We start from the raw sequence: 132,841 nt of genomic DNA on the forward strand, positions 1-132,841 counted from the left end.
CAATAATCCATGACTATTATCTTTAAAAGCCTCAAATGATAGTGTTACACGAGATATTTCTTTTTCTTCACATTGTATTTTCAATCCAAATTATCTTTATCTTAACGGTGAGGTGTGAATTGTGTATTTATATGTGACACGCCACAAACAACTTTTACAGAAAAGCACAGAAATATGCACAACAATGCCATTCTGGGCCTCCACACAATCACAGTAATACTCACACACATCACAGAATGACCACAGATTATAGGCCACTTCTTCAGTAATTACTACTGGCCAACCCTAAGGCATAATCTTGCAATTTCCTCTCTGACGCGCAAAGCATGCAACTCCATATAGGCACCCAACACCACAAGGATCCCCTCGTTCTCTTTTGGCCTGGAACAGATGTTTGTGAATCCTCAGATAAGAGATTTGCCTTTTACCTTCAGGAAGTTTGCGTGCGTGCGTGCGTGTGTGTGTGTGTGCGCACTGTTTACGTGCTTTAATTGTTCCACATGGTTATGACCCACAGTGTGTTTGCTTTTCTACTCCTTGGCAGACGTCATATACCTTGTTGCATCACTGCGGTATGACAGCTCACCCACATGGCCTCAAAGTGACATAGGCAGCAAACTCCATCCCCCTTTATCTCTGACGTTGACATGCAGCTCATAAAAGCCACCAAGCAATGATTTGTTGTTTTTTTATTTCATTTTCTGGTCAGTTTCCAATTCTGTCAATCCCAGAAAATGCAGAGTGGACAGAGAATCAGTGAGGTTACACTTGTAGGGTCTGTATTTTAGATCGTTTGTACCATACCTATTATTGTTTGGCAGACCATCACTTTGAGATTTTACAAAGATGGTCTAAGATGTCTCCCTTTAATCAATAGGCTTCATTTCTCAAGTGCACCTGAGTGCACCTGCAATAAAGGCTCCTGGCTTATATATACCATTGCTTTGCTATAGGTAAAAGTAGGACGTTGTTACCTTGCTTGTGTTACTACACAGTTGCTAGAGGAATGATTTGGTGGTATGTAAGGGGCAGCTGTTCCTAATTTTTTGGTGGTGATCCTTTATTGATCGCCAAAGTGATGCTTTTGAGTGAGTTTTCACTCTCTGGGTACTTCTTCTAGTTAACACTAGGCTTGTCAGCTACACCAGCCACTAGCAGCACATAACATACAGTACAGAGAGAGAGCGTAATAACACAAGCTTTACCCAAACCCCAGAACAGTTTGACTCCTCCCTCATCAAGGCCCTTCTCGTGTTAGGACAGGTCTGTCATCGTCTTGCGTTGACAGTCTGGTAACTCGTAGCTGTGAGCATTTGCCAGTTCATTTACATATAATTGCACACAGAAAATGCATGTAAATGCTTCAGTATTGAGGGTAATCGTTTAATGAATGTATAATTCAACCTTGTCTCTATTTTTTGTAAGAAGAAATATCCAGGATGAGCATGACGGCAAGACACCAAAGCACTACAAAGCGTTCGGGTAGCAACCAAGCTATAGAGCTGCAGGGGAATATGAGCAATATCTGGGAAAAAGTGATGTAATAATTCAAACTGCTTAAAAAATGGTTTGCCAAATCTTCTTCCTTGTTCCAGTTACAATACCAGAGTGTAAAATTCAAGTAAATTCAATTCAAACTCACAAGAGGGCCCATAGCAAATAAAAAAATAAAGTATGACTGCAATCATTCTAAGACAAGGATCCCCAAAATACTGTGAGGGCAAATAAAAGTAAGAATGCTGTAATTACAACAGAACTGGGTGGACAACTTTAGACAAGAAAGACACTGAAGTGGTCATGTGTGCAAGTTTCTTTGCAGATGACCCACACATTGTTGCTATGTTGCAGACCCAAAGACAAGGGTGTGACACTGAGGCCTTTATTGACATCAAGGTGCTATCTTTTAATAACGCAGCCTGGTATTTTAAATAGCAAATTTAACAGCCCATCTACTTTCTTGCTTAATAATTTACTTTTTTTTTTACAGTACAATACCAAATAGGCCGTCGTATGTGGTTCTATTTTATGGTCACTGAAAAGAATGTGAATCATGTAGTATCTGTAAACGGGTTTTAACAGAGGAATTTTGTTTTAAAGCTGTGTTTGACTTTTTATGGAGTGTTTCATAAAACTTGAGAGCAAGGAGTGTACAGGCTTAATTGAGGAATTTGTCAGCAAACACCAAACTTCAAACACTTTACTACCAAGTGCACATATAAGTCTTAATTGTGTGTTCTTTGTTGCATGAGGGACTTTTCAATATGGTGGAATGAGGAGTCATAACAGTGCCATGTCATCACCCCCTTTTTTCCCCCTAACAAGATCTGCAAAAGTGAAATTCGAAACATTTTGAGGCATCCATAACTATCATCCTGTCTCTGTCATTTAATGAGCAGCAGTGAATTTTTAAAGTCAGAAAAAAAGGGGAGGACGGAAAGTCTGTTGCAGGCACCATGAGAGCTAGACACAACACTGACACCTAGTGTTAGACCAAGCAACTCAATAGTCGTCTCCCTCATGTCAACTTCATTAATGGCTTGTTACAGCAACACCAAACAGTGCCTGTGAGTGATACTTCATAATACAAGAAGAGTTGTGTTTGTATGAAAAACACAAACACAGAGTTAGTTCACTGTATGTTTGTATTCCCATGCTGAATTGTCAAAACAAACACAGGGGAGGCTTGAACCAAAATATGAATTACAGATGGGGCGAGTGATGCTGAAGGTGACATTGATCCAAAATCCACATAGACAAATACACATGCCATAATATGTCTCTCACACACACTCAAGTATGCACACAAATACACACCCAGTGAGCCCTTCAAAGCTGCAGAGCAGAGAGTGATAATTATGCGTGTAAATTCCAGAACCCCTCTCTGCTGCTCTGCTGGCTGGTGTTGAGAGCTACATCCTACTGGCTCTGCTGGTAACACACATACAGCCAAGCTCTCCATCATACACTTTGACTACATCACTGAGGTGTTCCCCCTAATCCCATATGAATAAATGTTAATGCATGGGTCAATGGCAAAGAGGAAAGAAATTGAGCTTGGTGTTTGTGCTTAAAGTAAAAAAAACAAAAAAAAATAGAGAATCAGTAAATGTGAAGGAAGCAAAACAAATAAGAACTGTAATGGCAATGGAAAATATTTAACAGTCGTCGGAGTCAACGTCAAACCCTGCTAGTAAAGACAGTGTGAAATGTTTGAAATAGCAAGCAAAAAAACATGTGTGTAGTCCTTTATTTGGGATTGTTTTGACATTGGACAGTTGGATTTCTTAGAATGGGCTTTGATTCTTGATAGTCACAGTGTCAGTGATTATTGGTAATGACGCACAAAAAAAGACTTAACTACAAGTATGAGCCTGTTTACAACGATCATTGTCTATACAAGTATTTGCAATTCCAAAAACATTAAAAGAAAAAACTATTTAGTTTGACAAAATCAAAAGGATAATTTTAAGAATAATTGGAGGTAATAAGGTAAAAAAAATATGGCTGGTATGTGCTCAGGAGGTCAAGAGGATCTTCCACTAACTGGACAGTTGCTCGTCCAATTCCTTCTTTCTCTAATATGTATGCTGAAATGTTCTTGGGCAAGACATGCATAAAACATGGTATGAATTTAAGTGTAATTTGAGAAAAAAAAAAGTCACACAGAAAGAGAAAAAACTCAGTTTAATGCTATGTAAATTATTTGGTTTTTTTTTACATTTTGTTTTGGAACATGTTGTCAACCATGACCCACTGGAGAGGAATACAGATTTTTATTTTGGGCAGTGCATCTTTCTTGGAAGAGAAGTATTATAATGCATAATTCTAGTTGTGGTAAAATGGTGGCATCAGTACAAAGGTCTCTGACGTAGGTTCATGTTGTTATAAACATTGCAAATGTTTTCTCATAATGCAATGCAAGACTTGCCTCGTTCTCCTTTCTCACTGTTAATTATATCAACAGGAGAGCTTATCATCGCGATTTATTGAGCAATCATGCTCCTTCTGTGGGAGTTGTTCAGAAATAAATAAAGGTTTTGTCCATTGTAACAGCAGCCCAGTCTACTCTTCTAATCTTGGGGTTGCAATAAAATTCCTCATAAAAAAAATAAATATATATAAGTGGATAAAATGCACATTACAGTGTACAAGCAGAACTGGGCATTGTGCACATATACAAAAATCAATATTCACCGACAATGCTGAGGTTCCATAATATGACCAAGCTGACCTCTTCCTCCAATAGTCTTTTCATTAAGACACCACAGCCACAACAACCACCAAAAAATATTCTCTGCTTCGGTTTCTTCCATGGGAATTACAGCAGCATGTCTTTCCCTTTTCTGTTGGTTGTTTATTCTGGTGGGCATGGTGGGTAATGTGATACTGTATCTGCAGTGCACTGAACCAGGACTGCACATTCCTCTCTTTACCTGACTGATGAATGCTAAGCATGTAGGTAACATGAGCGCCTCTCAACTGCACCAGGGGCCACACCTCGGAGCTGCTGTGTCGCTGTGGAGAAAATAGTGCGTGACAAACATCAGGCTGATTTCACATCTGCGTCTTAAAGCAGGGTGTCTGGGATGCTGAAGAGAAGAACACAATTAATTGAACACAGCTCATGTCTGGCTGGGCAGATGGCAATCACATAATGCAACTATTTTAGCTTCACAGTGGTGAGCAGGGATCAGCTGGTTTAGTCTGGGAGGTGACTAAGAGGAAGCATGGAGAAGAGGGAATGGCGAGCTCTGTGGCGACTGGCCTGGTCTAACCTGGCCTGCACCGAGCTGTCAGCAATGATGGCAAACACAGCAGAGTGGAGAAGTGGAGGCTGGCTGGTGGTCTGATTCCTGTTACATCATCAGTAGCCGACAGACTGTGTGGCAGACTTATCTGTCTGTGGTCTCGGGTGGCATCTGTCTGGACCAGCAGTGAGTCACACTTTCTGTTTATCTCAACATGAGCCCAGTCCCTGCAGCTCCTCATCCACTGCCATCTAAAAGCCTCCATTCACCAGCCGCATGAGGGCCGGTAGCAGGGTGGCTTCCACTGATGGGTTGGCATGTGATTCCAGGAATGTGCAGTGCCCACACCTTGCTAAACCATGACACCTTTCCTGTGGTGTAGGAGCTGGTTCCTCTCTAAAAGCTCTCAGCTGGAACCAGTAGATTAATTATAGCCCTTCTACTGTAGCCACTTTTCCTCTGGAGCAGACTTAGGTCAAACAGTGTTGAGAATACTGTTCTACTGTTTGTTTTTGCCTGTAGAGATGCCAGATTTGTAGGATTTGCCACATGAGACAAAATCTAAATCCAAGGCTATTTAGACAGGCACAGGAAAGTGCTCGGAGGAAAGTTTATTACACTTGTCATTGACAACTTAACAGACTATCTGATTTGACATCATGTGGCAAACCCCAGGCACCTGGCCCTCTTTGATTTTCAAATAAGCACAAGTCTTTGCTAATATCAAGTCTCTGGTGTGGAGAGAGTGAAACCCCCTGTTCTTTCACCTGTGTTGCACTTGTGATTAACGCAAGTTGTCAATCAGTGGCTTTTCAAAGGATTCTGTCTTAACCCATAAACAAACAGCTTTAAAATGTAAAACAAAAGTTACAACATCATGATAAAGAAAATCTTTAAACAATGTTGACATAAGGTCTATCTATCACCAGCTTTTCAGAACACAAACAAAAATGGAAGTGGTTTCCATTTTATATTTTGGACATTTTATTTAGAATGGTTGGTTTAACTGCTCCTGGTCAAGGAGTCAGGCAACCTGGTTCCCCTTGTAAGTTTAATAATACAGCATCTTCTTTAAAACACACCAGAAAAGTAAATACATATATTGCAAAAATACTTAATAATTGTTTGGATTAGCAGGTCTTGCTGTCGCCATACATTCACTCAACACAACCCTGGTAATGACCAGCTGAAGAGACTTAAGAAATAAAAAAACCCGCTGCACACACACACACACACAATCAACTTAATCAAATAGCAGTTTGCTTTGTTGTGGCCTATATGGTTCTCATGTCCTATTCACTTCTCATCTTCACTGTCTCTTGCACGTGAACAGTCCATTTCCCACAAGGTCCAGCATGCTACAGCTTTTAAAGGGGCAGCATGATTATAAACAAGCACCAGCTGTGACATTCAGCTCACCTGCACCGGCATTCAGGAGCCACCTCCACACCTCCACACCTCCACTTTCTCCTGCAGCTGACTGCCAACCTCAACCTCCTCCACACTGATAAAGCACCAAAGGGGACAACATTACTTACATTGAAATATTAAACAAGAAAATATTAAATTAAAGATGATAAAGACTTACATGAATGATGTTCTTGGGAGTCCCCCACACACACACTCTGCTGGCACATGTGACATATGTGACCCCCCCTCCCCCCCATGAGCAAGTTCAACATTAACCAATTATGACAACATCCTCAAATGGTCAGGAAGCCCCATCAGTGGGACACAAACTCAGATTAGTGGCTCATCCCCAGTGAAAAGAGCTCCTGGCACTGCGCCCTGGCTTCCAAATCTAAACCAGCACAACTCTCGTGAGAATGACGGCGCTTGGACGGCTGCTGCATTTGCCCCCTCTACCTCTGCCAAGCAACTGCCTGTGCCCACATCTTCTTGTATATCTCTTTTTGTACGTCAGACTGTGTCTTTTGTATTGTTTTGAATTTCTAAATGTCTTTTATTCAATGGCCTTAACTTTTTACATAAATGTTTTTTTATTGGAACCGATACCGCAAGACACCCAACTAAAGCCAGTGATACTTTCACCTCTCATCTAGCGAGGGTCTTTTGCTCCTCCAACTATTTACCTGAGCATGCACTTAGTAATTGCACACTCTGCATCTCTGTTTAAGGAAGCAACAGTGTGGCTACACGGCACAATTATCGAGTCTATCAAGACAGCAAGGCTTTGCATCGAGCCCAACAAAGATCCTGGACTCATGCCGTGGGGATGAGGCCACACTTCCAGTAGAGCAAGACTAATCATGAATGCAAATAAGCACAATGAAAGCAACTAGAGTGAGAAAGGTGCTATAACGTCCTTTGGTAAACTTCTGGGAAACAGAACTTGGCACATTTCAGGGCTTCTACTTATCACTCAAAGAGCGACTGGGACACATTAGCCGCTGAGACAAAGATGTAGATTTCCAGGGAGAAGATAAATGAAACTGAGAAGAAGAGAGATTAGCAGATTAAGTTTGCAGAAAGACGGCGTAATCATCTCCGCTAATTTGTTCGTTACAGTTCAGGGGAACTATATACAGTCATTAGCAGAGAAATAACATTGCAAGCAGAGCATACATATACATAATAAGGAGAGATGTCAATGATCTTTGACAAAATGCTTAGTAGGAATGAGCGGACTGTGAGAATGATGTCTTTATGTGCTATGTGACAGCTTTATTGGGATTGATCATGTTTGAGTTGTGTGGTTAAACCTCTGGAGGGGTATCCATAACTCGAGTCTAGCAAGACAATTGATATTGCTTCATCTCATGTGAAGCGCTTAACTGTAAACCTGGCATTGATCATTACTACTGCAGACACGTGCCTGGTATTTTCACCTAGTGCATGGATGTGAGTGTGTGTGTGACACCTACAGGATCGACCATGGAGGCAGGCTTGAGTACTTCTGGCAGATCTACCATGGAACACGCCTTTCAGGTGTGAAAGGCTGTGATTAACATGGAGACAGAGTGTGAATGTGGGTGCAGTACAACCAATGACAACTGACTCGTATAACTCGTATAAGTAGCCTAATAACAACTACTGAGCGCTCTTTTGGTTTGGAAAGTCTTGAATGTGATCCCAGTACAAGATGGTCTCTGGTTGTATATGCAATCTCTGCAATAGGACAAACTGAACATATTGCACAAAGACGCCCACAGACACAACAAACACCACCTTCATAGACATAGATAGTGATCCAGATTGACCATAAATGCAGACATTGCATATATATAAACAACATGTTGTCTATATCAAGGGTTGCATGTTATTATTTGCACTATTTGTGGGATTAGAAATGCATTTAGGTTCAAAAGGTTCAAGTGGCTGCACCATCTGTAGCTGAAACTGTAAATCAATAGTTGAAGATTTAGAGAAGTACACAATGGCTCCTGGCACGGAGCTGAACCATTCAGAGTGGAGGCTATCAGGAATGCGGAAGAGTGTGCCAGTTCACACTGAAACATAAGCAAATACTCAATGAATGAGGCAGCTTCCAGGAAAAGCCAGAGCCCAGTGGAGATAGCTGCTAATCTGAGCATGAAGCAGAAACCCAAACAGAGGGCGACCGCAGGGCAAGCCACCCGAGCACGACGGCCAAATGCATCAGACACCTTTGGGTGATACCAAACCGCAGGGCGCGCAAGAAGCCTGGGAGCCACAGCAAAAGCAGAGCAGCTGTAACCCACCGTTGAAATAGCTGACCACACAGAGAACATCAGTGATGAGTAACCCTCCAGCCGCTGACTGAAAGAAGAAGGCAACTATATACATTACACTTCACACATGAAGTCGAGGATGTGACAGTGATTCAAGAACTGCCATTTCTGAACAATTTACAACGGGTTGACATTGAGACAAGTCTTTGGTATAAAGGTAATCTTAGATGGTGCTAAAATAGTCGAGCAAAATGAAGGAAGGGTTATTTCTGACAAATTAAACAGAATAAACATTAATAGACTGTAGCACAGTTCATCATCAACATTTTGTCACTGGGATATACACATAATGTACGTTGTATGCTGTGTTGGGTTATTTGGAGCCTGAAAATATCATTGGGACTGTGCAAAGCTCTGCCTGGAGACGGTAGATGGTCAAGTTCACTGCTTTATGAACCATGAATTGTCACGTTGTTGAACAGAGTGATCATCATATTGTATGCTCTGATTGTATCTGTAATAATGCACACTCAAATTTTTCAAATGTGAATCTGAAGAAACAACCCAATAATCCTCTGGCTTTCTTCTTTCAGGCATTTATCTATTCATCCATTGGTTCGTTGAACTTGTGTGTGGATCAGACATCTCTCTCTACTTGCCTATTTAACATTAAACATGTTCATTTTCCTTTTCTTGATGTTTAAATTGTCACCTCAAGATTTATACAAATGACCTAATTTAAGTTAAGTTAACTGCTCTGCATGTTTTAGATGTTTCCTTGCTCCAACACACCTGATTCAAATGATCAGTAAATCAGCAAGCACTGCCGATGCCTGATAATGACCCATTGAATCAGGTGTGTTGGAACGGGAAACATCTAAAACATGCAGGCAGTTTTTTTTTTAATATATGTTGATATGTCATCTATGAACAGTTACAAATGAAAAAAAGCATCCTAAAAGAATCTTTCTTGCCAGAAAATAAGAACAAATCACACTATATGTTGCATCTTACAAATAAAAATATATATAAAAAAAAAATTACAGTTGATTTCACTAGAAACCAAAAGGAGTGTGGACATACATTTGTCATTCAATGAAGCACAAGCTCAGTGAAGCCAAATATTGTCCGGGGATTCCTCTCACAGGGAAATGGACAATTATAGAAAAAGCCAAAAAGTCCTCACACACTGTTGTAATTCATTTTGACGGGAAAACAATAACGGAGTGGTTGCTTCACAAACAACTGGAAAACACGGATTCGGGCTTTCCCTATATTTTTGTTTGTGGAAAAGCTTTGTTTGTCCCCAATATGTCACATTCTTCACCATAAGCGGCACAACACACCACATGGCCTTGACCGTATGTTGTGAGTTGCCTTGGAGAAGTAATTCAAAGAGGCATTGCTTCACATAGATGCATTGCACTGAAAAGTGGCAAGAGCAGTTTTCCAAGAAATGTCTTCTTTTTTTTTTAAATAAAAAATAGTATCATCTGAGTATTGAGAGTATGGAGAGAGAGACAGATAGAGAGAGATAAATGTATCCAAAGACACTACCACCCACCCACAAGGAAGTAAGCACCACAAAAGAGAAAAAAAAAATACAGTAAACAGGAAACATGGGCGTAAGAAAGCCAAATGCATTCTGCAGTTTCAGCTCCAGTCTGTCCTCGGTGCTGCAGCATCTATTTCTGGGAAAGAAAGCAGTAACCAGTCTTTGCAGCAAAAGAAAAATAAGTCAACTCCTGGTTTTGGAGTAAAATAAAACTTTACTAAAGTCAAAATAAATGAAAAGCCTAATGACTGACAAGAGATATGTACATGTGATGTTTGTGAACCCATTTTTCTGTTTTATTGTCTGCTGCAGCCTTGTTGAGACACTGGCACTGTAGACTGGTGAGAGAGCAGCATTTTTCAGTCCACCTGGCACTCTGCCAGCCTTTAGTTCTTGCCATTATCTGTGATTTGTGTCTCAGTGATGGCCACATGCACAAAATGAATAGGCAACTATTTTCCATTAAACTAATACCCTCACCAAGTGGGCTCCTGTCAGCGAAGTTGCATCCAAGCCCATCCGAGCACTGAGCGTCAAGACAGCTTACGGAGTGTGAGCCAAAGGCTGGTATTGTTTCATGGGAATCAATTCGACTAGTTAGCTATTCAAACAGGCTGGTGCTGGACATCGGTCCGTGAAAGATGATAAGCAGAGAGAAGGAAGAGATTTAGGAAATGTTGCTGTAAATGAATCCTGGACAAACAAAGGTTTTGGAAAGTTTCGCCTTGTTGGGATGAAACACAAAAGGTTGACGACAAAGGACATGAAAGAAGAGGTTAGAAGGAGAGTACGGAGGGGGTTGGTAGCTACTTGTGAAGTTTGTGAAAGAAAAGATGCATCCCTTTGAGTCTCAGGGAGATTAAAAATTTCTTCAAGTGACAAAACACCTAATTAACCTCCGCCTGACCTCTAAGGATTGACCTTTGACTTGTGACCTCTGCCGCCTCTGCACTTTGCTGCTGTTGGGAGTCATCAGCATGAGCCTTTTCATTACAACTAACTGTTTGTGCCAAGATGCCTAAGGAAAGAGAGAATGTGAGGATTGTCTGGGAGTATGTGGGACAGAAGATGGACAGAAGTAAGGGGGAATGCAACAGAGTGAAGAGTTTAATTAGAGACGCTGCATCTTTGGTAATCCACCCTATTCATAAAAAGAACAAGGGTGGGAGGGATGGGCAGGGGGAGATGAGAAGTTTTTAACAAGGGGTCAGAGAAACGCTGGCTTAGAACATAGGCCTTTATCAAATCCACTGGCAAATCCGCAGATTAGTTCATTCCATTGTTTTCAGGAAGCCCGCTCCCACCGACCCAGAATGCAGGAGGCGGATTTCGGAACTTAGCAAGGGCTCCAAGCCACTGAGCTGGATGGCAGTTGCGTGTGTTCAAGTGTAATTGTGTGTGCATGTGTCAGTGTGAGTGTGTACCGGGGATGACACAGTGAGGAAGGGGCTGTCAGGAAGGCTTGGGCTCAAACACCAAGGTCTGACCAAAAAATTCCAATGGTCGCTCATGACTTTCTGGCCACCAAAGGCAACGCAGACAGATGGCTGGCTGCTTTCCCGCTGTGACCTCTCCATAGATAATATGTACTTTGGAAACTGTCATCCCTCATGGTTTCATTAAACCTTTTTTGATATTTAAATGGTCTGTTGAGCCCTATATGCTTTCTTCAGTGTGGAAAGGAAAGCATATAGTATCATTGTGTATAGAGCTATGGTTAAAAGCCTAGTGGTCTGCAACACACGTCAGCAGAGGACTATGAACTACATATTTAAGCATATACATATACTACATTTTCCCTCATCTTCTTTTAATCCTTTTCATCCCTTACCTGTTTCTTGTCACTTCTATGCTTCCTGTGTTATTTAACCTTGGGAAATGGGGCATTGGAGTGATGACAAGGACCAGGAGTCACTTGCAAGCACCGAATCAGTCTCAGCACACTCCTGCATCTATTTAAAGTAGGTGTCTTTCAACTTCAAAACCAGGATGGAAGAGAGAAAACACATTAGCAAGATTGGCAGAACACCGAGACAAAAGCCAAATGATTTATTATGGCTTTCAGCAGAAATACCTGAGTAGAAGTACAGGCCCAGGGGTGCATTTAGTATAGAGAAGGATAAGAGAGTCAGTGCTGAGAGACACGTTGGAATGAGGAGCCCAGGAGCTAGGCAGGGAGGATGTTCTTCGCAAGTGGGGATTTTGGGTAAAGCAGAGCCACTGCAGGGCATCTGCAGAACATTTTTGCCAAAGGGATCTCACATTTTTCTATTAACATCATGTGACTTTTGCTCATGTCTGCTTTCACTGATAACAATCTTGACACACACAAGAACTTTGACACCTGTGGTGAACTACAAGATAAAACTTAGGGAGAAGGAAACTTATCTTCCTGTTGACACTTGGTCTCACATACGGAATATATCATGTAACAAGGCATTTTTTTTGGATCCTAGTGGGACTCATGACACAAGACCCTGAATTGCCAAAACACAAATGTCTAATTAGTTGAAATATAATATGCCTCTTTAAAGCAAACTGTTTTTTACTGCCATAATAGTGTGTTGTTGAGTTTGCCAGTGATGTCCAGGACTGGTCACAAATAATTGAGTGACAACAGAACAAACAGGTGGAACAGTAAGCAGCCCATCCAAGTTGACAGCAAATGTCTTCATGTGCACCTTGGAGGACCACTTTAGATGTAACCCCTCAAGTATCTATGGAAATCAACAGATACATCACTGACCTTTAAGTCTAAGGTGTTCTTCTCTTTACCACAGCTGTAAAAAAGCAGTTATCTGAGCTACCATAACAGTTCTGTTTGCCCATTCTCATCTGATATCACTCAACATGCGTCTATTTTCTGACTGGTGTTGGATGGTTGTTGTTTCTGTACCATTCTAAACTCCAATACTCCACTAATATGAAACATATACTCAAACCAGTCATTCTCACATCAACAATCAAGGCATGGTGATGCTACGTGATGCTCCATAATGCTTGGTATTTGTAGATTTGGGGTATTGTTATAATGCTTAAATAACATTAATATTGGCTAAAAGAGTGGCAATAGCTTTGGCTTGTTAAAATGCTTATCACCAGATGAGCTGTGGTTTCTTTGTAGCTGCATTTTAGTGCAAAGCACGGTGGTCAGATGTTTGGTCTCACATGCTCATCTGGCGGGATAGATAAGGGGACTTTACCCAAACTGGAATGCAACAAATAGATTGTATGAGGCCCAGCAATACAAAGATGTGTCACTTTAACCAAGTATGTCTTCAATAAGAGCCAGTAATGGATGCAATGGCAGTTTTGTTGAATTCTATTTGTTTGTTTTTGGATATGGCCAAATCTAGAGAAAAATGTGTTATTATTGTGTTATTTAGAAATACACATTGTTGGGTGTAGCCTGTTTGTCTACCCTGTTGCATTTCATGTCAGTAGTAGCCATTGTGGAGACTTCATTGCTAGGACCCACATCCTCTGAGGTTTCCTCATCGGATGGAGTTTGTTCATTTGTCAGTGGCATAGATCCGTACGACGTATGGTCCCATTAATCAGGCTGTAAAAAGGACATACAAGATCATGACAGAACATTCAGATTCAACTTTTAGAGCTTCGTACACAAGCTGTTATGGAGTGCTGAAGGACAGACATCAGGTCTCGTTTCATTAGTTGGTTGGTCTGCAGAAACTCTCTTTACACATGTCTTTCATCTTTCCTCAAAAAAAAACCTTTTTCTTACCTGAGAGACCTTTTCTCCTTGTCATGACCACCCTTTCGCCATCATTTGGCAATCATGGAACTGTTCTCGACCTAATGACTCATGAATACAGGAGTGAATTCCTTGTTTATTATGCAGCTCTGAGTGAGAACATAAACTCCACAAGTTTGGGGGACTACATCAATCTTTGTATTACAGTTAAACCTAGCTAAACAGAACTTGCCACAATACAAAGTGTTGGTCTGGTTGACTAAACAAACCTAGGGTTTTGTTTGGGTTTTGTCATAGTGTCATGATTGCCCAGTTACTCATTTGTGATGTCTGCAGCTGTGTAATTTCTGAATGTAAATCTAGAAGAGGAAATGCTCAAACACAAAAATATAAACTCTATATTTATTCCTCCATTGTTCTCCGCGTGTTGTAAATACGCCTCGGGAGTGGAATAGAGTTCTAATTCCTGACATCGCACATTAATATCTCAGTACCTTGTCATTATTTACCCACATCTTGCCAGCATCAGGTCCTGCTGTAGTTCTGAAAACGTCACTGGCAAATTGACGGAAAAGTAAATATTTAACTAAAACTTAAAAATAATTTTCCACCTCACAAAGAGGACCACACATATGCATGCATGTGTGTTAAGTTCAAAACTCTCACCTCTCTCTCTCTTACACACACACACACACACACACACACACTCTCTCACACACTTCCAAGTCTCCACTTTGCTTAATATTAAAAAAGACATGATTTTAGGTTGACTTAATGCATGACAAAGAGGGGACCTAAAAAATGTCTCCTGTTCAACGTGGAGTCCCCTCTTTGTGAGTGTGTAACGACGCCGAAGTCCCCTGTTCTACTGGTTCACGAGTATACTCCTACCTTCCACTTTACCAACAACCAGTCATACTTGTAATTTTTCAGTATAACATGTTCAAAACATAATTTATTGTTAAGCCATGAACATTGGTACTTAAACATAAAGATCTAGGTCATAGCTCAGGTATGACCTCCTATCACACTGTGCAGTGTCTCCCCCTACAGCATTGACAGCTGATTTAAACTTGGCATACATTGGTAGTTTCCACTTTTGCAGCATGCGACCAGCACAGAACGTTTTTGGAAAGCAGGCAGCGTTTTCACGTATTGGAGCAGTCGGTGACCAGTTGGAAAAGTCCAGCATTTGTATAGCTGACCCACGGTGGATCTCAATGACCGTACATGTAGGCTTGGACCTCTATTGACCCTGTGCAGCACTAAAAATGTTTTTGGCCCACTGTCGCAGAGTGTGTAACAAAGGAGAGGTCTATCGTTAGCTAGGTGTGTAAGAACACATGCACACACACCTACGCATGCACAGTTCTGCTTTCATTTAAAGCCACATCCTGAATCTCCTCCCTCAGGCGAGAAGATTTACACTGTGGTTGTCCTTCAGGTACACCATAAGAGCTGTGCACTGAAGCCTCCACTCGTACAAACCGCTGATTTCTGACTCAGTTTACACTAAAATGGATACAGTGGAAAGAACTGGAAAGTGGAATATTTGTTTTAGGTATGAAGTCATATGAGTAGCTATGCAGAAATCTTAAACGTGCATCTACAGTGCAGACAATCAGAATGAAAACCATGTAATGTAATATGTAATAAACACATGGGTAAAAGGGTGCTAAATGTGGTAGCCAAGCCCAGAGGATTAGAGGAAGTGGCCTGGCTTTGATAGTGGACAGGCTTTGTGCACATTAATCCATGCAGTGTCTTTGTCTTGGTCATTGTGCAAGTGCAACAAATGACGTGAAAATGTATCGTCCTCAGCGTCAGTTGACGTGAAAATGTATGGTCCCCAGCGTCAGTTCTCACTCATGTTTAAATTATTTATGGTTATGTGATATTGTCAGAATCACATCCACCTCCTGTAATGGTTTCATCATGGCTGTAAAAATATTTATCTCCAGATAAGCAAGAATCTGCACCAATACTGTATGTCAGAGACCAGAAGAGACAACTGCAGCAGAAACAGATGGGAAACATCAAATTAAAGCAATTAAATGTCACCAAATTTCAAAAACAATAAATGCTGTTGTTTTAGTATAATTCAGTGGGATTTACTTGCCACATTGATGCAAAGCAGAATGTGAGAAAAAGTGTTGCAGGCACCAACATGAGAAAAAAGTGGCTGGGCTACATACGCCATTGTAACGTAGAGTTAATGACTGTTGACACGTTTTGTGGTACGTCGACAATTGTCCTTCATATAGGATCAAGCTCGAGGCAAAGAATGTGGTCCAAGACTGTTTTAAGACTTCACAGTTTGGGTGCAGATAATGTGTTAAATTATCATTTTCATGTGTTGTGCCTCAAGGCTCAAAATAAAATCTAAATCAGTCTGCTAATGTGAACCTGATCCATGGAACTCTTAAAAATAAGGAGTGCATACCTCAGTAAAAACACACACATACAGTAAATGCTTGATTCAGAGGACAGCTATCTGAATTAGTTACAGTGCATTTTTGTGATTCTGAACTGGTCATTATATTCAATTCATGCTGACACTGATACTGCTTTAGTCTGTGACAGCCTATGCAGAAGATTGGCTGCCAATAAACACCACCCACTGATCACAGGGGCCACCAATCTATAATAAATGATGCTTTAGCTTCCTGTGGCCAGCATGGTGTCAGCTTACACATCATCAGCATTCCTGAAGTCGTGCCCAGTGCAAAGGTCTATTTACACTGCCATAATAACACAATTGTTCAAATGGGCTGTATGAAATATGAAATGAAATGGGAGAGGAATGGAATCCAGTCTGCTATGTCTGGTTTCAAAAAGGAAGGAATCGCCTGTCTCGCCTTGTTTACTATATGCAGGCAAAATAAATCATAATGCTGACAAATGTGCATTTCTTTCCAATATATGAGCACATAATGCCTTTGTGTGGTTTCTTGTCACAGGACACTCTGTCAGATGCAATTATGCATAGCAAACCTTCTTCTGAGAAATAAACAATTCACGACGGAGGTAGCAACGCACTCAGAGTTTAAATGTGACACAATGTAGGTACTTGTACTTGTATAATGTCTCCAAGATTATATTGACGGTACATCAATTTACAAAGGCACAGGTCAAAGCCCGAGCAGGTCAGGATCGCAGGTATTGGTACTATGGAACTTCTAGTTCTGGTCAATGCCACATATTCCCCACAAATGCAGGAGAGTGATAGAATAGGCGGTTTTGAGCTGAGAGAAGCAGAGGGTCGTAGGGCGACCTGGTCCTGTTGCTGTTTGACTACAAACTGGAAACTAGATGACTTGTCAGGGTGTGTTAGTGAAGTTATCTTGGTTTCTTGATTTGTTTCTTGATTACAATGAGCATTTTTGGGGGGTTAGTTTTCATTTCTAATATCTTGAAAGATACTACTATGTAATCATAGTAGTATAAATGCTATAACATAGGCTACTGTGCCTGGTCTGAAGACATTGTTTTAGAAGTCCTGCTCCACAGTTCTTCAGTATCATAGGCTTGTCAACAAATGCTCATGTTACTGTGATTTATATTGCATGACAGTCAACAAACAATAGCAAATCCTACTTTGTGTTATCGTAATAGTGTTTACTTTGCAATGCAGTGTATCTTTTTGCATTATGCTGCTATAATAAGATTAAGATTCACCAGCTCCACTGAATTTGGGCTGACCAGCTAGATGCCATCATGTCTGTGCTCCTTGCTCAATATCAGGAGCCATGATTGTATTATATGCAATGAAAGCGCTGAAACTCACTTTACAATCTATGTTTTGATTACACAACTCTCCATGGTGGTAACTAGCAGCTCCGTCACTGTAAGACTTGATTAAACATAACAAACTCAGATTGCCAATGGTCTCTGAATGTAAACAAGTAGCAGTATGGGCACAGAGGTCACCTTCTACAAAGCAGCACAGGGATAAGACAGAGAAAAAAAGAATTATATATTGGTCAAACTGGATATACAATCAGTTCACCCTCCAATGGAAAGGCATATGCGTGGCCAACAGAATGAATAGCCCGACAAAACTGTTGTTAAAATAAATACCTGTTTACTCACAACTGTCAATCAGAAAGCTATTATTTGGTTTCCATGAAAATAAGTACTTATTACTATGTTACAATTACTTTTGTATAAAATTTTAAAATGAAATCTGTTCTGTCACAGGCAGGTGATTCCAATATTACAAAGTTGCTACTATGCTATGCGGTGTAGACCAGTCAGAACGGGTTTAAGGTCCATGTTTGTTTTCGCAATATTTGTCCACTGCTTTATCCTGAAATATTTGTGTGAATGTCACTCTAAATCCTTATGCTGCCTGCCATTACTCAACATTTCCCCATGAGGTTGAATGATTATGGATTGTTTTACAATAGGTAATGCTAAGCCAAACAATATGTCACATAATCTACAAAACACCAATGTGCGCCAAACAAAAACCATGTTACAGTCCAACTGCGGTGAGAGCATCAGCTTCCCACGAAACAAGGCTCCAGGGGCCAAATGTTGCTGGATTTGTGGCCAGGGCCATACTGTATTTTGACCGTTGCATGTGTCATAGGTCTGCCCGGTCCCCTGATGGTGGAACAGTGTGTCCAAAGCTGGACTGGAAGAGGAAGCTTCCTGAGGTCAGGGTAGTACAATGCACTAGCTGGCTCTCAAATAAAACTGGTTTGTTTTTCTTTAAAGGAGGTTGGGTTGAGGTTTTGGGGTTTCAGTCCATCACCCCCACACCACATCAACCTCCACTCCTCTCAGTTTGATACAATGGAAACCTTATGGACAGAGTGTGTTTTTAGACCTTTGTGATTAACACAAGGTTGGGATTGGCTGGAAATATTTTTCATTATGACTGGGGATTCTTTTTGGTCCAACCAAATGTCTGCTGTGTGTAAATTCATTGAAGGGGGATTGTGAATATTGTAACATTAGCGAAAATGCTTTTGGCTTTGACAACAATACACCCATTTGACTTTACTTTTTAAATTTATGAATGGCTACAACAAAAGTGTCTATAAAAAAAAACAATGTCCCTACCAACAAGGGAAAGGTTATCTAAGTGCATAAAAAAAAGACTTGAGTCATCTCGTTTTATAAAGTCCTAAATGAGAAGTCGTTTGTTATCTTTTTTTTAAGCTATATTAAAGTTAGTAGCAAGCCTAGCAATGGAAGAATTTTGGGAGACATTTCCCTCATGTCACTTTCAGAGGTGACATTTCTGTGTGAATGTACTCTGTTAACCTGGAGAAAGCACAGATTTAAAATAGTTAAAGCTCACTGGGTGTAATGGTCAGCAATGGTCAGTAATGGCCAGTGGTTTGGCGAGATCTGTTCCTCGCTACACAGCTCTTCCTGTCCACACACATACTGTATAATAAAGACTTCCTCAATAGATTGGAAACCACTCCACTCTCACTCTTGTGTCTCTCATTCTCTCTCTACCCCCTCTCATTCCTACTTTCTTTCAGTCTCAGTCTTATTCTATTTCTCTATCTCACTCTTTCCTTCTACATACTGACCTTCCAAGGCTGGCCTGGGTCTTTATATTTAAGGCTTTGAGGCTACATCTGAAACAAAAGCAAAATTATGGGTCTGGTTTGGCTTGAGGAGAGCGCAGTGACCCCGGCATGTGGTTTTCTTAGGCCAGACCAGAGAGAGGTGAGGTGGGGAGAAGAATTTGTGTGAATCTAGCTGTGTATTTGAAGAAAACCCTAACCACAGCAAATTTGAATGTGTCATTAGCAGGAGGGGGTGATCTAAACTTGGGCTGGCCAGTGATGGAGTAAAATCCACACACTGCTGAAGACACCACGTGCTATTTCTTTTTTGGGAGAATTTGGGGCAGACGCTGGGGTCATATCCTTGAGAGTAAGCACACTACTTATCACCTCATAAATCTTCTCACCTCCTCATCACTTCTTCAAATCATAAAGCTGTTGTGTCTTGAAACGTCCCTGAATTATATTATTTGTTTCTCAGGGTATTCATCGTGAAGTAGATAGGTATTATTCAATTACATTTACAGTGTTGCGTCAATGAAAACATGTTTTGAAACTAGGGTAATGGTTGATGTTGCAGTCAAATTACATCGCTTATAGGCATGGCGTGTTTTTAAGACAAAACAAGCAACTCCCCGAGTCACAAGGAACGGTGCTCCTAAGTGTAGTTCCATTGTTGCTACATGTAAAGGAGGTGAAAAAAAGGAAACAGATATAAAAAGAGAGTGGTGTTTTTGAGACCTTACGCAGATGGCTGAAGTAAAATAATCAGCGAATAAAGCTCACAGTTTCTTCCTGTGTCTCTGAGAGTTTCCTACAGTGGCCCTGCATCGTACTGTGTGGTCTTGAACCCTATTTAGACCTAGTGGGTGACCACTGTACAATTAGGTATGCCGTGTTTCACAGCAGCAGCAGAAAGTGGAATTCCTGTCAATGAAGCAGACCTTCTCATGTTTACTGCTCACATAATCTTCCTACCATTCATGGCACTGCACCCAACCTGGCTTACTGTGAGGTTGATTGTTTTAGGCAATATGAATAACACAATTATAAAACCCCAGAAGACACTCCGTGTTTATGTAACTGCAGGTCCTCCAGGGAAAGGACTTAATACATGTAATAATGAAAGTGGATACCCCAGAGATATATGTGTCTTGGCTTGGACTTATTTGACGCAGCTTATTTCAGGATGACACTGCTGATATTTTACTGTTATTCTCTCTTAGAAAGTAAAATAGTTGTAGTGTAAGCCTCCCATGCATAAATAAACTACACAGCTACTAACACACACATCAACAAGAAGCAGCTCGTTGAATGTGCTTACTAAGAGTCTATCCTGATGGACTGTTTCTAATGTGCATTTATTAAGACTGACAAAGGACAGTGATGTTCCATGTCAAGGAATCTTTATCCCTTTTCACTACCTTTTCCTTTTTAACACATAGTGTAGATAAAATCAAGAGCTACCTTTTAATAGTGTTATCACACTCCTTCCATATCAGTAAAAACTGCTTTTAAGTCACAAATGTATTGACTTTTAATGTACTGAGTTTATGTTTTGCCAAGGGATGAAACTGTGAGGCAACACTGTTCAGCAAAATCTCAAATTAATCCGTTTTGCACTTAAGTGGGGAAGTGAATTGCCAGTATGTTTATAGATTTCTGTGCCAGATGACAGCTGCAGACATCCCCAAAGACAAACCAGACAATCTTGTTTTTAAGATGCGGGTGTGGGCAACAATGGAGAGACATCACATTATGGTTTTGTTCCCTTGAGCCAAATGGTGCCATGCTTCATACATAATGGTGGAAAGGAGACTTGAAGCATCTAAGTGCAATGAGAGATTTTACGCCCATGATGGTCTTGGGGAAAAAACAGCGAAAAGCCACAGGTCTGGCAATGATATGTTAAAATAATCATGTGAACTACTCTTGCTTCATCACTCTGTAGCCCACTTGCACATCCTTGAGATTAAGCCGTAGCAGCCGCCATGGCCGCTTAGCAAAGGCCAACCAAATGTGACGGTTTCTTAGAATCCACAGTGCAAACTGGGCTTTCTCACTCACATCTACAATTACCATATACCACACACACAGCTCATGTCTAAACACAGCCGGCATCTATATACTAGACAAACCATTGACTGATTGGCAATGAGCTTTTATTTCAAATGAAGAACTTTCTTAAATCTTCATACTTTTGCTCAAGTTTTCGATCAAAAGTGGCGACCTTGACAGACAGATGGGATCACAATGTATATACATATATACATATATGTATATATATGATGTATATCATACCTTACTCTTTTCTTGGATCATACACTCTACAATTGTTTACCATAAACCATCAAGAAATCTCTGAGTCTGAATTGTTCTCATGGCTTTAAAAGCTGATGCTCTCAACAGCTTCCTGGCAGGTCCATCTGTTGGACCATGCTGATCCAAAGGGTGACTGGTGGTCAGTGTCAGTTCCGCCCTCTTCGCACACTTGGTGCCACAGTGAGTGGGCACTGGCCAGAGCATGCTCTGCGTAAATGGCTGTGTGTGGTCCATGGAGCTCCCACGACAGTCCAGTGTTGTCCAAAAGAAAGCCCACGCCAAATCCACAATGTACGTAAAAACGTAATAACATTTCCTAAAATTCTGGAAATCATACTTTGAGTAATATACAAAAGGACATCTACCCTCCTGGAATTTGCTGTAAATATTTTCATTGGTTTGTACATCTGTCAGGGTCCCTGTCAAAGTAATGTTGCTCTAGCTGTATAAAGGACACTTTTTCATGCCACCCAAATAGAATAATAAACTATTACAATAATTTATGTCTTTGACAACAGAATCCTATTCTAATCTAACACAGAAAAAGAGTGAGTTGCATTTTTTATGATTATTAAATCCGTAACTGGAATGATATTACAGAACAATAGAGTAGACCATTATGATGACATTTTCTGGGATGGAATTCTTTGTCCCCACAGTCATGTCTCAAAGGAGATTGTGAAGGCTGCTTCTTCATCTTGTGCGTTCCCCAGCACACAGCGGGTCTGCTCTCAATTGTGGCCGGAGAACATCGGCAAGACTCATTCTATTCTTCGTTTCATCCCACAGACACACCAGAAAATGGCTTCAGTAGTTTTTGCAAGCTACATTTTCCAGAGGGAACCAGCCACAAGCCCAAAAAGGAAAAGCAAAATGTCATCACCTAGGAATCCAAAAAATACCAAAAAAGTCTGTGTTTTATTTCAAAAAATCATCTGTGAGCGCAAACAAATATGGAACACAAACATGCCCTTTAATTGAAAAGGCAGATGGTCTTGTCGCAGGCGGCACAACAGTGAGCAGAGACTGTGGAATAGCATCTGCGGTGGCCATGACCCTCCATTTCTGTCACTCTGACAGGGAGACAGGCTCTGGGGTTGGAACCCACAAAATTCAAAAAGAAATCACCATTGTTGCCTCTGTGAGACACGCTGACAGACCAATTCACAGGACAAGTTGTATTGGGTTTCTGGGGGAATTTTGTTTATCCGCTTCATCATCATTGTTATGTTTGTCTTCTGTTGTTTCCTTGATAGCTTTGGGATGTACGCCACTACCACCCCGACCTGAAACCCCAAATGTGCAATAATAATGGTGGAACAGTTGGACGTTTACAATAAAACAGCAGAGCAGAGGCTCTGCAAGTCATTTCTCAGTAATTAATGTGTAAAAGCTAATTTCTTGGTAGTCACTGTAATCTGAGGAATTCCACTGGGTAAAACATTGTAAACGATTCAAAAGACATGTATAAAAATGTTTCATGTTGGCTTGGATTATATTGAAGAATCCTTGCAAACTTAAATGCTTCCCCTCCCAGACTGTTCATAGTAACTGGATCCTCTGTTTAATAGTCGGCTGTAGCAGGGACTGACTGAGTGGTTTCCATTCCGTTGGGCTGTAACCGATTGTCCCAGTGACCACAACAAAGGATAAAAAAGGAAGGAGGGTGAGGGGATAGAGAGTATCCCCCGGCTCAGTATGGACTGAAGAACTCTAAGATCAATGACTCAATGGCTTCCAGAATCTCCCTAGGCTTAACTACATTTTAACCCTAACCTTATCTGTAGCATCTGCTTCGTCCTGACCACATAACAAGTTGAGGCTGTGTGATACAGAGTTCGTGTAACATATCATCATACACATAGGATATGTTATCTAATAACTCGGTCTGGCTTCTCTGAACTTAACACTGACAAAGTCAGAATCAAGGAGGCTTGATCTTTTTAATTAATTCAGACAGGAGAGGAAACGGAGAACATCGTCACAGCAGTCGGCCAACAATGTCGGCCATATGTCCATTAAGTAGGCTTGTGTGTGTCTGTGTGTGCATTTTTTAAGGGTGTTCAATCAATAGAAGTATGGCGCACAGAGTCACCACCGCTGTGATGAAGTGGTGTTGCACTTGAGGTGTCCATACTGCTAAGGGTAACCATTAACCAAACCCACTTTGTGTGTTTGACCTAGCACTAATACAAAGAGCATTTTGATGGATTTTCGCAAACCTCTGAAGTCACGGCGGGAGGAAACACTCTGCTGAAAAACAAAACGTGACAACACATCTATTCCCGCAGAGAAGTGTCATATTAGTGTGCCAGTTTCAAAGGTTTTTCACCCATCTTGATCGTAGATGAACTATCTCCCATCGCAGTCCCTGGAAACAGTCCCTGGATTAAAATTGAGCAATGGACAGGCACACACATTACTGTCATAAAATTAAAAAGTTGTCTTTTGACAATTTAAGTCCTTTTCCCCCATGATGCAGCTGAACAATTGGATACTTAATTCTCTGAATCTCAGTTCTCAAAATTTAAGGGTATGCAGAGACAGTGGTTTAGGAACAATGACATACAGATGTGCAGTGGAAGATCAAACCCATAAACAGTGTTTCTATCTAGTAGACATTTTTTTTTCTCTCATTGAGCTCAGGCTAAAACAATTACAGATTTGACTTTGTCTTCGTTGCAATTTGTTTCTCAGTTGTAGTAGAACTGGTTTAGAGTGAGTATTCTAGCAGGCTCCACACATTTGCTACTTGTGATAAGATTGTGCCAATTCCGGTAAATTCATAGATTTGTTTGGTAGCAGATTGCTGTGAATGTAAACTCTAAGCTTTAAACTGTGGTACTTAACCTTTGAACATAAAGAAACAAAACTTTTTCTTTTTTTTTTCAAACCAATGTTTGAACTAAACTAATTGTTTCGCACAAAGCTGATAAAACTACAGACGACTCTGTTTCTCTGTGTTTCTCAGTATAGTGTCACAGGGCAACAATTCCGGGCTGCGCACAGGAGGTGAATTATTTTATGCAAAGAGAGATAGAGGCAAAAGCACCACTGTGCTGGTAAAGCAAGAAACAAAGGGGTGTCCACGAAATGTTTCAGAAGTGAATTCTACTGCTAAAAAAACTTACGCTGCTGCGTTTCTGTTCAAGGGCCCACACGGCAGATTGGAGGCTGGACACTCTAAACTGACCGTGGGGGTTTGTTTAAGTGTGTGGGCCCTGTGATATGAGGTTATACCCTGCCTTTTGCCCTGTGTCGGATGGGATTGGCTCCAGTGGCCACCACGATCCTCATGTGGAAGATAAAGCAGTAGACAATGAATGAATGAATTACATGTTAGCTTTTTGTTAAATCTCAGATCTACCCAAACCTGCTTGCCAAAACTGTCCGTCAGTGGAAGAAGGTCCTTCAGTGAAACTAGTCTAGCATGCTTTTTGTCGGCATGACTTTAGTAAATTGCCTTTGCCATGCCTTTCGCCCCTGTGTCAGCTGGGACTGGCTCCAGCGGCCCCGTGGCCCTCATGTGGGAATGAAGTGGTAGACAATGAATAAATGTTTCCTTTCACAAAGACCAAAAAGAGGCAGAACACCAACAACAACAAAACTGTTACACACTGGAGTTTGAAGCTAAATGAAAGGTCACACATTCTGTTATTCGAAACCCAAAACATACATTACGTAATTGTCTCCTTCGTAACAACATGCCAGAATCTACTGACAAATCCCTTTGTTTACATGGCAAATCTCTTTTCTCCTGATCTGGTCACTGTCTGGTCACTGCTCGGAGACCCGCAGACATCTAACATGGTGAAAGGTGTCCGCCGAGGGGGTGACAGTTGGGTGTGTGTCCTTAGCTGCAGACAAAACATCACTTAAGGAAACACGGGACACTTCCAGCTCATTTTCATGTACAACACAAGCTCAAATATTTCAGGTCTGAAGGCCTTGTGTCAGTGAAGCATTTGGCAGACGAAGCATGAGCTCATGGACGCCATCAGAGAGTATAGCTGTAGTCTGTGGGGACTGAGGCTCGCAACGGGAAAAGTGCAAAGGAAAGTGCAGACAGCTACTTCATGACTTAGATATGATATGTGACAAAATCCCCTTAAAAAACGTCATGTTGTATAACGTTTGACGGGTAAACTGAACAATAACAAAACTCAGGGAAGTCAAGGGCAAGTCAGGGTTGTAGATTCCACTCTCCCAAAATATAAAAGCTTCACATTTTATGCCCTGCATTTAAGATGATCTGTTATGTTTTTCTTTTTCTACGGATTTTTTAATGCCGTTTCCCGTTATTAGATGTGTAAATCTCAACGCTAGCGTGTCAAGGAATACAGATAGTTTCACCCATAAACAATGTGTTTTTTATGCCTGTGAAAAGAACACATTGTTTTAAATGTCGTAAGAGGCAATAAAAGTTGACCAACTATATAAAAAAAAAAAAAAATGCTATGTTAAAATCAGCCATTTTATCCCATAAGAAAAGATGACTACATTCTCAGGTCACCAAACATTTTTGGTGGCCATCACAACATGGTTATATGTGGTCGGATTTGTTTCCCTTTCCTCCCTATGATATGCATGCACTTAAGCGCTATGGACGTCACAGTGTGTTCTGAGCTGCTTGTAACAACAAAGAAACTGCATGCTGAATTTTCATGAGTACACCCTTGGACTATATTCCCAAATGTGATTGATCCACTGGCAAAAGACTGAGTCCAGAAGTGGTTGTTAATGTTTAAAATCTGTAAGTTATGGAGGGGCACACTTGTGTGCTTTGTGATTTTCTTCTGGTCAAGGTGGAGCCTCTGTATAATTGGTGCACTGTCCATCACCCTAAACCTGGAAAGATTTCATTGATTTAAGGCGAGGCAATAATAGGGATTTAATGTGAAGCCGATCGCTTACAGGTGAAAAGTGAACAATTTACATAAAGACTTTCACATTATTTTGTCAATCCAACACGTTTTTAGGCTCATGTCAGAATCTAGCAGAAGTTTCATATCGTACAATTTAAAATGATAGGCATACGTTTCAGTTTTAAATTTAATTGCAAATTCTGTTCCAATGGACAGAAGTCTAGATTCATGAGGGGCTTCTTACAGAAAAGTGTATAAAGAAAGTTCATGGTTGGCTGGTGGTTCCAGTTTAATGTTAAGTGGCAGCAGTTGTATGAATACAAGTTGAATACAATACTGGAACTCTCTGCCTGTGCTGCATGCATTGTATGTGTCTGCCATCTATTGGACTTGTAAGAAACACCACTTGCCCTTAAAGGCACAATAAGAGAGCACTTTTTCACACAGGTGAATTTCTTTTCTTTTTTAAAAAAAACATGCTCTTCAGTGTAAACAGTTAATGGAATTTGTTGCTGTTTATTCAAAAATGGTATATGGCAAAAAATGAATAAACCAAATGGGCATCCAGTTTGTTATCATCTCATGTGTTAGGATATAAAGATTTTCAGTTACCTTTGTGAACCTTGTGAAATGTACTGCAAAGATGAGAATCCCAGCAAGTTCTTTCACTACTACTTGGTAATGCCCATCTAAAATGAAAAAGTTTGTGTTTATGGTAATAAGGCGCAGTGGTTTGTGAAATAGAGGAAAAAAAAATGAATACCCCCAAATTTATTAAAAGAACTCACTTATATCCTATAACATGTGTTGCGGTGGGAGCCGGCGCATGGTGCCAGGAAAAAGAGGGAGTGGGTGAGTGAAGGAGTCGGCCGAGCACGTGCCTCCTGAGGTCCTCTGGTCTCTGTCTGGGACTAGCCTGCCTCACCAACCCCTGGGCTAGACTCTCATCAGCCCCATACCCTGTCTACTCTGAGGCAGACACCACCATGACCACTTGTATTGAGAGGCCTGACCGCCATTGTGCCACAGTAGAGTACACAAACAAACACTGCAGACACACACAGGTCTGATCCCCTGCCATTACGGCGACTCATCGAGCCCACTCGGCTTAGTCATACCATATACTGCAGTCTTCCTGTGCAAGCAGCTCCCTCATGGCTTTGGATGGAGAATCTGGCAGAAGATATTTGCTCATTTGTCCCCACACATGTATGTGGTTTGGTAACACTGTGAGGGACCGCTGCCCCAGCCATTCTTACAGTCCAGATTCCAGTCCAGTGTAGTGTCCTCCCACACAGTCTGGCTATAAGGCTTTTTGTTGCTCATATTTCAGCTGTTTATGTTCTAACAATGTCTTTCCTGTGGATTTTGTTTGCCGTATATGAACCGACCAAATATGTAAGCATTGTTTCATCTTGCAAAGTACTCAAACACAGTTTTACACTATTTTTCCAACTGCAATCAAAACTGACACTGTCTGTATTTCGACTAACACTCCTGAAATAGCACACACACACTGCATTTCTTATCCTCGTTTCATGTCGACCACAAAGCTGACCTGCTGGCCTCCATTTCCTTTGAAGAGGATATCTCCATTCAGTTGAGCCTTAAAATCCATCAAGCTCGCTGACTTGAGGACCTTGTGCATGCATCTCTTCCTCTATTGTCTTTGAAGCATTGGGAGGCTTTGGCTGGGTCCACAGTGATGATTACAGTCTCATTGCAGGGCTGCTACTGACATGTGTTCAGCTCTCCTTCTGTCTGATGTTTCCCATGTTTGATGGAGAGAGTAGTTCTGGTTCACTGATAAGCGTAATTAGGAATGTGGTCTGCTGCCACCTTGTACACCTACCCGACCCCCATAACATGTGCACGCACGTACACACACACACATACCACCACACACACCACATCATTCTGCCTTAAAGATTTACCACCAACTTCCAGCCAGACAAAGAAGACCACCAATAAAACATATTATGAGTATCATGAGGAAGTCCCAACTCTGAGGGCAACCCATAATAGTGACTTAACTTCACTATACCATTTCCATTGAGCAACAATAATTGTTCCCTGTGCTGATATGGAACTTTGAGCTTCTTGGACCAGTTGAACAAAGTAAACTAGCAAAGAAAGGTGGTTTATTGGCATGTATCTGTTTGTTAGCTGATATTTGCATGATGACATTGCCGTTTTGGCTATGTTATTGCAGACAATGTTTTGATAACTAAAGTACATCAAGATACATGTCTGATTTAATGATCAGATAAAAACCTTACTCACATATTTACCTGTTCAGGACAATTTCAGTGTAATCTGTAGTGGTCAGTACACTGAGAGTAGTGTCACAGCTTAGAGAGCTGTAATTTGTCACAGCTATTGTATGTGAGGTCTTGCATTATTTTTTGAAAATTCATATATAACTAACCCATTTACAAAAAAAATACATAGTTTTCATATTGTAGTGTATCAAATAACAGATAACCATGATAGTGTATACATCAAATGTGTATATATATATATGTGTATATATTCCATATTGTTTTCCATTCCTGGTCCTGGGACGGGGACTCTTTCCCTGCATGTTTTAGATGTTGCCCTGCTCCAACACACCTGATTCAAATCAGCTCGTCATCAAGCTCTGCAGAAGCCTGGTAACGAGCCATTCATTTGAATCAGGTGTGCTGGAGCACAACAAACCAAGTACACCTAGAGATCATTTTCAAATTGAACGACACCACCAGTAAGGTCCAACTCTGACCTTAAACTACAATTCAAACTTTAGCTTTCGACTTAACCATTTCATCAGAAATTAGGTTCTGCCTCATTAGGATCAGGTTTTGGTCTCCATGCCAGAAAAGGTTCTTACAAATACAAGTGCACATGCGGGCATGCACACGCACACACACACACACACACACACTCTCTAACCTATAAGGTGAGAAGACATGCTGTCACAGCTGATAACAACAGTGTTATATCCCTTTCAAGTAGATAAGGTTTAAGAACTGTTGCCATCCAACTATGAGTCTGCCAAAGCTCAAGAAGAACAAAAACTTGATTTGTGGTGTGTGGACACCCCTAATTGTTGGTTAGGGTGAGGACATAAAGGACCTTTCCATGTCAGAGTACTGATTCTTGTCTGTGTGAAACTGATATTTGCTCGTTTTGACAGTGTTCAACAACCTTAATGGCAGTTATATGACTACTAACCTTAATAAGATTTTAAAAAAAACTAATTCTAACCCTAACCAAATATTTTTTTAACCCATAAACCCAAATCAGACAGTTCCACAACCTGAAAAGTATTATTTTGATCAAGTTGATGAATGTCTGATTTACCCATTCAACCATGCTTATATTGGTCATAATATTGTTCAACTGTGAAATATGAACGTAACAACACTGGGTTTTACAGTGTAGAAAATAAAAAATGCAAATTCTGTAAATAAAATAGGTTTATTCCATTAAAAATACCTCATCCAATGCATATAGAGTAAGAAAGGAGACGTGTTACATAAAAAAAGGTTTATACTGTAATGTCATGAAAGGAATATTGTTGAACTTCAATATTGTGGCCTCTCAAAATGCACACACTTTCAATTTAAAACACTTTAGTTTCTCCATATTTAGCTCCATGTTGCCAGTACATACACTTCAGGCTGAGCTTGTCATTAAAACAAAAAAGTGGTGCAGCTAGAAGCCGTTCGTCTCTGAAAATGTCAAATATAATCCAACGTAACATTAAAACCTCAACACTGATCTGTGTATTGATTTAAAAAAAACAAAAACGTTTTTACAGTGTTGACAATGGATGTCTTAATACTTGTGGTGTGATCTGGCAGCCACCGCTCAGAACCAGAACTCAGCGACAAAGACGTAGACGTTGATGATGTTCTGGCTGGAGTCACCCTGGTTTGTCAGATTTTGCATAGAGAGCTTGAGTACTGTTGTCAGCGGACCAATCAGAGGCTTCACCTGGCGAACGACACCTGGAAGAGACAAGAAAGAACACCAGGATTAACAAAACAGCAAAGAAACTGCAGTATCATTGACTATATAGTATGTATAATTATTAGTATATAATATAGTATTCTAATGTCATGACAATGTTACGGTCATTATGCATTTGGTTTATATCCATATTGCAGTATAAACTAAAGATTTGCACTCAAACAGTATTAAATCTAACAAACAAGACAGGGCTTGTTCATTTTGACTTGACTCTTTGAGTGTTTTGATATCTGTAGTGCTAGGTTCATCCAAAACATTTTCTTCTCACTTTACCCTCGTGGTATCAAGTCATGGAGATAGTTTTGGTTTTATGTGCTGAGGTTTTGACTAGAAATTTAGCTTCAACCCCAAAACAATTGAGGCCAGTGGAATTTTGTTTGTGGTGCTCGGCACACTGAAAAATTACATTTGTCGTTCAGCATATGATGCAAAGTATCTATTCAAAAGTAATGTGGTTTATCGCAGGCTGTCTAAACCAGTCTTCTTCTTCTGTCGTCTTTTTCAAGTTTGACAGTTCTGTCAAATTTGTGCAAAGTTCACTTTTATTCAGTACAGCTGTCTTTCTTCAGGACAAAACAGCACCAGTGAATACTAATGCAACCGAGAACACAACACAATTCCCCGTGGGGTTTGAGGAAAAGGATCCCCGGGTGAATCATGGTATCAGCTGATTTTAAGGCTTACATTTGGTAAAGTAAAAGCGTGACCCTGCTGAACAAAGGTCAAACAAATGTCAGGAGTGGATTGTCCTTTCCAGTGTGAATTCAGTTTGTCCACCCTCTCTGTGGACAAAAGACACCATCTATCGACGCAAAATAAACAGGAAATAAAAAACACTTGAAACATAGCATTACTGAAGGCCCAAGGAATCCACTGGGAGCTCCTTTTAAGCGAACATGCGATTACAGGGGGGAAATGCCAGTGTTTATACAGGCTGTCAGCAGGCCTTTTCTCTGCAGAGGGCTGGTGACATTTCAGCTCTGGCCTGTTTGAACAGACATCACCAGATGCAGCCATGCAGCACAATCACCGCAATGTCCTCCTATAAAATCTTCCACCATCCTCTTTGGCTGAACCCCTCTTGTGTTTCACTTACTCATTTCTGAGTCAGTAAAGCCCTAATGTTTGTTGCAGTGACTCAAGTTAATTTGACATATCAACATGTGTCACTGCCTCATCAGTCTGAATAACGAGGCTCCTCGCTGTGATACTTGTGATAAAATAATACAACCCATTTGGTCATTGTTAACCACAGGGAAAATAATGATCCATTAACCATCATCCACCACATCCATTGTATGGGACACTGGCATTGTACAATGGCAGACTACCCCTCCCACTCATTCTGCTCCTTCTCTTCTTCCCATTTCTTCACTTCCTGAGGGGGGCCTGGTGTTTGTGGCACCATCACTATGGCCCACAAGGGTAAATGAGTCCCATGTGTTTGATGGAGCGAAGCAGTCACAGTCACGCGATACAGCCACGGAGGCATTCCTCCAGGAATCCATCTTTAAGTCTGGGAGGGGCAAGCTATAGGAGCTTGAAATGCTGTCTCCCTCACTCTGTCACTTTCCATTGCTCTCCCGTTCTTCTCCGAGTCAAATCTGTGGGCACACATCAGATTCCAGAAGATTCTGCCGATAAGCACTTGGAGGAGTATGGAATGGGTCCCACTTCTACCAGAGTTGCCCCCTTGTTGTGATGTTTTGGGACTCAGTTGCATAGTGACACTAGATGGAAGAGAGTGGGACTGAGATTGTGTTGTTTCCAAGCCAGCCCCATCAGAAAGCACTAACCTCTGCTTAAACCTAACAATAGCCACAAGATTAAGTAAATAACTGACATGGAAAAAAAAAAAAAAAGAGAGAGTGGATTTTGTGCAATACGCACTCAAATTAAGTTCAGGGGGTTTGTGATTTGTGTGTATACTCAAGTCAAATAAAATCAGTTCAAAAGCTTCTGTGCTGGGCAGAATGAAGATGAGTAAGATATCATTATGACGACCGCAAATACAGATGGATTTTCATCCACATTAAGATCTCTAACAAAAATGCTGCATACAGCAGTAGTGCACTAAACCTAAGGAGGACTAAGCATTTTATAATCAAGATCAACTGAGGGAATGTTTTCCATTTCACGACCGCATCACATAAATAAATAGCGAAAAATACGGCTACCCATTGCATCGAAACTGAAAATATATTAAGGACATATAAATATTACAATATGTGGAATGTGTCTGAGGCTAGTTAGTGTTTTGTAAATTTGTCTGTGGTCTAATTAGCACATGTGGAGGGCATGGCTGTGTTCTTACGAACAGAATTTCTGATGTAATATCCAAGAGCTGAATCAATAACAAATCAATAAACTTCCCATATAAGCTCACAGACCTGGAACAATTAAAAAAACAAAAACATTTGAGTTTTCCTTACTTTCCTGTTTTAGAAATCACCCCATAAAATGGATCACGGTATCGGAAATGATTTGTGGCGTTTGTTTTGCGCAACTTCTAAGCTTTGTTTTACTTACCTTTCTTTCCACAGTCTTGAGGGTAAAAATGAGTAATTATGTTATTACAATGTGGGCTTGTGCGCCCATGCAGCTTGATACTAAAGTCAGTATACGTGACCTCTTGGAGGCCCCCGATGAAATCCTGACATGATGACTCTGTGTTTCCGCTAGCTCTCCATCAAAAGCACAGTGGCATCCTCAATAAGCGGGAAGCATCAACTAACAGCTGGGCCTCAACATGCTCACAGTGAACCTGAGGTGAAACCACAACCGCACATACTCATCTTTAACATTTCATCTGGGCTGTAAGGCAAAAAGCCAACAGCCACATAACAGGTTGACTTGTATTGGTTACCATACCACCTGAGATTCAAATAAATAAACACACACCCCTACAGCTGGCAATTCGCCCTATGACAGAGTTGCAAGGTCATGTCATCTGAGGCCTGTGGTACCCGAGCAGGGGTTGTAGTGTTCTAAAGGTTTGTGGTGTCTCTTTCCATCTCACTGAAGTATCTGCCGCAGGGTGCAAAGGTGAGCCCACTGGCTTAAACAGCCACCATCAAACAAGCAGCTGTACAATCTGTCCTTTATCCAAGACATTTTGCTTTACCATAAAGTAGCCCCTTTAGTAGACTATAGCCATAAATAAAAGCACACTAGTGGCAGAGACACTGCCACAAAACAAAGTCAAGCAAATGCCAAGAGGCATTTGTCATCATTCATGGCCACGAGGGCTGCAATATTGAAGGGTTACATGTAAACAGTACAATTTCTGGGTTTTCTGGTTTCTACAACTCAGCGAGGAAGTGTATGACAAAATCCAAAATGAACGGGTTTAACACCAGAGACAAATGAAAAGTATGCATTGGCCACACCACAGTATTGTATAATGACATGCTGGTTGTGGCGCTATGCATGCTCACTGCAGGGAAACCACTGGAGAGCATCCAGGTGGTGTACAAAGCTCCAGCATGCCAAGAGTGTACTAGAGGGCATTCGACATCATCATTATGACTCGAAATGTGATGTGTTTTCTATCTGACCGTGATCACTGATGTACAGCTGAGAACTAAAGTCATTCACATAGACAGGGTTCTTTTTTACCTGTTTTTTTTTTTTTTAATAAATAAAAATTAAACACTGGAAGAAATGCCAAACAAAGGATAAATAGCTTCCGTTTGCTACCCAGTATAGCCAGCTGTAGTAAGAGTGAACAGGTCCCTCAAGAAAGAACAAATCTTGTGTTTATGTCCAGGCCATTAGCCAGTGGTACACTGATGGCCAGTCAGGTCAGGTTGTGCAAACACACAACTGACCACTCCAAAGAGGGGCTGGATCCATGTGCTACCATGCTCTGAAAGGCCAGCCTGTGTGGCTTGATTTTTCAAGGTCAATCAACAGTGAGTCATAGTGAGAGATCTCTCAAATGGCTCATGGGTCATTGTTGGAAAGTGACACTCACTGGGTACTGACATCATCATAGAAAAGTAGCCGTAAGGAATAGGTTGGTTCTTTTCTTGGACTTTCTGTTTTAGCCGTTGTGGGCCAAAGCAGCTGAGATGACATAACATGTACCATTATCTTTACCACAACCTTTGCACTATATTACAAGTGACATTTCAAAGCAAAGAACCAGAACTGAGGAGCAGAAAATAGACTTGTCACTGTCGACTGAATGGGAAGCACATCAGATGAAAACCTGCTTTAATTGCGTTTTAAATTACAGTTTTATGTCATATTCTCCAAATGGCAGCATCTTGATAAACATTTAAGCACTTTTTTTTAATCGGTTTCGACGCATCACTTGAGCATGGAAACAGCATTACTTTTTGGAACTAAGTATTGTGTAGTATAATGCAGCGTAGTGTGACAGCTCACCAGATAAGGGAGATGAGTGCATGTGATAAATTACGAGGACAGTTTTATGACAAGTCATTTTATGTGTACACACCAGTGTCTCTTTTACTGTGTACGGAGTTCACTGCATCATCATCATCATGTGCGATGGTGGAGGACAGCGTTGGGTGTTTGACTGTGGTGTTGTTGGGTGGGGAAGATCCTGTTTTGATTAACTGTAGTAATCTTTAGTGGGAGAGACACGGATTACTTGTGGGCTTGGTGCTCTCTGGTGCGCCTGCTGCTGTCGTGTTATGATTCACACAAACGACAGCCACTCAAACTTGAAGAGCTGGTCGTCTGCTTATCTCCACGGCTGTCCCCGTCTCCTCACCAGCACGGCCACAAGCCAGAGCCACAAACACTGTCGGCTCTGAAGCAGTCATGTCTCACACAGTCGGCTTAAATTCCACCAGCCACTGTGGACGGCTCCACTGACGACCATGACTACCTGCATAGAGACAAACTGTTTACTTCTTCCTCTATTCATTTTGCTGGCTGTCTCACTGGCTGCCAGCCCCATGTCAATTTCAGCACATGAGATATTTATTCTCAGCATAGGATATTAAACACCAAGGTGTATTTCCACCTGCATTAAAAAATGAATGGAATTCAGCTGTATAATGTGTGCTATGTGTTGCTGTTATTCCATCCTTTCACACTACACACTGGACGACTGTTTTATTCCAAAGCTGGCTACTTACTGTATTGTACAGTCCATCTACAGTATACACATTATTATTATTATTGCCCATTCATTAATGGCAGTCAACACTCTCACTTCACACATCAGGAAAAAGAAATGAGAAATGTCAGCGTTTTGTCACATAACTGGGGCCACACGGCGGAGTAGTGGCTGTCACTACTCCATCAAACTAACCAGGTTGTTGGTGGTTGTGCAAATAGTTGGGGGAAACAATCCCTCTCCAGCAAAATATATAAAATGAGTTCTTTCTTTTGACCACACATTTAGGATGGTACATTTGCAGCATGTAGCAGGAGGTGAGAAATCTGCAAAAATTACAGTAGGGTATGTGATTTGATCACGTCGACTTAGATCACAATTTTGCAGGAAATCACCCAGTCTCAACCCATGCTACCAGCAGAAGCACCAAATTCTACCAAGCACATTTGCTACCAAAATCAGTCATTACATGATCAACCCCATTCAAACAATTTGTCATTGGTCAAAAATGGATGACAGTTCAGAGGATGGGAATTGCTTTCCTTCATTTTCTGAGTCACAAATGTTGCAACTCCGTACATCACTTTAGTGGCTCTGCTGTGTTTCTACATACCTGAGGGGATTTTATATGGTTTGCCACTGAGCTACTGTGGTCGTCATGGGGATTTGTTTTTCTGTTTGATTGTTTTTGGACTATTTTTTCCAAGTGTTGGTGGTCTGTTGTGTTTGCACAGATGCATAGGGCTGTCAGGGTTGTCATCCAGATGTGACAGTGCTCAGAAAGCCATGATGGATGACCAGGAAGTAGGAAAGAGTGGTGCGGCTTTTATTCGGTCTGTGTCTGTGCACTTGTCTATGCATCCAAGTGGTTTTTAAAATAGTGAGCAAGTGAGCTGAACGGAAAAGAGCAACAGCCAATCAAACCTTACAAGAATCACTTTTTCAAGTTTCGGGATTCTGAGGATTCCTAACTGCCTCTTTCGTCCCTTTCAAAAACACAGAGAGTAGCCAAAAACAATGGCCAAAGTAAGTTTGAGTTCACACGCTTGTTCATTAGTGGAGCCTCAATGTCTGCTACTCTTCACATCCCACCAAGCTGTAATACCACTGTTGGAGACACTGGAGATACTGGAAACTAAGCTTCCTTAAGTGACACGTCAGCAAGCCTCATACAATGGTTACGCAACAGCAGCATCTGTGGGCCAAAGCACCAGCAGCACAACCCACGAAATAAAACCAAGAGGACCTTCATAGCACGATGGACGCCACACTTCACAGCGAACAGTCAGTGACCAATGGCTCCAGTGCAGAGCGCCACAGTTTGGATATGTGATGGGCAACTGGTGCTAACATGCAAGAGCTGCATCCAATAAGCATCCAATGGGTTTGGGAGAGAAGTGGCTCCTCACAAACAGGCCTTTCATGTGGTCGTCTCTTTAAGTGCTCTAATGCTAGGCGAGACACTGAGGCCTAGCGTGGGGAAATGGAACAATACATTTAACCACATGAAGCAAAGCACCCAGGATTACTTCTGCACATAGTTCTCTCTCTCTCTCTCTCTCTCTCTCTCTCTCTCCCTCTCTCCTCTTTCATTGAATCAGTGTCTTATTTTGTCTTTCTTTTCCTGCATTCTCTCCCCCTTCCTTGCACACACATACTTTACCCGGTGAATGAGCACTGCTATAAACAGGGAATTTCTCTTAAATCCTTCTTACACACACACAAAGATAGATACACACACGCAGCAGACTTTATACTTATTATAAAATAAGGTTTATCACTCAAAATTACACTATTGCACATTCCAACAAAAACATACCATTATAAGTCTGTGCGGTATAATTATAACTGCTCTCCCAGGGAATTATGTGAATTTTTGCTGGTAATAAACATTCTTCTCCCGTGTCTTTATGTGAATTTGATAAACACATCTCTTCAGGGGGAACAAATGTATGAGAGGCAAACACTTGCACCCAACAACCCGTGCAGTCTGAACCAGTGACAGTCACACCTTCCTCCCCCTTCTCTGTCTTCCAGTCTCTAAAGACAGATCTACATACTGACAGGTCATCCCTCCATCTATCAGCAAGAAGGGGAGGACACTGTCCACGCAATGCCACCAGGCCTGCATGTACGCACACAACCAAAACAAAATCACCTAGACAAGCCCAACAACAGGCTCACAACATTCCCTCATTCTCCCTGGGCCAAGGGAGAATGTCTGGGTCACCACCAGACTAAAGGATGGGAATGGCTTCCACCCAAACATGTGTTGTTGTTACACACCACTGGCGATGATATCTGCAGCTCCGACTTGAACAAGTTCAGGGCTCGTCTCGTCTCGTACGCATGGCGGTCAACGAACAGGTAGTTACGAAGAACTGCTTGTCAACTGCAATCCCTCATGCATGCGTGCATGTAAATACACACGTATGGATTTATACACTTGATTTCTGTACATCCAGACCGCCGTAACTCATTGTGGAAAGTAATGATCTGCTTGGAATAGGCATAGTGGATAAGTGAATTAAATGGTACTTTGTTTGACCACAGGACTGTGAAAACCTGTGCCAAATATTTGGTGAGACAGAAACAAGCCTTCGTCTGTCTCAAAGAGCCACTCTGAGGACAACTCTCCGAAGACACAGACACCAAGAGCCCCCATAAAGATGATGACAGCTACATGATGCCACCACACTGTCGAAGACCAGAATGGGCTGTGTCAGATCTACTTATGTCAGGAGGTCCAGGCATTCTTTATGGAAGTTTTTTTGGGCTTTTTGTCCCTTCTCAGTGTGCACATATGAGTTTGATTTGTGAAAAAAAAAAAAACATAAGTATATTTCAAAATGAGAAATGAGGTCAGAAAAACCACCAACTTTGTCAAAAAGAAATGCAATTTCCAGTCACTGGCTGTCGGGTGGTACAGGGTGGAAGTTAAAGCTTCTATGGTCAAATTGTACTTTACACTACGTTGGCTCATTCTGACTTGACAGAGCACAGGTTAAAAACAATATAAATATATTGTCCACTTACCCATATAATATCCATTCTCTATCCGCTTGATTACGTCAAAGGCATTGTGTGCGTTGCCTTCCAGGATGTTAAACTTGACATCGTAATTGCCTAAGTGATAGGGTCCGTAAGCTGGCACGGTGGTTTTCAGGAAAACAATCTCTGTTGGAAGATAACAATTAGACACAAAGAGCCTTTGGAGCCTAAAGACTTATAATCACACTGGAATTGTGTCGTCAAACCTGTGCCAATCCTTGTTTTAATTACTGAGTAAAAGACAATAAAATGAGAGCTGAACATGTCTGTGTTTATTGTACACTGAGAGGGTCACAGGAAGGTTGAGGGGTTGTTCAGCTGAAGGCCCTCATGTCCTTTACACCCAACCTGGAACTTATGCGAAATGACAAGATCTTAACTCCCTATGACACTGAGCATGAGTGGGTCTGAAACATGCGCGGTGTGCCAGCCAATACTTGTCAGCTGTCACTGTCTGCGAGTGATTATTGTGGTGACTCCTACAGTATCCGATCAGCGTGGCACTTCTCTGTCTCTGGTGTGGACCAGCCAAGCACAGGCTGCATGGAGAGCATCATTGAATAGCTCATTTGGGGGACAGAAGTGCTCCTATGGATGGAAATTGATTTGATAGGAGCTTAGAGATTAAACGAGATACAAAGTAAAACTGTGGGTTATCGTGCAAATGAGTTGCCTCCAAAAAATAATAATTAAGTAATAAAGACTGACACATGGGCTTTTGTGGGTTACAGAGCACATATTGATACAGTTTAAATGTGTTGTGAGTTTTGCCTAATAGTTAGTTGAGAGGACCGGTGCCTTTCTCATACCTGGAAATATGGTTTACAGGTTTTTTCTTGATATAAGGAATGGAGGGATGGTGGAAACAACCTGGACTGACCTGTGAAACTGTGAAATCCCATGTTTAGTAATGAGCTTCAGAGGAGATGGTTGGTGGGTTATGATCCCTTGGAGCATGTCCAGGTTAAATGTTTAACCCGGGCTCCGGTCTTCAAGCTCCCTAACTACTCTACAAATATTCTCAACAAATGTTTGTCAGATAAAGGAATAGGTGTTAAAGTGTTTTTGTTTTTATTTGGTTTTGTTTTGAAAAAAAAAAAAAAAATTAGTATTATTCTAAAATGTGTTGTGTAACATTTAACATGTATACCTACCTTCTGGCTTCGTGAACTCTCTGTAGGTGGGCAGTGAGATGAAGGTGTGGGACACTGAGTGTACGGGGTCCAGAACGCAAGCAATGTCACTGGGCTGACAGGACTTTATACAGCGAACAGTGTCAGTGCGTTGAAGCCTCGCCGCACTGAAGTAGAGAACAGATACACACATCCAGAACAGAAAGGAAACACAAGTACACACATGGCCTCTGACCTAAAGGTAATGTATAAATAAAGACTTCAGAGTTGAGTCTAGTTTGGTTTCTAAAGCTCCCAATAACAGGGCATCCATTGGTGCAGTCCACGGCGTAATCAAGAACTAAGTGGGACAACTCCAGAAACCACAACACAAACAATATGTGAACAAGACAGAAAGGATACTGGATATGGTGGTCAACATCAAAAACAATCATAGTGTATGTGATTTGCAAGAAAAATAATGGCCATAACTCATGCCAAAGCCAAACTTCGTAACTTGTGGATATTAAAGCTGCCATTGATGCTTTTCTGATGCACTACTTCAAGCTGTGTGGGAATGAATTACTGCCCTCACAAAGAATGATCCACAACCTGCTCAGGAAAAATATTTGGATTTGCTGAGCATCCCCGGGCTTCACATCAGATAATCTCTTGAGCAGGATTTATGGGGCAAGGGAGTGTTCTAAAAGACTCCTAAATTGTGGGCAACATGACTAGACAACTCCCCAGCCTCTCCCAGGGGCAGCTCTTATCCTATTATTTAGGGCTTTGTTTATTTCACTGACTAATCAGTGACAGGTTGGAGGGAATAAAGGGCCTCTGCTGGCTCCTAAAGCTAACGCCACCTGAAGTATCACTATTCACTACCTGTCTGCTACATAAGACTTTAAGAGAGGTTCGTAATGCATTAACAAGCGCATAAATCAAAAGTTTGTCTTTGGAATTATAAGAAAATTACGCTAGTGAGGAGACTTTTGAAACAAACAAAAAAAAGCCCTGACTTTGACATTTAAGATGTTAAATCCAAGCTTAAAACAGCCAGGTTGCCATGTATAGGTCTAGTTAATGTGCATGGCAGCCATGTAGCCACATTGTGAGTCATGGGCCGTGGATCTCTGGCACTCCTCTGGGGACCTATAGGATGTAGCTCAAAGACGAGGCCCAGCTTGGGTTGCAGGGCTTCTTTCATGAAGACCGAGAAGAGAAGCCCCTGACAAAAAGTCAAGCCACCACTGGGTAGGGGCTTGTAATTAGCAATTAGCGGGTGGGTCCAAGTTTTGCTTTAGTGCAGGCCAAACCCACAAAATGTTCTCCTAGTTTATAATACCGCGGCCTGAGCTGCAGAAAGACCGAGCAGGACTCTGGAGGATGAGGTGAAAGCTCTGTTGAGGAAGAAGATAATGACCCAGAGTGAACTGCACCCCCCCCATTACACACAGATGGGCACTTCAAAGTAGAAAGCAGCAGCAAGTGGAGCTAATCAAAGCCCCATGTGTACTAACACATTCATATATCTATTTAAAAAAAAAAAAGCCTTCATGTTTATTTGTGCATGTATGTACTTGTGCATGCAAACAAACGTGTGTGCGTGTGTTTGTGTGTGTGTGTGTGTGTGCGGGGGCGCACGTGCCCACACGCACACGCATGTCTTCTTCATCTCCCCGTGCCTCACGTGGCCCAGTCTAGGAGAAAAACCCCAATACTTTTAGACCAGAAAGAAAAACAGACTTTCTGGATGAAAGTCCTCTGGTCAAGCGTAGGGCCTTTTATTTTTTTTTGGTAATTATTATTTATAGTCAGCACATTGATAACGCCCCAACAAAAACACTGCAGGGCATCATTCATTTTGCGCGCGGTGATGTTGCTGAACCACAAATTGTTCAGACCACGGCCAGAGCCCAGAGCCCCATAACTCAATGTCAAAGGGGAGGAAAAACCTCCTGCGCGCCACTATGTTCTTATTTTAAGGATATCCCCACTAGAGACCAAGTGCATCCTTACTGGCCTGACAGCTCAGGACAGGAGGAACCTAGGACATCTGAATTTACAGTTATTATAAGCCGCAGGCCTCAGGCAGCAGCCTCGCAGCATGTCAAACTATTTATACTCTCTCCTGATGGCGCGCGTTTCCCACTCCTCTGCCACTGCATCCCATCGTGTGTCACTTACTCAGCCTTCATTTGGATTATCTGTCTGCACTGGGGTTTTCACCCACAGCATACAGTGGAAATCTGTGTGTTCTACATTAGCCCCAAAATGTAACAAGAGCAACAGAGATGTACATAAAATATCTGACAAAGAAAGATGTATTTGCGGTGCAAGGTAACTGACATTTGGAAAGTGGCATTGTTGCCTTAATAGGGCCAATCTGCCTTTTGACTGGAAACTGGATGTGTGGAATTACTGTATGGACTTGTTAAATAGTTATTACTTGAGGTGCATGCACATATAATAAATACTGAGTTTGACTTATTGATGGAAAAGCTTGGATTGCATCTATTTAAAGATAAATACTGATACAGGAGTGTTTCTTTGGGAACCTAACAGAAGAAAGGAACACAGATTTTTTTGTCACCTGTTGACAGGCCTTTTTGTAATCAGACTAAAGAATGAACCTTTCACTTTAAATACATGTAATACTAGATATCCACATGCCTCCTTGGCTTTCCTCTTTACTGACACTGTTGGAATAATATGAAACTATGTGAGGAAGTAACTCCATCACTGCTGTGGCCTCACATTCCAGCTGATTTCGTTGCTGCATTTTGATTAAAGCCCACAATGTATGACTATCAAGAAGTGGATTTGAGTTGAACATGTGTTATTTCAATTTCAATTTTAATAGAAAACTGTTCATCCAACACATAAACCATAAAATACTGCGTCAACGTCATATTCTGTCATGCAACCCTCATCAAATTTCACTTAGTTGTATGCAGACTTGGGTTGATACCATTTCGAAAGTTACCCTGACCTAGAACGCCACCTAGCGGATATCACGATGCCTTACCCTCAAAGAAGATACATTCAGTTTGGGCTTAATTCACTTTACTAGTCAGCGATCTTTAAGTCTAGTATTCAATCTTAAATTCTGTAAAATAGTACAGTGCTTTGTGATTTTCTGTGTTCATATTTTCATTATGTCTGGCCTTTAAATCCAGGCTGGATGATTGATCAGATCATCGTTTACTTGTAGTTAGAAAAAAAAAACCAATGCCAAACCATAAAATAGTCCTACAAACAAACAAATAATTAAACATTTATACAACTGAGAGGCAATGTGTTAATAAGAGAGCCTTAGAAGTGCTGGTAGGATGGATTTTGTTAACTTGGGACAGAGCCATACAAGCTGTTTGTAGTCTTCACGCTAGCCAGCTGTTAGCTTCACATGCAGCACTCAGTTATAAAATCAAACGTATAAATGTTGGATAATTGTATACATTTAAAATGTGACAAACTAATGCACAGGGGTCGGGACATGACAGGGTTCTGACACTTGATCTACGCCTATTTACAAACCTTTTTAAGGTAAGACTTAAATAGCAGGAATCCATGAATGAGAGATGGTTACAGAGGCTAATTACTGATCACTGAATGAAAACCGAAATGTTTAGCTAACACTGTATATTTCTATGCAGTATGTCCTGCGATCACTTGCGCTACGTATATGTTACGATGCAGTCTAGACTGCATCACTATGCTTTGCCACTAATGTACCGTATGTTCACGACTCATGCAATTTGTCTTGAGGATAAATGTGTTTTCTCCCGAGACATTTCATTTAAAAATGACACCTCATTTTCAAGTGGAGCAACTGGTGCAACGCTACATAAAAGCTGTGTCTATTCGAGAAGGGGATTGTAAACTACTCTGGGCTCCTCCTGGGTAACAAACACCAGCACTTTAGCCAGGTATGTGCTGGTTGTGCCATAGCGGTGAAGCCTTAGCTCCAGAGACAGATCAAAGTCCTGTGGCTTGTTGACGAGCTTTGCCACAGACATTACGCCGCCAGTGGGCATCTGCTCCGTCTTGAAGAAACCGTCCTCGTTGCCAGCAGTGATAGCGATCTGGATGTCATCACCAGGCACGGTGTGGGAGGGGCCCATGCGGAAGATGTTGGTGAAGACGGGAATGTTGGTGGGGAAGGTGAGGTAGTAGTAGGTTATTCTCAGGGGCATGGCCAGGCACTCGACAGACTCATTGCAAAGCAAGCGTTCACATCGACTGCAAAAGAAAAATTGAGGGTGGGGGAGGCAGATCAGGACAAGACAGAACAAAACAGGCACAGAGAGAAAGAGACAGAGAGACCGAGTGTAAGTTTAATTTGCCGTGCAATGGCATGCAGTGGAGGGAACATCGGTCGCAGCAGCCTAGTGCTAAACAGGCCAGTCGTGGTGCCTTTCCGTGGGATCATGCAATAAATTGTGTCACTGGTGTCTCCAATCAAAAGGTGAATCTGTGCCAACTCTGAGGCTAACAAATATTCAAATGCATCATTCTAAAAAAACAGAACATGCTACAGCCAATACTTTTCTGTTGTAACTCCAGCCTGGGGTGGACTAGACATGCAGAGCCTTATCCACAAATATGGATAAAGGTTGGTCTTTAAAGCCTGATATTATTCATTTATTGTACCTACACTCAGACCTATTGGACTGATGGCCATTTAGACTTTGGCTGTGAGGAGCACATGCTTTTCTCTGAGGGTTTATGAATGTGAGGTCTGCTGTTGACGTCTACACTATTATTATTTCCTGCCTATTATTACTTAATCCCCAGTAAAGACGTTGAGTATTGTGTCATAATATTTTTCATGTCCTACATTTGAATGTATTCTTTACTTTTTATGGGTTTTAGGGCACATAAACTACCATTTTTTGGGCAATTGGTAGCTGTTTTTTGTGCTGTGTATTGTTCAGAAAGTGTTGCAGCACTTTTCTCCAAAAAAAAAGTTCCCTGTGGGGGGGGAAAATAAGGTATATTTGATTGGATTTCAACCAGAGACTCACGTTTCTCCAACGCGTCTGTAGTTGTTCGGACACTCAAAGGACAGGCATCGGAATCCTCCTTGTATGTTAAAACAGCTCTCGTTCTCCGAGCATGTGTGTGTTCCCGTCACACACTCATCAATATCTGAAAGAAAAAAGAAGAAACATTTGTTTTGGAAACACAAAATCTGTATTTAAATTGTTCAAGTTAAGTTTAAGAGTAGAACCATTAGAAGACAACTTACCCTGGCAAGTGCGCCCATTGGGTGCTAAGGTATAGCCAACAATAGGACAGGAACAGTGGAAGCTCCCAGGTGTGTTGTGACAGCGATAGGAGCAAATATGACCTCCAGTGGGCAGGGCGCACTCGTCTATGTCTACAAAGGTCACGCGAAAGGTCAATGAATATGAAATAGACAAACCGAAGAAAAGAAAATGGGCAATATGACCTATAATAAGCGACAGTACATATTACATTCCTTGTTGTCACAGTGTACATACACACACACAGTAGAAGCTGGGTCAAAACTTGATCAGCTGGAAATGTAAGGATATCATTTATCTACCAGTGTCTGCGACAACGGCTCAGTTTACCTTCACAAGTTATGCCGTCGATGTCGCTGAGCTGGTATCCACGGCGACAGTAACACTGGTAGGAGCCATACACGTTGGCACACTCTTGACTGCATGGGTTAGTCTCACATTCGTTCAGATCTAGGGAGAGAAGAGTGTCACAGAACATGAGGAACTCCGCTGCACATCAGCGATATGAAGACACTCCCCCGCCAATATGAATGTGAACATGTACACGTCACATGTACATGTACATGTGACGTGCATGTGATGGTCTTTAACTCAAGGGATGATGATGATGATGATGATAATAATAATAATAAGGTTAACAAACCAATGGTAACAAATTTACTATTGGTGCCATTAGAGAAACTCTGGTGACATCTGGTCATGCCCCGCCCTTGCCTCCTCCTTCGTCTCCTCCCTTCTCTCCTGCTTTCACCTCCAGCATGCAATCAGTGCACCTGTGGCAGGAGCACACCTGCTCCCAATTCACTCATCAACTCAGCCTACATATTTCCTGGTCGTAACAGACGACTCAGTGGTAACGCTGCGGCGCTCCTGAAAAACCTTGTTTACTTAGCGCTTGCTCTCTGCTTGTTGTTTTGGCCTTTTTTGCTAATTTCTCTTGTGTGCAGTGCTCTCTCCCATGTGCGTGTTGCTTTTGACGCTGATCCTCACTGCTGTTTGGAGCAGATTGCTGCCGCTTCCACTACCAGCGCTTCAACTACCAGCGCTTCAACTACTTCCCTCACATTTGTTAAACCTTTTTGAATAAACTCTTGGATAAATGGATATAATCTTCTGGTTTGTTACCTGAGGACAAACCCCAAGTGAGAACATAATAGCCACCAGGAGGCGACTCCACTAGTTGCAAAAATGAGTAAAATTGAAAAGGAAATGACTCTAATTCTTACTTGAGTTACAAAGTCAGTTAACATTTCGTTGATAACTTGAAGGTATCAATTGCTAGTTTCAGGTCCTCTTCAATAAACATGATGTAAATGTTGGTCTTATTGAGAGGTAAATACAAGATACAGCAGGACACAAAGGAGTGGACACCAGTGTGATTGACTGTGAAAGTTGGCTATCAGATGGCAGCACTGTACCATTATGACAGACTCCTGATATAAACCGAAGGAATCATCTACTCTACGTCATGCAGTAGATGAAGGTGATTATAATTGACCTTTTTCAAACCAGAGACTAGAATTATAGTATAATTATTATACCACCATGCGTGATCTATATTTCTCTAGGGGCTACACCACCTTTATTTGCTGCAACTGGTATACACTGTGTCCATTATCACATCTAAATTAGCTGTATTTCTTACAGCAGAAAGATGTGCCAAAACAAATGTAAAAAGCATTTGTTTTGTTATGTGTTGATATGCAAGTACACATACTGTATACTATATGCATATTATGTAAACTACTGCAATCATCCTAATTTAGTTATGACTTACCATCACAATTCCTGCCATCACTGGCAAGCTTGAACCCTATCGTGCAGCTGCACTTGTAGGATCCAGGAGTGTTCTCACACTTATGAGCACACAAGCGACCGGGGTAGTGTCGGCATTCATTACTATCTGAAACGCAGAGTGAAAAACATGCCACACAGGCTGATGATTAAATAATCCGTTCACAAAACAGACATTTTTAGAGGAAGAGCACAGCATGAGGATGTCAATATAGCATCGCTGTAGGCCACAGTGAACCTCTGCATAATACTTTTTCCTGTAGTTGAGCCACAGAGGAGCAAAAACCTTAAAATAATGAGCACTTGACTTTGTCGACATGACTTAGGAAGCTTTTTGGCATTGTATTTGGTGTTATAGTCAATATTTTATTGAACACACCTTCAGCAACTGCTGCCCTAACCCTAACCCAGCACTACATGGGAGTTTCCAACAACACAACCTGTTTTACCATTACATGAAATGGGGCAGATACAACATTGCCCCATTTGACCTGCATACTTTGAAACACGTCTGGTGAACAATTCCAGAAATAATTGTTAATGACTGATTCTGTCAAAGGTCTTGAATGCATCAATAAAACACATGAACACAGTAGAATTGCGTCTACCATATAGAGCAGAGCTACTAGCTTCTTACCATCACAAGTCCGGCTGATGCTGTTGAACATGTAGCCGGTCTGACACTCACAGCGGTAGGTGCCGACCAGGTTGATACATCCATGACCTGCACAAACCTGCTCAGTGCTCTTACACTCATCAATATCTGTGGACAGGAATGTACAGTAAGCAACAGAGGAGACAGTGGTATGCTCCTCGGGTGGGTCATCATGATGCTCTGTACCCAGGAAAGGCAAGTGGTGCGCCCGTACCAACACAGCGTGTGCCCTCCTCGTTCAGGTGGTATCCTCGACCGCAGTTGACAGAGTTCCTCTGACAGGTGAAGGAGCCCTCCGTGTTGATACAGATTTGCCCTCTGTGGCATGGGCCGGTGTGGCTCACACATTCATTGATATCTGAAAACAGAAACGTGGATGAATATTGTTAAATTTGGAAAAGAGAATTTTCTATTCCATTATGATTTACTAAATTTAAAATCTGACCAAATTGCAGATTTTTACCAATGCAGTTGCCCAGGGCGTCCTGGATGTAACCAGTCCCACACTTGACTGTGGTAACACAACGGAATGAGCCCTGGGTGTTCTGGCACTCAAACTTTGGGCCACAATTATGGATACCAGTCTCACACTCGTCAATATCTAGATGAAGATATCACAGCAGTCAGGCCATTGAGGTGTGAACAACCTGCCAACACAGCTCAATACAGAACATTATCAGTGTCACAGTGTCATCAACATTTACTGGCTACATTGTGATGGTATTATTCATATTCATGCTGCTACTTCTGGACTTCACCACCTACACTCTGTTTAAAGTGAGCTGGCCCACATATATCTTGGTTTGCTGGCCTTAAGGAGACAGTTGTATAGGTATACTTTTATTTACATGGCCATACTGTGCAAACTTCCTTCATAAACAAAAACAAAACTCTGATAAGTTTTCCTCCCTAGAAGTAGTCAGCCAACTGATGCAAAGGTCAGCAGTGTTATTGAAGCATGCAGATGATCTTCCTGAATGATTTATGCTCTCTAATGCTAAATCACTACCTGTCTGCTTTTCCATCTCGAGGGACTTCTGTTTAATACAATTTAAATAGGTTCAAAGGTAAATAAATTCAACAAACCCTTGCAGTTGTTGCTGTCAGTGAGCTCATAGCCAGTCCCACAGCTGACCTCTCGCTGGCAACGAAACGAGCCCTCTGTGTTGATGCAGCGCTCTCCTGCGCGACAGTTGCTTGATCCCAACAGACATTCGTTGATATCTGACGAACAAAAAAGGAGAGGAGATATAATGATACTGATATTGATCTTGACATTAAATTTTAATCTTGAAAGAGGATGATGGGGGTCTAACCGTCACAACTCTTTCCATCTGGTTTGAGTTTGTAGCCTTTCAAACAGGCACAGGTGTCATTGCCAACGCATAAATGAGCACATTTGCCTGGAGGAGCAACACAAACAAGCAAATAATTGATTACTGCATTTATATCGGTTACAGTAAAAGCTTATGAGTTGGATTATTATGCTCTACCTTTGCACTGGTCAGTTAACACTGAATTGTCTCCCTTGTCATTGGTTGCAGTCTTGTTCTGAACTGTGTGAGAGAAAATTGAACCACACTCATACGCACACATATAAACATCTTGAACATTAAAATGCAAATTTATGTAAAAAAAAAAAAGTGTTGTGTTGACAATAATGACAGTTTTCAATTATCACTCAAAATTGTACTTTCTTTTTTTTACCTTTTTGAAAGGAATTTCTTATGACGATTATTATTGTTTATGACAAGACTCTTATTTACAAATTGGATCACCACCACAAATCCACCCTAAAATGACAAATCAGTTTGGAAACAGGTCCTGTTCTCTCCCATGAAAGCTAAAGGTAATAATCATTTACATCCACCAGGGGGAAGCAACGACTTTAGTTTGACAGCACCAACACTGATCTGTTTTCTCAACCTCATTTCTTTCTATTGTTTTTTGGAGAAATTGGAGCAGGTTTTCTCAGACAGTATTTTGTTTTTCCAACACACAGCAGATGAGAAAAAAACTGTTTGCTTTTCACCCACATTGAGGTTGTGCCGTGGGTGCTGTCTGGTTATCTTGGACTCCATCTACACAGCAGGCCCGGGAAACTAAGCCGCACTGGTAGCCCACAGAGACGGTGTGATCGCAAGGTAGGCCTCGCTCCTGGATCGCCTTCCCCAGGAGACAACAGTCACAACACATCTGCAGAAAAACGACATCCGACATCATGGAAGCGTACGTCAGCACAGAGGAGAAAACAAACACGTGGTTCCAAAACTGGTAGGATGCTATAGGCAGACATTTGGACTGACAGATGAGGATGAGGTGATACAGACAGACAGACAGACAGACAGACACTCAAGCTCTCTGTTAACCACATGGACATAACAAAGAAGATGAAGTGACAAGACACAGCAACTGACAGGCTTCAGACAGATGGACAAATGGTCAAGAACGACAGTGAGTTAGTAGCAACCGAACAGTAATGAGATGCCTATCATCCCCTGTGGCTATAGCACGCTCAGTCAATCATTACAGCAGCTCAGTGCCTTGACTTGACTGAAACTTTTGCTTTATTCACCTTCTCTGGGCATTTTTATGAGCCACCAGCTACATTTGACAGATCAAGTGAAGACAAGCCACTGACAATTATCTTGTCCTGTCAAGAAAATGCACCAACTTGCATCCCCTCCCTTCCACATTTTGTCAAGCGCCTATCTTCGAGACGTGTTGATGTGCAATGTGTTGTGATAAAATAAAAGGAGTGCAAAAGTTTTACTGAGAGGTATTAAAAGGCTAAAATAGGGCTTGGTGGAGCCTGAGGAGGATTTGAGAGTCAAAACTTATGATCTGTCTGACAGAAAAATACCCTGCGTGACAGAGGAGATGAAGGTGCTCACAGCAATGTTACACACTTCTATCGAACACATGCACCAACACTTGTGTGTGGCGGTTGCTGGTCTTTGAAACAGGGGAAGCTCAATTCAGGCCCAGTTATTTATACATACATTCTGCAAACGAACAACTAGAACGCGATAATTATGTACAACTGAATATATGCGTATATGTATAAATAAAAATGGGCTCCATCACCAAGCAAATAACACACAATGACCAGCTATTTGTCTACAGACTTCCCTCACAAAATCCACAACAGCACTGAGGCAGAAAAGGTTCTACTGTCATGTAAGTGTCTGCAACGCTGTCAATCACAAGAACTGGTTCCGCCTTTCAGACAGTTCCTCCAATCATCATGCAGAAGCCCAGCGTCCCCGCCCGCCCACTGCTCCATTGACTCTAAAGTAAAGCCGAGCTTCCGTGGAAGTGACAATTTTGCCCCATTTGTCCGATAACCGTTGTGCTCACCACAGTGAAAAAAACCTATTCTGTGTCGTCCGATAGAGACAAACAAATGGTTTTACATAAAAATCACGAAAAGCAATCCGTCATCCATGATAAACCGCTCATTCTGAACGAACTAGCGGCACGTTCTAATCGTGCGCTAAGGACTGAAATGTAAATACAACACAGAACATATTTGAAGGAAGCTGAGCTTAGCGATCGCCACTGGTATACAACTGGTGAACTACAGACCTTTGTAGTCTTGATCTCGCAGGTGTTGGCGAACAAAGAATCACAGGCTCCTTGACCTTTGGCCAAGTTGATGCCAGTGGTGCACATGTTATCCTCCAGCACTGTCACGCAGCACTGCTCCTGCACTACCCTGTGAGCAAGGAGAAGAAAACACACACAAGACACAGGAGGACGATTAGTATGTGGAAGTAGCCAAAATGCAGCGATACAATTGTGGCAATGGAATGAATGAGGATTTGATGAAAACAGCTCTTTATTTTCTTCCTTTAATAGAAAAACAACACTTTTTTGTTTTTTAAGACACGTGTCTTTTCATCACCTTGATATTTATTATAACTTGAGATTTTACAACTTTAAAACCGTAAGTTCCTCCCATCTCAAAGTGAAATTCCACTCTGACTTCAAGTGCAGACCATTAAAATCAGCACGAGGTGAACTTGCTGGGGGATCTCGAAACATGTCCCAGTAACAGTCTCTGCATGGATGAGTGCAATGACTCAGCCCTGTGTGGGCTCAAGTTTATTTTGCTGACATCACTGTCATGTAAACTAGATTGAGCAAAGCTTCACGAGAACTTTGTTCTGTTGTTTCAGACCTGAGTGAGGTCAACACTTTCCCTCCAAGGTTAACATGTGTCCTCCTCTGTGTCTCTCCATTTGAAGACATTGCTCCGTCATTATAGTAATAATAATAATAATAATAATACCACTAAACCAAATCACTCCCTAAACACAACCCTGCTGTGTCATGTGAGAATGAAGAAATAAGTGATAACATGCTACAGATGGGACATAAAACATTTCTATTAGCAAGAAGTGAGTGGAAAAAAGAAGAGATCAAATATTATATGTAATATACTGTATTTCTAAAGCAATCAGTGAAACACTGCCATATCCAGAAGAGACACAGACCCTCTACATTAAAGGAGTATTGTCAAAATACATTATCGGTATTGAGATGACATCATTTGCTATCTGTTATCAGTTAAGAGTGTTTTTTTATTGTCTCTGTCTCTAAAACTCTGTCAGTTTTACAAGACAGTAAGGATAAGATGTCCCCACACCCCAAATCTCCCCTCTTATTTCCAAAAAACCTCTTTATCAATCTCTTTCCACATAAACCGCTGTGGATCTCAATTTCACATCAATGCGCACACCTCCTCCACAGGACCTTTTAAGGGCACAGTCATACTTTGTGTTTTTCTTTTCTCTTCTCTCTCTTTTCTTACGTTTTTGTTTTGCCCCTTGGTGTCTGAAGTAGTCTTTCAGATTTCCTGTTATTGCATTTCTTCATCCTCCCTCCATGTTGCGTTTCACCTCTGAGGTATTTCCTGGGTTTTGAAACAACCCCTCCACTGACCCACCGCTTTCCACCCCCACCCCCCTGCTCCCCTCACACTATAATTTAGACAAATTTGGGATCAGTGCGGGTGGCTCTGGTAAATGTGTTTGCCATCAGTGTTCATGGCGGCAGATCTCTCTGAACCTGTGGCAGCGCAACATCTAATGTTACTGGCAGACCTGTTATTATGCCATCACTGTTAGTGTTTGCCGCTCTCGCGTGAAGTGAATAATGTGCCTGGAGATTCATGAGCGTCAGGTAAAACAATCTCACATTAAGAGCCAGACATTTCCCCTCCATACAATCTAAATACCACAGGAGCTCCTGTGATACTAACAGGAAATGTGAGCAGTTAATGAGGTTCAGGCAGGTTTTTATTACAGCTCTCAGCTTTATAACGTGTAGATGTGTGATCGGGAGTTGCAAAAGTAGCACAAAGCACCTGCTTACCTGCATGTGGTTGACTCGGAGATAAGAGGGAGGGATGCGCAGTCTTCGTTGTCATAGCCTCGCTTCTGTCCATCCTTGCAACAGTCCTCTATTGAGATCTGCTCTGCTCCTACAGACAACAGAAGCAACGCAGAGTTCAGGTTCTTCACTGCACATGGGTTTGCTTAAATCGGTAGATTTGTGCACATCTCATTCACTGCCAGGAGATTTTTTATATCTTGGATTGTAATGAGTGGTCGCCCATTCTGGACACAGATTACAGACACTTAACACAACTGCGCGCACACACAAGGTGATACACACTAGATTTGAGACCAATACTGATATCGCAAACTACCGATGCCGATATTAGTCCGATACAATCATTTTAGACCATTTATGAACGATGTAGCAATATTTTTGTAACAAATATTGGTCTCCCAAAAATTACTCTACGCAAAGGTGTTTTACTGATACTTATTTACATTTTTACAGTCTGTGCATGGTGAAGCATGTGACATATAGGACTTTTTGGATGGAGCTTACATTTCTTTTTCTGTCCGATATCATATCCAGTGATTTTGACCAGTATCGGACAGATACCGATACTGACCGATACTGAGTCCCATCCCTACTAGTCCTACGTGTCAGTTCTTTAAGTTGTACATTTTATTTTTGGGGCAAATCTGCGCGCAAATCTGTGTATGTTAGTGGTTGCTTTACTAGGATAGAGTCTAGGATAAATGTTGGATGGATGGATGGATGGATTTGATTCTGGCAAAGATTAAACATGCTCTTTAAACTCGAACTTTCTTTGTACACAATCAAAAATGCGTTTGGCAATTTAAAATGTTAAAAGCCACTTTTTTGCCAATGACAATGAATAATGGACGTGTTGTTGCAGACACGAGAAAGTATTTTTGGGGTTTTTTTTCTATTTACTGGAGCTAAACCAACTCTGCGGTGATCGTGTTGTTTATTCGTGTGCATTAGGGAGCATGGAATTCTTTGACTCTGTAAACAATCAGCCGACGCAATCAAATCAAATACATTTATTTGACTGTGGTTTTTGTGACGTGCCAAACATGAAATAGCTTTGGCAGATCAGACGCCTGGACTAGTTTTTGCCTTTGGCTCAAATCGGGACTGGTGCGCCAAATGGTTATTAACAATTATTCCCAGTCAGGGGGGAAAAAAATAGAAAACAAACTCACCGTGAAATAAATTTTGTTCATCCACCGTAATAGAATATGAAATGTAGCTGGTTGGTGACGTAATGTTTTGAATTATTAGGAACAGAGGTTGTGAAATGCACTGAACAAATCCATCTGTTTGAGACGCAACTTCTGCCTTGACATGTCTGGCATGACTAAGCAACTTCACAAACTTGGTTAGAAAAGTTAGGGAGGACAAGTGTCTGGAATAGCCGATTTCTCTCAAAGGGACCAGAGGAATTTTATTACAAGCATTAAATCTTAACTGAGGCACAAGCAGGAACAGCAACGCAGATAAACTCTCTAGAAAGTTTCTATGAAGGCAGTGAATACAGTATGATCAAAATAGAAAAAATAGACAAATATTGAGAAACACTAAGTGTCACTACTACACAAAGGATGATGAACCTGGCAGAATGGAGAGAATATGGACCAAGGATTTATTACTAGGCAGCCACATTAGCTGACTCACTACCGACTACTGGAAGTCTGGCACATCCCAGAATCTCCGGGCCAATAAACCTCGTAGCAGCTGGATGAAATGAGATGGCATTTTAAATGCTTTTCACATGGGCCTACCAAGTAGGTTCTCACTGATACTCTGATGTCTCTGTCTGGGAGAGATCAATACCTCTCAACATGACTCTGTGATGATCCATTAAGACTATAATAATAATAATAATAATAAAAAACAATGTTTTGTTTTCAGAAGCTGATTATTTAATATTTCATTTAAAGGTGTTAATGACCAACTTTTGGTTAGTCATTCCCCACACTCTACATATAATGGGGAAGATGTGTGTGTTCTTTCAGATTACCAGCACTTGGCTTTTTCTTGCCAAAAGAGCCAATCTGTATTGAAACTGGAAAGCCTTCCAAGGAGCAACTTTCCAAATTCTACAAAATAACTAATTCCCATATCTTTCTAGGTCGAGGCACGGTAAGAACAGAGAGTGTTTGTCACATGATAACTACAGTACTGTAGAAATGTGCTCTGGACATTTCTCCACCCAAGGTCTCCGCTGATAACAAACTCTGACCCACTAAACATCACATAGTCATTCCAACGCCACCACTGTCTGCTGCTTTGCAAACCCAAATTTGAAATCCAGAAGTGCCTCAGAATTTTGTGGTGTTCTTTTTATCAAAGGAAGAAGGAAAACCCAGACGCAGCCAGCCTCTAGTCTAGATGCAGATTTTGCCACAGCGTTGGGTCTCTGCTGAATCCCGTCTTGGATGGCAGTGCTGGTTGTGAGGGCCACACTGCCTCGTCAGAGCTGTGCATGGCAGACGTCTCATGTAAACAAGGTTTAATGAGCCCCTGGTGGAGCTCCACAACAGAAAGGAGCATTGGCTGCACTTTGGAGTTTTCCCATTCAGTTTAAATGATATAAACAGCTGTGTTTTACTATCTACCTATCTATCTATCTATCTATCTTGAACAAAATACAAGTTTCATATTCCTTCTTCGTTCTTGTTGCTTGACAGCTGACTCAATTTTACCTCAAGGTGACCTGTGAAGCAACACCCCCCCCTACATGGAAGGCAGCTTAGGAAAAGTGGCCCTGCTGACTGTGAAAATTGCCCCATGTGTGACTGGGGGTGGGGGGTGGACTATTTTGGTGTTTGGATGTGCTTCATCCAACGCTTTAGTGACCCTGCTGTGGCACTTGCGTATAAATCATTGCCGTCAGTCTCGACCACCCTGTCCTGGTGAGAAGACCAGTCGTTCTGACAGAGCATCACAGCATACCAAGGTACTTGGCCTTTGGCCTGCAGGGCAGGAAGTACAGAAGCCAGGACGGTGGGAACGCTTTACAACTGATGTGTGAAGCTGTGTTTTAACACTACATTGTGTCACTGTGTAAGGCACATTTAATCTAGCCTATCACATAATTCAAAATCAATCCAGATTTCTTGTAATTTTGCTGTGCACACAACAGTAGTGCAGACAGGAGACAGATTTTTCTTTTTTATATAAATACTTTATTAATCCCTAATTTTAATCTACTAGGAACCTTCCTAGAAGGAGCAGTGGCAGCGCCCAGGGAGCAATACCCCAGCCCTTTGACCTGGTAGGGACTTGAACCGGCAACCCTTGGCCATGGACTTCCTTAATAGATAAATATTAAGACACAAAACACTAACAACGTAGAAACACACATCCCTTGTAATAACAACACCGATATTCACATGTGTATAAAGTGGCAGTTGCATGTTGAAAGTGCAAAGTGTGTGTGTACAAAATCCTATTTTGTATTTAAATACAAGTGCAAACAGAAAAAAAAAAAACAGATTCAACCTTGGACACAACAATTTTTGATTTGTTTCTTCACATGATAAACACATTACTGGCCTGTCGCTGACTACTGTGTGAGTTGTTGAGGTAAAAACAACGGAAACAGACACTGAGTAAGAAATTATGGGAAACACAAGTTCAGTCCAGACCTGCAACACTTTGAAGCAGCCAGCTTTCAAGTGTGCTCTCATCACATGTCCCAACTAGTCCTGTGCCAACTTCATCACCTCCCTCTGACTCACTCTTTGTCTGATATCACTTTGATACTTACTGTGTTTTAAAAAAACAAAACAAAAAAAACAACAACTTAAGACCAATTCATGTGCTAAAAATGAATGCATGGCCATATTATGAGCACCATGTGACTGTGTTTGTGTGTATAGACTTGGCCAAACACTGATTTAAAAGTGATCACGTAGTAGTTACAGTGTCTTACAGAAAGGTAACTTACCTTGGCCAAGGAGAAGTCCGAACATAGAGCAGAGCAGCACAACGCGCGGATCCATTGAAAGAAGAGAGGGATTCAAAGCAGAAGTAATGCTGATTTAAAGTGCGCCTCCAAAAGCTCTCAGCCTCCCGATCCTGCTGCTTTGTTTTCCCGCAGGTTGTGTGTATAGTTGGCTGTGATACCTTGAGGGGGGGGGAAAAAAACCTCAGGCACAGAGAGAGTGGATGTGATAGAGCTGGTGAGTCGCGTTTGCAGCGTGACTGGAGGAACGAGCGTCTAATTATGGCACGCTAAAGTAAAGGGGGCGGGGCTGCAGGGACCACAGACGCCGACTTTTATTTCTAATCAATCCAGGAATATTTTCCTTTTCCTGGAGCAACTCCAAAACAATTCACTCTGATTGCATTTATAGGATAACACTATTTAAAAAAACATGCATTATATGCAGGTTAGTTACACTGTAATAATTCACTATAATCTCACAAAAAAAGACAAAGATATTGATATGATTGATAGTCATTGGAAAGTACTAAACCTGAGGGAGCAAGTGTCTTCAGGCTACTGTGCTGCAAAGTATGCATGTGCACACATGGAAGATTTTTCTTCCCATCATTAGAAAAAGTAGACCTTTTTCTGTGTGTGATTAATGATTGTACTGATTGCTCACATCTGGAGCCGGTTTTCAGGTATTTTAAAAAATATGTTGTGGCTATGCCCAGACTGTGAGCTTTGAAACCAATTGGGGCACCTAAAATAATAAATACTTTAATTGCAGTGTCAACAACGACGATCCGTCACTACTACATTTGGGTTTGTTGCTCTGTAAAAGTGATTCATTGCAACCTGCCTCTGTCCCTCATGGTTTAATCCCCACCGGAGTCTGCACAGCAGTAGACCTACAGTATTACTGTCAAGCTCATTTTACTCTGTTGTTACTTAACTTGTCACAATTAAAACACAATTTTTTAAAACTATCACGGGCGCGATAATGGGAAGTGAGAAGGAGCTGGATATAAACAGGCCACAAACACACATGCTTACACACTTCCACAAGAATTGGCAAGGGGCAGAGAAATAATTGCTAGACTGTATTATAAACATTTTGTACCAACCAAGGCCCTCTGCAAATTCAATCAGTCTACTGATTCTGGGCATGGTGACAGAGAGAGGTTAAATGATCTTCTAATCAGAGCCACATGTCTCCACCACCAGTCTAGCCATTCTAGAAACATCACCAAAGACTTGATATTGGGACACCGCAGGCACACAGGGGAGCCCACAAGTCTATGGCAGTTATAAATGGGTAACTGCGCTGCAAAAGCCTTGTGTGTGTGCATGTGCGATGAGTTGTGTCTCCGTATCCTTCAGACCACCACAGCTTTCCTGTAACAGAACCCTAGCAAAACAGTAAATATATACTTTACACAAGGACAATATTGTTTTGCAAGATTCAGCCCATTCGCCAAAAAAATGACGTGAGCCACAGAAAGAATCCATGAAGGAATGGTGTTTGTGTGACTTCCGCAAAATCACACAATCAGTCTTCCTTTATTTCACAATATGAGAGTGGGATCATTTTGCAGAACCACCTTTTAATACTTGTCTCATAGGCTACAGTCTACCAACACATCCCCTTGATCTCTCCATGGTGTAAAAAAATAAGCTTACAGGGATAATCCATCCATAGTTGGGTCATCCATCACAGTCAACAAGTCTGCTTTCACTTTGTCACTTGGTAAAGCAGATACAGTATGTGCCACAATGGTATACAATATATACAATTACCTTGATGGTTTAAATATGTAACCTATAGCAGATCTTCTACAAATGAATCAATACCATTACAAATGTGTATGATTAATACAATTAGAAGAATAGTAAATGTAGACTTTTGCCAAAGCTGACATGTGTCAAAGATGTGGTAATTACCCCCCTCTAATGTAACAACTACCAACCAACTGTTGAGCAGCTGTTAATCTTATCTTTGTCAAAGTGAAATGCAGATAAAGCTCACGCCCCACTACAGGTCATATCAGGAATTCAGAATGCCCAAAGTGAGAGTTTGGCCGTTGCCAGGCCCCGAACCGCATGCCAGTCTCACCTCACCCCTTCACCCTCTGCCTCCAATCAACATGAAGGCTTGAACAAGAAACAGCAGCAGGAGCTGACCCCCTCGCTCATACCGGGAAGGAAATTGGACTGACCAAGGTCGCATTCAGACAGTGCTAATCTTGTTGTGGGGGATGTGGTACACTTCCTTTGAAGCTCAACAAAGCTTGTCTTGCCACATCTGCGTCAATCAACAGAGAGCTTCTAACACAGCCGGGCAGTCTGAGGGCCCCAAACGTCTCATACACTTTAATAAATACAACCACAACACTTGTTAAAGGAGCAACTAACTGTCCCCAAGAGAGTTGTAATAAGGTTTATAATACTTTACAGTTTCCAGAGACTCCATTACCTTGTAGTCTACAGGTAATGAACTTGTACAAAGTTAGTAAACACCTGTATATGGACTTATGGCTTGTAAAAAAAAAATAAAGTTTTTAAATAGAAGTAATCTTGGAAGTCTATTTGCCCATATTGAACCATAGTTTGTCAGAATAAAATGTTGAGAAATCTCTTGCATTTGACTTGTTTTAATATAAATTCCTACACAGATAACATATATAGAGGACCTAAAGACATTTCACATTTATAACATTAGAAGTGCAGTTCTGCTCCACGTTAAGAAAAGAGATATATTGCATGACGTGTGTGACATTTGAAATCTGGGGTCTGTGGTTTCATAAAAACTGTTTCGGCATGTTCCCTTTATGTTGTCATTTTACTTGCCTCTGGGGTTAGCGTGGGCCGGGTTATAACCCCTTTTAGTCCCCATTAAATACACCACAAACAATAAGGCTTGTAATTATCACCCTTTTCTAATCACTGCTTTATTCACACATGGTGCACACAACAGGAAAACCTACCAGACAGGACCAAACCAGTGGTCGGTTCACTGTAATAAGACATAAGGTAAGAAAGAATGAATGAATGATTTTCATGTACAAAAACTAGACTGGATTCAGTTGTATCCAGGAAGTACCTCAATGTGCCGCATGTGTTCTATGTGCGTCCAACTATAAGTCCTGTTTTGATTAAATGGTCTGTCCTGTGTTATACCAGAAGTTTTTGGTGACCTGGTTCCAATTTTGTCATCATGTAATGACTTCAAATATGTGTCATAAATGTCTGTAATAAAAGTTCCACACACCACATAATAGCTGGTGCTGGTAGTTTGCGTATTAAAAGCATTAGGAGCATTTGTGCTTTTATACTGCTGCCTCGTCTCCATTGAAACAGTTTGGCGTATCCTGGGAGTATGAACATGTGCGCTGGCTCTTTGCAGGGTGGGACATTTTGTCAGGAGATGACACTCGAGAGTCTGAGTGGTCAGCAGGTTTTATCTCCAGTTTTATTTCTGGGAAGCTTTGGTCAGAAAAGAGGGTCATCAGGCGCTCCTCAAACAACGCCATAAGCTTCCGGCCTGCCGCGGTGTCCTCTGTGTTTGCCTGACATGAAAATAGAAGAAAGAGTTGTCACCAAGAGTCAGGATTGGTATAACACGGAATAAAATGCCGACGCCGTACCTCGTTGAGGACTCCACAATTCCTGAAGATGAGCCTGATGTCGGATACAAACTCTGCAGTGCTTTGGTAGTACAGACTGTGTTTAGCATCCAGTCGCCTCCTCACAGTTAAAAGACTCATCTGCCCATTTATAGTCGGACTGTTATTAGCACATGCCTACAGTATTTAGAAAGGGAGAGATAATAAAAGACTACAACTTCATGGGCAGATGGTAAAGTTAAATCTCATATTTGTAAGCTATGATGTGAGGTATGGGACTGAAGTCTAAGTTTATAATAAAGAAACTCTTCAAAGTATTTACGTTGACGCTCCCGCTTCATAAATGTGTCTTATAGTGATGAATATAGCATATTACATAAATTAATCAGAACAACAATGTGACACGTATGTGGTAAACTTTGAAGTCTCTGACGTCAGACCTGCTTCCAGACTCACCGAGGGGGGTCCAGTCTCTCGCAGGTTTGAACTCTGGTGATTGCAAAGTAAGTGCAGCAACAGCCTCTCACACTTCTGCAGAGGTAGAAAAAGACACCAGATGTAAGTGAGTCAGTAAGTAAGTAAAGCTTTATTTGTGTAGCACATTTTAAAACAGCAACTTACAAAGTGCTTTCACATACGTAATAAAAAATACACAGAAAAGGAAGAAAAGCAATGAGATGAAAGGATAAACAGATACAAAGACAAAAAGAGATAAAAAAGATTTAAAAAAAAAGACGGCATCACATCAAAGCAAGTCTATAAAAATGAGTTTTAAGAAGAGATTTAAAAGATGACACTGAGTTCGCAAGCCTTATCTCCGCGGGCAGGCGGTTCCAAAGCCGAGGCGCTCTGACGGAGTAAGCGCAGTCTTATTACTATAAAACACATCAAAACTGTACAACCTCTACCTTTCAAAGACACAAAAAAAAGAAGAGGCTGCAAAAAAAATACTCCTAAACTTGACAGATGTCTGCGTAAGACTGAAGTGTTGCGCTCACTGGAGCACACTCTGCGTAGTAAAACTTTATTTTAACCAGACTCCAGTAACATCTTAAAAGATACTGACTCGTTTGTCCTCAGGAGGGAATTCTCCTTCCGAGTCGAATTCCTTTTTTACTGTTTTCGTCTCGGGTCTGCTCGGGTCACAATCGTACTCCATCTCGGGCGCCGATGGATCGCGGCAGAAAGAGCAAAACCACTTCCCGCTGAAAGCAGACGGTCATGGAAAAGGGGATGAACATTAACAAGTGGTTATTGCTGCTGTGGGAAGAAAACCTCACGTGAACTTTCCTTATAAATGCATTCCAAAGTTACCTGGGAGATTTGAGGAGAGATGGAACATGGCACACGGGGTGAAACACTCTGAGACACCTTCCACAGCACACCAGGTCGCCTCCACTCTGACACACAGCACACAAGACTTCATTAGAGTCTTCCGCTTGTGCTTTCTTTTGGTCTACTTGCTGTTCTCTCCCCCTCCTCTGGTCCCGGGGTCTGCTTGGAGGCTTTGACAGGCTTTGGAGTTTGCCGTCTGAACTCTGAGGAGGAGTTGGGACTTTTTCCCCGTCACCTTGTGCACTGACTTGTGGGTGTTGTTCACCAGTGCTGTCAGGAGGACTGGCTCCTTGTTTGTTTTGCACCTGGACCCACAAAAAACAAAGTTAATCTATAACAACATCTTTTGCATTGAGCTCAATCAGGAGTACGGTCAGGTTGGGAGGGAAATTCTGGTTTTATATAAACACTATTTCAGTTTTAATGATTTAGATCATCTTTGATGTGCTTAAAAAAAACTGAGGGGACAAGAAACATGAACAGTCCTAAGACGGTTTTAAATGAACCACAACGAAAACATTAAAACTAACTATAAATCCGATGTGGCAACGATTTTGGCTTGTTTACAAACTGTTTCTCCACCAATCTCCATTTCCTAATATCACCGCTACTTTGAAGTGTGTTTTGTTATATGATAACCGACTTTCTAAAAACAAAAACAAAAAATGAACTCCACACATAGTTACTGTCATCTTCTGGCTCATCTTTGATGACAATGGCAGGCCCTGGCGACGACCTTCGTCTTTTCTTGACAGCTGAGCCCGTCACTCCACTCGCCTGTTGTGTTTCTGGAGGTTTCCAAGAAACAGTCCTTGGAAACAACACGAGAGCCAATTACAAAAATGCAAAATATACACGCGAGACCAAGGACAAGGGGACTGAGGTCGTAAGATTGTACTTTTGAGTGCGTCCTTACCATGACTTCTCCACTTGAAAGTACTCTGGCGAAGTCTGTCGCCCTCGCACTTGAAAGAAATGTACGTCTGTTTGCTCAGTGACAACAAAATACACACACACTGCTGCTGCATGTCACTAGGATATACACAAATGTTTAATACAGTTGAAAATGACACAGACATACCGTTTCTGTGTGTCAAGGAAGGCGGGAGGCTCTGGGGACAGTTTGGTGTCAGCATAGCGCTCTTGTTCAGATACGTGGGCTCAATCTAAACGCAACATAATAATAGTGAACTTCACAGTAACACAAAAACATCAGGTGTTGTGTGTCAATAGGGGGAGTAACTCACCGTCTGTCCTGATTGAGATGAACACACGGGCAATGGTGTGATTTGTGAATACAACGGTGAAGAGGAAGCTCCATCCACAGGTTTATCTTGGTGACTGGAGCTGCTAACCACGGTCCTCAGAGGCTACAGAGGAATGAGAGAAATGTCGTCGGTAATTGTGAATTTACATGTTAATTACAAGTTACAAGTTTATTTGAAACCAGGACGGTGTTCTTAAATCCGCCTAAGACGTTATTCAAGTAGTCAGTCATGTGTGTCTGCTCATGAGTTTGTCTTTTCTGTCAGGACAGATTTGGTGAAATCTTCTACAAAGGTCTGTATGGCCCAAGGAAGAAATTATAGGGTTTTAACAGTGATCCACACAAAGACCTGGATTAAGGATATTTTCAAATAAATTCTTACCCATGCAAGATAGGAAATTTATACTGTGGGAATCTGAGCAGCCTTGGCAGAGGTTTGTTCTCTTTGAGTGCCTCCTTTAGTTTTATTATATTGTTTGCTATTTCTCTTCAGAGAAAAACTAATATGCTGCAGATATTCTGTGACTTGCCTCACCATGTTGGCTTTTACGTTCATTAACATTACACCAACAAAACGGGGGTTATTTTTAATAAATAAAACAAGACCACAGATGTCCTTCATAGAAAGTCGTAGACTTCTAAATGCTACATCAATTTCAAGCTGATTGAATGTAAAACCAACGGCTCACCACAACACAATGTCGAACCCAGTTTAGAACGCTGACAAAAAAATCAATCGGGTATATTTATTTACCGCAGAGTTGAGTTGAGAGCTCATCGTGCAGCTGTAACAGCTTGTTCACATCAGTACGTCACAACTTATGTGTGCACTTCGCAGGCCAGTATTGTCCTGTGACTGACTTTGAACCAAAACACACTGCAAACTAGACTAAACAACGCGGATGAGATATTATCAACGCTTTCACACAGAAACGTGGGCTTGTCCTCCATGGCGGCATGTCGGCTGCTGTTTGCCTGCGAGTTTTTTGCTGTTTTTATTCGATGTCTCATGCCGTCTCAGACTAAAATTCATCATGACAAGAAAAGACATAGATTGCCCAGGATGTGAAGGCTGTCGGCTCCATTTAGGACAACGCCATCTGCTGTCAGTGCTGGTTAAGAGGGGTTGTCCATCAAACAGTCACAAACACACATGCGCTCATAGGAAGGCGCACTAACCCGGGGTGTAAATCCAGGACTCGGTGCAGAGCTTGTTGGGCTGGTGTGGTTGGGGGGAGGCACCGTAAACCTACGGCCTGGTTGAGGCGGCCCAATGTGGGAGGGAGAGCTTCCCTGCAGAGGCCCTGGTACTGTACGCTGTAGTCGAACACTCTGGTACCACGACCACGGTGAAGGAGGAGCCTGTGGCTGCCAGAGGGCCTGCGGGTTCAGCTTGTCCACCTGTAACTGGAGCTGAGCTAGAGTATTAACTGGAGCTCCGAGAGCAAAGCTTCGGGGTGAGCCTGAGGGCGCGCGCCCATGGTGGGACAGCTGATGAGGGATACCCTGAAAACCGACCAGCTGGTGGCCTGGTATGCTCTCTATCACTAAAGAGCCTGAGGGGACAGACAGAGAGAGACTGGATAAGCATAACAATAATACAGACAAAACTCAGCCAGAGAACTCAAGGAAAAGAAAAGGTTTGGGCAAGAAATATAAAAAAGTTTGGTCAGTATTAATGCAGAAAATCCATGCCATACTGCATGCAACTTTTTTTTGGTTTTAATCTATTTATTTATAAATTATTTCGTCAAGTGAGCCACAATGTGTTCATCAATATTTTTCATTTATGGTGACTGGTTTCCTCTTTGCACTTTAAAAGGAACACTGCATGTGTAACATTCAGTAGTCCCTGTTACACTATAGCTGTTGAATGTAAAATGGAATACTCAATAGGCAGATGCTCATGAGGACAGAGGAATACACCAAGGTAAAAATCTGGTTAAGGTTTAAAGGTTTACAAACAACTATGAATGAAAATATTTCACAATCATAATAAGAAATCCACTTTATTTGACATTTATAGCTCTCATATTGTACATAGTATGATATTAGTGTACATACGTCATATGTAGTTACATTTTTCTTACCCAGATCAATATTTGAGGCCCAATACAAGGATCGACACTGGAAGTGAACAGTGCTCTGTGGTATAAATGAGGTACTGCATTTTGCCCGAAGGAGGTTCTCAATCTGAAACAGAATCTGCAACAGAAGGGATGTTATTAATAATTTTTTTTTAAAGGCTGTTGACTGTTACAAAAGGCATATGTTCCAATTTCTTTGCGTGCAAGACACAGTAGACACAGGCTCCAAACAGGCTCTCACTGTGTTGTTTTCACTTCGGGCAAACAACACCATGACATGATAATGTGCAGTACATTAATATTCAGGCAGGTCTTACCAGCCGCTTAGTGTACAAAAAGCCTGTGCCCCCATTCTTGGCTGTGGCCCATTTGGTAAATTTGATGACATGATCCAGGTGTCTGGACAGATAGCCAACGTCCTCTTGTTGTTTTCGCAAAACACTCTCGTGATCCTTTGTTACAGCCTGGGAGAAACATGAATAAATGAATATCTGCAGGCTAATGTTCAGACAGCTTGAGGGAATGTGCTCTGGGCCTCGGGGTAAGACAGCCACGACTGAGTTTGCAAGGAAGTAATGTTCTGGAATCAGCACCATAGCAAACTACATCTCCATTTTTAAATCTTAAAACTGACGCTGTACATTGGCATGTGGTTGCTTTATTTTGTTAACATACCTCAAGCTGATTAATTAGCATATTGCCCTTCTTGTTTATCTCGAGAATCAAACTGCAGATGGACTTTTGTATTTCATCGTGAACAGATGTACGGTTCTGATCAACCCGAAGAAGTCTGCAAGACATGAACATCACCACTGTCAATAAATCCAGATGTTACACGTCACATGCAGAACTGTGTTTCAAAACACATTTTGGATTATTATTTTTTCTTTTTTCTGTTAACAATATTTTTCCCAGTTCCCAGTTCATTTCCCAGTTCTTGCTTATGAAACACAAAATGTGTAATCCTGCAGTATGAGTGGACATACGTACCCATTGTTTATGGAGTTTGACACATCTTCAATTAGTTTCTTTTTCTCCTGCAGCTGAAGGGTCGCTCTCTCCATGTGCTGCCTGTGGTTTTTATAAGCGTCTTCGAGAAACTGGTAACTGATCCAAAAGAACATTGTGTCACTGATTACCTAATATCATACATGCAGTATACATTATAAGTACAAATATTCCTGGAAAATTCAAGTAGTTACAAATATGTTAATCGCATCCAGCTGCGTAATACCGTGGAAGAGTGTGCTGTCAAACCAAACTTGGAACGTATACACACAGGTGTATGCATAAACATGGCGATATGACATTGTAGTGCAGTTTGTGTCTGTACTTGTGGTCCTTGTGCTTCACCAGTTGGCAGTCACGGCAGGTTAGCTGATCACAGGTCTCACAGAACAGCTTCAGCGGCTCTTGTTTGTGGATGTCACAGAACACGGGCCTCTGAGTCGACATGACGTGGACTTCTGGAAAACAACAGCGGGCTCATAATAAGGAGATACATACGACGGAGTACTACGTAGGGCCACATTGAGAACAATTTGACAGACTTTATTGCTTCTGTGGAGGGGGAAATAGCTGGAACTGGTCGACTGCAGGGTTATCGGTCGACGCATCAGTGGGGTTGCATTCAGAGGGGTTTTGTGGTTTCTCTAGTTTATCATATGAATCCATATGCCATAAGGCATTGGGGCCTCCGGCACGCTCGCCGGACCTCGATTCCCTCTGGATCCAAAATCGTAATTATCAGTCGGATTGTTTCTTTAGAAACCACAAAACCCCTCCGAATGGCCCGCTGATGCATCCACCGATAACAGTCGACCAGTTCCAGCTATTTCCCCCTCCAGAAAAGCAGTGATTTCCTCCAAGTCTGCCTGGTTCATTCTGCGGGAAACAAAAGATGCCTTTTCTTGCATATGCTTTTTAAAGTCCTCATACTTATGACGATGTGACGCTGATGTGCCAAAAGATTAAGTATCTCCTTGTTTGTGGAACCTATTCTAAAGTACTATTCCACAGGCCTCATTTTAACTCTCCTCTTCTAAAACAGACTTAAATTTATGACTTTTTTTTCTCATAAATGTATGACTTTTTTTTCTCATAAATTTATGACTTTAATCTCATCAATTTATGACTTTAATCTCATCAATTTAAAACTTTATTCTCGTAAATTAAGACTTTATTCTTAAAGTCTGTGATTTTTTTTTTTCTACATTGTGGCCCCAATACTCCATCGTAGATACACAACAGTAATGCTGCGTATTCAATCCACTATCTTTGTCTTAAACTACAGCTTAAAAAGAATATGTAAAGTAAAGTAGGATAATATCTTGTGGTTCCTTCCTTTGATTCCCTACAAACACTCATGTGGAGGATAAAGCGGTAGAAACTGGATGGATGGATGGAGTGTTCCTTCATTTGATGTAGTGGTAAATACTGAAATATGTCAATGCAGGTCAGTACAATTGCAGCAGTAGCCGGAGAATCAATTGTATTTTACAGGTTTAAATATTTTTTTATAGAAATCTTAAAGGTCTGCTGAAAAGCCATTGGTAACTCATGTTGGCTGCTCCTTTTCAAGCTACACAACTAAATGTTTTGCTTTAATCTCAATTATTTTACTTTCCATAACGAAGCGATTAGGTGGTAGATTTGCTCACACTACCACAAAGTGTGATTACATTATAGTATACGTATATATATATATATATATATATATATATATACATTATATTTTTCTTCAGGGCTAATATAATTATGTTTATTTAACTATTAATAATTGAAGAGTAGTAGTCCTTGTACGGATCAAAACCTGATCCTAATGAGACAGAACCTCATTTCTGGGGGATTGGTTGAGTTTAGGGCTAAGATTTGAATTGCAATTAGGTTAAGGTTAGGGTTAAGCATTAAATGGTTATGGTTAAAGTTCGGGATAATTCTTTGTTTATACTACCCAAATGAATGAACCTCTGTGTCCTAAGATGGATAGCTGCACACATATGTGTGTGTGTGTGTGTGTGTGTGTGTGTGTGAGAGAGAGAGAGATGCCAAATGGACTGCCCAAGAAGAAAAGGGCATTAAATCCTGATGTATTCACCTTTATAAATCAGTTACATTGGCTTACAACAACAACAATAACAACAAATTGACATCTGCAGAACAGTTCAAATGACATATTTTGCGTTTGCCATGGAAACACCAAGTATCTCACAGGCAAATACCTTGTGATACTTCTGTCTTGTGTCTGATGTTGTGGTCTTTGGTGAATTTGACCCTCTGGTGGGCCTCCACACATGTGGCACAGAGGTACTCGACACAGTCCACACAAAACCCAGCAGACTCCGTGTTGTCTTCACAGGTCATACAGAGCTACAGACAAACAAATATGAGCATCATGAATCTGCAGAGTGGAAAAATCTGGCATAGCTCAATGTCTGCCATGTGTGATATGAACAGGCAGGACACAAGTCTGCTGTCAAACATGCTAATGATCATCTTATGGACATCGTCCTAAAAGAAGCAACAACAGAAAGGCTGCCCACACACGGTAATGCATTTTGTCACTGACTTGGAGCGTCCTCTCCGCTGCTGTGCTGCTGGGAGCCTCAGCCGAGTCCTTCACAAAGACGTTTTCCACCACATCCGTCTCCATACACTCCTGCCTGCACACCGGACAGCGGATCACATTCACTGCAATCAAACGCACACGGTGATCAAAAAAACAACTTGATACCTGTCAGCAGATATTTACAACCAAAAGACAATCCATGCACACGAGGAAAATCTACGTCTCCCAAACTTGTCCGAAGCTGAGATTTGTTCTTCAGCAACAATGTAGCGCGCCTTTAAAGTAAAGGGATACTATTTTTGCCCCAATTTGAAATAAATGAATAATAAATAAATATGTGTAATATTTAGTTTATCGGCAGAAATTATATATACTGCGGTATGATCACTTTATGATAAAAGCGTCACTACTTCTTACACATGATGTCAAATGTGTAACAAAGTAAAATCCTATTATATAAGCACTTTTTGCATACACTGTACAGATTTATAGTCAGAGATTTAGAGACAAACAACAAAGAGAAAAAATCTTTCCAGAAGAAAGTCGTAATAATGTGAGAATGAAGTCGCAATATTGTTTTTACGATTTAGTGTCATTATTTAATTTAATTTTAAAATGTAATTACTCCGCGTTTCTCATCTTGACGCAGGTTGCAGCTGATCGTCTTTGCATGATTAATAATGACTTTCCTCATAGTATTACAACTTTATTGTCGCAATATTACGACTTTATTCTCAAAATATCTTTTTTTTTTACGTCCAGTTTGGCTCTAATACTCCGTTGTTATCGTCTATTTTAACCAGAACAAAAATATATGTTTATGTAAATTTGGAAAACATATATGTTTTTTATATCCCAGTCTGCGGTCCACAAATGGGCCGCGGACCACACTTTAAGCAACCCTCATCAACGCTTACGGACCACTAAATTGCGTCTATTACTCTGCCGCCATTCAAAGTCCACACACGTTTGTAAACAGATGTACTCACGTGGTTTGGTGTCGGAGTTTTGCAGCGCTGCGATGGCCAAGACCCTGGAGGGAGAAGGTAAACATCTGTGACAGAAAGAGTGCAGACACGGCAGGAGTCTGGGTTCACGGCTGTGGAACTTCAGGTGGCAAACTGGGCAAGAGTCCATGTCAACGTGTTCGCGGGCGCTTCCTGACTTCTCCTGCACGCGCGTGATTTCAGAAGCACCCGCAGACTCCTGTTGGTCCGCTCTCCCATCCATTTGCTGCACTTGCTCCTGACCAAAGATCCTCATCAGTGTACGCACTCAGGTGACTTCACTGTCCACGAAGAGAACGTCCTTCTTCCGCTTTTTATTTAGCGTCTTATCAGGGTCTGGAAACGCTTCTCTGCACCGACCAAAAAAAAGTGGCACTGGGGATAAAATACACAATATGCCCGCGTGAGGGTGTCGCACGCCCACCGTGTGCCGCAGATACTGCAACTGTCTGCACAGTGCACACCGCACGCACGAGAGGGGTGGGGTCAAATCAGTGCGCGTGCTGATGAGATAGTGATGATCAGGACAAACTCCACAGGTCAGGGGCTCATGTTGTTATATGTGTAACAAATGTGTAACAAGCTTCCTGGCTAGATAAAATGGGGGTTGCAAATCTCTGTAAAACATACATGTGTGGTTCTCATGTTATATTTAAAAGTCTTCTTGCATACAAGTGTGCATTTCACATGTGTCCATGCAACCAATGTTTGTTTTATTTTGTAGTGTAGGATAAAATGGTGGTGCCTGTGTTACATCTGGGTGCATTTCACCTGAATGATGGGTATTTCATACATGCCACTTTCACTGAGGTAATAAAATAGAATAAAAATAGGGACTGCTAGTTGCTTGGTAACTAAAAACATAATGTACTGTCCTCAGATAACTTTCTAACTGTCATCATTAATCTTAAACTTCAATCAAAATCGAAGTGAATGTAAACCTGTACCACACATTTTCTGACTTTGTTCACATCACAAAACAAAATCTGACAAGACTTCAGCAGATTCGTCATTGTTCATGTATACACACACACACACACAAACACATATATACATATATATATATATATATATACATACATATATATATGACTGGGAGGAAGGACTACCGTGGCTCTTGATGGGAGGTTGGAGGTAGTGAAGGAAAGCACCGGTTTTAGGCCATACAGTTCACGGGCCACTTGCACTGTTGCGTGATGCTGTGGTTCCATCAGAACCCCCGAGTAATCTTGTTGACTATGTAAATGCGTTGGATGTTGATTTTACGGTCCTATTGTCTGGACATCCGCCACATCAAAGGCTCTGAAAATGTTGTGGCTGATGCGTTGTCGTGTTAAAATACGATACTGAATATATCCTGGCCAATGTGTTCACCCTCTCTGGCCTTCCACATTCTTTGTTGTCTCTCTTAATTTGCTTCTTCAGGCACTGAGGTTGCTGAAAGGACCTGGTTGGTGTTGGTTGGCTGGATGGGGTCATCAAATGGTCAGTATGATGGATTTTTCTTTTTTTGGGGGGGCCAAATGAAGTAAGTTTCTGCTGTCAGTGTTCCTGATTGGAACATGATATATATGTATATATATGTATATATATATATATATATATATATATATATATATATATATATATATATATATACATATATATATATGTATACACATATATATATATATATATATATATATATACATATACACATATATATATTCAGAGAAATCAGAGAAAATCAGAGAAAAGATAAATGTTTCTTATTATAAATCTATCAGTCTTATTGTCAAGTTTTTGGTAATTCAGTCTGTACAATATTTTGTTTCTTCTTGATGTCATCGTCTTGTTTTAAATGATGTGTATTCTTAACTTTTCAATAATAATGTACTCGGAGGATTTCATTGAGATTTATTTTTGTTCATGATGTCAGCAAATCTTCTGCACATTCTGCACAGAAAGCTAGGCTGGCTACTGTGCATGTAGGTGACTGATCTAGCTAACCGCACACAGTTTTATATACTGTAGTATTGTCACTAATAGTTTGATGATACTAACCGCTGTGTAACATTATAGATATGTAAAATACAATAACTTCTTACTCACATATTTATGTTGTTTCAGCAAACACTGAATATGAAATGAATAGATGTTTAAACATACATGGTTTACATTACATTTCTATTGACTACACAACCAACCTGCCTAAACAGTTGTTACTGAACGCAGCTTGTCACATTAAAGAGAGGAGATCAAAATCAACTGCTATAAAGAAATTATTATTGTGACTTTGTAATTTTCTACTACTATTTACAAAGGTCATTATAAATGTCAGTTATCTGTGAATGCTTTCAGCAAGAAGCTACTATCAGGAGTGCATGGGAGGTTTACACATAAGGTTCAAGGTTCACCGTCCTGCTCTGCATTATCTGTTGAGCAAGCTCGAGAGCGGTTCACTTTGTTCGCGATGAGTCTGACTGTGAAGAGCCACAGTGTCTGCCTCAGTGATGGAAACCACATTCCACTGCTGGGACTGGGCACATATGGAGACCCTCAAACGGTGAGAAATACACAGAATAATATCTGTGTTTCCAGAATTTAACTTAATTTGTCATGTACTGAATAATGCAAGAGGACTCGTGCGTGGTTTAGGCACATGAGCTGTTATTGCTTGTAGTGACTGGATCAACCTTGACGCTATCATTTGCTCAAACTGCGGCACAACTTAATCCAAACATGGTCAAGTAATGTTTCAATTTTCTCTGGGTTTTCTCAAGACACCCAAAGGCACCACGCTTGAGTGTGTCAAGCATGCCATAGATGTGGGTTACAGGCACTTTGATGGGGCGCTGGTGTATTTCAATGAGCATGAAGTGGGTCAAGCCATTCGAGAGAAGATTGCTGATGGAACCGTTCGAAGAGAGGACATTTTCTACTGTGGGAAGGTAATACTGGGATTCAGGATTTCTCAGTGATATGTCTGAAGGACTGAGAACACTCAAGTGTGTGTTGTGTATTACTTTAAGGTCTGTATTGTCTTCCTCAGCTCTGGAATACCTTCCACCCTCCGGAGTTGGTGAGACCGGCCTTGGAAAGGACACTGGAAACCCTAAAATTAGACTATGTGGATCTCTACATCATTGAGCTTCCAATGGCCTTCAAGGTTTCTGGATAGCACTCAGTAGTTATCTTATCAGTCCTATTTGAGTCTGAAAGTCATCATTACGTGAAATGACTGTTTGGTTTGGGAATAATGTGTTGGGTTTAAAACAAGAGTAAACAGTCAGAGTGTGGTTGTTTAGTTGTCATTGTTTATATTTGCATGAGCAGGAAAATCAAATAGAATTATGTGAGAGCCTTTTTAATTCCTGCTTAAATTTTAGCCTGGAGACGAGTTTTATCCAAAAGACAAAGATGGAAAACACATCTACCATCACACAGACCTTTGTGCAACATGGGAGGTGAGTTCTAATGAGAACACAGTGTACAATGCTGCACACTGTGTGTGCTCATCTCTTCTTTGGCTATAATGTCTGCATGCCGTCAGTGATCTGATGTACTGCACATGTTGTTTTTAAAATAACAACCATGATCTATCATTGGCTTTTTACAGGCATTAGAGGCTTGCAAGGATGCTGGACTTGTGAAATCTCTCGGAGTCTCCAACTTCAACCGCAGGCAGCTGGAGCTGCTGCTGAATAAACCTGGTCTCAAACACAGACCTGTATCAAACCAGGTGAGCGTACCTTTTCTGCTTCCACCACCAATGACTTTACTATGTACTGTATGCAGTGTGGTGGTTTATTGCAGTATACTGCAGTTTCATGCTTTCCATTTAACGTTTAATGTAAAAGAAATCATTTGACATGATGGCAGTAAATCTGTCAGCTACAGTCTCAGTCTAATCGGTCCTTGGTTTATATGTTAATATATTTATTACTCATTTCGTTGTCTTGGTTAAATGTCGACTGGACATTATGTACTGTGGCTCTGTATAGTTAAAGTTATACTACAGAAACCGATGACGCTCATTGTTCATTACACTGTTTCTCGTGAAATGCATTTCTTCAGTGAAGAGTGCTCATGTAATATCGCACCACTTTAGGCCTTTTTTCTTGAAAATGATGCATTGTCTTATTTCACGCTGTACCTTTTATAGGTTGAGTGCAATCCATATTTCACACAACCCAAGCTTCTGGAGTACTGCCGTCAAAATGACATCGTGATTGTTGGCTATTGCCCAATTGGCTCCTCCAGAGATGCCTCGTGGTATGTAGCCGTTTCAGGCCTCAGGAAATATGCAATATTCCAGTGTCAGAGTGATATTTGCAAAAGGGACTTGCTCATTTAGCAATGCTTGGTTTACTCAGGAACTGGAACTGCATGCACAGGGATGGAAATGTGTTTGTTTGTTAGGCTTAAGGGTGAATGATTCCTGACATAACATAAAACTAGCATTTATACACTTTCACATGTACTGTATGTGGAGATCATTGAGCAATGTCCAGAGTTATACAGTGTATGTATTATTGTTGTTACAAACATTCAGTGTAAGTTTGGGGTGCTAAGAAACATTATTAAAGTCTGAGAGCATGGGCTTTGTCTTCTTTCTCTGGATTAGGGTGAATTTGAAATGCCCTCCCATGTTGGAGGATGAGCTGCTTGTTTCCATTGGGAAAAAGTACAACAAGAGTAGCGCTCAGGTGTCTTTGCGCTTCAACATCCAGAGAGGAGTTGTCGTGATCCCTAAAAGCTTCAATCCAGAGAGGATCAAACACAACTTCCAGGTGGCTGCTTTCCCAAACTATTTCTTTCTTTGTCTTTATATGCAACTACTTAATAGCAGTCACAGATATAGGATTTTAATGAAACCGTACATTTTTACACAGATATTTGATTTTTCACTCACGGAAGACGAAATGAAAGCCATTGAGGGACTGAACAAAAATGTTCGTTTTGTGGAGGTGCTGATGTAAGTATGTGGTAAAGTTCAAACTCAGTGGACATTATCTGCTGCCATAAAAGTCAGCCGTCATAATCACACCTTTTTTGTTTTGATGCAGGTGGAGTGACCATCCGGAATACCCATTTCATGATGAATACTAAAGTCGTCCATGGTTTCTTGGCTTTTTGGGCAAATAATTACAACAAAACCCGGACTCTGCATGTGTTTCAGTGATGTTTTGTTCTGGTACTTTCTGGTACTCACACTACACTAGAGGGCTCCAGTTCAAAGGGAAGCCATCCAGCAATGATTGTCCCAGCTGACACAGGGTGAAAGGTGGCGTACACACACACAAAAAGGAAAAAATCAATACAATTCTTGGATTTCTGGGAACTGAATTGGATTGTGCAGTTTATATTTACCTTTCACAATCAAACATACACATTAGTTCGTGACTCACACTGGAAGTTTTATCTGAAATAAATGTGCTAAAGGTTTCGCATTATCTGAATGTGCAGTGGCAGATTCGCTCTCGGCATTTCTACTGTTGTTAATCTGTTTGGTTGACCGAAGTCCTGTATCATGTTCAGTAAATCAGCTGTGTTTGAACTACAACTCGTGGAGCAGCAATGAGGTTATGCATGTCCACATGTCAAAAGTATACACTTTTAAGGGGAATGGAAAGGATTTACTGGCGAGGAGTTTCGCAAAAATATAGAATAGCTCTGAGCTGTAGCTGAAAATGAATACATGGGAAATGTTAAACCATAATAAATCCTTAAAAACAACAATAAAAAGATCAGTCAAACAATATACCTGAGATTGTAAAATGTATGAACCAGACAACCAAAGACACGTAGCAATGAACCAAATTAGAGTGACAGTATAGGTTTATTGAGAACACTTGCCTGAGCATCTTGTTTGTTCAAAAAAATAAAATCATTGAAACCATTGTTAAGTTTGTTAACTTTTTTCTTTTTTTTGCATTGCATATACATTTGGTCAGATCCAATAGTTATCACAGTGTTATCACAGTGTTGACATATTGTGTAATCTTTGTGTACTCACCTACTACCCACTTTAAACGTCATGGCCTGAGCAGAAATGGTCCACCACAACAATGAAAGTACGAGCTGGATCCATCATTTTGTTTTTGTTGGTTTGATGCCCCGGATCTGTTCATCCAAATGTTGTATTTCAAACTTGTAGTTAAAACACCTACTGTACTTCTTCCATTAATCTCAGCTGAACTAATGTTGTGATGCAGTCTTTTGGATCGATGTGATCTAATATTAATTATTAATTAAGTCTACACAGCGAGGTCTGAAGGCAGTCTGATCTGTTGTGGACAAAATTTACGATTTTGTCCACATGTAATTTAATAAGCACATTTGAGTTTAATCTGAAGAGGCACAGGCCCTCGAAAACAAACTCCAATCTGAGCAGTGACCCGTGACTGTAAAGTCAGAGAACCACAGGAAACTCTGGAGAGAATTAAGACATAAAAGATTGTGGATGAGCTCCCTGCAGGTCGCAATAATCTGGTTTTAGAGCTTTAGTCTCCTGGAGGGCACAGAGGCCTGTGTGAGGATGGTAGCTAAACCATGAAGCGCTGATTGGGAACTTGTTTTTGAGTATTTGTAACAACCAAGCAACTGCTTTTGGACCAGCTGAGGGCGAGATGTTTTTGTTTATTTTGGCATCCAAGAGAGGGAACAATCTGATTTCTGATTTAACTTTCTTTTGTTGTCTTTTTATTCTACATCAAAATCACTGTTCCTCATCATATCCACCTTTCAGGCTATATGTTAAACATGTCTCTTTACAATAGGGTTCTGTTGAAACATGGCATTTGTTAGCAGGAGCAATAATCATGCAGATATTAACCAAGATATTTAGATTTGCAGAAGGTTTTATGTTTGGTCGTGCAAAACTTCAAATGCTCAGTGTCACAGCAGCAACATAACTGCAGTCAGGCGCACAGCTATACAAAACGAATGTTTCCGTGTCTTGAATTAGAATCCAATCTGAGGTTGGGGTTGGGATTAGAGACTTCACCCTGAAGGTTCTCAGAAAGGAAAAGCAGATACACTTCATCCCTTCCCCAATCCCCACCTCCATAAAGGCCCTCGGGATTGTGACCTTCGTATAAATGCCTTGAACCGGGCCACTTTGCACCCCTGTGGTGGAAAATTGTTCTGAATAGACGAATGAGTGTGTGAGGGAAGAATCTGGTTGAAGGAATAAAGGCTCTCTTCCTGAAGTTTAATTCAGGATGCAAAAGCAATGTTTTCATTCAAATTGATCAGAAAAAAGGCACTAGTACAGTTTATTGGATGCTCTTATATTGAATGTAATTATGCACAAGTTTATGAACTATTAATTTTTATATCTTTTTAATAGCCTTTTTTATATCCAAATTCAGTATTATTTAATATGGTTACAAACCAGTGAAATACAATAAATAATAGGACATGTACATTCTCTACAATTTCCAACTAAATACAAATGGGAGCAGGCTCTCCTCAATACTTACTGGGTGTCCTCTGGAAAGAAAGGCCCTGGGAGAATGTGTGTGTCAAAAGGTTACGCAATCGGCCCCACCAGACAGCACAGACCTCTAGTGTGCTGTGGAGAGTGTTTGTGTGTGTGTGTGTGTGTGTGTGTGTGTTGGTGTGTGGGGGTATCTGAATGGAGCTGGATGGGGTGGGTGGTGAGCGGTTGGGGGGTTAGAGAAGAGCAAAGCAGAGAGAAAAACTCATTGCGGGCTTCACTTAAGTTTTCACTTCCTCAGATCTCCGCCCCTCCATGTAGTGAAACCTGCCATAGCAGCAGGCCTGTATTTGGTGGCCCACATTCTTCCAGGAACGGTCTTTGCACACCATTATGAAAGGTGAGTACCTGTTTATTGAAGATCAAGTGTTAAGATTTTGATTTTTATGTTGTTTAAAATCATTTTTGGCAACCAAACTGTGTGTTTTATGTGGCTAATGAAAGGCTTGCTGTACAAAAGAACACAGCTAATTAACATGCTCTAGTGCAAAGATTGTGCATCTAGAATGCTAAATTTCATTTTTCCAGGACTTGGTGGTTACATTCGGCAGATCTTAGAGCAGCATGGTGCACGCTACTCATGCTGTAATTACAAAAATGACTTAACGCAATGAATGAATTGTAATTTTAAAAAAAAACACACCACATTCTTCATTTATAATTCATAATCTTCCACCAGACCATTCTAAATATGTACTGTGTACAAATAAGCATGTGATGCGGATGTCCTTACCTTTAGTGATCCAGTTAGAGACAGTATTAGTGTCCAATTAGCTGCAGCACAACATCATGGATGTGTAACTCTGAGCTGCACATGTTTATTACTGCCATTGTCAGTGACATGCCATGATGATCCACACGACCGAGTCCATGATTCCCATCAATTGGTTTCTGTTCTTATTGTATGTTGATATTATGAAGAAGACAGAGAACCATGCAAATGTCCCACAGGCAACCACTGTGTGCGTGAGTGTGTTTTCTTCTCACGTGTCCTCGATTTCACAATGTGGACTCTACTACTCTCAGACACAAATCATGTCTAAACGAAATATTGATATAGGAAACACTAACACAACAGACTGAGGAAAGCTGTTATCAGATTTACAAACAACGTGAGAATTTGTATGTAATATGAGGTCAGTTTTTCCCTTCAAATATGAACAAAGCCATAACTTTGCCACTTTGGTTTACTTTTGCTGTAATCATCAACCTTGAGTATAACCACAAATGGCAACCAGAAGAAGAAAAAGAAGCAAAAAAAGAAGAAGAAGAAGCTGATTATCTCACAATTTGAAAGACTGCCAAAGTTAACTTGAGCACAGTGGAGTATTTGCGGCTAAAAGCCAGAGTTGTTTTTACTCCAGGAGTTGGTGGTCAGAACAAAAGATAACTTTTCATTATGATTACTCTCTAAAACCATGTCCAAATGTGGCATATTTACATTTCAGATTATTCAAACAAGCAATGTCTAGCCCAGATTTTGACAGTGATCGTGCGTTTCTGGCAGGTCTCATTCTTGGTAATTCAACACAAAACACAAGGTGGACACTCGCCAGAAATGCAGTCAGATCTTCTCAGACAATTAGAAACATAATTTAGACTTTTGCTGAACTTTTGCCGAACTCTTCCTGAAGTGCACGGGTTCAGTCACTCCACCGTGAGGTAGCCAGGCAACCATTAAAACCCCCAGAATGTGGAGCACTACAGACATGACCACCATGCTTATTTCCTAAAATGTTGAATTATTCAAATAAGGAGTTAAACATTACAGAAACTGCACTTCATGTCCAGCCAGTCCTTCATATGGTCAGATGCACATGCATGAGTTAATTTTGTCAGTTTTTTAGCGAGGTGAGGTTTGAGCTGTGTCCAGGGATAATGCTCGACTTTACCAGGATAAGTTTGGTCTCTGTCTTGGCTAATTTTCTCTGTTATTCCTCTCTTCTGATGTTCTATGTATATGAGAACTATTTTACCCCAATTTCCCTGGTATTACAGCTCGCCTATTTAAAGTTGGGCTTTTAGCTTTCTCCACAGCATCCACAAACTAGAATATAAAAAAGTGGTTATAAGTGGAATCTGGCTGCAAGACCAGCACAGTTTTTTGCAACAAACATTCATTCCCACCAAGTACCTTTTTCGAAAACAAAGGGCACTATGTTTATCTCGAGCTGCTTTTGGCTTCTAAAATAGATTGGACCTCCTTCACCTTGCGTGAACAAGAGCTGAGCTAAATTAAAAGCAGACTGCTCCATTAGTCACATTGGACCAAATCACACAACATGTAACATGGGTTTCTGTAAAGGTGCGGTAAAAGGGCGGAAGAGCAGGTGACAGAAGTCGGCACAGTCAGTGAGCCAACTGAGAGAGATTCTCTTTGATCCACACACAAAGTCTGGCTGAGGGCTTGACTGACATGTGATGTAGTCAGACGACCACAAGCTCGGTCTCACCACACTTTTGCCACACGGAAGAAAAACAAGTGATTTGCATTTCTCTTTGAGAACTAGCCAAGGTCCTGAATTGTTTTCATCCACCTCCTGATCTTAAGCACTTTGCAACATTCAATCTTCTACCGCGCTCCTTTCACTTACCATGGTTATATTTGTGGCATTTTTTCACAATTAAAATAAACACACTTTGCACGTAAAGTGCATAAATCTAGCATGTTCAGAGTGTGAGTGTCCCTGTAGGTGTACAAAAGTTGCCATGACTTGTGCCGATTCCTAGTATTATACTGCTCGTGTTCAACCAACAAGTGCTCTTTTCATAATGCTACCATAACCTGACGGTGGGTGTCTGATGCCTGGTGCTGAAGGCAGCAATTAGGAGTTATCAGAGCCGTGTCTGATTCGGTCAATTTCATAGTAAGAGTTGTTATTGGCAAAACCTGTCAATTTAGTTTTTAATCTTATGCTCTAACCCTTTTTCACAGACGAAAGGGTGAACACAGTGAAGGTGGAAGCCTCCAATGGGCACAGCAGGCCCCTGGACGTTGTACCCAGTACGGAGGAGAAGATGACTGACCGGGGTCAGTGGGGCAACAAGGTTGAGTTTGTTCTGTCAGTGGCTGGAGAAATTATAGGCCTGGGAAATGTCTGGCGTTTTCCCTACCTTTGTTACAAGAACGGAGGAGGTGAGTGCAGGATTTATTTATCTTTGGTTTGTTATCTTGTTTCCTGCTTGACACAAAAGGTTCAAGAGTTTCAGAGTGCAGTCTTGCATGTTAAACATCAGGGTGTGGCAACAAGTAGAAAGGAGTACTTAGTTCAAACCCATGGTGATGGGTTAATGTGTAATCTATTCTGAGGAGATCTATTGCTTTAAGCGCAATCCTTTATCAAGGCTTAGTTTCTCATAGTGCCAACGCACCCCCATCATAGGAGTTAGGTTTAAAAACAGCTTTAAAAAAATAAATGGGTGTTCATTTCTTGATCCCCCCCGTAAATCTAACCATCTCTTCCTTAGGCCACAGCCTACATCCCCAGAAATCAGGATCATTCTTTTACTTTTTGAATGATGTTCAGAAAAATGTCTCCATTTGGTCAGGTTTACTAAAATAAAGGAACATGAATAACATTAAGAACATGAATAACATGAAAACCAGCAAACAATAAAATCATAGATTATGTTTGATGCTCAATGGAAGGTAAAATATTATTTGGTTCATGTGATGATTATATTAGATGTGTTTGATTTGTTCTATTTAATCTGTGTTTATGTTAGGTGCCTTCTTTATCCCGTACCTCATCTTCTTGTTTGCTTGTGGGATCCCGGTTTTCTTCCTGGAGACGGCTCTGGGTCAGTACACCACTGAGGGTGGAATCACCTCCTGGAGGAAGATGTGCCCTTTGCTTGAAGGTAAAAATCTCAGGTTAAGGTTGGTGAGGATCAAACTGACCAACCTTTATTTTCTGTCCATTGTTTTGATGTAAAAATATAATGATTGCTCACAGAAAAAAAAATAACAATAAAAATAGTGTGTGTTTGTGTGCATCCTATTACAGATGAGGAAGGCTGATGCCTAATGGATGGACACCAATTTCTTATTTGAGAATTTAGCAAATTATAATTTTACCTAAATGTAGTTTACATCAAAAACTAGTAGAAGCACCGTATGAAACACCAAAGTTCAATCATACTTCTATTTCTTTGGTGAATGTGACTGTCGGTGAGCTCAATGCAATTTTGGTGAGTTGCTTTGGAAAACTAAGATTAAGTTATTGTTGAATATTCCTCATCACGTGGCTGACAAATAAAACTGTACACCTCTATCTCAAAAGTTAGTAATGTCCACTTCAGACAGGCTTATTAAGCTCTTTGTTGCATGGAGCCCCCACCTAAAATCGCCTTTTTGGTTTTGCCAACAGTGAGCAATAAGGACTGCTTTTTATGACCCAGTAAATGTCCTAATCCTGATGTTTTTTCTGTTGCAGGAGTGGGCTATGCCACCCAGGTGATTGTTGCTCTGCTGAACATCTACTACGTCATTGTGTTAGCGTGGGCCATCTTCTTCCTGTCTCACTCCTTCACGTGGGACCTGCCCTGGGCCTCGTGCAACAACTCCTGGAACACTGGTACAATATACGTGTAGCCATACACAGATATGTCACGTATGGGAACTAATAACAGAGCCCATTGCTGGTGTTCATTCATAGACTCACAATGGCAAATTTCCGTGCAGCTTGTTGATTTTTTATTTTCTGGTTTTCCCCTCAGAATTCTATTTATTAACTTTCTTTAGCGAGTGAGTGCTCCATTGCACCTCCGCCTCAGTGTTGGCATTGTTGCACTAGTCTGTGTGTAACTTGGAAACCTCAGCGCAAGCTTGGATTTCTTCACAGGATTGAATGTCTTTTTTGTCTCCCCTTCATTCAAGATTCCTGTATGGTATTTCAGAAGGGGAATAGCTCCATCAATCACCATGAGAACGCCACCTCTCCTGTCATTGAGTTCTGGGAGTAAGTGCCTTTTTGTCTGCCATGTCCCCAAATGGCCTATAATGTGCCAGTGAGTTCACCAAATATTCATCTCACCAAACCAAGACCAAAATGTGTAGCTGTTTAAAGGTTTTAAACCTACATAGTCTTTTGAATTTTACAGACCCTTTGCTTTTAAACTCCTGAAGAAAGTTGTGAACATAAATACACCGAATGTACCCCATTGACTGTTTTGTTTGTTGTGTGTGTGCGTGTGACCCAGACGCAGAGTTCTAAGAATTTCCTCAGGTATTGATCACATTGGTTCTCTGAACTGGGACCTGGTGCTTTGTCTGGCCATTGCCTGGGTCATCTGCTATTTCTGCATTTGGAAGGGAGTCAAGTCCACTGGCAAGGTAAAAACCTGTCCTCCCGTCATAGCATTCACTTCCTCCATTCAAGAACTGCTGGATTATTAATGACATATTTCAAATTACAGAGATTACACAGATGTTTTTAAGCTGTTTTAGTCTGACTGCAGTTGATAAATATTTGCTGTTTATTAACTTTTATTATTTTCTGCAGGTGGTTTACTTCACAGCCACCTTTCCATATATTATGCTAATAGTCCTGCTGATCAGAGGGGTGACACTGCCAGGAGCCTCCAGAGGAATCCACTTCTACCTTTACCCTGACCTGGGACGGCTGGCTGACCCACAGGTACTGCAGGCTTGATATCTTTTGACACACTGGAGCATGTCTGGAGGTATGGCCTGTTACTGTTTTTCAATCTGTTTTGCTACAGGAAACAGTAACCACCAAACTGCCAACCTACATATTGAAAATGTAAAGTGTCTTGGATTGCCCCTCCACGTTTAAATCTTACACCAAAACAGGTTTGCCGACATTGTAGTGGAATGGCAAGATGTTTATGTTGATTTAGGAAAGACAAATACTACAGTTTCTTCTGTAGTAAAATGATAATTGGAGACCATTTTCTAGTGCTTTCATATCTGCATACATTTTTTGCCACCATTTTTCCTCAAGGGGACAATAAAATTTCAAAATATGTCCAACAGACAGATAAGAAAGACCAATATGACCAAAGACCAAAAGGCCAAAGAAGATGAAGACCAATAAAGGCCACTTGTTAACTTGTTATCTATATATGAAAAAGCCCTGACAATTAAGTTGTTGGAAAATGTGGGTTTTACTGCAATATGTTAAATCTAAACTTTATCAACTTAGGTTTGGATGGACGCTGGAACTCAAATCTTCTTCTCCTATGCCATCTGCCTGGGCTGCCTCACTGCCTTGGGAAGCTACAACAAATATAACAACAACTGCTACAGGTGTGGACCAAAACATAATGCAGTGAAAACAACAGTCCTGTTGTTTTATTATTTAGTGCTTCTATGTGTGTAACTCATTTGTGGATATGCATGTGAGGTTTCCATTCATTATAGCCTCCTCTCTGTTTTGTTTCCAGGGATTGTCTGTGCCTTTGTTTCCTGAACAGTGGCACTAGTTTTATCGCAGGCTTCGCCATCTTCTCCATTCTTGGCTTCATGTCTTATGAGCAAAATGTACCCATCTCAGAAGTGGCTGAATCTGGTTGGTGTTTTTTTTTTTTTTTAATGACAGCTATCATACCTCTACTTCTGTTTCCTCTTATTTACTCTGTTGAAAAAGTAATTATGTTTTTGCTTTTTAAAATAAGCCTGTCAAAAACAGATAATGGGTTGTGCCTAGAAATGATTGGATCAAGAACAAGGTTCAACACCTATGACACAATGCAAATATTCAAATATTCTACTATCTACTCACAGTAACTTTGTTCCAGCTGCCATTGCACAATTATCTAGTGTGTTGTTTTTTTGTAGTTTTATTCTTGCAATATTTATTTATTAATTTTAATATTGGTCCAATGGTCCTGAAAAAAGATATTTTGACAAAGGATGCCTCTAATTTAAAACTGCAAACTCTACCCCCGGATACAAGTAAAGTGAATTGACATTTGAACTCTGTCTAACCCAGGTCCAGGTTTAGCCTTCATAGCATACCCTCGAGCTGTGTCCATGATGCCTTTCTCCCCACTGTGGGCTGTCTTCTTCTTCATTATGATTGTCTTTCTGGGACTGGACAGTCAAGTGAGACCATTATATGCACCTCTACACAATCACACGCTCAGAGACAACATACATAAATGCTACATACAGTGCAAATGTCACTTTAATTGAAAAAGGCGACAAAATATATCATATGTGTTTCTTTCATGGTCAGTTTGTGTGTGTGGAGAGCCTGGTCACAGCCATGGTGGACATGTATCCCTCCACCTTCCGCCGTAAGAACCGTAGGGAGCTCTTCATCCTGGCAGTGGCGGTGGTGTCCTTCCTCTTGGGACTCATTATGCTGACAGAGGTTAGTGTCAGCAATCACTTACCACTTTACATGTGTAAACATTAACAAAAGCAAATTAACTGGCTGTGTAAATAGGAAAATAAAGGTTGAACTGCAATGAAACTTTTCCTTTTTGCTTTGCTGTGAAATAGCAGTCTACAAAATGACCACTTTGGTGAAACTGCACACAGCTTTACTTCCTCATGTCCAGTGAATCGTCTGTGATCAGAGTTGCCCTTTGCAAAATAATCTAAAGAAGAAGAAAACATGGATCAGTGACTGTCACTCTAAACATCGTTTTAGCTTTTACTTTTGTTTGATTATATGCAGTTTTCATTTTTGAAAGTTATCTGTTTTTTCCCACAGGGAGGAATGTATGTCTTCCAGCTCTTTGACTACTATGCAGCGAGTGGGATGTGCCTGCTCTTTGTGGCTGTTTTTGAGACTGTTTGCATTGCTTGGATTTATGGTGAGTGTGTAATCCAGGCTATTCAGGAACCCCTGAAGGGGGTGTAACAAAGGCCTCAGTCTTACTTGGCACCACTCTTCATTGTCAAACACTGCTCTCTCAATCAGCCCATTAAACATTTTAGTTTCCCTTTTGGTGTTTTTGCCTCTGCAAAATTCTTCATATGCAAATAAATTACTTGGCCAGATATCACAATGACCTTTTAAGGTTACGAGCAGTCATTTGTTTCATGAATGAAGACTATTTATGTGATGCTTTTCTCTAGATTCCCCATGTGTTTCAATCATCCCTTCCTGACTACAGGTGCTGACCGTTTCTATGACAACATAGAGGACATGATTGGCTATCGGCCCAGCCCTGTTATCAAGTACTGCTGGCTCTTCTTCACCCCTGCAACTTGCTTTGTGGGTTTGACATGGTCCTCCACAGGTTTCTTAAAAGAAGAGCAGCCTCTAGTGGCCATTGTTGAAAATACATTTTAATATTCAAGTGAACACAAATAATGCATTTTCCTATTTATATGGATTATGTTGCACACATTTTTGTATTGCATTCCACAGTAACATCAATAACGGTTTCTGTTTTCAGGGAACCTTTTTCTTCGCTTTGATCAAGTACTCACCTCTCAAGTACAATAATGAATACATATACCCATGGTGGGGTGATGGAATAGGCTGGCTGCTGGCCCTGTCGTCTATGATGTGTATCCCGTTTTGGGTGGCAGTGAAACTATACACCACCCCTGGAACACTGAGAGAGGTACCATTTATCAAAATCGTCCTATTTAGGGCAAAATCTTGGCTCTCTTTCAAGATTTTTTCAACTTGTTTTCTTGAGCAGTTCACTTCTTAACCTAAACCAATCCTCTTTCACTGTCAGTATAAAAACCCCATGTACACTACCTGCTCAATGCACAAAGGCAGACACATTTCCTGAATGTAGCTGACCAGCACTGTTTCAACCAGTGCTTAAATCAAAGGTCAGTAACAGGACACCAAATTAAAGCTGTTGTTGCCAGTATATCATCTTTGTAAGGTATTAATATCCCACTACCCCACTTAACTATCTACATTGTCGTTTCTTATTTTTACTTTTATATTTTTATTTAATTTTATTTATTTAATTTTTTTTTTTTTTTTCTCTCGCTTAGTGTTTTTATTTATGTATTGTACGGTGTCCTCGAGTGCCCAGAGAGGCGCCTCCAAATAAAATTTATTATTATTTATTATTATTAATATGTCAATGTTTCTGCACATCTCATTTGAGTGCCACAGCAACAATTTATAAATTATGAAAGAGTCATTATATTGCTGTCATTTTTTATTCTTTTGATAACAAACATGATGTAGTCCTGTTAACCCAGTGGTTATGATGTTCGCCACACTGTATAATCTCAAAATCCAAGATAAGATTGTGGCTGATGTCTGTTTGACATAATATGTCTGTTTCCGTCACTGTGTTCACAGCGTTTTGTTCTTCTGACCATGCCATCTTCTGAGTTACCAAAGACCAAGAAGGAGCAAGAAAAGCTGCTTGCTGTCTTCACAGCGGATGGTGAAAACCTCCATCAGAAGGCAGCTCCTACTAAGGACGGTTATTTACCTGTTGATGAAAAAGAGTCCAATTGTTAAAGACCTAACGGGTTTAAATCACAGCGTCTAGGGTTTGGGAGTCAAAGGTCACTTCTCAGTTTCAATACTCTGTCTGAATTTTTCTCTGTTCTCTCTGCACGGCAAAGTGTAGAGCAATGCAGGTAAAAGGCAGACAAAGTGATGAAACATGCACAGAGGCAGGCCACACCTGTAACTGCTAATCTGCTGCTAGAGTCTTTGCCTTTGTATGCTGCCTAGTGTGTTGGTATCAGAATTCTTACTTAATTATTTACACTATACATTCTTTTGTTTTGTTTTGCCTATAATCTAATTTGCCAGTGGCAGAGTCTCATGTACATTAGAAAGATGTGACCATTGTTGTTATACAGTGGCTCAGGATTTGATCATGTCTGCTTTCTGAGGAAGCTTTGTTATGGACATCTCTAATGTTCACTTATTCTGACATGACAGTTCATTTACTTGGCTTTAAAGGAACTTTAAAAGCTGTCTGCCACAGATGGAGCATAAAAGGTTATTTGTATACAATTTATGGATGTTTACATGCACCTCTGTGCAGCTATCTTGCAGCTCTTTTACTGCATAGTGATGAATTGTCATGTCAAAATCTACAATATCCAGATAAACAGTACAAACACACTGATGAACAATTCTTGAGAATGTAAGAATTTTAAGTGTACACTGAGAGGTTCTAAATCATTGATTTTATGTAGGTATTTCATAACATTTCTGTGGTCTTTTTTTCATTAGTATTTGTGTGAGCCCTGTAGATAGATATTTGGATATCGATATTTTTAAATGCTTTTTGTGATGCTTCTGAATGTTGTCATAATTTACTATTGTTTCAGTTTTGTCAAATGGACGGGGGTGGCTGAAATGTTTGAAGGTATTCATTTCAAATTGAACATCTCTGTTGTCTTCTAGTTTGTTGTAAATTAACTCCAACCTTAGTTTCTTTAGCGGTAATGTTACAATTGTATGTTGTAATTGTATGCTGATAGCAATTACTTTCTTTCCTGTAACTCTTATGTTCTATAAATGTTTTGTAATGGTTTGTGTCTAAACAATGTTAACTACAGTCCACCTACAGTACACAAAGTATTTGACAGAAATCAAAATGATCTGATGTCTGAATCCCAAAGATATAATTTTGGATTATCACTTAAATTTCAGTTTCTATTTAGTGTTCTGCTTGTTTGCTGAATTCATGAAGCACATTTTTCTCTATATGGAAAAATCTACAGGCTTGTACATTCCTGCAGATTTGCCAGAATCTGAATGTTTTTTGTTTTGTTTTTTACATCAGGTTTCTATTATCTATTCAGTACATTCTATGACTAATATGAATTGGCTTTATGAATTCTGGCAAATATTTAATTTGGTTTTGATGTTTTATTTCACAATCAATTATTGAATGAAGTAATAAAAGCAGGGTCATTTAAATATATATATATATATATTGTTAAAATACAAGATATTTGATTAAAGGTAGCCAACTAATACAAAATAACTCCAAATTACCTGCTTCAAACTGTTTTGCAACTGTTTTTCGCTGCTATCTTTGCTCATGTTCATGTTTAGATAGATAGATAGACAGACAGACAGATAGATATGTAGACTCCAGTATGAATGTGCAAATTAACACGTGGTTAAATGTTAACCTTAGGCTTTGACAGCAGGGGTCGCTGTAGTCATTATTTTGAACTGTTTACGGAAGTCCTAGTGACGTGTCACTGTCCACCGAAGCATTGTGGGAAGGGAAGTGGAGCTGCTGACGGCAGCTGATGGCTGACTGCTCATTTTGACAGATATCTTTGATTAGTGAGCAATTTTATTGAAGAATAACTCAGAGAAACGATGCTATTCCATGACGCCGATGTTGACGGGCATTGAAAGAGGAGAACATATGCCGGTGTCATCGCGGCTCTGCTGCGCCCAAAGCAGAGAGACTGGATACGACTGTGTCAATGGACCGCGGCGTTTTTATTTTATTTTCCAAGGCAGGCGAATAAAGTAGCAACGGATCATATCCCCGCTGTGGATGGGCGGCGGGAACGACTCTTTATCATTTAAAGTTTCCTGAGGTTTTCCGTCGAAGGTGCCGTTGAAGATGTCGACCAGCAGCCCCGAGGCGGTGAAGAAATTGCTGGATAACATGCAGACGGACCTGCGGTCTCTGTCCATGGAGTGCAAGAAGAAATTCCCCCCAGTCAAAGAGGTTAGCCGGCTAGTTAGCTTAACTCAGCCGTTACCCTGGTGTCACACAGCTGCTCTGAAATCGTCTGTTTCTGTCGTAATACCTGGTGTTTTGCATATTAGTCAATTTGGACCTGTTTGTACACTCGTCGCTAGGCCTCTGCTCTGGTGTAGGACGTGGACACTGAGTTGTCCTCTTAATGAACGGGTGTATTAAAAGTTGTGTCGACGACAGCGCCTTCTCACCTACAAGGCTTTCCTGTGACACAGTGTACAGTTAATTGTTCTTTAACTAGCATTAAGTAATAGCTAGATTTATTACACACATCAGTCTGTTGAAAATGACTTTGATGTACAGTAATTTAAAGGGTCTGTGTCAAAGTTTCCATCAACAAAATGTCGCCATTAGAAACTAGAAATTGCTATTTTTGAGAGGCCATAATATAATATGCAAATTAATTCATGTTTATTTTCTAATTAATATCATTAAACCCTCAGAGTTGGACCTGGATAGTGCGTCTTTATAACTTAATAAATTATGGAGTTCATACTTACTTTTGAATAGCAGTATCTTGAGTCTTTTATTGCAAACCAGTTTAATTTCCCAGTTTTCACACAACGTTTCTTCTACCACTGATACAGAATAATAGGCTCAGACTCAGCTCTGCAAATGTTGTAAATATTTACTGTTTCTTTGCCTAAATGTCTGTATATAAGACCTCAGTCAAATTTTCATTTAATAGTTCACATGTTAATATTGTGGAAAGTCTCCCCAAGCTACCACCACAATTGTCAACTTGGTTATTTGTGAGAAAAACAAACCATTTAAGTTAAATACTGTGGCAGCACTGATTTAAATTTTCAAAACAGAATTCAAATAAGTGATTGCAGAAATGCACCGTATTTGTAAAGAAAATAATTTGTCCAGGATCTCTTGTCGCAATTTAATTTTGCAGTTATGCCTTTGTTGTTGACGCGGCCATTTCATACTGGGTCACTGACAGTGTTAGTCACCTACTGTTTATGTTTACTGACTGGTTTCGCTGTGCAGCGGTGTTGGTGACATCGTTGCTTAGTGAGTTCAGAGAAGAGAATGGTATAAGGGGATGTCAGGACTTTTGACTACATAATATGCGTATGTGCTATGTTTGAGTCACACAAAGAAGACAGACTGGGTAAAGAGTTAATTTCCATACGTTATATTTTCTTTTACCATTTGATTGACTGCTGTAAGAATAATAGTGCTGCTTACCCTAATTGTGTGTCGGCTTTTAAGTGATAAAGTGACCAAAGTTATATAATTTACATGACGCCATCTCGGTCAGGGTCTCTTTAACTTAATTCCCTGTAATTCCCTGGTATAACCAGCTTACTGTTTGCTTGCAAGTGATCACACAGGTCTCAAGATCAAGAGTTCTACTATATATGGGATTTGTTCTTGTGGAAATATGCATCAGTTGTCTCAGTTGGAAGCTGCATATCAGGCTATTCCAGCAGAGTTTGTTTTACCCCAGGTATCCCCTCTGTTAAAGACAACATTCCTTTATGGAACTTTTCTGGATTTCAATCACTTTCACTAACTTTGGTGTGCAATATTTCAAAATGAGGTGTATGGCAGACTCACAGGGCCACCAAAAAGGTTACAGCTGGTCTAATGTCAGAAGACCTCTTGCTGCCCCTTGCCTAAGGCCCTTATGAAGCATCTCCTTCAAATATTGATTTATCATCACTCAGGTTTCCTGGCCTTAACAAGCCTTTTACCCTAGGGGATCACAGCAGTGCAGAGAGCCACTTTGATGTCTGTCACCACAACCTGAGCTCATGAGTTGAAATCGTTGTGATTAGAACAACCTTTTCCAGTAAAGGCTGTCCTGACAATATTTTAGCTGCAATGTTGCCACGACAAACAAGCCCAGGACTAGCAGCCATTCTTGAATTTCTTTGAAATTAATCGTCAACTATTTTGATGGCATTTCGTCTGTTTGCAGTGTGGCTGTTGCTTTTGCCAAGTTGGGGAAAAAACATCAGGCATCTGTTCGATCTGTGGATGAGTCAGTTGCTGTCAACTGACTGTAATATACAGTGAAATATAATGACTGCCTATCTGACGAAAACCTGCAGAATCAATCAAAGTACAATGACTAACATTTTCACAGCTTACTTGACTCATCTCATTTGTTAGAAAAGTCATTTAGGGCTATTAAGAGACAAAACAACAATGTGTAGCATGCAAGCTCCCAGTCTTTTTTTTCTCATAGTGTGCCAAGTCAATTCCAAGAACTGCTGAGTTTAGAGAGTCTCACAATGATTCTGAGGAAGTTGTTGTGTGATGGGCTTCACTAATGTTGATTTGCAAAGAAATGAGTTGGCATCCACACATGGTTCAGTTCCGCTTTGAGCATCTCCAGTCTGGAGAAGAAGTGAATCTGTTGAGCACTTCCTGATAACATCCTGGGGGGCTCTCAATCTCCTAAATGCTCAGTACAGTTTTATTATCCCGTCAATGCTTTTTAAATATATAGATAGATAGATATAGATATATATCTATATCTATATAGATATAGATATATATATATCTACATATAAATATATATATATATATATATATATATATATATATATATATATATATATATATATATATACATACATATATAACATACGCACAAGAATTTTAAGGGGGCTTGAAATACTATTTATAACATTTATGAGAACACGTCTTTCTCAACATTGCCTTTGGAAACCAGGCTGCTGAATCTTTCACTTAACTAGAGTGACATCTGAAAACCGGCTGTTCCTCGAACAGCATAGGAGCCATAAGATAATGTATTTCCCATTAATGAAACATTAACAAAGACATTAAATCTTACATAGACTGTCAGAAAATCTTAATGTTTTAATGTTTGTACTTTTACTAGATTAATTACTTTTATTTTGATAGTCTAAATCAGAATTTATATCACCATTGCAAAGTCAGAGAAAGCATTTGCCAGGCTTTTATATGGAAGCATAATTTATATATAAATATATTTTGTTCTAGACTTTGAAGTTCAGGTGCTTTTCATTTGTCCTTCACTATATTCCTGTCATAACCTGTGGGAGTATCAGAAGTAGTCACTGTGGGGTTGTAGTTGTAGTTATTAAAGAGCTCTCTATGTTCCCATCATTGCCCTGCAATGAACTCTGTCTCTGTGTGGGGATTGGGAACAGTGCAGAGGAGAGAGCCTTGCATTTTTCCCCAAGATTATCTTTTTAAGGAGCTGTATGGTACTAGGCCAGTTCACTGTGTGTAAGACAGCCGAAGGCACGGACCAGTGATTGTTGCAGTTGCTTGTTACCATGGGATTCAGCTGGTTATGAATGGTTGACTTCCACAAGCTGACTGATATGTTCAAGTGAAAAATAAGGCTGGGCAATATGGCTTTTAGTAATATCTCAATATTTGTAGGGTATATCCAGATATATGAGATATATCAGGATATAAAGCTACACATAGGTTGTTTCTCTGGGCTCATGAAAAGTTTTCTTTTGAGATGTTTGAGCTTCTCAACTCTAAAATAAAATATCTACTGTTTACAATCTGATCTGTATTACCTTTAATGTATTTGGCTTTTAATGTTAAATGGAGGACGTTTACATGTGCTAGAAATGATGAAATTGTCTATAAAGATGGTAATATTTTGCTATGACACAAATAATTAGGGTTTAAATTAAAGAAGTGACTTTTTCAAATATAATTTGCATTATGCATTTTTTGAATCAATGTAATCTAAGTCTATTTATCAAATTAATTCAATGTAATAATTATGATAATTATTAATGCAACAGCCTTTAAAACCATCATGATATAATGATATCCAAGATGATATCTTGCCTCATGTCACAGTATAGATATAATAATAAGGATATATTGCCCAGCCCTAGTAAAAAAATTACTATCAGTTTGGTGGCCAATATTTCAGCCACTTTCATCTCAAGGGCAAATGCAGTTTTTCTTCCTATTAGGCTATTAATATTTTCATCTTGTAGTGAATTGAGTGGTTGAAAGGCTGTGGTTGTTGCTGACTGGAAACTGTCATAGTGGTAATGGTTACTTTGTATTAGAGTTGAGATTCCACTAATGTATACAGTAAATACAGTAAGATGACACAGTGGCTGCATTACCAAAACACATCAGGGTAATTACGGCCTGAAGTTGTTTGCTTGTTTGGGCAGACTTGTGTCAGAAATGTAGCTGATTTTGCAGTGACATGCTGTATTTGCAGAATTTTGCCCAGAATAAAATTGTAAATAGATTAAGTTTTGCGAGGAAGTCATATCTTCCGTTGCTTAACCCCAAGTTGCTCCAGACGGCTGTACCAGCAGTGTGTGAATGGGTATGAAAGATGCGTGATAGAAAAAGTATGAATGTCTAAATACAGACTGATCATTTATACTGTGGTGATACGCTTCACATGAAAGATTCGATTTTTCTGATGTGATGTGTCAATCAAGTAATCATGAATAATGATTAATTGCTTTCAGATTATTCCAGTTCACTGTGCTTCATCAGATTAGATGCCAGGAAAAATGCCTATCAAGAGATCACAGTCTTGCAGGTGTGGTCTCAAGTAGGGGTGGGCAATATGGGCAAAATATTATATCTCAAAATAAGATTTAGATTGTCTGAGTTATATCTCATTAATTGTTGCTTACAGATTATGTCAATGGACACAAGAATTACAGTGTAGAAACTCTGGATAAACATTCAGATGCACTGCTGTGAGGTAAATGAAGTGAAGCTTGCAAGCGACTAACCTTTGAGGCAGGGTGGATGCTTGCGAGAGGTCATGTGATCATGTAGGCCCACTAGTGGTCATGTGACACTGAATCACGCTCAGTGCATCTTTCATCGGTTTCTGTTAAGTAATTCAAATAATCCGTTATGTCAGTTTGTATGTCTTTAAACAACATACACAATATTATCTTAGGGTTTTTTACACAATTGGAGTCTAATAACAATAGAAGACTATTTTGGAGTCGTGATGGTGAAGAACTCTGGGAAGAGAGGGAGGTTGAAAACACCTGACAGGCTTGCAGAGATTGTTGTAGGAAGATAAGAACATCTTATATTTTGACTGGCAAATACTCTGTTTCTGTCACATAAACTGACTCACATTTTAGTCTGTCTCCATGTCATCCCCTCCTCCCGCCCCCCTCTCTTGACAGTCCTCCTTCCCCATTTCCATTTCTCACTTTCTACTAGCACATCCCTCTCAAGTTTTAAGAGCAGTTCCTAGCAGATTTATCGTCCCTGGTTCTGTCCTGTTTCCCTTGTGGCCATGTATTACCATAAACTGTCTACCACCATGAGCATAGTGGTGCTACACCAGTGTACCACCTTTTGTAACATGTCACATCCAGTGTTAACCTAAAGGTCTCCTCTGTCTCTGTCTCTCTCAGGCTGCAGAGTCTGGTATTGTGAAGATTAAGACCATCGCAGCCAGGAATACAGACATACTGGCAGGTAAGTGTGGAAGGTGCTGACGTGTGTAACCACAACTGGCATATCTGTGTGCCAATTTGTCTGAAGATGCACTTCTTCAGTCTAAATTGAAATTGATGAATTCACTCTCAATATTGTACATACAGTGTACAGTGAGTTTTAGTGGGTCAAATGATAATAGAGTGTCATTTAATCACATGATTGACACACAAGAGAGCCCATGTATTCAAATGTTTTTCAATTAATCTCTGGAGCCACATGTGACCATATCAATTATATCAGTAACAATGCAATGTTAATGGTTGCACTGTTGGAGGAAAAGGACATACGCAAAATTAAATGTATGGCCGAGCCCTGTTTGAGAGCAAATTGCCTTGATTGGTCTATCTGATTGGACTTAAGTATTTTCTGAATTCACTACAAAGCAATTTCACATGACCGGTCTCTTGTCACTTGAATAATAGGATTTTTTGTCCATTCTTGAGAAACAAACTCCTGCTTTTTGCGGCATTTGCAGAGTTGACGCATTGTCGACATTTTCTGAATTCTATTAACGACTGTCCAGCTCCATCTGCTCCACTGTAACTGTATTGCAATTCACTGCTGAGTTCAATTCTGTCTTTGTGTCCAGAAAGGGAAATTGCTAGTTCTTACAGCAGACAGAGACGGAGATTGTTCAGACTAGTTCTGCATAACTAAATAATTTAGTAAATCAAATCCATCGCAATGAATGTGAATGTGTTACAGGTAGTTGGATCCAATTCACTGGGTTCTAAGTCGACTCAGTATGTATGAGCTCACACTCATGATATTGTGAATAACCACTTAAAACCGTTTAAGATATTAAAGTTTTTTCTTTCATCAATTCCTTATTTCAGAGCATTTTATCCTTTTGTTTTCCATCATGGTCTCAGAAAAGCTTTTGAACTTGAGTTCTGAGAATGACGCACACTGAAATAAAATTTTCTTTATCTCCCAAACATATACATATCAGATATCCAGGTTTATATGACATCTAACCTTATCTATGTCCTTTTTTTCCTGCAGCTCTGAAAGAGAACAGCTCAGAGGTTGTACAGCCTTTTCTGATGGGCTGTGGCACCAAAGAGCCTAAGATCACCCAGCTGTGTCTGGCTGCCATCCAGAGACTCATGTCCCATGAGGTGGTATCTGAGGTGAGGACGGGGAGCTCATATGGTGTTAGAAATACATGCATATTTATACAGTTCTTCAAGAGCTGTGTTCGGGGTTGTACGTGCGTGCAAGAAATAGAAATTGAGCTCACTCTAGGCCACATAATACAAGAGGGTGCTAAAAGAAAAACACTGACATGCCGTAGTGTCTTTGGATATGTAAAAGACTTAAGGATTTAATTGATGATGTTCTTAATCCTAAAACAAAATATGTGGTGAGTGTAAATATCACTATTTGTGTAACCGGTTGATTATAATCTTTAAGAAAACTAAGTCAATACCTGTGTCCTTGGTGCAGTGTTTTTCCAACGTAGTCGTTAAGAAAACAAATTTCTCCTTTGTGGCTCTCTGGTGGATTGAGCTGTCAGAGCTGAAAAGTCCTTCTCTCTCATTAAGAACTGTGAATACTCGCATACTTATCGAGCATCTTAGGGCTGCAAATAATCAATTATGAATCGATTTTTAAATAGATGGTCAACTATTTTGATAATCAATGAATCGGTTTGTCTTTTTTATTTTATAATAACAACAAGAGGAAACGTTGATTAATATTTTCTAAATATGTACCTGACATTTTTGACCGAAGAACATAATTGATTAATATAGAAAGCAACCGACAGATTAAGTGTCAGCTCAAGAGCATTTACTTCAGTGCACTTTATGTGATCTCTTACAGTTTCATAGGTTGTACTAATTTCAAGGTCTTCTACCCATTAACACAAATCAGAAGGGCTATGGTGCAGACACATGGTCTTTATTCCAGTTATGTTCAACTTAATCTATAGTAAAGATTGTCAGAGTTAATGCTTAAAGGGCTGCTTTTTTAAAAGAACAACAACTTTTAATTCAGCTAATTCCTGACATTTGCATATTGATGGTGACCTGAGTGTTTCTTGAGATATTTTACATTCAGTTCACACATACTTGCAAATCCAAGATGGCCTACCACCTCAGGCTGGTTCACCTCAGGTCAAGTCAAGTTAACTCTGTGTCTATGGCACAAACAACCAGGGTTGTCCAGTAAGTGCCTTACAAAACACGGTCAGTCACAATAAAAAAAGTAAAAGGGTAAAATAGTAAAGTGGTAAAAACCATCAAAGCTAGTAAGATTTGTGTTATCATCCCAAAGTGAAGGCCAGAGACAAAAGGTGGGTCTCTAAAAGTTATTTAACATGTTCAATAGCGGGGGTGCGTTTAATTTGAATCTGCTCCATAGCTCAGGGGCAGCTATAGAAAAGGCTTGATTGCCATGAGTTTTTAATGGAGTTTCAAACTAGAGAGACGGTGCCAGTCCATTAAAGGCTATAAAAGCCAACGTCAAAATTCTAAAACGAACAAGAAGCCAGTGCAGGGATTTCAGGTGTGATGTGGTCCCTTTTCTTATTACCAGTCAGACGGCGATCTGCAACATTCTGGACAAGCTGCAGGCATTGACTCGATGACTGGTCTAAGCCCACATACAAAGAATTGCAGTAATTCAATACAAGAATCAATGCAACTCATCAATACCCAATCAGGCAAAGTAAATGGTAATTTATTTTTGTCACTGGTGGCTGCCACCTGTCATCCTCACCTATTTGTTCTATCTGTAACAGTTTTTCTCCATCTTGTAGTCATTTAGGGCTTCATGAGGTCGGCTGCAGAGTGTCTGTACTCCACAAATTTATTGGCCAACAAAAAGGTGTCATTAGGATCCACCAGTAGTTTCATGTTATCTGTTCAGTGGCAATTTAACAGTCCTGAAGGACGAGATAACGAGGTATTCAAGCCCTTCAAATAACCCAGTTGGAAATAGACCTGAGATCAGAGCTGTTACTTCAAAGATGGTATTTTGACTTAAGCTATTGGAGCTGCAGCACAACTGCCTTGTTAATACACAATTGGAGACCGTTATTAAAAACACATTGAACCATCTCCTGCAGTCTACATTTTGATGACAGGCCTTTATTATTTAACTAGGGTAACACAGAGAGTAAGTGCTTGCACCAGGATTATATCTTCTCACATGAGAAGTGTGACATAATGGGCTTTTTCCTATTGTCTATATCGAGCTCATTCACAACTTATTTTTATAAAATAATTCATTATTGTAATGGTCAGTAAACGGTGTGTGTGTATGAACAAAAAGGTCAGCTCTGATCCCTATGACATTACAGTAATAGTTGAACAATGTTCAGAAAATATGTGTTTGAGAAGCTGCTAGCAGCTGTTTTTAAGCATTTTAAATGAATGTTTAAAATGAATTATTTATGTTAATTGTCAGCTAATACATTTTACACCTTTATAAACTGACTGTGGAAGTTGTATGTTGATATTATTTGAGAGGTTGGCTGTTGGTTGCAATGTTTTGCTTTTCTTTGAGTAAATGTTCTGTAATTGTCACACCCAATATTTACCTAGAGCATATTTTATAACACAGATCCATTTGAAGTTTTTCCTTTCTACGCTCTACTACTCTGTTACCTCATGAGCAACACTGAACTACAGGTTTTTAAAGCCGCCTAAGCTTTTCAACTAAGGTCACAAGACCATACCACTTAGTATTACTGCAGAGAACCATTTGAAAATGGAGAGAGAAATGGTTGATAGTTGTCCTTTTGCATGTGTTCAAATTTGTTTTGAAAAATAAACATGTAAAATTACAGAACTGAGAACAATGACAACACCAGTAGAGACGTTTGTAGATAGGCTAGGTAATGTTTTCAACACATTGTTGTAAAATATAGCTGAAAATATTATTTAATTTATTTTTTTTATTAAATAGAGATTCCTTCTCAGAGTCCAGTCTGTCAGACACAAGTTGTTTATTTTGGACAGCTTGACCCAAGAAATGACGCACAGTGTCACTTAGTGTCAGCATCAAGTGACATCAGTATTAATGTAATATTTGGTGTTTCGGTTTTTTTTGTTTTTTATCTCAACCCTCAGCAGATAGCGTCAGCTGATCCCACAAGTCTGTGTGTGACTTCGGGGTCTCTCTTTGCATTTTGTTTGTTACCAGCAAGTGACTCTGACAATGCCCCCTGAAGTTTGTCTCTAAGAATGGATCTGTGTGCTGTAATTGACTGTGTTTCCGTGTACTTAACAGGCAGCAGCAGGGAACATCATAAACATGCTGTGGCAGCTGATGGAAAATGGTTTGGAGGAGCTCAAACTTCTACAGACCGTCCTTGTCCTGCTTACCACCAACACAGTTGTGCATGATGAAGTGCTTTCCAAGGTACAAGGTCAACACGTGCCCAAATCACACCAGCAGCTTTCATATGTCCTACTCCCTTATATGTATAGATACACAGTACACCTCTGTTCCTTACTGTCTCTTTTTTTAATATAACTTGTGTGTAGCATTATAACACAGTGCCACATTAAACTTTCAACTCTCCTACTCAATAATTTTCATTTTCTTTTTCTTTTTTTTTTTGACCAGGCCATCGTGCTGTGTTTCCGTCTTCACTTCACAAAGGACAACATCACAAACAACACAGCAGCAGCCACTGTCAGGCAGGTCGTCACTGTGGTGTTTGAAAGGATGGTGGCTGAAGATGAGCGTTTCAAAGGTCAGACCGTGCTGCTGCTATTTGAGTGCTATTTTTTCTACCATTAAGATTCATGTCTTGTAGAGCATCCAGACTTTATAAGGACCACCTGTGAGTCAGTCAGCATAGAAGGAGAAAGTGGCAGTTATTTCCTTGTCTACATCAAAGTAACATCCCTTGTCTGATCTATGGTTTATGATAAACTTGTTTTACTGTTGCATTTTCAGGCATTGCGGAGCAGCCTCCTCCCGTCCAGGGAAACACCAACAGACGAACTGTTAGTACTCTGAGGCCCAGTGCTAAAGATGCATACATGCTCTTCCAGGTATGTCCATCAGGGGGCAGCAACCTTCTACACAGTGATGTCAAATAAACCCCCTTGAACAGTTATTGACAACAGAGAGAAATTTAGAATAATCCCCACAACTACAGGTTGCTGATAATATCAAAATAAGTTTACCATTGCTTTAATTTCTGCTGTTAAAGTCAATTTGTCTTAAAGAATCCTGTCATTCATTCATCACCTATGTTGCGCTGTTATGTGAAGATGCTTGTCCTCCCAGCACAGCTCAGTGATTGCACTGTTTCAACCACTGTGACGAGATTAGGACATAAGACTCTATTGTATTGAACACTGTTGTATACCCCTACTGTAGGACTTGTGCCAACTGGTCAATGCAGATGCCCCCTACTGGCTAGTGGGTATGACAGAGATGACACGGACATTTGGCCTGGAGCTGCTGGAATCTGTTCTCAATGATTTCCCTGGCGTATTCCTACAGGTATATGTAGTCGTAGTCGTGGACATGTTGTTGCAACAGATGCAAAAAACGAAAGAATTAATATTGCCCAGTGTTGAATATCCATATTAGTTGTGTGTCTCCTTTGTTTCTCACACCCACTCCCTCTCTCTGTTCCTCCTCCAGCACCAGGAGTTCAGTTTCCTGCTGAAGGAACGCGTGTGTCCACTTGTCATCAAGCTCTTCTCCCCCAACATCAAGTTTCGGCAGGGCAGCAGCAGCTCTGCTTCACCAGCACCTGTGGAGAAACCTTATTTTCCGATCTGCATGAGGCTGCTGCGTGTTGTGTCGGTCCTTATCAAGCACTTCTACAGCTTACTGGTGAGGAACTGATCCACCTAATGGTAGACTGGTCAGAACTGTTGCCTGATGGATGTATTAAGATCGAGGGATTTTCTTAAACACAACTGATACACTTAATTAATCTGGTCTGATTAGAATTGGATTAGTGCCGTTGTACTTTTGTCTTAGTTCTGCTTCAGATGCTTTAATGAGCTTAGCTCCATTTAAGGAATTTTGAATTGCAGCTGTGTGCTCGTCTTATTGCCAACATTCATCAAGACGTGTGTGAAGTTACAGAAATTTCATCAGATTTTTTTTTTTCTTGCAGTCAAAAATTTTATCTCAGTCCAATATGTGCTTGTTTTTGCAGGTGACTGAGTGTGAGATTTTCTTGTCTCTGTTGGTGAAGTTTCTGGATGGGGAGAAGCCACAGTGGCTGAGAGCAGTAGCTGTAGAATCAGTCCATAGGCTATGTGTGCAGCCACATTTACTGCGGTAAGAAATACAACTTTAATTAACTAAAACACCCATTTTATTTGATGAGTCCATGATTGGACATTTTCTTCTGTCTTTGTTAAATATTACCTCATATTCTGCTGCTGCATCAAGTGGAAAAAATAAGACTGGGGGTGTTTTGTTTTGTTGTGATGTGGGATGTGATTGTTGGTAATAATTCTAAAGTAATTCTTCACTGAGGAGCCAAATGGTGCAATATATCTGGTCCTGACAGCTAAAGGTTTTTGTAATTGCCTCATTCATTTACCTCAAGGTAATGCAACAGAGGTCAAGCTAAGCAGGGAAACAAACTTGGGTGCATCAGATCTCCGCTACATGTCATCTCAATTACAATCTTAACTTCAAGCATATATAATGTGCTGTTAATTGACTACAAGATGGTTATAAATGATTTTTCAGCAATATGACCCACATTGTTCCTGAGTGTTGGTCTATGACTCGCATGATCTGCTGATCATTTTTCCTTAGAGTGAAATGCCCTGGCACTTTTTTCAGCTGTCAAATGGCTAATCTTTTATGTTAAACCCGTCTTTAAAATATTCTGTGTTGATTTCCTTTTCAGTTCATTCTGCCAGTCATACGACATGAAGCAGCACTCCACTAAGGTATTCCGAGACATCGTCAATGCACTGGGATCCTTCATCCAGTCCCTCTTCATTGTCCCCAATGCAGGCAGCACTCCAGCTGTCAGTGCACCTGCTGGTCAGTTTACCTTTAGGTTGTTTAATTTCATTTCAATTCATTAGGTTTTTTCTCACCTTACTCCTCTCTTACCCAATGTTTAGGTGCCTCGGGCTCAGGCGTGCAGGGCACAGCACAGGGCGGCCCAGGGACAGGAGGAGTTGGTAGCAACCTGACCACCCAGGCTGCATTTGAATACCGTGGCACCTGGATCCCCCTCATGACTGTTAGCATCCAGGGCAGTGCTAAGGCTACCTAGTAAGTCCTGCTGTTACCTCACAGACTTAAATAATTGACTGATCTTATTCAATTTTCACTCGTGTATAATCCAACCTTTTGTACAAATATAAGTGACCATTGTATTGAAGAACATTGAACTTGTGCAAATTACCATCTCCATGGTGGTAATGAGTGTAAATATAACCTTACAATTAGTGATACAGAAACGCTGTACTTTTTATTTAAAGGGTTGATCACAGTAAGCAATCGAGACTTTAAACCTGCTTGAGAAGTAAAAATGCTGTTGTGAACAGTCTTTGATATGTCACAGGAAAGCAAGGTTTAAAATTCAGAAAATGTAATTTTCTGTAACAAAGAGAGGTTTCGTCTAAATTGTCTTCTCCGTCAGTAATGGAATGGCTGTTAGGCGTGAAGAGTTATAAAGCTTGAGTCCTTTATTTGTTACTTAAACACATTTATTCTACTACCAATCTTTTAATTTGAATCAAATGGATTGGCTCACTGGTGTACCTGTTACTAGGTGACCTGCCTACTTGTGTGATTCATTCGTTCGTTCAATAATGTTAAGTGTTGTAAATTGTTTGAATACTTTTGGTAAAAGATCTGTATGAAGTCTGGATACTTCAGTGTTGAGCTATCGATACACATATGTTTAGTTTTTCTTCTAACATTTTCTCACTTTAATCAGTTTATTCTTGTACACTTTGCTCTTTTTCATCCACCAGTCTAGAGATGCTGGACAAGGTCGAGCCCCCATCCATCCCAGAGGGTTATGCCATGTCTGTGGCCTTTAGCGGTCTGTTGGACCTGGTCAGGGGCATTACTTCCATGATAGAAAGAGAGCTGTCTATGGAGGAGGAGCTGGCTGCTGAATTCAGGGAGGCTCACCCAGACCAGGAGTGGCAGCCACAACCTGGTAAGAACAGGCCAGAGCCACACTGTTAGATAAGCAAGCTCTCATGAGGCAGTGAGATAAACAAAGTGGAAGAATATACATGCATACTGTTAAATAAGATGATGTAGGCTTAAAAGCAAATCATTCAGCATGATAACACATCTATTAGACCCCTGGTGGGCAATTCAGTGCTTCTATTTACTTTACCTTTTCAAATAGGATATTAATGCATTTGTTTTCCTGTCCCAGGAGCCCACCTCGTGTGGGAGGAGATGGTCAGTGCCTGTTGGTGTGGTCTACTGGCTGCACTCTCTCTGCTGTTAGATGCAAGGTAAATACGATTGCTGCCTTCTTATTAACATTTGCTCTGTGGTTAGCAGTCATTTACATTAGTGACTCAAGATGATAAAAATAGTTTTGTGTACTGTGTGTTAGTCTATACAGTAAATTCACTTTTAACACATGAAAAGACATATCTGAAATGCCGAAATGTTCTTGCACATGTTTGTTGTTATGATCTTATTTCTCTCCAAACGAAGGATCAAGTCAGCCTTGATTGAATTAGTTGAGGTGTCACAACTTAGGTTATTGTCAGTTAGATGTTGATACATGGTGAACTGTTTAATTTGTGCTTGAAAAAAAATAATACTGCAGATGTAATATAAACATAGAGAATAAATTGCTCTCTTTTCCTTTCCCTCTCGTTTTGTCCCCACTCAGCACTGATGAGACAGCGACTGAGAACATCCTGAAGGCAGAGCTGACCATGGCGTCACTGTGTGGTCGTCTAGGACTGGTGACACCCCGAGATGCCTTCATCACAGCCATCTGCAAAGCTTCTCTGCCGCCACACTATGCACTGACTGTTCTGAACAGCAACACCGCCAACTTCTCCAGCAAAGGTAATGTAGGTGCCACCTCCAAACAGCATAGATGGAGTGCTGTATAATTGGTATTGGTAGCTCTTTTTTGTGTATCACTGCAAAATAGTTTTGTTTTATTGAAATTTCAAATGATGTTTTGATATAAAGGCAGTGGATTAAGTCAGGGTTGCAGATTAAGGGATCTCTTTCCAGGTCAAACAGTTTGGGTAATAGATACCAACAGCCCAGTAATCTCTAGGGAGAAATGAAAAAAAAACTAGAACTCAGATTAGTATGCATGTCTCCTCTCATCTTTTTATGTTTGATTAATGAAATCCCTAAAATAACAGCACATGCACCTGAAAATCCCTCTCTAACCCAGAGATTGGCCTCTGGTCATGTATATTTATGTTAAATTAATGAGCACCTCTAATCTCCCATATGGTTAGATGTCTGTTAAACTGAGTTGAGCGTGTAAACTGTTGGCAGTCTGCCTCTTGCTGTTGCCCTACAGTTTTTGATTTAATCCATTACTTTTCACTGTGGCGTCTAATTAGGAACAGCGAGAAGAGTATGTCTGGGGAATGTAGACGCACAGCTTCTCTTAAGTCAGCCACCCAGACATTCGCTATTTGCATATTAGCTTGTAAGAGATAAATTTGGCAAATTGGGTCTCAACTTTGCACTGGACGTATAATTAGGAGAGGTTTTCTTGCATGTCACAAACTTGTTAGAAAACCAGTTTACATGTATTACTGGCTGTCATTGAAAGATGTGAGTCTTGTGAGACATGTGAGAGTGGAGTTGGGGTTGCTCATGCGGCTTTGTTCTTTACAGCTTACTCCATCCAGGGCCAGACTGTGCAGATTATCAGCCCCTCCAGTGAATCTCATCAGCAGGTGGTGGCTGTGGGGCAGCCACTCTCTGCCCAGCCCCAAGGCACAGTGGTGGTGAGGACACACACGCGCACACACACACAATGTGCATATGACGAAACTCTGGTTTCGGTTAACATTTAATTATTAAATTTATGGAGCAGTTTCCTACAATTTATTAGTTATTTTTGTAATATTTTTTCTGGAGAAGCGTATTAGCTCACTTCCTGATTGCTTATACAAGATGGTAATTGTAAGTGTTTGTCCCTCTTTCAGCTGACAGCAAAGAATATCCAGTGTATGCGAACCCTGTTGAACCTGGCACACTGCCATGGAGCTGTGCTGGGCACATCCTGGCAGCTGGTACTGGCTACACTGCAGGTACACTATCACCACACGCATGAATTCACACAGGAATACCACATTCTCTGTCACACTCTCACACATATACACTTCTATTTCTAATATGGCAAAATTACATTCTTGAACTGATGATCTGGAAAGAAATGATCTGCTAAAAAACCCTACTTTTACAAACAAAAAAAATATTTTTCTTTTTACAGTTTCTGTGAGAGAACCAGTTTAAATTTTGAATGTTATACTTTTATTTATGTCTTTTAAGGTAGAGAATTTGCATCACCCACCAGTATGTTAAGTTTCTCATTTGTCTCTTCCAGCATTTAGTCTGGATACTGGGGCTGAAGCCGGGGCTTGGCGGTGCCCTGAAGCCAGGCCGAGCTGTGGAGGGACCCAGTACTGTGAGTGTTTTTCTTAGACATGGTGTACTGAACATTGCACTGTTAGTTTCTCAATTGAGTGTTGACGATTGGCTAACTGGCTGTACTTTGTTGTTAATTTTACTGAAACAGGTGCTGACCACAGCAGTGATGACAGACCTGCCCGTCATCTCCAACATCCTGTCCAGACTTTTTGAGAGCTCCCAGTAAGGACCACTGTAAAAAAAGTAGAAGCATTAGCATCACTGTTACTCTGGACCTGCATTATTCAACATGCATTATTGTTTGTGTATTCTAGGTACCTAGATGATGTGTCCCTCCATCACCTGATCAATGCTCTGTGCTCACTCTCCGTGGAAGCCATGGAAATGGCTTATGGAAACAACAAGGTAAAGACTTTGTGTTTTTGGCCTGGGTGAAACTGCTCTGTGGTGTTGTGGATATTTCATAATCTTGTTTTTCTAAAATGATCTGAAGTAGAGCTGAAACAATGAATCGATTATTAATCGATTACTAAATTAATCGACAACTATTTTGATAATCGATTAATCAGTTTGAAGTTTTTTTCATGATTAAAACAGGATTTCTGATTGTTTAAGCTTCTTAAAAATTAATAATTCATTTGCTCTGGATAACAAATAAATCATTAAAAGGTCATTTTGGTTTGTGGACAAAACAAGACTTTTGAGAACATTATAATTTCCAAGTTTGCCGTACACCGATCAACATTTTTTAAGGTTTTCTGATATTTTGTGGACCAAACGATTCATCGATTCATCGAGAAAATAATCAACAGATTAATTGATTATGAACATAATCATGAGTTGCAGCTCTAATATGAAGTATTGCTTTAAATAGCTTATTGTCTAAATATTTTGTCTTGTTTTCACGACTACAGTCCTATAATGGTACTTAAAGCAGCATGTTTGTAAACTTGTACACATTAGTGCCACTACATACAGTATGTATTTATCTAGCGAGGTCAGAATGCAGGGTACTCAGTACTAACCTATTATTTTCTTGTCTTGGTTTCAGGAGCCGTCTCTCTTTGCAGTGGCCAAGCTCCTGGAGACTGGCCTAGTTAACATGGATCGCATAGAGATCCTTTGGAGGCCGTTGACTGGCCACCTACTTGAGGTAACTTTTTATAGCAAATCTTAAGTAATTTCATACTTGAAGACAGGATACAGATGATTTTCAGTAATATAATTGCTAACATTTTAAAAAGATCAAATACTCTGAGATCAAATTTTGAGTGGTAGCAGTAATTGTCACTTATATAAGATAATATATCTTTATATATATAATATATGAAAATATCCAAATAATTGCTTTTTTTCCTCTTAAACCTGTTACTCTGAACAGTGCTGGAGTTCTCATAATGACATCTTTTAAATGGAATCTGAAGCAGATGAGCCCCAAAGAACCAAATAACTAAAACTTTTAGATGTACTATATTGATCCCAGACTGGGAGTTTTACAGTTAAATCAAGGAGACCCAAACAGTTGAACAAGCTAGTGAAAGTTGGTTCTTGATTCAAATCAGAGCAAACTTCCAGAGTATATAATGTTTCATTTGTACCTACATGTTGGTGATGGTTTGACTTTAATAATATGTACAACTGTCTTTTTGGTGCCCTGGTACAAACAGCAGTTACCGATACTGCACTCTGTATTAGGGATGCACAATATCAGTATTGGCAGATATTGGCTTTTTAATGTATTATCCAATATTGGTAAAGACACCAAGATCTGCCGATATGACTAATGACTATTTTACGATATTGTGCATCCCTACTCTGTATTTGTGGGCAGTCTTGTCTTCCTATCCTTATTTAAACGGGTTCTCCTTTTATATCCTATATGTGTGTGTAATGTGTATCACTGGGGTTTCCCTTCATATTTTCTTTGTCTGTCTCCCCCTCTCTTTTGCAATCCTGTCGGTTTTGCAGAAGGTAAGTTCAGATGTCTTAATCACTGGCTTTCTTATCTCTTTCTTTATTCAAGTTGTTGTCCCTCTCTTGCAAACTGGCAACATGTTGGAGTTGGAGAAGGCCGCTGTGTCAAAATGTGTCCACAGCGCTCTGCTATCAGTGTTTGATTCTTGTGTTCTTGTGCACAATTAGCAATGTGACGTTTGATGTGATTTGTCACAGAGTCATAATCTAAAGCTGCACCTGCAAAGTCTACTTTATGCTTCCTCTCGTCTGTGGCAGTCTTGTTAAAAATCACTTCAGCAGTGTTGCAATAAAATCACCAGATGACGATTATGACAAGGATTTAGATTAAAATCAGAATGGTTAATACACACTGACGATCTCTTTCCTGAATGAGAACAGATACAGTATCTACTTTGCACTTCGTCTTTGTGCTTGCAAGCAATGCATTTGTTTCACCTCTCAGCCTTTTTAAGATCTGAATATCATAATATTGATTCAGGGTTCAAAAGGCTTATTTGTGCACACACAGTTACAATCCAAGTGCCTAGGAATGTTTGTGCTGGCCTCTTGAGTAAGCACTGTAAGAAACACAATAAATAATAATGAAACAAAGAAAAAAAAAAGGAAATCTGTACACATAATAAAAAGTGCAATTAAATACTGTAATAATACTGTAAGTATATTACATATTCCACAGCTGTATTGCTATTAGACATTACATCGCACTTATCAGCCTAACTTATGATGAGTTATGATTGCAGCTAAAGTATTAACTATATACTGAGATTGTTATTTTGCACCACATCAGTCAACCTTCTTCCTGCTGAGCCTAGCCTTTCTGTGCAAATGTATAGAAGCAGTCATGATTACATGGTCTGTCACAACATATGTTGTTATCACAGGGGATCCTGGTCTCTATCCCACAGTCTGTGGTTGGTTTATTTCACCCATTTGTTACATACACATCCACCCAATCACTACTCTACATAATAGTATTTCTGTTATCCCTTGCATGTGTATGCATTTGTGTGTGTGATTTGTTCTGCAGGTCTGCCAGCATCCAAACTCCAGGATGAGAGAGTGGGGAGCTGAGGCATTGACTGCTCTCATCAAAGCCGGATTGGCCTTCAAACATGACCCTCCACTGGCCCAGAATCAGGTTGGTAACACCATAAATGTATGTACTGAAAAAAAAAAAATTTATATATAATATTTTCCATTGCTTCCAATTTCATATATTCAGGAAGTAATATATGAAATAGCCAATAGGGGGCGACAACTGTGGTTGCAAATATAATTGTATAAATGGAACACTTGCTTGGATTTATAACATCAGTAAACATTGAACTCTTCTATAAAACATGATGTGAATTTTATAAATTATGTTCCCATTTAAGAGGAAAATAGATGGATTATAGATAAAGTGTGGCATATGAGTGGACACTGGCTGCTCTGAATTTCATGCTGCCAACCCTCAAAATGGCACCAGCCAAATTGTGAATCTTGAGACTTCAAAACAGGAGTTTGTGATGTCACAGCTGGTTGCCAGTTGCTCCAAACCATTGTCAAATTATTTGCACCTATTTTTAATAGTTTTAGTGCTACGTATAAACACTTTGTAGTGTTGTATTACCACAGTTTACAAAAATATGCGTTCATTACTGTTTATTACTGTTTCCGTCTTATTCTCCAGCGGCTGCAGCTTCTGTTGCTGAACCCCTTGAAAGAGTTGTCCAATGTCCTGCACGCCGACATTCGTCAGAAACAGCTGGAGAGTGTCCTGCAGATCCTCCAGAGTCAGGGTGACAGCCTGGGACCCGGCTGGCCTCTTGTGTTGGGTGTAATTGGAGCCATCCGCAATGATCAAGGGTGAGAACATGAACAAAGCGGGTCAGATATTTGCTTATTTTAACATCCCTTTAATTGCTCTTGTTCTATACTAAATGCAAAGGTCCATGAAACCTAACCCAGCTTAAGTGTGTTGTCTCATTTTATTGTCCTTCAGCGAGTCACTGATCCGAACAGCCTTCCAGTGCCTGCAGTTGGTAGTGACAGACTTTCTGCCCACCATGCCTTGCACATGCCTCCAGATTGTAGTGGATGTGGCCGGCAGCTTTGGCCTGCAGAACCAGGAGCTCAACATCAGCCTCACCTCCATCGGCCTACTGGTGAGATAACTGTGTATTGTTGTGGCCTGTGAGCAATGTGACTTACCTGTGTATTTAGAGTGAGTGACCATAAACATGTAAAACATAAGATCTTATTTAACTGTAGGTATTGTTTTTATTTCTTATATTTGACATTTTATAGATACCATACATTGAGAACATCTGAGTGCATCAGAAATTGTATGATTATGACATTTTAACAACCCTCTTCTTCAAAGCATGCCACTTCATTCCACACCCTCTTCCCCTTTTACCCACAGTGGAACATTTCGGACTACTTCTTTCAAAGAGGTGAAGCCATCACACAGGAGTTAGAAAAGGAGGAAGAAGCTCTACAGAAACAGGCCCGGGAGAAAGGAGAGAAACTGAACAGACCATTCCACCCTGCCCCTCCCTTTGACTGCCTGTGGTTGTGCCTTTATGCCAAGCTGGGCGAGCTGTGTGTTGATCCACGGCCCGCTGTGCGAAAAAGTGCTGGACAGACATTGTTTTCCACTATTGCCGCTCACGGGACCCTGCTGCAACAGCCAACGTGGCATATTGTAGTCTGGAAGGTAGCACGCAGTTTTTATTCATATATGATTTGATTTTGTTGGAGGAGGTCAGGATCTATGTTAGATATAAAAGCAAAAAAAGCATGTTCACTCATTTTCTGTAATATGTGAAATGACAGACAATACTACTATAAATCTGTACCTTTTAAAATTGTTTTGAGATTGATCGAGGCCACACAGTGGAGCATGTGGCTAGCACTGCTGCCTCACAGCAAGAAGGTTGCTGGTTTATGTCCTGGTCCAGGCCTTTCTATGTGGAGATGATATGTTCTCCCTGTGTGTGCATGGGATTTATCAGGGTTTCCTCCCACATGTCCAAAAGCATGCTGAGGTTAATTAAACACTCTAAATTGCCCATAGGTGTGAATGATCTGAACATGTTTTCTTTGAAGATCTATTGTGCTGCAGATTTCACTTTTTCGGTGTCACCACTAGGTGCTTTTCCATCTGCTCAACTGCGTGAGGACGTCGTCCACCACCGCGGACAAGGAGAAGATTGAGTCCGGGGGCGGGAACATCCTCATCCATCACTCGCGTGACACAGCGGAAAAACAGTGGGCAGAGACGTGGGTGCTGACGCTAGCTGGGGTGGCACGCATTTTCAATACAAGGCGATATCTACTCCAGCAATTAGGTGAGACACTGTAGACTTCAATGATGTTTAACCACAGCCACTGATACTGTTGCACATGAGGTAGACTATGACATAATAGTAAACAAATAGAATTACATGTTTTAATGTATTCATGAAACTATGCCGAGTGTTTAACAAGTCCAGAAACAACCTGGCTGTTTGTACTGGTGTATTAACACCTATTTAGTCACTATAACATCATGCGGACAGGATTAATATTGCAGGGAGGTAGCAATGATAGAACTTCAGGCTCTCATTAATTACTCCCATCTCCCTGAACAGCATTTTAGCCAGTGCAAGATTACAACAGGTGATTCATTACCAGCACATTTCTAGCCCACTATGCATAATGTCACTGAAGGGAGTAGGGAAACATCCTACATGCAACTTAGGTAATATAAATAACGCGCTGGCAATAAAATATCCATGTATCGGTCTCCTAGTGTGATTGTAAATGAGTCTCATTTTCATACATACTCATTTGCACACTCTTTGTTCTTTCTGGTCTCTTAGTCTTTTAGTCCGGTCGTGTAGCTTGGAAACCTCAGATTTCAATGTGCTAATTGTCCCACTTACTTTACAGCTGTCACCTTTCATCGTCTCATTGTCCTGTTTTGTTTTGTTCTGCTGTCTGTCTGCAGGTGATTTCTTTGAGGCCTGGGAGGTGCTGCTGAACCACATTCAGTCAGCTGCTCTTAGCAAAAACAACGAGGTCTCCCTCGCTGCGCTCAAGAGCTTTCAAGAGATCCTACAGATCGTTACACCTGTGAAAGACTCGGACAAACCAGGGGACGCGCTCGCTGCTATGGGTGTCCCCCCAGTGCTCATCGACCCTCTCTCAGCGTCTGGTCCCGGCAGACCTTTGGTGCGTTCAGATTCACTAGTCGAGCGTCTGACGCGATACAACGGCGCTGAACTGCAGGCCCCTCCCCCGGGGGAGGAGTCAGCCTTAGAGGACTCAGCATTGTGGTGGTCAGCATGGAACACCTGGTATAGAACAGGAATTGACTGCACAAAGCCGCCTAGTGGCCCAACAGATAAGTTCTCCTTTATCCCGAGCCAGCCCTTCCTCACAGCGTTGATCCAGATTTTCCCAGCGCTCTACCAGCACATCAAGGCCAACTTCAGCATGGATGATCTGAAGAAGCTGGGGGTCATTCTTCATGGAGCGGTGTCTGTGCCCATCAGCAGTGATGCCTCACCTTTTATCCTCCCCTCCTACACTGAGGCAGTTCTCACCAGCCTACAGGAAGCTGTACTCACAGCCCTTGATGTGTTGCAGAAGGTGGGCAAAAAGCCTTTTATATATTTAGTACACTATCAAAAATGGCATTAAGATGAGTCCAGTGAGGTATCTCTGTGGCCTAGGGAACTAAGACACATTCCACAATATGTCAGCTATGTTTAACTTCAGTTTCACATTTATTTCCCAGTTAACAATTAAACAGAAAAGCAGCAGATTCTCCAGCCTGGGAGGGTGGATCTTGGAATATCGCGGAAAACAGTCCATTATCATTTTCTCTGTAAAATAATAGCCTATCAATGTTGCTGGGATTTTTTTCACTTGATAATAACAATACTTTTTATTTGTATAATGTTTTTCATATATGCTCACAAGCAATAGAATAAAAAATACAGGTAAAAATACACAATTAGACATACAAATATACAACATGAATTACAAATTAAATAAATTTATGTTCCACTGGGACGGGGCAGCGAGAGAATATCTCTGTCGCACCAGGACCAGTGCTTCCATTTGACCATTAATATAATTATATAAGCTTTAGCTTGTAGCTATAATTGAGCCATTGAATTGCAGTTGCGACTCCATAACATGTCTTTATAAAATACAAACCTCTTATGTTGCAGTTTCCATTTTCTGTTAACCTGGCCCACGAGTCGTTGTATCAGTGTTTTAAATTATTCAGTACGCAGTCATGTGGTGGATGTCAGCAGTGTTCATTCCTCCCTGCTGCAGGCCATCTGTGTGGGCCCTGAGAACCTGCAGGTCATGTACCCTGCCATCTTTGAACAGCTGCTACTCTTCGTGGAGTTCTCCTGCAAGCCGCCTCAGTACGGCAGGATGGAAACCAAACACGTGGCCAATGCCAAATACAACCAGGTAAGGGGGGGGGGCATAGACGTGGGCTGTTAACAACTTGGTTTTCATTTCATAGATTTCTTTTTACAGTTTGTTTCATTGAAGTGTTGGATGGTGTACTGTGTTTGTTGCCATTCTAAACAATGTCATCCATTTTCTTTGATGTACATGAAGCACCGCTCCCACCCTCCGGTTGTCTGTCTAGCCCTTACAAAGCCTCTTATCATGACCCTCCATGAGATTGACGGGTTTGTCTCAACCCCCATTAGCTGCCCTGGGCAGTAACTTCCTCATATTCCTTCCCATATTCTTCATCTGGCTGGCAACGTGCCAGAGAAATGTCTCTGCTTTACAGCTAAAAAAAAAAGAAAAAAACAGTTTTAATTTGAAGGAAATCAGTGACGCCGCTCAAATTAGGTTTAGAAAAGCAAACATTCTAAATTACAGGAGTGATTTTGACAACGTTGTTCTGATATCGGTGTCTGCTTTGTGTTGCTATGTGCTCTGCCTTTGGGGGGAATTTTGAGTTGTCTTCATCTCACTGGCAGGCTGGAGCAGTCATGCTGAGAACTATGATTACGACATACATGACAAATCCCAATTGTCAGTCTCGCATGCTGGGGCCCAGATTCAACCTCACGTACTGGACATTTTTGTTGATCTGCATCTGCTTCGATTGTTAAGTGAGAAAGAAAGAAACAAATTCCTAGTTGACAAAATACGCATCATACTTGTATGTGTGTGTTTACAACCTCTTTGCATGAAATCCATTTGTTGCCAGATCGTCTCAAATGTCCTTGGTGCGAGGAGTGAGTGTATTGGAATAATCTCCACCAAGGAGGTTATGTTTGTGGCCACCATTGTCTGTCTGTGAGCAGCATAACTCAAAAAAGCAAAGGATGGGGTTTGGCTTTAGTCAAACGTGCCACTGCAAATTTAATGATTTTTTTAAAAAAAACATCAGATTAATTGCAATCTTCTCTCATTCTGTTTCTTGGAACTACTCACTGGATAACCATTTTAGATCCAGCTGTTTGCACCGGTGAGTTTCATGTTCTACTTCAGCCCCCTGTATAGTTGTACTAAACTGTGATGACCTACCCTCTGAGGTAGTGGTAGGCTGTCATTTGTCATCTACATCTCTCACCCACTCCCGCCTCCCTGCTTAACTGGTGGTTATGCCTCTTTTGTGCACAGTGCCTGTGCAGCTCCATTTTCAGTTGATTTGTCTTTGTGGTGATGTTCAAATCCTTATGTCTGGTTTTGATTTATATTTCTTCAAGAGAAGACACACTTTGTAGTATCAAGCTTTTTGTTTGGATGCAATCTACTCATAAGCCTCGCACAACCTAATGCAGACTAATGATTGCAGTAACTTGAATTGAATGTTTTTTTGGTTTTTTTGTACAAAGTGTGCCTTCCAAAACTGCTTTCAATGTGGCTCTGCCCTAAAAGTATGGATAGATAATAGTTGTAATGGTTTTCGTTGGCTAATGTCACTTCCTCTTGTGTAAATCGGCTTGCAGGCAGAGTGGGTTGCCTTAAACTACGTGCCCTTTGCTGAGCGCTCTTTGGAGGTAGTGGTGGACCTGTACCACAAAACGGCGTGCCACAAAGCTGTCATCAATGAGAAAGTTCTGCAGAACGTCATCAAGGTATGTTTTATTAAGCGGGAATGTTCGGTTTCAGGGTTGGACAGATTGACAGTGCCATTGTCTCTCATGAACTGAGTGAACGTCATTAATCTCTTCTTAGTTTCCCCAGTTATAAAACGCCTAACATGATCAATAAAGCATAACCAAAATGTGAACAAATCATCACATTTAGTTTGAATTATTTTTGCTCTCAGCCTCTGACCTGACAGCAATCATCACAGATGTGCCTAATGAGTTTATGAGATATTTTCAAATCTGTCTAATTCAGTCTGTAAAAATAAAAACTAAAGTTTTTGTTCAGGTGACGCTCAGTCTTCCCCCGATTGATTCCGTTCCTGACACCTGCATTCAAACGCTCTTTTCCCACAGTTTATTTATACAAAAACCCTAACTAAGGAGAATTAATTTGCCTTGTGTGTCTATTGGGACGGTTTCTACATGGAAAAACTCCCAGCCTTGGGGAACCCAGCTGTTCTCTGAAAAGAAGACTTGTTTAGAGTGACATTTTTTTGTAACATAAAAACTTGAACTTTGCCCGTTGTTTAAATGCCTTCAAATACTGCTTTTAATGTTAACTCGATTGATTCTAGTGTCTCTACATTTCAGTATAAAATAGAAGGTGAATAATGTTCAGGCTTACTCAAATGTGTTTTATAGATTTAACCCTGAGGTCCTGCTCTGTGATTTAGCCTCATGTGGTATCATTTTCCCTCTTCTCTTCTTTATCAATTCATTCTCAAGACGTTAAGAATGCCGTTGGGTTTGAAGTATGCCTGTCCATCAGAGACCACCTGGAAGCTCGCTGTTTCGTCCCTGCTCAAAGTGCTGCTGATCGGGTTGCCCGTGGCACGTCAGCACGCCTCATCTGGGAAGTTTGACACTATGTGGCCGGAGCTGGCCAATGCCTTTGACGATTTTCTTTTTACCAAAAGGTACACATTTAAACATTAAGTCTGCATGTCTGTCTGTGTTAGGCATTTCTAAGCAGCAGGCGGCTCACTGTGTTGGTTGTTCTGCCTTTATAGCACACCTCCAGATAACCTTTCTATCCAGGAATTTCAGAAGAATGAAGCCATTGATGTAGAGGTACGTACTTGTTCTCAACAACAATCCGTATGTCAGCATGGTTGTGATGGATTTGCCCGCCTTGACTGTGAGATTATGTCTTCTTCCATTTAGGTAGTCCAGCTGATCAGCACGGAGATTTTACCCTTTGCCAATTTCATTCCCAAAGACTTTGTCGGCCAGATCATGACTATGCTCAACAAAGGTTCCATTCACTCGCAGTCTCCCTCGTTCACAGGTAATCTGTGACTTTGTTGACTTAGGTTATAACAGCTGTGTTGTTTACATATATTCTACCATTAATTGGTGGCAAAGGGCTGGCTAAAAATTCAGTTGGAGAAGAAATCCAGAAATCCCTGTGGTTAAAATTGCAACAATGGCTTCTGACTTGGTGCAACTGTCCTCTGCTGGCCCCACTTCTCCCTCCCTCTTTAGCCAGAGCCACCTGGAAGCTTGAAATGTATCTGTATCTGTTAACCACATTTTCAAAGATTTGGTAAAAGAAAATGGGCTTTTATCTGTGTTTCCATCAACTGCCGCAAAGCAAATATTGGGAATCAGTCCACCAAGCAGTAGGACACACGAGGATAACAAGACAATGCACTCATTCACATCTACTTCATGTTGATGCGTCAACTTTTCCACCTCCCTCAAATGTAAAAGCTTTATTGTGATATTTCACAATATTTTTGTACCATTCAGTCGTTTTTCACACTTAAAGCACATGAAAACAGTTCTGATGGTCTCTGTAAATGTTTTCTGCTCGACAGAGGCAGAGATTGATGTGCGGATGAGGGAAGAGTTTTCCAAAGTGTGCTTTGAGACACTGTTGCAGTTTTCCTTCAGCAACAAGGTCTCCACCCCGCAGGAGGGCTACATCTCTCGCATGGCACTTTCTGTGCTCCTGAAGAGGTCCCAGGACGTCCTCCGGCGCTACGTAGAGGATGAGAGGTTGAGTGGACGCTGCCCCCTGCCCAGGTACACCTGACTGCTAGCGCTATGTAAACCCCGCTTTATTAATTTATCCATCATTGTTATCCAAAAAAGTAGCAACTGGACATGACATGTTTCTCCTCTCATCCAAGAGGCTTCCTCAGTTCCAAGTGGTAACATAAAACCACTTACCCAGTTCAACACGCTGCTCCTTAGTGTCGGGTGTAACTCTTTACTCTAAGAGACAATGGAAGTAAAATGATGCCCATGGGGAAATTGCACCATTAGTGCTGAAAATGACATCATTAGAATGTGAACAGTAAATGAAAAGTTAGTGACGTCCATGCAACCTATATGACAAAAACATGCCCTGAGAGCACACAACTAAAAATCTGTACACGCTGTCTTTGAAACTGATGAAGATATTTGTATTTTTTATTTTTATTTCAGGCAACAAGTGACAGAGATTATCTTTGTCTTGAAAGCTATCAGCACTTTGATGGACTCGCTTAAAAAGACACAGCCAGAAAATGGTGAGTATTCAAAGTGTGTCAAGGATTAATAAGGAATCGCAGAAAGGACACGCAGTGAAAACACGTGTGATAATGATGTGGAATAATACCATCGTATCGTATCATCTACTCATTTCAGATAAATGTGTCAGAGAACAGTTGGGGACCAATGTGTCCGCATTCATACTTATCTCCAATCTGGGTAGAACTGTTTATGTTTTCAGCAAGGTCAATTACGAGGAGTGAACAAAACTCATTTGCAAATGCCTGTGGGAATTTTATAAAGGAAATGATTTCTTTGATTGCCTTCTGCCACAGTTTATATTCTCTTTCTTCGTCTCCTTCCCCCCCACCCCACCCCATGCCCACTTTTATCTTGTCATTCTCTTGTTCTGTTCTTCTTTTGCTGTCCTCTTGCAGTGGATGGCAACACTTGGGCTCAGGTGATCGCCCTGTATCCCACGCTGGTCGAGTGTATTACATGTTCCTCATCCGAAGTGAGCTCCGCTCTGAAAGAGGCCCTCGGGCCCTTTAAAGACTTTATGCAGCCGCCTGTCTCCAGAGTCCAGAATGGAGAGTCCTGACCAGGCTGCCACTGAGCTCTTTGTGTTTTGTTTTTTATTATGAAGAAGTCTTTGAATGTGTCTTCTCGACCCATGTGCTTTTCAAGTGCACAGACATAAACTCAACGTGAGACCCATTTACGGTGACATGAAGATCCAAGGCCTGCCGAGGTCACGTCAACAACCCTGCCCTTCATACGAATCATCGTATGCTTCTCATGTGAGCTGAAAGCGCCTTCGCCCCTTCCACTCTCATACAGACTGGCTGCATTCTTGTGTTAACCACAAAGATTAAAAAAAAAAAGAAAGAAGAAGAATTTGATGTGTTGCCTCTGGGTGTGTGGTGATGTTGATTTAAAAAAAAATAAAAAAAAGAGACATCTTGATTGATCTTAAAAATAAATAGACTTTTGCAACATTTTCAACAGTGAGGATTTTATGCAAGAAAAAACAAATCTTACTGTAACATTCCATGTCACCCTTAGCCAGCCATCTGAGAAGGGATGTACTTGTCTGTATAAAATAAATGGAACAATTGTACAATTAGCGTGAGTGTGCTCCGAGTGTGCTCTATTACAGTATGTGCCAGGTCTCATAGCATGCCACACCACAAGTGAATGTATAAAGATAATATATTTATTACAAATTTCAATCTTCTCCCTAATATTTTTCAACATTTATGGTGTCCTTTTGTTTATAAATGATATAATCATGAAACCCAAATAGTAAAACAACAGTGGTTCATCTGAGAAAACAAGAGGAAAAATTAAAAAGAAATACAACATTAAAAAAACATGACAGCAGTTGAATAAGGCCTGCTTTCACACACCATACCCCATATTTGTTCTCACGCGTGTTTTTGTGCCAACACATATCAGTCAAAAACTCATGACACAACCCATGATTGCAAAGGCTCTCAATCACAGGATATAGCATCACACGTGTGGGACGCACAGATTTTTCTGACTCTAAACATGGCTAAAGGCGTGACAGGATTTAATGTGAGAACAAGAAACAAAGCATTTTACATACAGTATATTTTATTAAGTTTTATGTCATGTTGCTTTTAAAAAAGCAGCTTAATATATTACAAAATTACTGAAAGTAAAATGTATTATTCTGTATTTTAATTTTAATTTTAGACATTTACGTACCTAAAGTTCCAACATGTAACGTTGAGGAGAGTTTATTGGCAGAAAATCTAGCTTGTATTGGAGTATTAGCACTTCAAAAACAAATCCTTTGGTTTTCATAACCTTGGAATAAATCTTTAAAATGTGCTTTACGCAAGGGCCTTGCTTCACGGAGGCCGCCAACTTGAGCAGCCATGTTTTCTACAGAGGCCCGAACAGACAAACAAGCCAAATTTAAGCCTTGCTATCCCTTTGCCGTTTCCAGTACAGCTCAGCTAGTGACAGCCAAAATGGAAATGAGCCAAAATGGCTGCTGTGGAAAGAACGCATTATCTGGCGACGCTCAGTGGGTTCGGGCTCCCTATGTTGAGAATCACTGCTATAGTAGGTCATATGAGGGGAGAGGGTTGCTCTACTGAAGAAAGGGAGGAGGAGGCGGGCTAAGAGCAGGTCTTCTTGGGCGGGGTTTCCCCTCTTATTTCAAGTCCGCACAGTAGAGGAGTGAAACGGGAGCGAGGACGGAGAGAAGCAGCGGCTGACTCTACTGGAATGTCGCGGCAAAGGAGGTAGTGAATTTCTTCACCTTTACTCGTCTACACATACATTCTCTGTATGTATATATTTTAAAAAATAACTATAATAATAATAACCCACCCCCTCACCCCCGTCGCCCTCCCGCGTTCGCGTGCGGTCTCTCGCTGATTCGGACCACGCACTGGCTGAGGTAGTAGTTTGTGCTGTTGGTTGGGTTGTGACTCTGCCCGCAATGGAGATGACTGCGCAAGCTACTGCCTTGCCAGTGCTGGTGTCTGCGCTGCAGCCGAGGAGAGGAGCTGTTCACACGGTCTGTTCAGGTAACACACACCACTGGGCTTGTCTAGCTACTATTTTTGTGTATTCATTTTTGTACTGATAATCTACGGTGTTGTATTTTGAAGTTGTGCGGCCACTGGGAACTGTCTCGTGTGGCTGCTTTGTTGCGTTGTGATGTGCACAACTGTCTCAGAGCCTCTGTATCATGTGTCATCCAATAAAACACTGAGTGGCCGTGGAGGAGAAAAGACACTTTGTTGTTTTCAGTTGTGTATAGTAAAATTCATACATATGCGTATGTGTATGTTATACATTGGTCCCATGAAGCCTTTTTAATATATATATATTTCTCTTGCAGGATGAAGGAGGAGTCTTGCATGTGCCAGGTCTAATAATTTGGTGTGTACAGGAAAAAGTCGATATCCAGTGTGGATTTGCATAGTTTTTGACCACCCCGAGCACAGTGGGCTGTGCAGAAAGCATGTAGGTCAACTGTGCTGTTGCTATGAGGGGAGGAGTGACGTGGCTCCTGCTGCCCACAGAGGTATCCTACTAAATATCGGGTCTGATACACACACACACACACACACACACACACACACTGGCTTTATGGCTCTCCTCTGACTTCCTTTGTTGATAATGCTGCATACATTCAGACACCGAGGTGGAGAGCACATGCTCCTCCTGCATCCAAACGCCTCGTCCGTGCTGAGTTTGGAGTGTGAATGTGTGTCAATGCTGTTCACCTAATTATCTGATCATCATTATTATTATTATTATTGTTATTTTTATTATCATTATGCCAAACGTGGACACTGAGACTCAGAAATGTTACACGCCGCATGACTGAACCTCCACAGCTGTGGTGTTGGTGATGAGGCTCATGCATTGTTGTGAGTTAACCTCTGAAATCCTCTCTCCACTGCTCAACAGCAGCTGGCTGCTCTGTTTTACACTATTATGGCCAGTCAAGGGTTTCATGATGGGGTGGCAACTGTAACGCATTATGGGCTTTGATTGGCTGTCGGTGCCAGCCAGCGTTAGGCTGATGAAAGGCTGCAGACTCATGTTCAGACCCCCAGCCCGGATGAGAGCGCGTCGCTTGCTGAGTGACTGGCTGACGATTTAATCCTGTATTTGACCTTCCAAGGATACTCCCGTTAAATATTTATGACTTCACACTTGACAGCACGTTAGGCAGAGTTCAGTCTGAGCCATGATTCTGTCCACAAGCGATTGTCCCGGTGTTACACAATAAATTCTACTCCGGCTACTCACTGTAGCGGAAGGCGTAGGTTGAAAGGAGTGAGTTGTTCTTGTTTGCAGAAGCAGCTGACTGGTAAACAAACCACAGAGAGGACTTTTTAGTGATATCGTCAAGTCTGTTCAGGTCTGTTTTAAATCTATTCAAATGTGTGGTAAGAAAGACGCATTACCCGGCCGATGGAGCAGCAAGCAGAGCAGAGGTAGCTCACATCCTCCTCATCCATCTTGTGTCAAAGGTCTTATTTGAGCCGAGCCACAGATAAATCATTCTTGAAGCAGCCAAAGCCCCAGAGCAGTAAATTAGAGCCCTCTGTGGAAAAATATGTCCACTCATGTGGGCATCACATCTGCTCTGAGGCAGCCGCACCTTCACCAGGACAGATACACCTGTGTGTGTGTGTGTGTCTCCGGAGAATAAAACACCACAATTTAACATCAAATATGAAAGTAAACACTAGTGGCTGACAATGATTTTCATTATTGATGAATATGCCAATGGCTTAATGATTTAATTGATACAGAATGATTGTGCCTCCATCCACAAGCCACTGAGCGATGGACTAGATTAGGACTAGATTAGATTCCTTTATTGTCACTGTACCATGAGATGTTATTTTGGAACAGTCAACATCAGCAGATGCTGAGTTTAAGGTTTAAGATAAATACAATATAATGTAGATACTATGCACTCTATAAATACTATAAAACCTTCACAATTGCTATATCTCAACCCCACAGAGCACCTATGTAAGATTTAGGACTAACTCTTTAACATCGCTTTAATCAAAGTACCAAATTGTGGATTATTTTTGAGAAGAATAGTAGTTTCCATTGCTTTATTCGAGACCACAGACTTTATAAGAATAAGTAAAAATGTCCCAGAATCAGTTCTGTGAGCAGAAAGACACTTAATGCTAGTCTTTGTTTTACTTCTTCACACGTCTGTGGTTTTTTGACATGGAATTCTTCTACAACTGTTATAATTAGTCATTTATCCTTTTTGTTTCCAAGCAAAATCAATCAATCAATCAATCAATGTTGGCCTCAGCTCTCCCATGATGCACTGCGATAACACAGCGCCACCCTTACAAGTAAAAAAAAAGAGATGAGCGTCTTGTGGCGAGCCCACTCAGCATCTCCCACAGATCTCTCCTCAGGTCGGGTGGGAGTGTTGCAACCATGGAAAAAACAAGCCGCCACCTACAGGAACGACTGAATCATCACTGTCATCGTCCAATCTGAACCGCACACACACACACACATACACGCACGCACAGAGGGAGGGAGGGGTGTTGTGCCAGATCAGGACACACACAGTCCTGGCCTTTGGGGACCAGATGTCCCTTCAGCCCCTGTAGAGGATCCCGGGTGTGAGACTCCTACAATAACATAACAATATGCTCCTCTGAGTATGTGTTAAGGAATGTAGGATTGTGTGTTTATGTGTTTTACATATGTAAAACCTAATCTGTTCATGGGATTATAAGAATAAAAGTCATTATTCACAGTTGTAGATGTTTCTTGTCTTTCTTTGCAGTTATTCCTCAGAGAGTTTTTTTTTTTACCTTCCATCCAACGTGTTTTAAGTTAAAAACCACATACGGTCTTAATCAAGACATAAGAAGTCAGCATATGACAAAAATAACAACATATATACAGATAGAGGATAAATGAATCTATTTCACAGTATTAATGTAAATAATACGTTGTTATTCACGTTCAGTTTAGTTCTAAATCATATTTTCAAGATAAGAGTCACAAAGTGGTGATGTTGGGGATAAAGGAAATAAACTGACCTTCTCCCTTACAGACTTTTTCCAGTACAAGAATAACAAGCCTTCACAATGGCTGCATTCCATTTAAGATCACACTCAACTTTAAAGCATCCATTAGTGATGTTTGACACCAACATGTCTGCTGGGAAAAACATTATTTTCACCTCCTACAGCCATAAACCTGAGCTCACGTGTATTTGTGTGTATAACGTAAAGCGCGAGGCAGTGGAAAGTGTTTGACACATAACTTCACTAGTGCAGCTTTCACATATTTGGTATTTTAATTTGGCTTTTACTGACACTTTCCCAAGAAACATGATGTTCTTATGGTCTTAATTTTTTGTGTGAAACAGAAATTGGTGGAATCTACCTTTTTATCAGAGGTGTGCGTGTTATATGTGAATGCAGAACTCTTACTTATCTGATGTTTTCTTATGTAAAACATGAAAGTCGTAACCTTCTTTCTTTGGACATCTTGTGATTTGTTGTTCCTAAAGTTCAGACTGAACTGAGAAAGAAAGCTGTTAGGGTTTTTGCCAGATCTCCTTTATGTAAAAAAAAACAACAACGTCCAGTTCATAAAAAGCTGGGGGCCAAAAACACTCACTTTAACAGGAGAAAATAAATATCTACATGACATCGCAGCAACGAGCACTGAATCATGTCCAAAGATCACTTTTCACAAAATTCTCCAACCAATCTCACTTACTGAGTTAAAGTGACAGAGCAGCTGAGATGTGGATGAACTGGTGTTCATCAGTCCTGCAGCGTTGAATTACAGCAGCAGCAGCCTAAGAAATCTCCTCTCAGGCTTTTCTATGAAGTGATACCCTTCATTCTTTGCCCACATATAGCTGTGGGACTCACTTGACACACATTAGTGATGGTCTTATTCTGCTGGAGTGAAAAGGATTGGCTTTGCCGCCTCATTCGTGCTAAGAATTCCTACAAAACGCCTTGAAAATGAGATACCTGTTCAAGCTGTTGTTGGCCCTGTCGGTATTTGTTTGTTTTCCCGGGTGTACAGGTGTTTTTTTTTTTAAGTATGACACAGCAGAAGAAAATGTGATTGTGCCTCCTTTTCTTTTTTTTAATACAGCAGGAAAATGGGCATTTAAACCTTGGTTTACACTGGTGTCAGGTTTCCAAAAACGGTACAAATGACTTTGTTTTGCTTCGATAGGAAGAAAAACTAACTTACAGCAAAGGAAAAAAAAAAGAAAAAGAAAAGTGTCCAATGAAAAGAGTTATTTACATTTTTTACATTGAAGTTACTCACGTTTCGACAGCTTACTCTGAGATACGACATTTGTAACCGAGAAACTAAAACAATACAGCAAAACCCAACGAACGGAAACCACTGGATCAGACACTCACATCAGGATAATCTTCTATTATTATGTACATTGTGTTAGATCAGACCACGTCTAACTGTCAGAGGCACCTGCTACTCATGAAGATGAGTTTATCTTAAAATGTAAGAACCAGTACTGAAGAAAAGGGGGAAATGAGACTATGATCATGGGAGTGGAGTTGTTTTTTTCTACACTGCACAAATATGGGGAATGTAATTAAACGATGGCACAGGCGGCAGCTGAGGACGCGGCAAAACCGAGCATGCAAACAGCCACTTAAGAATGTCGATGAGCAGCGGAGGAACATCATGAGGTAGATGACCGAGGGAGCGGAAGGTACAACAGAATCTGAAAACGATTTAAAACAGTATAATAAGACGGAGCACGCGGGGGGTGTTTTCTTCATAAAATTAAGACGAATACAGTATTGGAATGTGGGAGGTACAAACGTGAGAAAACAGATGAATCAGTCTGGCTACATTAAAAGTTGACATGGAACAGAGGAGGTGTGATTCATATGTACAGTACATGACATCAGTCCTCTGTTTTGTTTGTTTGTTTGTTTGTTTGTTTGTTTTTTACACTGTACAGAAATTCAACCAAATACACATTTTATCAAATGTGTGTATGTCTTGTGTATATACATTTTCACATTTATAAATATTGTGCATTAGCGAGTAACAGCAATCCAGAGACGCATATTACCATCTCCATCCATGAGAGGACACGCTCCCGCCCCTTTGCTTCACTTTGTTTACTTTCTATCGGACAGGAATCCCACTTCTTTCCGACCGGTAAATGTCTCCACTCCCTCGGCGAAAGCACTTTTAAATATGGAGCACGAGGGAAGTGGGGCTGGGGTAAAGGCAGGGTCACGTTTTTGTTTTGGACGCACTTATGTCATCGGGTTAATTCTGCTTGTTGCCATACATGAGAGGGATGATGTAGACAGAGATGTCGTCTCCGGAGCCCAGTCGGTCGTTGGATATTCTCCAGCCGCGATCCTTCAGCACTCCTCGTGCTCTCATTATGAGGTCTTGCGCCGCCATCGTGTACCTGCGCAAAACACACAAGTGACGAATGATTAATGACGATGCACATTAAGACAAATGGCGGTCATAACTACGCGCGGTGGTATGCATCTGGAACTGTGTCTGCCCGCAGCAAAAAGAAATAAAAATCACATTAAAAGTCCAGTGTGAAACATCTAGACTTTTTAAAATTTGAATTTAACTTCATGTTATTTAATAAATTTTAAAGCTGTAGTGCCTGACATTTAAATATAAACAACTGCCTGTAACATTCAAACTATTGTCAGTTAGTTCACCCAATGCTGATTAAGCCTCATGACTCTCTCTGCATTCCTCAGTATAGCAGTTTTTTGGTGTTGTTTTTGTGTCTGTTGTGACTTTGCAAACAAAGTGATGTATTTAATGCTATGACAGAGCAGGCGAGGGAGGGGGAGAACACAGCAGGAGTAAAGCAGGACAGCTTTGTACAGCAGCAAGAAGTGTCCACATTACGTTTTAGAGGTGGATTCCACTACAGAAATTAAAACTGGACATTCAGCAGGACTTTACGATTGTATTTTAAATCCATTTTTTTCTGAGGAATATGATTCATGCTCCACCAACAGCAACCAACCGCTCGCTGAACAGCTGCCTGACGAGGTCCCTGCTGTGCCAAACACAGCCGCTGCTGCTGATTCCTTCACCATGCAGCTCCAATTAAGTCTCTCTGGATGCGGTCAAAACAATTAATGCTACAATAATGTACAACACATAACTAAGTACATAATAAGTACCATAGAAACACACACACATAGAAAAAAGACTGCGCATAAAAGCAGCCATTGGGTAAAGAATGACTGGTTCAGACAAGGGCCTGGTTTTATGAGGCAGCCATCTTGTGCCACCATGTTTGAAGTCTAACTGGACAAACAAAGCTCACTACAGTCTGTGATGCATCACTTAATTCTCACACACTGGACCATTAAGGTGGACAAAGAGAGTCTTGCTCGTGTTTCCTTGGCATGGGAGAAAAAAAGACCTTTGTGTATAATCACAAGATAAAAACACACATCCTGTCTACGTGCAGCAGGGGTGAGGAGAAGTTCAAGCGTGAGTGATGGCCGCAGCTGTGCGACGGGTGAACCTGCCTGTGCTGGTCGTCGGGGTCACAGTTTGACAGGAAAGACGTGACCGCTTCGGCTACTTCCTGGTTGGCGAGGACGTCCCACAAACCGTCCGTTCCCAGCACGAGGACGTCGTCGGCGCCGTGCTCGTGCTGCGCGAGAGGGTAAACTTTGACCTGAGGGTGAGGCAGAGGGAGAGAGAGAGAGAGAGAGAGAATAACAGTCATGGTTTGGATCCAACCGTTTGATAGAGACTGAGACATGGCCAACAACAACTTCATACTCATTCTAAACAGGCTGTGAGTATACATGCGAGTATGTACGCAAAAAAATGTCATTTTTTTAATGTAAATGACAATTTATTCCTAATTTTCTGATAAAGTGAATCTTTAAAATCCTTCAGTAAAGAGGTGTCATGTTGTCGTAGCAGCTCCTCTGAGGCACATGCATGGCAAATAAAGTTCTCTGGCTCATCATCATCATCAACATCAACAACAAATAAGCCTCAGTTTGGATGTTTTATGAAAGATAATTCCTCTGAGACGACGAAAATGATTGCATCAAACTGAAGTCAGCCAGCGAAAGCACTTGCACGGGAATCAGAAGGTCCTCTACGTGGCTTCATGAGCCTCTCTTTAGAGGTAAACCTTGTGATTTAAGTCACGCTTCGCAAGAAAAGGAGAGGAATGAGGCAATCAATCCACGAACAAGAGAGCTTCCCAGAATCCATTTGAAAACACAGATTTCAGCGGCAACAAAATATCCCTGCAAGACTCGACAGGTCATGGCTGCAGCATTTGATTTTTGACCCGGCGCCCACATTTGATCTCATGAGTATGAGCTGATGAATCTAAATGTCAAAGTCAGTTTTTTTTTATTTATAACATGAGAGCACTCAGTATTCTTTTACTTGACGGGGATTTTTTCCCCCCCCAAAATCCTTCAATGCATGATTTGTTTTTTGTTTTTTTTTAATCTGGAGAACGCAAAAATGTTTTCCTGTCTTTAATCTGGTGCGACCCTCAAAAACACAGATTTGCAAATGTCAGACTCTTGTTTATATTCCAATGGTGAGTGTTTATGTTCTGTATGAATCAACAATAGCTAGAACAACAACGCTGAGGAAATCCTCGAGTCCTCACTAATTCTTCCACACTGGGCCGTTGTATGTAGGCCTGACAACTATAAAGACAAGGTTTTTGTCCCTTCACATCGACATCCCATAACTTAACAGCTGTAACCGCGTTATCCTCCACATGAGGGATGCAGGGGGCGCTGTTGCCAATCCCAGCTGACATAGGAAAGGCGGTATCACCAGATGCGGGATGCGTTTTGTTCCTTCTTTGTTTACCCATTTATTTTTTTTGAGAAGCAAAACCAAACAGATCTAGAAGTAGAGAAGTTTCACAAGAGTAGGGTTGGACAAAAATGTGTTCGGTTGTATTATCACGCTTAACATTTCATAGACTTGAGTCATTTTATTATACACAGCGAAGGAAGCCTACCTCTGGACAGCAGGACAAGAACGGTTTGATGTAGATGTTGGAGTCGTGCACTTTGAGGTTGTGGTCCCCGAGACCTCTCGTGACCCCGATGGTCGCCAGCACACGAGCCTGTAAAGGATCATAACATAAGCATTTGTTGGAGTCAGATTGAGATGGATGATATTTGTGTAAATATCTGTTAAAAAAAACAAAGATGTTCTCTTCAGTCTGTAGAATCAGAAGTGTATAGATCTTCTATACTGTTGGTATTTTCACCTTTTTAAAGGACTCGCTTTCCACTTTCTCACAGTTCCAGCAGAATAAATCTGAAGTATCTCATTCAGAATAGATTACTTTTTTATATCCTGAAATGACGAGAGGGCCACAGTGAATATTTTTGAGTTATATAAGTATAAGAGTTACTATAAGGCAAGGCCAAGGCCTTTCATTTTGTAGCTTTAGTCGTTGTTTCTATTGGATATGCGACGATGCTCTGAGATTTGGAAACATGGCCTCGTTGCTTCAACGAATAAGTGAATCACTTATGCAGGGCGACTGAAGCTTGGTAAGAGTGAGTTTGGATCAGTGTGTAGCACAGATAAGAGGAAGAAAATGAGCCAGAAACATGGAGAGTGGGTTTCAAAGAGGTGGCGAAGCTCCTCCGACAGAGAAGGGAAAACATCCTGGACTTAATTGTTGAGCGCTGGCGTCCAGCAGGCTGCGCGCCGGCTTTGAAGTGCTTTACGCGATCAAGCCATTCATCTCAACTCAACATCAAAGGTAGAGGACACAACATGGGCATGGCCGACCATGTAGGGAGGGCTACATAATCCCAGTGTGGTTGCAGGCACAGAGAGAACTGTGGAGTGACGTCTGCCTCGGTCGTCAGTCAAACATAGGCTGTGTTCAGATCTATTTAGTTTCCTTCCAGGCCTGTGTGGACACAGAAATTGAGTAGTCAATTCTGTCACTTCACGTATCCCTGTATTCTCAAATGTGTTAGCCCACCTGACATAAAACGAGCAAAAAACAAAAAAGAAGAAATCTTTCTAGAAAAATGTTTAAAAGTAAAAAATGTTCTTAATTTGGCACATAACAAACTGAATTTGCAATCGTTATATCCAAATTTGAGCCGACTTCTGTTCAGGAATGCAAGTAAATAACTTTAACTTGACATTTTCAAACAATAATTAAGAATTTCTTTCTTCAGTACATTTGACAATTCATAGATAATAATAATAATAATGATATTTTACCATTAAAGAGCTTCGACATACTGGTGTATTAACCATTACAGAAATAGTATATCCAATCAAAACAACAATGGACTTAGATGCAATAAAGTGAACTGTCAAATATGATGTGTAACGCACCCTAACCCTGGTAATCTGAGCATAACCACAGATCTACTTACTCTCTGCCCAACTGGATATAAAAGTTACATATTCAGACTGATCAGGTTTCTTCTCTGACCTTTTCAACGAACAAGAACGAGACTGCACTCTCGACCCTTTTCGTTTGCATCAGTGTGGTCAGTGTTTCAGAGATGTCATCTTCCAATTACCATGTTCTTCACCTGTCTCAGCTGCTGCGTGTTTTCATCACGGGCCGACTCTGACGGGAGTCCCACCACTGAGCCTGTAACGCTACCGTTAATCTGCTGCATGACCTAAAAGAACAGAGTCCATTACGGGAGAGAGCTTTTCTGTGCCATAGGTTGGTGAACCCTTGTGAAAACAAGAGGCCGGGATTGCTTTGGCTCCTCCACACGGCGCTGGGGGTCGAGTGGCTGACGAATGCTGCCCTCACAAGCTTTGATTACAGGCGAGGCGCACAAGGCTGCTGAGGGAATAACTTGGTCAGGGAGCAGCCCTTGAGCACTTCTTACCTTCTTTCCTTCGCCGTATATCAGGGGAAACTTGAGGTCATCGTCCTCGATGGTTTTATACGCCCTGTGCAGAAGAGAAAGGATACTGGGGTTAGTTTTTTTTTTTTTGGTTTATGGCAGACAGTGCACACATGCCCGATAGATACACCGTCTCCCCACCCCCCACAGGCTCTGCTGCTGAGACGACTGGCACACAGACAAAGAGTACGCTAGGAGGGAAAAGAGAGGCAGTGAAGGGAAGAAAAAAAAAACAAAAAAAACAGCCAGACATCACCCACAGGCATAATTCCCTCTTCATCTTTGTCTCCCTATTGGCGAAAAGTGAGAAATCTATTGATGCGTGAGGTTTGCTGGTGGTTTTTTGTGACTGTGTATGTGTGTGTGTGTGTGTGTGAAAATCTGGATGTAAAACAGCTGAATGATGCAAGAGTATCCACATTCGCATTCCCCCGCTCTCAGAGCGGTGTTTAAACTTCCCCTAAATAATGAATAATTTACCATCTTCAGACTTGGACCAGACAGAGCTGCAATACGAGGGAAAAACACTGTATAATATATTCATGCCAGATCTTAAGATACACTTTTCTCCTTTGCAGCTCAGCACTACTTCTTTTTTTTTCTCCTCATCCATTCCCACCCAACGGTTCCACTTCAAAAGAAGCAGCTGTGTCTGCGTGTGGAACCAGAAACATTACACATTTGAGCCAATTCCCTGTCGAGCTGCCAGGACAAAGTTTTCCATTCACAACTCACACCAGGTGCTCTGAAAAAGGAGTCCTGATCTGGATCCAAACTGATAAACGCCGTGTATTTATCTTAACCTTTAGACTGGAGGGAATAAAAGGTCAAAAAAAGATTGCAAAATAATATTGCAAATATCATGCGACTCGTGCCTGGCCCGCACACCTTTATCCAATGAATTTCAGCTGCTGTGAAGCAGATTAGCAAGGACTGGGGATGGTTTTTACATTATTCCTGGTTCCACTCCGTGAGACCATATGTTTCCACCTTAGGCGTGCGCCATATACTGCTGCTTTCAGCACTTTTTTTTTTTTTTTACACAGTGTGCAGAGTGAGGAGTATCACAAGTGAAGAGCCCGCAAACACAGAAATACAGGCTGCTGAAATGTTCCCTCACGAGCGTCTGCAGTGTTAATGGTGTGGAAAAACATATAAAACCGCAGTGAGATGACATGAGACTTAAAACAAAGCATTAAGAGAGACATTCATTGAACTGGGGCAGGTCCACCGCCGTCCATTTGCACAGAAGCGAATGCATTTCTGCTGCAGAAGCACTCCAACTTTAGTATTTAAGAAAGAAAAAAAAAATGACTACAAGATAGAGACACATGTCTGTCAATATTTTAGTGCTATCCTAGATGAGATCCCCAGAGGCTGCTGTCGGGGACAATGTCCCTCTTGGGACGTGAGTTTACAGCCTATGCAGCCTGTCATACTCGGCGAGGAGCGCTGCTGAAGGGCTGAACTGTTTGACCAGAATATCAGTGCAATGCCTTCACATTTAAGGGCTGCTTCGTGACACAAATCATTGCAGAGTGTGACTGAGTGCAGGCAGAGAGGGTGCGGAGGAAAAGGAGGGTGGTGGTGGTGGAGGTTGTATCATCATCTCTGCGGGTGATGAGATGCAGGCAGGAGAGGAGTGATGTCATTTCCTCACGGTGCAAAAAGGGGTCGGCAGGGCTATTGGCAGCGTGTGTGTGTGTGTGTGTTTGTGCAACACTGCCTGATCTGCGCGCACACACACACACACACACGCGCGCACCTACGTAACAGCCTCGTGACGACAGACGTTGAGGGGACATTGTACCGGGATTGCATCAGCAGCGAATGAGTGAGTCAAATTGGTGCAATTGGGATCTGTATTTCAGTAAACCTTTCCGTGAACCTTAGCGGTTTTAAAGCAACCGCCAAATTCAGGGGCAGAATAAATTGCCACGACCCAACGACTCTCCACGCGTACAGTGAGCCAAAGGCATCGGTCATGCTAGTACAAAGGCACAGCGGAAAAAGAAAAGGGGGAGGAGGGGCTGGACAGGAAAAAGAAAGAGAGGGGATGAAAATGGTACGACAGTGATGAAGGTGTGCCTTTCTCTCTCATTTATTGTCCATAGGAAGAGGGGAGGACAGTTTCTCCAGTGGGCACAGGCATTAAAAAGAGGCAGGCGTGAATGCCGCCCATTGCCATTTATCATTGCCCTCCTACGTGGCCAACACACCATTAGTTTTTTTGTTTCTTTGCAGCTTACAAATCATTTTCCGACTGGACTTTTCCTCATTTCCTCCACTTTTATCTCCGCTTCTTATCTTGCACCTTACATTTCTCTCAATTTCCTTCTCATCTGTCCAGCCCCCTCCCTTCATTTCTCTCTATACTCTCTAGCCAGCCACCTTCCTTCCCTCCCTCCTCCTAGCCGGCTGTGTTGCTATGGCATTTGGATCATGTCGTACATGACTGACTGCTCAACCTCCATCACCGCAGGAGGCCTCGCAAACAAACCGCCCTCCATCCTGGACCACGACACTTATTACAGTTCCCAACGCTCAGACTTCTGGTCCAACTGTCTGAGGGAGGGGAGGTAAAGAATGCCATGAAGGGAGACAGAAAGAGGTGGGCTGCGTCGTTGCATGTATGCATGTATGCCTTCATTAGAGCACGGCCTTGATCACGGATGCCAGAGAACACCCACACGCGCACAGCATGTGGGCAAGCAGGATACCAGCAGCCTGTGCACGTGCGCGTGGACAGAAAGCTGCGGAAAACAATATCCTTCGTACCTACAGAGCATCCAAAGTGCGGCTGAAGAATGACCCACCGACACAAGTCACACCAACCCAAATCGGAGCAATGCGCCACACCGACTGGCGCGGTCCTAATTTTAAGGCTCGGACTTAAAAATCCGGGTAAGGCCAATGAAAAAAAACGGGGTCATCAGTGTAACATGATTAAAAATACATCACAGGCCGTCACAGTGCTGCTGCTGCTGCTGCTGCTGCTGCTGCTGCTGCTGCTGCTGCTGCTGCTGCTGCTGCTGCTGCTGCTGCTGCTGCTGCTGATGCACTAGGCCGGCAGACCAGTGAGGAATGCAGCCACTGACCCACATCTGCTGAAGTGAGTGGAACTGTAAAAACACCCACAGGGAGGTGGTGACATAAAACATACTGCTCATCTCTCCTCAGTTACCTGCCATGTTCTCAGGCATGTAGATCTACACACATCACGTCATTGAAACCCCCTTTATTTTATGTTAAGTTCATGATAGAAGCCTCCTGTTACAAGTCCAATGTGTAAGAATTGGCGACACCTAATGGTGAGACTTAGTACAACTCACTGCACCACGGTGGCTTTCGTTCTTCTGCATGAGAGGCTGAAGGCCACTCCAGATGACACAGGTCACACGAGTCACCCTCCTTCTTATGTACAAAGCAACGACATATAAATAAAGATAACACAGAGTTTGAAACCCTTTGGTTCCGCATGTTAATTTGGAGTCATTTCCTTCACTGACCCGTCTCTGCACAGTGCTTTCACGTGACGTACATTGGGATTCTGTGCCATACGAGTAAAAGTGAATTGAAGTCATTAATTACTGCACATTAAAGCCGCACAAAGTCAATGTATGATCGCCCTGCTTAGCAGGTATAATGTTGGCAAAAGATTAAATTACAGGAGCATCTGAACTACTTAGAACTCCACGCGAACCATAAAACACTTTGCTTACACTTTAATGCCTTCGGTAATCAGTAATAATAGCCCAGCACTGACAGAGTCGTATTAAACTGCTGACTGCTAGCACATAACTTGATTAAATACTCTTAATCACTCCGCTGCTTTTGGCCTACATGTCGTGATTATGAAACACTTTGGAAAAGTAGTTGTCATATTTGAACAGCTCAGTGAGGTGCGGACCACTTTGTTCAGCGAGGATGTGATCTTATGGCAAGTGTAACGGTGACTGTGTAAAATCATTTACCCCCTTTTCTGCCAAGGAGATACCAAGTCTACAAGTCCTTGAACCTACTTCATTCGCTCACTTTTGCATGCCCACACATCCGTCTTAATCTGTTCTCC

At 41.0% G+C, this 132,841-nt stretch overlaps 6 protein-coding genes and 1 long non-coding RNA gene across 13 annotated transcripts; 4 read left to right on the forward strand and 3 right to left on the reverse strand.

Annotated features, from left to right (window-relative positions):
• Window positions 1-29,850: 29,850 nt before the first annotated feature.
• Window positions 29,851-56,992, reverse strand: fbln1 (fibulin 1). 2 transcript variants are annotated; one of them, XM_044036701.1, is made up of 17 exons: window positions 56,724-56,992; window positions 52,781-52,889; window positions 50,990-51,119; window positions 49,438-49,597; window positions 48,895-48,957; window positions 48,718-48,804; window positions 48,488-48,625; window positions 47,865-48,002; window positions 47,616-47,759; window positions 47,384-47,509; window positions 46,730-46,855; window positions 45,283-45,402; window positions 44,934-45,065; window positions 44,710-44,833; window positions 39,722-39,867; window positions 38,553-38,693; window positions 29,851-30,399 (listed from the first exon to the last, which is right to left on the reverse strand). In XM_044036701.1, the coding sequence occupies exons 1-17, from the start codon at window positions 56,776-56,778 to the stop codon at window positions 30,260-30,262; spliced, it is 2,079 nt and encodes a 692-aa protein (XP_043892636.1). In that variant the 5' UTR covers window positions 56,779-56,992; the 3' UTR covers window positions 29,851-30,259. The 2 variants fall into 2 exon arrangements, with proteins under 2 accessions (XP_043892636.1, XP_043892637.1); XM_044036702.1 differs by lacking the exons at window positions 29,851-30,399; window positions 38,553-38,693; window positions 39,722-39,867 and adding an exon at window positions 42,520-43,924 and having other exon boundaries at window positions 56,724-56,988.
• Window positions 56,993-59,343: 2,351 nt separating this feature from the next.
• On the reverse strand, window positions 59,344-71,056 carry LOC122776014 (transcription intermediary factor 1-alpha-like). Of its 2 annotated transcripts, none has more exons than XM_044036323.1 (18): window positions 69,578-71,056; window positions 68,589-68,710; window positions 68,242-68,389; window positions 66,354-66,486; window positions 66,011-66,127; window positions 65,696-65,810; window positions 65,338-65,484; window positions 65,024-65,138; window positions 64,113-64,489; window positions 62,914-63,036; window positions 62,748-62,832; window positions 62,583-62,631; window positions 62,345-62,477; window positions 61,646-61,971; window positions 61,398-61,536; window positions 60,788-60,862; window positions 60,353-60,508; window positions 59,344-60,274 (listed from the first exon to the last, which is right to left on the reverse strand). In XM_044036323.1, exons 1-18 carry the CDS (start codon window positions 69,849-69,851, stop codon window positions 60,035-60,037), a joined length of 2,874 nt encoding a protein of 957 aa, XP_043892258.1. In that variant the 5' UTR covers window positions 69,852-71,056; the 3' UTR covers window positions 59,344-60,034. The 2 variants fall into 2 exon arrangements, with proteins under 2 accessions (XP_043892258.1, XP_043892259.1); XM_044036324.1 differs by having other exon boundaries at window positions 60,150-60,274; window positions 60,353-60,413.
• A 930-nt stretch (window positions 71,057-71,986) lies between these two features.
• LOC122776017 (aldo-keto reductase family 1 member D1-like) lies at window positions 71,987-75,478 on the forward strand. The gene is made up of 9 exons (XM_044036326.1): window positions 71,987-72,140; window positions 72,358-72,525; window positions 72,627-72,743; window positions 72,964-73,041; window positions 73,194-73,316; window positions 73,740-73,849; window positions 74,202-74,367; window positions 74,470-74,552; window positions 74,644-75,478. The coding sequence occupies exons 1-9, from the start codon at window positions 72,048-72,050 to the stop codon at window positions 74,684-74,686; spliced, it is 981 nt and encodes a 326-aa protein (XP_043892261.1). The 5' UTR covers window positions 71,987-72,047; the 3' UTR covers window positions 74,687-75,478.
• A 1,768-nt stretch (window positions 75,479-77,246) lies between these two features.
• On the forward strand, window positions 77,247-87,986 carry LOC122776016 (sodium- and chloride-dependent GABA transporter 2-like). Its single transcript, XM_044036325.1, has 15 exons — window positions 77,247-77,418; window positions 80,014-80,214; window positions 80,805-80,939; window positions 81,515-81,655; window positions 81,958-82,039; window positions 82,281-82,413; window positions 82,583-82,717; window positions 83,246-83,349; window positions 83,487-83,611; window positions 84,035-84,147; window positions 84,281-84,418; window positions 84,764-84,866; window positions 85,170-85,270; window positions 85,455-85,625; window positions 86,333-87,986. Exons 1-15 carry the CDS (start codon window positions 77,412-77,414, stop codon window positions 86,495-86,497), a joined length of 1,854 nt encoding a protein of 617 aa, XP_043892260.1. The 5' UTR covers window positions 77,247-77,411; the 3' UTR covers window positions 86,498-87,986.
• Window positions 87,987-88,093: 107 nt separating this feature from the next.
• On the forward strand, window positions 88,094-117,450 carry mon2 (MON2 homolog, regulator of endosome-to-Golgi trafficking). 4 transcript variants are annotated; one of them, XM_044036319.1, is made up of 36 exons: window positions 88,095-88,694; window positions 94,115-94,178; window positions 95,205-95,332; window positions 98,439-98,570; window positions 98,778-98,907; window positions 99,114-99,211; window positions 99,543-99,668; window positions 99,813-100,007; window positions 100,339-100,463; window positions 101,047-101,186; window positions 101,270-101,423; window positions 102,131-102,321; window positions 102,550-102,631; window positions 103,021-103,202; window positions 104,001-104,113; window positions 104,315-104,419; window positions 104,716-104,796; window positions 104,908-104,981; window positions 105,074-105,164; window positions 105,811-105,912; window positions 106,728-106,730; window positions 107,764-107,874; window positions 108,409-108,584; window positions 108,721-108,883; window positions 109,144-109,437; window positions 109,873-110,071; window positions 110,713-111,356; window positions 112,053-112,196; window positions 113,200-113,217; window positions 113,702-113,830; window positions 114,572-114,762; window positions 114,856-114,916; window positions 115,010-115,133; window positions 115,666-115,873; window positions 116,279-116,361; window positions 116,761-117,450. In XM_044036319.1, exons 1-36 carry the CDS (start codon window positions 88,587-88,589, stop codon window positions 116,922-116,924), a joined length of 5,133 nt encoding a protein of 1,710 aa, XP_043892254.1. In that variant the 5' UTR covers window positions 88,095-88,586; the 3' UTR covers window positions 116,925-117,450. The 4 variants fall into 4 exon arrangements, with proteins under 4 accessions (XP_043892255.1, XP_043892257.1, XP_043892254.1 ...); XM_044036320.1 differs by lacking the exon at window positions 106,728-106,730 and having other exon boundaries at window positions 88,094-88,694; XM_044036321.1 differs by lacking the exon at window positions 113,200-113,217.
• Window positions 117,451-118,034: 584 nt separating this feature from the next.
• On the forward strand, window positions 118,035-121,625 carry LOC122776130. Of its 2 annotated transcripts, none has more exons than XR_006361169.1 (2): window positions 118,035-118,602; window positions 119,208-121,625. It is a non-coding gene; the product is annotated as an uncharacterized LOC122776130 (long non-coding RNA). The 2 variants fall into 2 exon arrangements; XR_006361170.1 differs by lacking the exon at window positions 118,035-118,602 and adding an exon at window positions 118,617-118,890.
• Window positions 121,626-124,095: 2,470 nt separating this feature from the next.
• LOC122775863 (protein phosphatase 1H-like) lies at window positions 124,096-130,755 on the reverse strand. Its single transcript, XM_044036067.1, has 5 exons — window positions 130,733-130,755; window positions 128,752-128,836; window positions 126,885-126,992; window positions 125,404-125,555; window positions 124,096-124,301 (listed from the first exon to the last, which is right to left on the reverse strand). Exons 1-5 carry the CDS (start codon window positions 130,753-130,755, stop codon window positions 124,154-124,156), a joined length of 516 nt encoding a protein of 171 aa, XP_043892002.1. The 3' UTR covers window positions 124,096-124,153.
• Between the last annotated feature and the right edge of the window lie 2,086 nt (window positions 130,756-132,841).

The sequence above is a fragment of the Solea senegalensis genome, linkage group LG10 (assembly GCF_019176455.1).
Source record: "Solea senegalensis isolate Sse05_10M linkage group LG10, IFAPA_SoseM_1, whole genome shotgun sequence".
NCBI classification, from domain to species: Eukaryota; Metazoa; Chordata; class Actinopteri; order Pleuronectiformes; family Soleidae; genus Solea; species Solea senegalensis.

Excerpts from the sequence above, each read along its gene's own strand:
- fbln1 (XM_044036701.1), bottom strand. The coding sequence starts at position 56,778 with ATGGATCCGCGCGTTGTGCTGCTCTGCTCTATGTTCGGACTTCTCCTT. Across the intron at positions 51,120-52,780 it reads TCCGAGTCAACCACATGCAG|GGTAGTGCAGGAGCAGTGCT; the intron begins GTAAGCAGGTGC and ends CCTTGCTCACAG. Across the intron at positions 44,834-44,933 it reads CAATGGGCGCACTTGCCAGG|ATATTGATGAGTGTGTGACG; the intron begins GTAAGTTGTCTT and ends TTTTTCTTTCAG.
- LOC122776014 (XM_044036323.1), bottom strand. The coding sequence starts at position 69,851 with ATGAGGATCTTTGGTCAGGAGCAAGTGCAGCAAATGGATGGGAGAGCG. Across the intron at positions 65,139-65,337 it reads TTTTGTACACTAAGCGGCTG|ATTCTGTTTCAGATTGAGAA; the intron begins GTAAGACCTGCC and ends CTTCTGTTGCAG. Across the intron at positions 61,537-61,645 it reads TCTCTCCTCAAATCTCCCAG|CGGGAAGTGGTTTTGCTCTT; the intron begins GTAACTTTGGAA and ends GTCTGCTTTCAG.
- LOC122776017 (XM_044036326.1), top strand. The coding sequence starts at position 72,048 with ATGAGTCTGACTGTGAAGAGCCACAGTGTCTGCCTCAGTGATGGAAAC. Across the intron at positions 72,526-72,626 it reads ACATTTTCTACTGTGGGAAG|CTCTGGAATACCTTCCACCC; the intron begins GTAATACTGGGA and ends TGTCTTCCTCAG. Across the intron at positions 73,042-73,193 it reads ACCTTTGTGCAACATGGGAG|GCATTAGAGGCTTGCAAGGA; the intron begins GTGAGTTCTAAT and ends GGCTTTTTACAG.
- LOC122776016 (XM_044036325.1), top strand. Across the intron at positions 80,215-80,804 it reads TTGTTACAAGAACGGAGGAG|GTGCCTTCTTTATCCCGTAC; the intron begins GTGAGTGCAGGA and ends TGTTTATGTTAG. Across the intron at positions 83,612-84,034 it reads CTCAGAAGTGGCTGAATCTG|GTCCAGGTTTAGCCTTCATA; the intron begins GTTGGTGTTTTT and ends TGTCTAACCCAG.
- mon2 (XM_044036319.1), top strand. The coding sequence starts at position 88,587 with ATGTCGACCAGCAGCCCCGAGGCGGTGAAGAAATTGCTGGATAACATG. Across the intron at positions 99,669-99,812 it reads TCCCTGGCGTATTCCTACAG|CACCAGGAGTTCAGTTTCCT; the intron begins GTATATGTAGTC and ends TTCCTCCTCCAG. Across the intron at positions 107,875-108,408 it reads CTCCACTGGCCCAGAATCAG|CGGCTGCAGCTTCTGTTGCT; the intron begins GTTGGTAACACC and ends CTTATTCTCCAG.
- LOC122775863 (XM_044036067.1), bottom strand. The coding sequence starts at position 130,755 with ATGACCGATGCCTTTGGCTCACT. Across the intron at positions 128,837-130,732 it reads ACCGATGCCTTTGGCTCACT|TATCCTTTCTCTTCTGCACA; the intron begins GTACGCGTGGAG and ends AACTAACCCCAG. Across the intron at positions 126,993-128,751 it reads TATACGGCGAAGGAAAGAAG|GCTCGTGTGCTGGCGACCAT; the intron begins GTAAGAAGTGCT and ends GATCCTTTACAG.